Here is a 143,881-nt window from a genome sequence, read left to right on the forward strand (position 1 = left end):
CAGAAGAACGCCTGGTACCTTCCAGAGAGTGATCTCATCATATCCTCAGACCAACCCCAGGAAGCAGTGAAGAATAATGATTTTTCTCCCCACTGTACAGTTGGGGAGACTGAGATCGATAGAGATCATTTGACTCGGCCAAGGAGTGAGAACAGCTCAGGAACAGAACTTGGAGATAACCCAAGGTCCTTTCTACAGGGTCCACCAGGCAGACCAGTCAGCAGAGGGGGACTCCTCAGGCCAAGGACGTGCCCAGCAGGCGCCTGCAGGCTTGTTTGCTTTGGTGCAGAAGCACATGTCATCACCTCTTGGATCCACAGAATGTTAAAGCAGATGGGCTCGGAGACATCATCTGACTCGTCATCCTTGTTTTATGAAGGAGGAAACTGAGGCCAGAGAGATGAATCTTCTTTACGCTCCCTTTCCTTTCCCTGCCTTACTGATATCAAGCGGCAGGGCAGAGACTGCTAGCTGTCTACCCAAATCCCTTGTTTGCCTTCATGGCTAAACTATATTTCCCATACACCTTTGCAGTTTGGTGAGGCATGTGACCATGTTCTCTCCAGTGAGATGTAAGAAGAAGCGAAGCATGCGCCTTTCAGGCCTGGCCCATCAGAACCTCCTACGTTCACATCTCCACGTTGTTTTCACCTCTGGCTGATTGGGATGTCAATTCCAAGGGCAACTTTGGAAGCCATACGTTAGAGAATGGCAGGGCTGCTGTAGTGTGGATCCCTGAAAGACTGTATGGAGAGGAACCACCCCCACTGACCTGAACATCAGTGTCTAAGGCTGTTAAGTGAACAAGAAGAATAAAACATCTATCCTGTAAAGCTGCTGCATTTGGGGGGCCTATTTGTTACTGCAGCGTAGCCTAAACCTAATCTAACTAACACAGAGACAGGAAAAGTCCCTGCAAAAACTCTGACTACATACAGTATTGGGTAGTGGAGACACTGGGCTCACTGCTGATTTCACTGTCAACCACTTTGGGGTGTTCCCACTCACCCCTCTGGAGAGTTTAGGAGTGCCTGACTCCTAACTCAGTCCAGAAATGTGATCTGAGCTGGCTTCCTGCCTGTTTCATTCTAGATCAATAGACTCCCAGGGCTGGAATGGATCTGAGATGTTATCTGATTTATCCCTTTGGGAAGGAAACACTGCAAATGTCCTTATACACCTGTTTCATACCTCCTTGCTACTGTGTTAGGTCTTTACTGAACCCTAAAACACTAGAGCTGGAGAACACCTTCACAGTTATCTAGGAAAATCTTTGTTTTACAGATGAGGAAACTGAGGCACAGGTCACAGTTAAACAGTAGTAAAGTCAGGACAAGAAGCAAGGGGCCCAAGACCAGTTGACTATTCTCTTCAAGGTTCTCTCTGCCTCCAACTCTCTCTTGCCTTTTTCTCTTGTTCTGTCCTAGGAGGAGATGAAAAAGTGTTGGAGTCCATCTTTACTGTGATCCATCTTTCCAGGTTCTCCTGTGTCTCCCCCTCTTCAGGTTAAGTCCTAACCTGCTGGCCCGAACTTGGTCATTTCTCTCAGAAGGCAGAGAGAAGATTAGAGAGAGAGGACTCTGGGCGTCTAAAGGGGAGGGACGTGTGTGTGGCAGATCCACATTTACTCCTTGGGCCTTGGTAGTGAAGGCAGAGTCTTTAATAGGATCTCTAAATCTACATGAGAAGCCTGTGAGGACCATGAAACCCTTGAGCATGACTGGTTGCCTGGGATGGTACCCGGTGCTCTGAGAAATGTTCTCTGAGGAAGGGAGGGAGAGGCAGTGACCAGACGTGTTTTGGCTTGTTGGGGCTTGTCTGGCAGCATCTGGGCAGCTGGGTAGTCCTGCCTGTTAATAGGAGAGCAGGATCCAGAGAAGTTGACTTGGGGCCATGAGAACAAACCACGTTACCTACAGGGGGATCATTGTATGGTACTTTCTTGGAAAGACCTGGAAATTCTATGCGAGAGCCCTGGAAACTTGGGTTTATTTTGTGGTTCTTATAAAATCAAATTGTTACTCTTCACTGCCATATTTAAGGTGAGCTTGTTTATACAGAGCATCCTTACGTTTTCTGCCCAGTGACTCACTCGGCCTGAATCACCAGAAAGTAGGCCTAGGTCCATCAGCAGCTGCCCTGGACACCATGATCTGGTGGGTCATGGAGCTCTGGAGAACAGCAACTGCAAGGAGCAGAGAAATGGGGTGGAGAGACAGGCCTGAACAGTTTCCTGAACATCTGGTGGTCAGACAGGGGTCCCTAATGGAACTGACGAGATCCCCAAAGAGTTCCAGTATTCATTTCAGTTGAGACATTGTCTGGATTATTGCAAATTCTGAATGGGACCAGAATTAATGATGCCACATGGTCATTCACATATAAATCCCTTCGTCTTTGGGTCTAGCTTCAGAATCTTGAGCAAGTTATTTTCCCATTTTGAGCCCCTCTCTTCAGCTAGAAATGTAGAGGCTTGCAGCCCTAAAATTTAGACATTTTATCATTTATTTTATTAGGAAGGGAGGGGATAATGGACACAAATGAGACTTTATTTACCATGAAAATCTGTTTACATTAAATCTTTGCATCTCTCCCCTGAGGGTTTCCATTTGAAATTCAGTAATCTCTGTGCGTCATTTTGTTGAATTTGCGATCTGCAACCCTTTTCCTGGTTATGAGTTTGCCCTAGCAGTGCCTGAATTCACAGTTTTCTTTTCCCTGCGGCCTGTTTGGGTGTCCTGGTGGTGACATTTCTGCAGAACTCTGGTGTGAGCCAAAGGCAGTGGTGGATGGGGATGGAATCCAGGCTTGAGAGGGCGCGGGGAAGGATGACTCCCGCGTTGGCTGCAGGGCGAGGTGTTAGGCTTGGCAACAGCGAACTCAGCGCCAATCCCTGAGGCCTGGAAAAGTAGTGGGGGGAAGGGGATGGGGGCTTCAAATCAGTTGGGGACAGTGACGAGGCAGGGTGCAGAGCAGGGGCACAGGCTGTACTTCTCTCGCATATCAAAGCACTTTGTTTAATCTAGTTAGTGCTAATCACAGAACCCAGCACCTGCTTTTCACCGATTAACTGTGCATTTAAGGAGTTGGAAATTCTGGTTCCCGATTCGGAAGACTAGGTTTTTCTAATTTTTCTCCAAATGGCAAAGCAATACGTGTGCGCGCACGCGCGCGCGCGTGTGTGTATGTGTGTGTCTGTGTGTGTGTGTGTGTTGTCCAAAGTTGACTGGTTCTGTGGCGGTCACCCGGCGGTCCCAGGCCGGCCGCTCTGCGGGCGCCGTCCCCCGCCCCCTTCCTGCCCTCTCCCCGCCCCCCCCAGCCGGGCCGCGCTCGGCGGGTGATGTCAACCCGCGGAGGAGCCTCCCGCCCCGCGACCCGCCCGGGCTAATTAGCATGTAGCGGCGCCGGGGCCGCCTCCGCCGCGCCCGCCAGGCCCCCGGCCGCCCTCCCGCGGCTCCCCACAACTTTTGAGGCGGGGACTGCGCTCGCAGCCTCACTTCACTGACTTCCCGGGTTCTCCACGGCATCCGCTGCCCGCTTCCCTCGCACCCGCGGCCGCCCCGCGCCGACCCCGCGCGCCGGGCATGTGAGCGCGGGCGGGCGCCGCCACCATGGCCTCGCCGCGCGCCTCGCGGTGGCCGCCGCTGCTGCTGCCGCTGGTGCTGCTGCTGCTGTCGCCGACCGCCCCCGGGACGCGGGGCCACCCGCCCTTCCCAGCCCGCAGCACGCCGAGCGGGGCGCCCCTCGCTGGCGCGGAGCTGCCGCTGCCGCCCGAGCCCGGCCCGGAGCACGATCTGCAGCCGCCGCCGCCCACAGCGCCCCGGGAGCACCGCGGGCCCGCGCCCCCCGGCCCCAACCAGACGGCCCTTGTGCCAGACGCCGCGACGCAGCGGGGACCCTCGGGCCGGGCCCCGAGAGGCGGGAGCGCGGGTGAGTGAGAGCCAGGGACCGGACGCCGAGCGAGCCGCCGGCTGTGGGCGTGGGCGCGCCCCGGGCCGCATTCCCCGCCCTAGGCCCCTCGGTGCTGCTCCACCCGATGGGGCTCCGCTTCCCCGGGCGTGCGTGGGACCCTGAGTGCGGGCTGGGAGGGAGAGCGGCGGGAGGCGGGAGTGGATTTCTTAGAAGATTTCGCTGGTGTCTGGACTGGGGGGTGTGACCATCCTGTTTTCCCCCCACCCCTTGGAAGAAAACTTATCTTTCTGGTGGACCCCGGAGCCCCCCGTATACACACCTCCCTTAAAAAGTGGAAGAGAACCCCCAAACCTTTCAAAGTTTGTCTACCATTACGGAGTGATGACCTTCGGCGCGTCCATTCCCCAATTCCATTCTTTTCCTATATATACAGAAATGGCCTCTCCAGGTGCAGAGCCTGACTTTCAAATATAAATAACTGGTTTTTTTTAAGGGTTCTAGCCCTTAGGATATTGTAAAGGACAAAGAATGTATTTGGGAACAAAACACTTTACCGTTTCACTCTAAAAGCTGAGGGACTGGGGGGATGGGATGGGGCTTGGGGGTTGCAAGTAGAACCCTTTCAAGGCAGTGACTGACACAGGACTGCCACTGAGCCTTTTCCTCCCCTTTCCTTACATACATAGGCAGTGTGTGAACTCAGAAAAGGACCTGCCCACTCTCCTCTGGACCTTTTTATCCAGTTCCTTCTTTAGGTCTGGGACAAATGCTGAGAACTGACTGGAATTCCAACCATAATACCATTGTGACCTTGGGAAAATCACCTCTTTAGATCTCAGTTTCTCCATCTGTGAAATGGAAGTACTGATCCCAGTTCCTCCTAGCCTCCTAGTGATAATGTGACAAAATGAAAGTAAAAATAGTGGAAAATACTTTGACCGAAGTCAGCAATATGGTGGTGATAGCCAATGCCTTCCTGTGAGTGACAGAAGGCAGATGCTCTCTTGGGGTTATCTGGAGAAGCAAGGTTGCTTGCAACACTTGGTTTTGATTTGGAGTTTAGGTGAAGGTTGAGAAGATTTCGTCTTCCTAGTTGACACTTCATTTAAGTTCCTCAGATCACACAAACTTTCTGGTATAGGACTTAGCATGCTTTGTTTAAGCTAGGGATGCTTTCTCTAATTAAATAAGAAAACATTTTTTAGAAATAATCAGATCCCCCAGTAAAAACTCAATTCCAAATTTAGTAGTACTCCCATCATTGCAAACTGCTTTGTCCTTGTGAATTTCTAAATCACCGCCACAAGATTGAGAAATTGAAGAACAGTAAGGGGAGGGAGAGGGAAAAAAAACTTCAAAAGACCTACTGGAGACACCCACGGTGACTCTGATTTTAGATGACTTACCACATATATCGTTTTAAGTTCCACGGGAAGGATTCAAGAACACAAAAGAGAACATTTCCTGCCTTTCTCGCACTAGAAAAGTAATGGCAGGACACTAGTATTTTGTGAGTTTTCTAAATGGAAAGTGGAATGCAGGGGATTGAGGCCATTTCAGAGGAAACTCCCAGGAGCTGAAGGCAGGTTTCTCTAGCTGGTAATCAGCCTTTCTTAGCTGTGGAACCCCAACTTGTTAGGGGATGCGTGGGAGGGATGCTGCCATGCCGGGTCCCTGGCAGGATGAGGCTGGCACTTGAGTCTCCTTCCTTGTCATGGCTGGGAATCCCCACAGGTCACAGAGACCCATGTGTTACAGGGAGAGGGACATTGGAGGAAACTGACTTAGGGGAATCCACAAATAAAACCTGAGGCTGATCTCCTTTGCTAGTCAGGGACCCCTTTCCCCTCTGCCTTAAGTGACCCACCTTTCCTCAGGTAATGCTGGTGTCGCAGGTAATGCTGCTAGTCTTGGCTTTACAACCTTCCCAATTTGATTTATTTTGGGAGATGAGAGGGATGGAGGCTTCAGGTGCTTGAGACCGGGAGGAATGCACGTGAGAATCCCAGAGCAGGTAGGCAAGAGGCGGAGTAGTCCAAAACTTCTCTTATCTAAGAGGGTCTCCTCCTGGTGTCCCCAAGGAGTGTCTGCTGTTCAGCTGATCTAAGGGTAGATCTTAGGCGGGATGTTAGAACCGTGAGATTAGAACAGAGGAAATCGATTACTTGTTGAAAACTGCTAGAGGCTACTAACATGGCCGGGGATTCAGGCATGACCTGTGCTTGTTTTCCAGTGGTGGCTCAAACAGTGTCACTCGAGGGAAAAAGAAACAATGAACAAGAAAGCCAACATTACATGATTTCAGTGAGTCTGAGTTTCCTAATAACCTCTGAGGATTTTCTTTGGATCCTCTTTGATTGGCTACCATGTATTGCAAGGTACAATCAGTTCTCTCCTCCAGCAGCAAAGTCTCCATGCTAAAAAGGCTTCCCGAGGCCCTCTGGTCCACTCTGCGTCCCATGTGGATATCTGCCCTTTCATCACCCCTGACAGATGGCCATCTAGGCTGTGGACCAACGTTTTTTGTGTTGGGGCGCTGCTCCCTCCTGCTGGTAATGAGCCCAAGGTCTTACAAATAATGTGCTTCATTTGATTGTTGGAGAAACTGCTTGTAGTCTGCCCGGGTGCCAGTGTCAGTGCCTGGCGCTCATGGCTTGGGCTTCCAAATACATGGGTGTCAGCCGCAGGGAGCAGAGATGTCCTTTTCTACCCTGGGACCTTTTCTAGCCCTTTTCCTCCTCTTGGCAGAGTTCGAGGTTCTCATTGTTGAGAAACCCTTGCGTACATTTCTGTCTGTGGGTTGTTCGCCTGCATTAGACTGCAAGTCTCAGGACAGCAGCCCTCCACCCCCCACCCCCGATAGCCATTGTAGCCATTGTTAGGCTTTCACACCCACCTGTCACATGCTGGCTGTTCAGCTGAACTTGTTGCTGGTGATTCAGCCAGTGGAGATAGGATGCCAAGTCCTGGAGGTTTTCTTTTTCTCTGTGTTTTTTAAACAATTCGGGGCTTCCAAGCCACAGTTCTAAGCTGATTTTTATATGCCTTGATTTTTGCAATTTATAGGCCATGCTTTAATTGTGAGAGCTGCAGATGACAGGGGGAAAGAAGGCTTAAGTCATAATGAAAATCATTGCAGAAGGAAAGAACTTTCCCACCCAAAGGGGAAATGACGCTGAGTGGCTGAGCAGCCAGCCCAAGGAATAATCTTAGAAAAATGCAGCTCCCTAGAGTAAAGGAAGCACTGTGGGCCCAGCCCCTTCTGGGCTGTTACATAGCTGTCCCCTGAATTGCTGTAACTTTGTGGGCCAACTTTACCATTTAGCTGTAGCTGCTGGGGAAACCATTACACAAGGCAGTGAAGACCCTGGTTGGGCAAGAGCTTGCCGCGCAGGCAAGGGAGCGGGGCTCTCCTCTAGGATTTCCGCAGTAGCCAAGGCTGGGGGAGAGGGGGTGGTGGGGATTCCTGAGAAGCCCGCTTGCTTTGATGGAGGGTTCCCCAAATAGAAGGAGGGGTGGGGGGAAAGGGACTGTCCGTGCTTGTGTATGTTTAAAAGCCACATCCTTTGAACCTTGCAAAAACCCTTTTATTGCTTCCCTCGGCATGTGTGCAAATGCTGAACTGGTATTTTCTCCAAGAGCTAAATGGTGTGGGTAGAGGGAGAATGAAAGGTGTTTGATGCCCAGCTGGGCAGTGACTGCATTCCTAGTCCTGGAGAGCTGGGGAAGGAGCCCCTGCCCTCCTAGAGATCCCCTCTGCCTTCCAGCAGCCCTGCCCAGCTGGCTGAAAACAGTGTTCTTGGAGTTAACTTGTCTCAGAGATGCTCAGAGGGAAAGCAAAGAACAGATGGCAGTTGTGGTTTCGTTTGTCACCTACTGCCTTGCTCAGTGGCTTCCCCTCTGCCCCCAGGCTCCTTTTGTATAAATGGGTGGTTTCAGCTGTAATGTATGTTCCTGCCGTCAAAGAATTCCGGGGAAGCAATAGGGAAGGAGATTAGTGTTGGACTCTCTTTGGACTTCAAACCTTTGAGCATCTCAGTGTGGTCATTGCTCTCACGTTTCGCATCCCAGTTAACTCTCAAAACAATCCTGTGAGAGGTGTTATTTCTCTTTTACAGTCATGGAAACTGAAGCGTGGTGAGGTTAGATCACACTGTAGATGGAGGAGGCAGAATTTAAATCGATTTGACCAAATTGATTTGCTCTTTCCACAATATCATGCAGCGTCTGTTTTGTCATTGGTATCGCAGGGTGAGAGTTGTTCTAGATCTCTGATATCCTCTTCAGTGTGTTCTTCTTCTTCTTTTCTTCCTCCGTTCCCTGCTCTCGCCCCTGCTTTAAGAGTAGGGACTAGGATTGAGTGATGCAGAGATGGCAGTGGTAACCGACAGAGCAGAGATGCAAAATCAGTTTTGGGGGAAATTGCTCAAGGCAAGACCACATGTCCTTATACATATATAAAATGGTATTTTATAGTGAGATGGTGAATGATGCCCTATTTAAAGGGTGTGAATCCAGAGGTAGCTTTGTTAATTATCAACCAAACTAAAATGAGTTAGTAACGCTCTTAACGGGCTCTCCTGGGAACATGGCTGATACTATGAGGCAGTTGTTTTGACTACCTAGTCACTAGGAGGAGAGCTTAAATGGTGCCCCTATTCAGATCCTGTAAAATTGTGTTCTTTTTAACGTCTATGCCCTCTTTCACCCTCTTCGTTCATCTTGCGTAGACAGAAACAAAGATGTTTCTATCCTGTCTTTTCCCCCCCTTCTGTTGGAGTGTGGCAGATGGTTCATTCTGCATTACGTTCGACTGATTTGTAAGTCCGCACATATTTACAGAGCCCTTTCTGTGTGTGAGGAGCTGTGCCAGGCGGTATGGAGGTTGTAGGGCAAGTGTATGTATGATGCTTCCAGGGAATGTGCAGTCCTTTGGGGGCACAAACATCAAAACTGTAAAAAGTGAAATGATGCCTTAGTGACTCATAAGTGAATGTCATGAGAAGAGCATACTGACCTAGGGACGGGTGTGGGTAGAGACAGGCTGCAGCATGCAGAGGTGGGGGGGCTCCTGGCGTGGGGAGCCGGGGAGACGTTAGGGAGAAGGAAGCAGTTGACTAGGTGTGGACACACACACAGGTGGGGAGGGTATTGGCATCAGCAAAACTCCAAATAGTGAAAAGCTCAAGACTTGTTAAATGGAGGCGGTCCATAGCCAGGAAGCCAGGGGGTGAGGAGGGGAGAGGACTTGGGGAGACTAGTTAGGCTCAACAATAACTGGAGTCATTGAAGTCTGTCATCGCATCCGGGCACTATCCAAGTTAAAAGGAAAAGGGAGATGGGGCGTGTGAAGCCTGAGGAAAGGCCATTGGGTTTGATTCTGAGAGGTTTAGAGGAGCCTTGAAGAGCGCAGGGAGACAGCCCGTGTGGACTTCCTTGGGCCAAGTTTAAGAGTGACTTGAAAGAGGCAAATCAGAAGGAGCCAGAAATCTTGACACCACCACCTGAACCAGTTAACTCCCCACTCTTCTCGTGTCAGGGACTGTCACCACGATCCACCTGCTCACTTAAATGAGAAGTCTGGAAGCCACCCTCCATTCCTCTCCTTTCCTCACCCTCGACATTTGTTTTTGTTTCCAACTCCAGTTGATTCTGTTTCTAGAATATATCACGAATCTGCCCTCTTTGTCTCCACTACTCTTTTCTGTTCTCCCTGCATCCACTCCTGCTCTCCCTTTAATCCGCACTCACAAAAGCCCAAGTGATCTTCTTAAGATGTAATTCAGGTCACCTCATGATCAGGCTGAAAACCCTCCAAAGGCTTTGCATTGTACTTAGAATAAAATCCAGACTCCCTGCTGGAATGCAGGGTCCACAGGATCTGACCCTGCCAACCGTCTGGCCCCTTCTTTTTCCACTCCCCTCTTCTAATCACGCTAGACGGCTGTTTCTACATGCAAACTCCTCCCTGTCTTAGAGACCAGGCACATGGAGGCCCCCTGCCTATAGTGGGACCAGCCTTCCAGGCAGCGAAATGCCCTACGGCCAGAACAAGCGTGGATGTTTTAGGATTGGAGAGAAGGACGGCCACAGTGGCAGGATCACGTTAGGGCCACGAGAACCGCAGTAAAGAGGTCAGATTTTCTTCCAGGTGCCAAGGGGGTGTTTTAGCAGAGAAGTGATGTGGAGAGTAGACTGGGGGAAGAGTAGACTGAGAAAAGACAAGAGGAAGTGAGGGTGGGAAGCCAGAGCTAGTTTGGTGCCTGACCCATGGTAAGCACTCATGGTATTTGTCAAATAAATGACCGCTAAAAGGGAAAATGAGTGCAAATATAAAAGTCAGAGGTGGAAAGAGGAATTCACGCTTGCAGTAAACTCTGTCTGAGCTGTCTTCACGTTCCTGGATCACCAAGACCCGGGGTAGGCTAGCCAGTACCTGTCTCATGCTTTACCCCCCAGTGCAGTAGGACAGTGGACTGGACAGTCTTTCTCTCTGGGTGAGGGAGAGGGCAGAGGGGTTGCCGTGGGAGCAGAGGCCTGCATCCTTGCTGTGGTGTGGGGTGCCCCGGCTAGGGTGCTGCTGTGGTGGGGGAATCTCTGGAGTCAGGGGTTTGGCTGTACATGTGTGGAGTGTTTGCCTTTTGCTGACTGGGTTCCTGCTTCCCGCGTTGGCCCAGGAGTTGTCAGACAGAGAGCATGCTTCTCCTTCGTCAGGCAGGGGGCCCCTCCGCCCCGACATTTGTTTCCCCTGCCAGACCAGGGACTCTCAGCCCAGAGAAGCCCGGCTTGCCATCAGTCAACAGTGAGGCCATGAGATGATATTTTTGAGTTAGGCTCAGGATAAAGGGCTTGCATTTTGGTAGTTTCAAGCTGCATCGTCATCTTTGCTTTTTAAAAATTATAGCATTTATTTTTTTCTGATTATAAACATTTTATGTGTTTATCATACGATTTGGAAGATAAAGGGGAAAACAACAAAAAAAAAATCACCTATATTCCAACTGCAAGAAGTGTATTAAAACATCAGTAGTCGTCGTTGCTCATTTACAGGGAATATAAAATGTTACACATATCCATATGAATATCCAGACTCGATACTGTTCCATTATACCATAACTTTTATGCATCAGTTTTTATATTTGTATCTGATTATTTCCTTAGTGTTATTTGCTGATAGGGAAAATTTAAAGATTCCTGACAGTAATACCAAATGGTTCCTTAGAATTGTACCAAATTACACTTTTGCCAGCGTTGTAAGATTGTGGAGCTCTCACCACACCCTGTTTGTCACCCGGCGTTTTGATTAAAACAGAGCACCTTTCTCCTACCTTTCTTTTTTACCCAGATATCTTCTGATAGCGGGGTGTGTGTGTGTGTGTGTGTGTGTGTGTGTGTGTGTGTGTGTGTGGTGGAGTGGCCAGTCACAGCATCACTCTACTCAGCCCCGTTTCCTGAAGCTTCTGAGGCTCCACCTCATCCTCTGGTCTGATGCAAGTTGAAGAGAGACCGTTTCAGTGAGTGACTGACTTTGCAGCGTGTCTGATAATCAGGAAGCGTGGACACTGCTGATAGAAGAGGGTTTCTCCCGAGTAGTCCAGCAAGCCCTCCACCTGGAGGTGTCGAACTTACTACATCCGGGCAGGAGGCAGCCTGGCAAAGTGCTTTGGCAAAGTGGCCAAGCAGAAAGGAAACACAGTGTTTTAGAAGGAACTGCAATGCAAAATTTGGTATGGGGCAAGAAAATGCCCCACGGACCTGTATCTTTCTAAATTAGAACTAATTCAGTGGCAGAAATTGTTCCTTTGAGTTGTGGAGTTCTGGGCAAAATTTGATTTTTGTTTTGGGTTTATAAGAACATTTTGAGGATTCTTGACTCTCAGGGTTAGAAGGGACCTGAAAAGATCTATCTTTATTCATTAAATAATGGAAAAGCCTATTTCCAAAATACGGAACAAAGGGAAGGCTCTTCGTTTTCCTTCAGAGCGCCCACGCTTTTGCCTCATCTACCCCGTTTGCTTTCCAGCCAGAGTCAGTAAATTTCACTTTGTGCTCAGGATTCGAGGTCGCCTTAAATTAGGAGATTATTTGACAAATCTAGACGCTTTCAATCGAATGATGTGGTGGCCACAGCTCACAGACATTGATATTCCTGGGAAGGTTCTGGAAACCAGTGAGGCAGTTTCACAACCATCCTCATGACAGAGCTGTGGTTGGGGTGGGAATGTGCTCCAGCAACGCGAAATGGCTAGAAGTGAAAGCCGGTCCAGAAGGTCAAGTTTTGGCTCTGCCACTTCCTTACAATGTGAGCAAACCCCATCCACTTCTAGCCCTCCATTTTTTATCTGTGAAATGAAGGGTTGGTGCATCCTTGCTGAAAGCTCCATTCCTGAGAGGGCCCATCTTTATCCTGTGAACCTCCCGACTTCTCTGATACCGGCATGAAGTGTGAGGAGACTCCACAGCTGGCTTCTTAGCTCGGGGTCCAGGAGCTGCGGGACCCTGTGTGGGGGATGAGAAAAAGGGCCTCACAGGGGGTCTGTGTGCACATCTGGGAGCTCGCTACACCTCCAGCAACTAGAGAGGAACCACCAGATTATATCCGTCTCTGTTCCTTATTCCCTGGCACAGGCTTCAGCCCAGGGAGCACCTGTCAACCTGTGGCCACCAGCTGCCCAGGTGGTACTGCAGCAATGCTGGCACCACCATATGATCTAAGGACTCCTGCGATAAGATCTCTAAGGAGCTGGCAAGACCACAGGCTAAGTCTACAGAGGCTGTGAAAAATGGGCTCCTTCCTTTTGCTTTACATTCTGGTTCTGGGGTACTTGTCCTTCACGGAACTATTCTGGCTTCCCTGTCATGTAAGAGTATTTGAGGAAAGCTCACAGGTCAGATGGTGTTCTGGTGACTCTGTGTTCTGGTTCCTGGGGTTGTTGGGGACCTTGAAGGGGAGGTTTTGACCTCGCTGGAGACCCTGAATAACAGTGGCCCCCACTCCTCTGTGCTGGGAAGGAGCGGGGCTGCTGGAGACAAGGAGCTGGATCTGATAAGTTTGAAGAATTTCTGCTCAGGGTCTTTGCTAAGTTGGGAAATGAAGACCAGGGAGGAAGATGAGTGATGAGAAGAGAGCAAAGACCAAGGTCAAGCTCGCCAGCTGGCTCTGCCACCATCCTAGGCCGTCTGGACTGAAGCAGTCCCATTGCAGGAAGGAGTAGCAAGAATCCAGGGGAGAGACGCCTGGTTGTAATCTGGAATGTTGTTCCTTGTGCAAGGGTGTGACTAGTGTTTATCATACATTAGGCCAGTATTGGAAACCACTCCATTTTCCTTCCCTGGCTGGTAGGTAGGAGGAGATGGAAACAGATTCTACTTGGGGATGAGTTTCACTCCTGTAGCCTCTGGGGCCACCAGGGCAATTGTTGCTGCCATGTGGTGAGACTTTTTCTGGGATCATCTTTTCCAGGGTGTGGGCTTTGCAGTCACAGACCTGGGGAGGTCTTGGTTGGGTGTCAGACAGTCTCAGTTCAAACTCCAACAGTGCCACTTGCCAGCTAGGGGACCTTGGTAGATTATTCAGCCTCACTGTGCCATCAGTTTCTTATCTGTCAAATGGGCTATTCATAGGCCTTGCTCAGGGAATGTAAGTGCCATGTACCCTGTAAAGTAGGTTGCTCTGTGCCTGGGCAGGAGAGCTCTGTAAATACTGGCAATGGTGATGCTACTGAAACCAATGCCTGTTTATCCGGACCCTTGTATTGATGATAGCACCCCCTCCACTTGGTCAGGGGACAAGTTCGAGTTCCCCTTCTAAGGACCTCTGTTACCTGGTCCTCCCTCACCCTGGACCCCTGCCAACCTCACCCCTTGGTATTCCTAGAACTCTCTCTCCATCCTTAGCTTCATGTGCAGAGAGGAAAGTGCAAGATTTGTAGTGAGAAAAGCTAAGTGCTACAGCCCCTGCCTATAACCATCTGAAGAGACCAGATTAACACACACGAAGTAATTAGGATTCAATAAAAACAGTTTGTGAGGTGTTGCCACAAAATAATAAGCCTTTAAAAATCAATCCTACTGGGACCTCTGTGGGCAGTGAGTGTTCTCCTCCGGTGAGAACCCTTGGAGGTTATTGACACACACCTCAAAAGCATTTGCACGAGCTGGGAGCCTTCTTTATAGCCAGGGTGTGGGCCACAAGCAACCCACTGGTGTTTCTTTGCGATTAAACCACTTCTTGGATCCAAAATGGGGTCACCCATCTTAATCTCCTGCATCAGTCACTAGATTGGGCTTTGATTTTTCATCTGTTTCTAAAATAATCCAAATCCATTATGAAGAGGTGCAAATGTGTCATGATTCAGGAAAGCCAAGAGAATATTCGACAGGCTATATTGAAAATCCCAGAATTTTAGAAAACAGCTTGAACAATTACAGCATTGTTGGAATATAAGTATGTCTTAGTGGGACCTCTTTGAAGAGGGTCATCCATACAGGGTAGATAGATTCTTGTGGTTTGTTAGGAATTATGTATAGTCACGCCTCCTGGTAATGAAGTGCTGCTGTCTGTAGCCACTGGCAGAGGTAGGGAAGGGAGATGCCAGTGGTGGGTCAAAAGTTCTGCCAGGGTCGGAGGATTTTTGGTCTTAACCCCTTCGCTTTCTAGCTACGTGACATTAACTGCCTGATGTCTCTGGGTCTTACTTTCCATGTGTTAAAAATGGGGATAATAGTATCTGTCTTGCTTCCTTAACAAGGCTTTTGAGGAAGAACAAATATAATTATGACTGTGAAAGCACTTTATTTATTTATTTTTTTAAGGAGGGCGTACCTCACAGTGGCCCATCTGGGGATCGAACCGGCAACCTTGGTGTTATTAGCACCACGCTCTAACCAACTGAGCTAAATGGCCACCCCCGAAAGCACTTTTAATTGTGGACATAGCAACTAATTTGAGTCACAGTATGCATTGGCTTTGACCATGGGCAAGACATTTCTGTCTCGGAGCCTGTTTCCATGTCTGTCACATGGAGATGGTGATGTCAGTTCTGTCCACGTCCCAGTGTTGCTGTAGGGGTGGAATGAGTTAATCCACATGGACAAGCTTTGTAAACATGTGTGTGCTGTGTGTGTGTTAGTCACTAATGTCTCCCAGAACACGTAGACGTCATGATTACGCCGAGTGAGGTGGGGCTTCGTGAAGAAGGTAGATGCAGGAGGATGCGTAGAAAGTTGCCGAGGAGGTGGAGAGAGGGAGAACATTCTGGGAAATCTCAGCGGCCTTTTGCAGTCCTCGCTCTCTGTGTCCTCTCTGCTGCCTCTGGTTGCTGCGAAGAGCTCTTTTCCATCTCCTCTCCCACCCCCCAACTGGGGTGATCTTCCCAGTTCTTCCCTTGACCTTCTACCTCCAGCTCAGATCAGTGGACATTTATTGAGCCCCTCCTATGAACCACAGTCTCTCATAGGGACATGGACATGTAATCAAATACGTTATCATTGTATAACAAGATAAAACAATAGCCAAGAGGGAGAGTTCTGTCTGGGGAAGACTTCTTGGAAGGGGTGGCCCCTGAGCTGGTTGTGAGAAATGAGTCAGGTTTTGCCAGAAGGCCCAAGGAATGGGAGTGAAGCATTCTAGGTGGGGAGGATGGCAGGAATGGAGCTCAGCTTCTCCTATGTTCCCTGAGGGGGTGATTCCCAGAACTGTCTTTCTTCTCTTCAGAAACCCAGTTCTCTGCCTTCAGATGCCTGCCAGACATACATACGTGTTTATATGCTTCACTTTCAACACAATGGATGATGGTTATACATGCAGATATGTCTCCCCTTCCTCTTCCCAAACCCATCCTCCCTTTGCTTATTAATGGTCCCATTAATCTCTGCTGCACATTCAAAACCTCAACCATCTTTGTCTTGCCTCCATTTCTTCCCTTTTCTTAGTCACATGTGATCACCATCAGCTCTTCCTTCCCTCCTTCCCTCCTGTCCTCCCTCCTCCCCTGTCTTCCTTTCCTCTTCTCAATGCTGTCAGTACGCTTATTTCCATTAGGACAGTGGGCGACGTAGGCTGTCAAGTTGTAATACCCCGTTTGCGTCATGAGACTGCAGTGTGGGTCCAGGTGTCCGTAGAGAGGTCCTGGAAGCCCCCTGAGGGGCCTGCCTCCATGCTTTCTGACTTTCCTTGTCAGAAAAGGTTGCCTGTTCTCTGGAGCTCTCGGTCTTTGTTTTGCTCTTTCCTTTTTATCCTTCGCTTTTCTCTATTCCCATATTTATTTTAATTGTAGTAGGACACACCTGGGTTTGGGTCCCATTCTGCTATTTACTGTGTAACCTTGGGCAATTGACTTAATCTCACTACACCTCAGTTTCCTTGTCAGAAAAGCAGGGATAATAATGGTACCTACCTCCCCGGGGCTGTCATAAAGATTAACTGGGACAATCCAAGTGTGTCGGTCGGCGCCTGCAGGGAGCAAATGCCACGCACATTTGGGCTGCTATAATAATAAGCCTAATGGTTACCTGACTCTGGTAGGTGTCTTTTAAAAAAATTCTCCCTGGCTTTGTTTCTCCCTCTCTCTGTAAGTTTCTCCCTTTTGTTTTATTTCTCTTCTCAGCCCCCTTCCTTTCTTCTCCCTCTGCTTTCTCTCTTTTTCTTAACCTGTGTATGGCATACAACTGACTTTTAAAATAATTGGTTATATTTGAATCGTCAGGTTTCCCACTGTTAATTTTAAAAGCCTATTAGTAAACTTTTAATTTATCTCTTTAAATAGATTTCACTCATAGAAGCCCTGAGGGTCCTGGTGGGCCCACGGTCAGCATCCCCCGGTGACAACAGTGACCCTGCTGCCTTCCCTGTCCCATTCCAGGCCTCTGGCCCCTTTTCCCATGACATCATTTCACGTGTACATTTTCTAACATTGTCAACTTTCTAGATACAAGATGTTTCTGTGATTTCCTTAGGGTCCAGGGCCACTTCACACAGGACTGTAGAATACATGAACCACAGAACTTATAAAAGTCAGCCGCCAAGGCCGAGTGACTGTTTAAAGCCCAGGGCCCCATCGTGCAGTTCGCCCCTCGCCCTCCCCTGTAGCGGGCCCCTCTTCCTGCCCCCTCCTCCCGCACTCCACCCCCCTTCCTCCTCGGAACCAGGATGTTTTTCCTTGCTGTTTTATTGTTTCGCTAACCTGGCAGGCCTCCTTTGGTGGAGCCCTGCCACCAAGCTTCCTCTCTGGGTGTGAGCGCATGTTAGGGTGACAACACGAGAGAAAGGGAGGCCTGCTCCCCTTCCCTGGCTGCCCCACCTTCACCACCCGGCACCACAGGGAGCTTCCCTTTGCTAAAGACCCTCCTCTTCAGCCCCTCTGCTGGGTGTTTCTTTTTCAAAGGCTGAAGGGAACTAAGGAAACAGAGGCACAAGGTAGACACCCCACCCCCCCAAACCCCCCCCCCACACACAAGGTAGGCACCCCCACAGAAAGCCTTTTTGTTTACTTATTTAATTGAACGGGAATCTTCTGACTTTGGACCCTAGGGCTTTGTCTCAAGGATTTTTATTTTTTTTTTAAGCCTATAGAATTATTTTTAAAGCAAAGAGCTTGAGGTCACTTGAGGGACCTTCGTCTTTCACTCCTGCCTGGGTAGACTGCCTCACTCATCGCCCCCAGGCCACCTCAGGGGTGAGTCCATTTCTGGAAACCTGACCCCAGACTCAGGTCAGCCCGTGTCTGCGGCCTGCCTTACTCTCCACAGAATTATCGGTGGGACAAAACCTGACTGTCTCCCAGGGAGGGGAGGATAATACATCTTGTAAACTTCATACTTTTCATTACTTGAGGCTGTTCCAGGGGAATTTTTTTTTAAAAATACAGATCATCGATCTCAAGTCCAAATACTTCTCACTGTATATGGTTTTTCTTAGGGCCGCTCCTTTCAAGGCAAGAACAAGGAAGGAAACGAAACTCCCCATGAGCCCTGGACAGTTCAGATCAAGGGCTGAGCCTTTTGTTCACACAAACTCATTTGGCTCCTAACGTCCCTCCACCCAGAATCATTACATCCGCAGCAGCGTTTCAAAACACAGCCCAGAGTGACCTAGTTGAGGAGGCGGCTGCCTTGCTGGTGAGGTCGCAGCCACCTTCCCCCTGTGACCCCAAGGTTCCTGTGTGCCCCCAAATATCCTCCTGGTCACCATCCGGCCTGAAATCCCCCTCATTTAGAGGATTCCAGGGGTGAATGCAGTAAGGCCAGGAAGGCAGGGGGGCCTCCATCTGGAGGGGAGGGCGGCAGCCGGACAGGGAGGACGGATGGCATTCTGCTCTCAGCCCTGTGCCCTCCGGACTCCGAGGGCACCCTCTGCCACCCTCTGCCACACTGGGCCACTTCTCACTCCCCAGTGGCACTGTAGGGCTTTACTTACATGATTCAGCTTTCTTGGAAGCAGTCAACTCCTCGAGGTAGATTCCACCTTGTCTTGTGTATCGTTGATGCTCAGGAAATATCTATTGTTTTATTGTGGTAAAATATACATAACAAACAATTTACCATTTTAACCATTTTTAAGTGTACAAGTCATTGGCATTGAGTACATTCACAGTGTTTCCCAAACATCACCATTTCCAGAACTTTTTTCTTCCTTCAACAGTCTGAATAATATTCCATTGTATGTAAATACATTTTGTTTATCCATCTGTGGCTGGATGGGCCCTTGGTTTGCTTCCACTTTTTGGCTGTCGTGAACAGTGCTTCGACAAACATGGGTGGACAGCTATCGGTTTAGTTCCCTGCTTTCAATTCTTTTGTGTATGTACCTAGCCGCGGAATGGCTGGATCATATGGTAAATCTAGGTTTACATTCTTGAGGAATTGCCAGACTGTTTTCCACAGTGCCTGCACCATTTTCCATCCTACCAGCAATGCAAGAAGTTCTCAGTTTCTCCTCGTCCTTGTCAGCACTTGCTGTTTTCCAGTTTTTTGACCGATAGCCATCCTAAGGAGTATGAAACAGTTTTTTGAATTTACAGATGCCACTCACTGGCTATATAGTGGATTTGGAACTGTTACTGTCCCTCTTGGGCCCAGTCCTCTCACCTCAGGGTCAGACGAGTTGGTTCCTGTGGTCTCTAAGGAGAGGGATGGGGCCACCAAAGACAACCCAGACAATTTCTCAACTTGGGCCAGAATGAAGGATGCAAACACTATGGATGCCAGCTAGTGACAAGGGCCACATGCCCTACATTAGTGTGGGAAGAGCTGGCTGGGCTGCTTCTCAGTGCGCACTGGTTTTCCTGTGGGTGGCTGCTTAGGAAAGATCCGGGAATGAAAGAGCCGGCTTGGATCTGTGTTCTGCCACTTATTTGGGGGTCACCCTTGGCCCGTCACCTCCATACTGAGCTTCCGCCTTCTCTTCTGTAAAGTGGGGTAAGAATCCCTGTCCTTCTTGCCACTCAGAATGTCAGGATGTGATCGGTTAATTTAGGCCCCCGAAATTATCCTACAGAGCAGGGGTGTCCAAACTTTTCTCAACGTTTTTCACCAAGGGCCATATGCGGTAAAACACACAAACAGCCGGGCCACTCACTCGAGGTGAAGTATGTATTGCCTCACCTGGTTTATTTAGGTAAACTAAATATATTTTTGGAATTTGCTGCGGGCCAGTTAACAATGGATCCCGGGCCGCAGTTGGCCCGCGGGGCCGCAGGTTGGACACGCCTGCTGTAGACGGTGCTTTGCAAACTGTAACAGCTCTGAGAATAGGAGCATCAGTTCATTCTCCCATGCATTTCCTGTGGCCAGTGTCTTGCTCTTCTTGCGGTTTACACATACCAAAAGGGGAATTAAAATTAAAAAGAGTACTAGCAGTCTCTTTTTAAAAAGCTCTCTTCTCCCCTCCCTACACGAACAATTGAATCTTAAGAACATTTGAAAAAATTACAAAGAAACCTGCTCTCACAGGTATAAGATCCACGCTGGTCTGTAGAACAGCCCTCCTAGGAGCGGTGCCTAAGTTGACGGTCCCAGGAAAGCTCCAAGGGGGCGGCAGCGATGGGGAATTCCATAGCTGAGGGGCAGTGTCTTACGGTTCCAGAGACTTCTCCTGATGAGCCTTCATCCCTAGCAATCTGACCGTCATCTTCCATCTACCAGGTGACACTCTGTAAAGTCCTGGGGACTTTGGTTGACTGGTCTCTTCTTGCAGCCCGGATGTCCACGGCCTCTCTGCTGCGTCTCAGCTCTTACGCCTTCCTGGCCCCTACTTTTAATTTTGTTCTGTCCTTCTTTTGTCATCTGTGTCTTTCACTGGCTCTTCTCCTCCCTCCAAATTCAAGTTTCCCTTAATTCAGTCCTTGGCCCTTGCTTGTTCCTGCATATGTCCTCTCCTTGTCCTTCCTTCTAATCCGTGGTCCCCAATCTTTCACTGCCTGTTGGGCATTTCCACTTGAAAGTTACAGCCTCACCCCAAATTTCACATTTTGAACGCTGACTTTTCCTGTCCCTCAAACTCGTTCTCCATTCTGCCTCCACTCTTTCTTAATGTCCTTCTTTTCATTACCCAGGAGAGTCCTCTCTGAGCTTGAAGCTGCTGTAAACGTTCTCTTGTGCAGTCTTCCAGCTAATAACATGCAGCTGTTGTGAAGCCAAGTCTGTCTGATTCCAAAGCCCATGTGACTCCTACTGTCTCCTTCCTCTCGGGGAGAAACAGGGCAGTGCAGAGGGTTTACCGCTGACGTTTGAAGGCCAGTGGGACATTTCTGTCCCTGCTCACTGGTCAGCTCCTTAAAGCTCCATGTCATGGAGTTAACTGGGGTGTGGTGGAAAGACACCTGGGTTCAGATTGGGTCTCTGTCATTGAGCACATGACCTTGACCTTGACTAGTCACTTAATCTTTCTGCCCCTCAGCTTCCCCATGTGCCGTGATACCCACTTGACCGGCCAACATGTGCGTTAAATGAGATAACACATGTGAAAACACTTAGCACTTGGTGGGAAAATCTGATTCTACAGAGAGGGAAGTGAAAAGAAAGGGCTGGTGCTTCAACTCTGTGTCCCCGAAACCTGAGGTTGTAGCTGGCAGCATGTGACACAGGGTCTGCTGCAGTGGTAGGCGGTGCAGTGTGGAGGCGGGTTGGGCCCCCTGGGAGGAAACTGCCTCTTTGGATGACACAGAGCAGTCTCCGTACACGCCCACTCCACTGCGCAGAAACAATGCAAGTTGAAAAACCCCAAATCATGAGGTAGGTGGGTAGTGAGGAGCTGACCTGCAGCAGCTGCTACCTGGGAAATCCTACTCCCGAGCTGTGCTAGCGTCCCTGACAATGTTTGTTCACAAACAGATGTTTCGGGACATTAAGACATTACAGAAGTGGAAGTTGTCAACTTGGGAGAAAATAACAAGGCAAAGCAATAAAACACTTGTTAATTTAATCTCCATTCATGGTACAAGGGAAAGTGATGGCCTGACACAGGGAGCTGAGCATAGAGGGAAGGATGGTATTTCCAGCTCAAAAGATACCTGTGAACTGGGACATCCATCGTTCAACATGGCACTAGTTGGTGTGGTTCCCCCCGGAATGTGGGGTGGGGGTGGTGGGTTAAGCAGTTGTCTCCAACCATCAGGGGAGAGGGATGGGTGAGGTGAGTAGTGTCTCAGGGTGCCCCCTCATACCCCAGAAGCTTCCCCTGAGTGGTATGGCACAGCCCTTTCTCCTCATTCCCCATTCGTCCCAGGCTCCGCAGCCTGAGATATCCCTTCTTTCCTTTTCTCCAGGGTCATGTCTGTTCTCCACTAAGAGTCAGATCGGGTTCCCTGATACCTCCCCCTGCATGTGGTACGTCTCTGTTGAGTCCTGTCCACTTGACTCCGAATTCCTCTCCCACTCAGGGCCTCCACCTGTGCTGAAATAAGAGCCGCACCACAAACAAGATTCAACCACAATAACCTAAGCAACTGAGGACTTCTGAAAGGATTTGTCCTTTGACTTCAGTACATGTTTTAGCATGTGACCCATTGTTCTCCCCGAGATACAACACGGAATGCTGTAAAAGCACGTGGGTATTCACAACCCAGACCTCGAGTGGTAGAGGGGTTGGGCTGGGGTGCCGCCTGCCCATCCTGCCTGCTTCGTGAATGCTGTTTCTGAGGAATCCTTCCTATCGTAGCCAATACAAGAGGTAGAAGGGCATCCAAAGTGAAATGGGACAGTGGGATACTGTTGCTTTGGAATCCCAGGACAGTGACATCAGGGGCTTCTCATGCCAGAGGTTGTGGCGGCCCTCACCCTGTGCCCCCAAGTTCTCCCTGCACTTGCTAGGTGAGTGTCCTGGAGCAGAGCTAGAGGGAGGCACCAGCTGCCCCAGCAGCCGCTCAGCCAGCCTCGGACCTTTCAGCACACTGCACTCCTCACTTCCAGGAGGGCCTGGGGGCCTGGGTGCTATGGGTGATTTCACCTCCGGGACCGGCTCTGATCTGCTGCCTGGAGAAGGATTGGGAGACTGAGCCACGAGTGATTAGCAGGGCCCGCCCAAGTCATCCCCACATCTGTTTGTTAAAAGTTAATAGACCTAAGTCCATTTAATAGCTCTAATGTGTACGGTGCTATACCAGATACTGTTGAGAGCTCTCACATGTGTGTACTGTGTTATAGCCCAGAGAGATGGGTCCTGTTACTGTCCCCATTTTACAGGTGAGAAAGCTAAGGTGCTGAGAAATGCGGTATCTCGTCTGAGGTCATAGGGCACGTAAGGTAGAACCAGAAGTCTCCCTCAGACAGCCTGACTTGAACCACAGTCTGTGTGTTACTCACTGCCTCTCATGAAGAACTGAATTTCTAGATCCAGGCGTGGAGCTAGAAGCAGGCTCTTTTTCTTCTAGATGAGAAGATCTTTGCACAGAGAACACGGATTTGTAGGGTGTAGGTAAAGCAAGCAACTTTTTATGCTGCCTCCTGTGTGTAGGGAAAGAAAGTGAAGGATCCTTAGATAAAGAGGGACACTACAGGTAAGAGTTTCTCACCCTTTTAGGCAGCTATGGCCCCCGTGATGAAGGGGAAGAGAGTAGAGGTAGCATCACAAGCCAGCAGGTCTCTGAGGTCAGCAGGGCCTGGCAGTGGCAGCCTAGCTAGCTAGGACTGTGTCTTGTTTCTAGCTGCTCTGGGGAGATGGGCACTGGCACCTCTCCTTGATCAGGCCACCAGCTAAGGCCACAACTGATGCTGAGAGTGGTGAGGTGTCTAGAGGCCGCGTGGCCCAGACACAAGGAAACTCGTCAGTCCTTCAGCTGGGCAGTGAAAGGCCACTCACCTGCTTATGTTTCCGACATGGCACAGGAGACCAAACCCGCACACTGTCTTATTAGCAAGTTGCACGAGCCCACTTTATATTTAACTCTACAGGCTTCCCCTACCTTAGGGGGCCAGTCTGGGGACCAAAGAAAGCCCGTTACAAGGTGGCTTCCACACCGGGAGTCCTTTCACCAACATACCAACCTTTTTTGCTCTTTTTCTTAGGAGACACATTTTTTTTTTAACGTGTTTTTAATAACATGGGATCATATGGTCCATACCATTTTATAATTTACGTTTTCACTTGACAAAAGAAGGTGAGTATAATACATATCTAAAACTGTATCAATAATATATTTTGGTCAGTTTTTAAAAAAATTATTGTTTTGTAATTAAGTTAACCAACTCCCTATTGTAGAAATTTAGGTTATTTCCAATTTTCATTATTATAAACGATGCTGTGATAAACTTCCTTGTGCCTGAAACTTTGTGTACTTCCTTAATAATTTCCTTGGAATTAATTCCAGAAATGGAATTCCTGGGTCAAAATACCTGCCTATTTTTAAGGCTTGTGCAATGGATTGCTAACTTTCTCACCGTAAAGTATGTGCCATTTCATTCTTACCAACACTGCGTGTAGGTGTCCGTGTTCTATACCGGCAATGATTGTAGATATTATAACTTTTTAAATCTTCACCAATTTGATAGGAAAATGGCATATATAAAAATTTGAAAAGGTCAAACTAGAAAAGTTTGGCTTTGTATTTTATTTCTTTCCTACAGTCCTTTCCTATGTTTATTCTCCACTTACACATTTTCTTTTGTGTACTGCACATTCATGTTCTTTGTCTATAAGATGTATATCGCAGGAATTTGAAAGAATTCTTCATGTATTAAGAATGCTGAACTTTTATCATGCGCGACAGACATTTATGCCGGTTTGTTATTCATCTTTTTTTAATTTAATTTTTATTTTTATCACACTTATACATCCTTTAAAAATCAACTGTGTTTTATAAGGTTATTATAAAAACTCATCACTTCTACCATCATCATTTCCTGCTTCCCAGAATCAACAACTTTCAACCCTTTTAACTTCTTCTTTAGTAATTACATCCATATCCCTAAATAACATGCTTCTGTTGCTATTTATTGATTTTTTTGTTGTTTTGGTTTTAGGCAATATTCATTGATTTCTCTCCATGGAAATTTTGTATCATTTCAAGCAACATCATTCAGAAGTGATACACTCCTATTTCTATTCCTTCAGGTTAGATTGAGGAACTTTAAAGTGCATTTTTGACACAATTTAAAGTTACCCTTCTGCACAACATGATTTGCATCATCCCCTCCCAACTTATGTTATCCAGGATTTGCTCTGTGTTGTTTTATTAATCCCCAAAATGAGAAATTATTTTTATAAATTCAGTATTTCTTTAGAATTATGCACGCACTTAACATTTTTTCCCCTCATTATTTCTTGTTGTATCTTATAGCTTTCATCTAGGGTTGTTTTTCTTCTGCTTGCAATAAATTCTCCATAATTTCTTTTAGTGGACATGGGTGATAAACTCAAATTTGACTGAAAATGTTTCTGTTTTAAAGTAGTCTCAAGATGTTTTTCAAAGATAGTTTTGTTGAGTATTCAATTCTAGGTTTTTTTTTCTCTCAGCACATTGAAAATATTTGCCTACTGTCTTTTGGCTTTCATGGTTGTGTTTGAGAAATCAGCTGTTTGTCTAATTGTCATCTTCTGTAGATGATTTGTCATTTTTTTTCCTCTCGTAGTTTTTAAGACCTAATATTCATTCTGTGATTTTCTGCAGTTTTACTGTGATAGGGGTTTATATTTCCTTTTTATTTAGCTTTCTAGGATTTGTTTGGCTTTCTTAGTCTGAGGATTCATACTTTTTATTAGTTCTGGAAAGTCTCAGCCATTACCCTTTTGAATGTTGTCATTTCTTTTTTCTCTCATCTCCTAGAACTCTAGTTAGATATATGTTGGACTCTCACTCTATCTTCCTTGTATTTTCACCTCTTTTTCATATTTTCTATCGTTATATAGCATCGGCATTTTCTTATTTATCATCTGCCTTATAATTCTTAATTCTCTTTTTAGCCATATCTAATCTGCTAATGAGTTTCCTAATTTCAGGTAATTGTATTTTTTCATTTCTAGAATTTCCATTTAGATTTCTTTCAAATGTTTTTGGCCATTATATAGTCTCTTTTTCTCTCCTTTTCATTTTCTAATTTCTTTTCATGCAGTTTTATATACTTATATTTTTTGTCTGATAACTCCAGTATTTGAAGTCTTTGCTTGTCCAATTTGCTGACTTTTGCCCATGGATGCTTTTTTACCTTGTACATTTTGTGATTTTTGACCGTGATCTTTTATTCCTAGAATTTTATCAGTGAATGACAAAATTGGATTGAAGGTATATTCATCCAGAGTATTCACATTTGTTTCTGCCAAGTACTTGGAGGCATTGTATCTCAAAATCACTTTTTCTACCCCATTAATAGAGTGTGTGTGTGTGTGTGTGTGTGTCTGTGTATTTGAGATATAATTTATATACCATAAAATTCACCCTTTTGGAGTATGTAATTCAGTAGTTTCTAGTGTATTCACAAGGTTTAGAACCACTTTTAAACACATCCTTGGCTTGAGGTTTGGACCACACAGGTGTGGTGAGCTTGTACTTCACATGAGGGTCAGCTTTATGGTTACAAATTCTTGGGTGAGATTTATTTTTCTTTCACCTAAGACCAAGATTGAAGGGCCAGATTTCCTTGCTGTCTCCTTCTACAGGGCAAGCTTGTTTCTGTTTCCTTACACCCAACGTATAGCCCTGGTCCCAGCTTTCTACAGGAGTTTCCTCTCAGATACCCTCCTCGAGAGTTTTGTCTGCTGTCTCCTCCATCCTTGTGGCGAGCAGACCAGAAGTTGAAGGTCACAGAAGTTGAATAGATGCCTCAGGGCAGCTGCGGGCTTCAGAGTTAGCTCACCTCCCTGAATACCTCTCTGAATTCCAGCTCTCTGTTCATTTTTGGCCTCAGAAGATTTGATTCTTTACTTACTTGTCAACTCAGCAACATTTAGAAATATTTTTTAAAAATATTTTATTCAGCATTTTTCGTGGCAGAGTTATCAGGATGCTGCAGGACTATTGTCTGCCTTTTAGTTTTGTTTATAGTGTGCATTTTTGTCTTCTTGCATCTTCAGTCAACCCTCCAGGGAGAGAGTGTGGGTCAGTGCTAGCCATGTCCTGTCTTCACATGGCCACTCTTTTCCTTTTGGAGACTACAGTGAAATTCCTTGGCTTGACTAGGGTCTGGGACTTCCACTCCTTGTCCTTGAAGAAGGAGACGTTGCTGCTTTCTCAGGCCCAGCCACACTTGTCGTACGGTATAATAGAAGTATACCCCAAATTCATTTCCTTCCCTTTGCTTATGGCTTGCCCGCTTTGGGACATGGGTTTTGAATCTCTTCCGCCTCCCCACAGTCACTTTTTTTTTTAATATTGTCAGTCTTTTTTACTTTTTTTTATTAGTTTCAGGTGTACAAAACAATGTAATAATTAGACATTTACACCCCTCACAAAGTGATAGCCCCCCTCCCCCAATCTCCTACCCCTCTGACATCATATATACACGTCATATTTATACATTGTACATAATAGCTGTTACAGTTCCATTGACTCTATTCCCTGTGCTGTACTCCATCCACATCCTGTGACGATATATATATATATGGTCATAATCACTTTTTTCCTGGCTTCTTTTGAGAATAACTTCTCTCATTGTGCCCAGTTGATCAACAAGATAAAGAAAACATTCTCAAACCCTTTCTTTCACCTCCTCTCTGGAGGCCAGCTTGCCTTGGCAGCTCAGATAGGAAGAACAAAGGGAACATGTCCTATGGGTCACTGCTATCTACACCCCCAGAGTCTCAAGTTCAATTTAGGGACTTTGCAGCTACCCCTGGAAACACCCCTCTACATCCCGTTTCTGGATGAGTGTACGCCTTGCCTTTCTGGGGCTGGGCCCCAGAGGAGCCTAGATGCCTGGGCAACTTCCCTCCCCCTTCAGGAAGCTTCTGTTAATTATCACTTACAGGAAACAGAATAGGAAGCATGAAAACAGTAATCTCAAGGGATTGGGGGAGGAAATGATTCCCTTAGGAAAGTTTGTCAGTATCTCTTATGGAAGTTTTTATAATCACCACCCTTCCAACACCACTGCTTCTGGTAGGAGTAGACCAGAGTGAGAAAATTGAAAATCATTCATCTGGAATTGCACTGTCCAATATGGTAGCCACTCGCCAAATGTGGCCACTGAGCCTTAAGGCATGGCTAGAAAAATTCTCACAGGATTTTAAAGGTTTAATACAAAAAATGCAAAATATCTCAGTAATTTGTAATATTAATTAGATATTGCAATGATACTATTTTGGATATATTGGGTTAAATAAAATAGTTTTAAAATGTCACCTTTTTTTTAAAATGTGGCTACTATAAAATGTAAAGATACATATGTGGCATAATGTAAAGATATATTTGTGGCTCACTTTATACATCTCTTGGCCAGTGCTGAGCTAGGAGATAACTTGTTCCTTTTGGGAGTGTGTGTGAGTACATACATGTGCACGTGTTTGCGCTATATTTTGAGTCTGTCAGTTCTGCCTGCAGCCTCTACTGGTCAGATGGTTGGTCATTTCTGCCTGACTCATGTAGATAGAAGTGACTTCATTCATTGCCACAGAGGTTTCTCAACAGTACCCATGGCTCCCAGCACTAAGCAGAAAGAAAAATATCATTCCCAAAGAGAGAAAATCAAAATGGGTTTTTCAAGGAGTAGTGGAATCAGCAGTAACTTCAGATGGTCCTCGTCCTCATCATTGTTTTCTCTAGAAACTCATTCAAGTCCATGCCCCAATTAGCGCATGCATTCCATATTCACGTCCGTAGTAGTTTGGATGTACAGGGACATAGCTCTTAGAATGCTGTTTGCTTTTTTATCTTTCAGGGGCTGGCACCCCTGCAGTGGCCTGGCTCTGACTTCCAAGCTGTGGCCGTAACGTGTACACTTCTCCAGAGTAACGGGGCAGCCTTCGAGGCTTGGACTCGGGTGTCCCACCCACCCAGACTCTGAACCCCCTGCCTTGATAAATGACACTTGATACTCCAAGATGATTTTCCGCTGTGCCCAATTTTACCCTCAACTTTAACTTCATTCTCACGTTTCAAACTAATGACCTCTTTGCCATCATCCTGAGTGAAGTAAATAATCACTTAAAAATCTTTTCTGACTAATATAAATACATTCCTAATTTATAAACTTCAAGTAACAGTCCATATTAATAAGCAACATTTTCTCAGCACCCCTGAACTGGAAATAAGGCAGAATAGGAGGATTTGCTCTAACGCTCCTCTCCAGCACGTTATCTTCCCGCTGAGCACAGGTGCCTGGTGACTGGCAAGGGACATGACCTCTCTGGACCTTCTTTGCCTCCCATGCAAAGTGGGGGTGATACTAAGAGCACCTACTTCCGACATTGTGCAAGGATGGAATGAAGGGGTGCATGCTAAGTGCTTGCATCAGTGTTTGGCACGGACACACACAATTGCTATTACTATTTCTTTTTTTAACAAAACGAGATCGTATTCTAAATTCTATTTTGAAGCCTGTTGTTTTAACTCAATGGCACCTGTAGACTATCTTTATTTTATTTTATAGCATCATTTTAATGACCTCTTAATATCTTTTCATGTGGATATACTGCAACTGGTTTCATCTGCTATAGGATTTTTAGTTTCTTCCTTTCCTCCTTCTCTTCCCTCCCTCTGTCCCTCCCTCCGTCCCTCCCTCCGTCCCTCCCTCCCTCCCTCCCTCCCTCCCTCCCTATAAACTTACTGCATTACACTTATTTACATTTACTAAGGTTTTGGTAATATTGCCAAACCCTTCATGAATTTTTCCGGAATTGTGCATGTCCCACCTCCGGCCTGTGAGAGCAGGTCTCAGGATTAAAAGCTGCCAGCTTTTACCGTCTACCACCAAGAAGGCACAGTTCACAGCCTTGCTACTAATGAAGAGCTTCCTTCCCTCCACTCACATCTGACCTCGTCCCCCCATCCCCCTCTTGGAACCTGCCCAGATGCCAGGGGTGCAAGTCCTCTGCCCTGAGCCGCACGTTGATCTCTTTTTATCAATCTTCATAATTCTGTAAAATTTCCTCTTACTGTAAAATTTAATCCTATATACTATTGTTGCTTCATAATTTCTTCCACTGAATTACAAGGATAATTACTATGGGGGGTGGGGAAGGAAAGGTGAAATTATTCTACTTGAGTCCACTTCCTTATTCATATATCTGCTCATGGTGTTGTTTCTGAAGGTTTTCTTCTCTTTGCAAAAGCCAGCAAGTTCTCACTGATCCATTTTCTGATTGTTTCAGCTACTGTAAGGAACCGTTGGGCAGAAAACAACACTGAACCCCACATAGAAAACATCACCTTTGCTCAGAATCAAGTGGACTTTTCCACAGTGGCTTCCAAAGAGGGTGTGATGGTTCAGACCCCCAGCAAGAGACATGCTCTTTCAGATGCTCCAGAAAACTTTACTCCGCAAACTGAAACAGCACACGCTAGAGGAAGAAACAGCTCTTCAAGGAGAACAAATGTCACCGTTTCCCCTGTTGGGCCTGCAATAGCGACAGCTCTGACTTCCCAAAGCAGCACCTTAGGTCAGTGTATGCTGCTGATGCTCATTTCATTCATGTATGTCCAGTCCTAGAAAACAGAATTTCTGCCAGTCTCCCCCTCCCCCGTCCTGCGCCTCAGCATCCATTTTAGGTCCTGGACTGGGGCTCAGTCCCGTGACTTTGGCTCCATCTGTGGCACACTGTGGTTAGCAGGTATGAGTATAGACCAGACAAGGGTGCAGATTTGCTGGGAGGCCTGTCCAATCCCATGGAACGTGTCCTCCATGGCCTGTCTGGATCCAAGCAGCATCCAGCTGCACTGCCACACGCTGCAGGCTCACAGGTACCAGGACTGGTGGGCTGCGTGGTTGCATGTTTGTGTTGAGGTGGCTCAAATGCAAATGGTTGTTCTTTTTTTTTTTCTTTTCTTTTTGACACATGAATATTTATTGTATACTCGTACTTCGGGTTATAAGTTGTTTTTTTTTTAATTTATTGGGGTGACAATTGTTAGTAAAATTACATAGATTTCAGGTGTACAATTCTGTATTACATCATCTATAAATCCCATTGTGTGTTCACCACCCAGAGTCAGTTCTCCTTCCATCACCCTGTATTTGATCCCCCTTACCCTCATCTCCCGCCCCCCACCCAAATGGTGGTTCTTGCTCCAGTCTGTACAGCTGGTGGTTTGCTACTTTTACTGTAAGATGTCAAGAAGGGGCTGGGTCTGGATAAGCAAGATTTGATTGAGGAAGGGAAGACAAAGAAGTCTAGCGTTGATTAGGTCCCTACTGCATACCAACATGTCTAGTCTCTCAGTTCTCACAGCAAGCCGGTGAGGTCACATTATTCTCATCTTAGGAATTTGGAAACTACAGCTCAGAGAAGTTAATTCATCCAACGGGTGTAGGTCAAACAGCTCACACGTTTCAGAGCTGGGATTTGAGTCTATGTCTGTGTATCTGAGCCAGGTGGAAGGGTGGCTGAGGAATGGGTGCCCCGACCATGTGGTGAAGACACAGAGGAGAGAGCATGGGCTCTTTACGGGGCTTCCAGGCGGCATCCTCCCTTGAGGGAAGGTATAAGTCGCATACAGAGTAGAGGAGCCTCAGCTAGGGCAGTTGTGTGGATGGATTAGGGACAATCATGGAGGACTTTAAAGGGCTGACAGTTTAAATTTGGTGTGGTGGGAAGAGTCACTTAAGGTTTGTGAACATGACAGTGACATGATTAAAGCAAATTTGGGGAGGATTCACCTGGTAGGCCGGTGTAAGATATCTGGGTGGGAGATGGGACAGAGAGAGCCTGCAGTCAGGGACCACCCAGGCAGACACAGAAACCCAGACACCAGCTGCTAAAATATGGCCTGGTGACCTCAGGGTTGGAGAGGAAGAGACTGATAAAGACTCTTCATAAAGGGAGATGGATAGGACTTGGTAATGTACAGGAGGAAGCCATCAAAGGTGCCCCATGGCTTCACACCTTAGTGACAGGAGGTCTGGTTGGGCGCTCAGTTCTGTAAAGAGTATGTATGAAAGTATTTTATGTTCCATTCATGAATGATGGAGTTAGAGCTTAGAAACCCAGCACATGATGCTGCCTGCGTTTGTTAATCATCCAGATGTTGGAAATTTCGTTTATGGTGGATTCAAGTAAATTCTGGAACCAACTTTGCGAAATGTGAGTGATGAGTCATGATGATCAAAAACCGATCTCTGATTCCGTATCATCTGATACTTAGCTTCCTTGTGTTCGTTTTCTGGTAATTTTACCACAAGAGGCCAAGTCTTTGTGAAATCTAAAAACATTCTTTGTCTTCGTTTGTGGTTGCTCGTTCAGGGGTTAGCTTTGCATAGAATGAATACTTGCTCCTGATTGCTTCTCATGTCTGTATATTTTATAGAGGTCAGAGCTGAGCCCACTAGACATGTGGAGGTTGACTGGTGGCATTTTAATTGTTGCTGTCTGCTTTCAGCCTTGGGAAAGCTTCACCTGCCATCTAGCAGTGCAGGGTCAGAAGGAAGAAGTGCCCCTTCTCACACAGAGAGCAGAACATCTCGGGGTTCCCTGGCGAGGGGGAAGGGGCTCCCCGAAGAAATGACTGCGTACACTCAAGTGGCCACTTCTGTTTTGAGCCAGTCCTCTCTTCCTACTTTGGAGATGGGAGAAGAGACCACACTCTCCAGGAAGAGAAATTCCCCAGGCCCAGAGCTCTTCTGGCTGCGTTTCTCTAGGACAGCAGCTTCCTCCCCTCCCTCAGATCGTTCCACAGGTGAGTAGTCCTGCCCAACTTAGCGTGCTGAAGTCATTCCGAATAGAAATAAATAGACATGTATAGCTAGACGTACTCAGCACAGGGGCTAAGGGAAGAAGGCATTAAGCATGAATGCAAAGTATTTGAGGTAAATTTACGTCAGTATTGAAGTTCATCTTTAAAATATATTTTCTGTAACTGTATAAGGAGGAAAGTAATAGTTGGTCTGGCGGCTTCTCCCCTTTACACACACACACACAGCAAAGACTAAGTGTTGGTGTGTATTCTTGCACAAGAGGCCATGTTCTGGGGTGACTGAAAGGACAAGCATTACGTCATTTGATTAGGAGTTAGATTTGATTTTCTTCATTATTGCAAAAGTGTTACTTTCAGTGGCAATGATAACATGGACGTACATTTTTCTAGGCCATCATTTGAAAAAAAAACAAAAAAACAAGGCTGTGGGAATGGAGCACTCAGCTCTCTGCCATTCCAGTTCCTAGTCATCAGTTCAGTCTCCTCTCAGGTATTTCCATCCCCACGAAGCCTTTCTTCAGCCCTCTGTGCCAGTCCCCGTGTCACATTAGCTTATCTAATGCCTATCTGCCCAGAGAGGTTGTAACCCCCTTGAGGGTTACACGTAGGCTGCATGTATCCCTTCTCATCAGCCCCCTGCTGCCCAAGAACATGGTGCATTTGATAAGTAATGGGGATTAGCGTGTGCCCAAATATCACGGGGTTCACCTGGCCACGGGCCAAAGAGAATGTGGTACACGCTGCCCCTTTTTCTCTTCTCTGAGCTTTTATTCAGTCAGTGCATGCTGCCTGTGTCTTCATCCCCATGCCATAGGGAGCAGGACAGAGAGGGTTGGAAATATTCTTGGGAAATGGAGGTTAGGTTGCTTTAGAAATTGCCATTTAAAAATTTTTAGAGGTCGGTGGTTTTTAGAAGTACTTGGCAAGACTAGGGTTTTGGGTTTATGTCATCAAAGCAAAAAATGAACCCAGAGGTCCTTTCTGGAATGCCTATTGAAAGCCACCAGTTCCTCTTCCATATACTCTGTACACCGTTTCCTGCTGACTGGTATGTATATAGTTTATGATTTGTGTTTTTCGGAGATGGCTTTTTAAAATTATTCTTAAACATTGGTTAGATTGGCTAAAAGCTATGATCCTTTCCAGCTTTGAAGTTCTGTGGTTCCGTGATTTACAAGCAGCTTTACTAAGTGGTGGAAAGGAAGCATTTTCGAGGAAGCTCCACTTTGGTTCTGGTCAGGGTCATTTACTATTTATAATTTAAATTCAACCCACTACTGTGGCGTATTTGAAAATCAGCCTATGTTTCCAACTTTACTGCACTTAGCTCTGTAGTTCCCTATATTTTTCAATATTAAAAAAATAATTGATCCTCAAGTTCCTTGAGCATGCATCATTTTAGAACCTTATAATTTTAATTTTTGAAGAATTGTACCTTATCTTTCCCATTTCTTGAGTCTTTCATGGAGCATTTCTCTTCCTTCTCAGTGAACGGGGTGTTCTGTGATAGGTAGGTCCCACCTCCCGCTTTGATGCTGCAGAGGGCTTTGGGTGCTGTTAAATGAAGGGCTAGCGAGGCATCCAGGAGCATCTGGATTCTGCCTGCCAGCCTCCTCACCTCCCTGCCGGATGCAGAGGGGACATGCACGAGGAACCGAAGCCACAGGGGAAGCAAAGTTCTGCCTTCTTTCTAAGGCTGAGCTCGGACCTCCTAACCGGAGCCCTGGTATACCTCCTTCCTCCCGTGAAAGCTAAACCTTATTAAGATTTTGCTATCCCTTTCTGACCAGGCAGGAGTGCTGAGCAGGCCAACAGGACTTGCCAGAGGCAGACCTGAGACCCCCAGCCCTGCTGGCCACTCTGTAGCAGAACGGAAGTGAAGAGAGAGTGCGGCAGGGGTGTGTGACTTTTGACACTTGGCCACTCCATGCATCCAGTAGTCAGTGCGACCCAGGGAAAGCCCTGGCACTTAGACCAGTCAGATGAGTGATGTTTCTTACTAGGGGAGTGCTGAGATGGCCAGCCAGGAGCCGGGCCTGGAGGGGATGGAGCTCCTTATTGGAAACATGAGGGGATTAGATCAGATGATCCTAAAGATCCTTTCTAATTCCTGCATCTGTTGTTCCAAACACACCAGCCTTTGTATTGTGTGCCTCCTTGCCCGCTTACTCTGCTACACAGAAACATACACACAGCATAACCTCTTCTGAGGCTTGGGGAGTCAGGAGTTACCTGCTTCCAAAAATAAATTGCATACCAATAAACATATACATGAAAGCAGGTACAGGCCCAAACAGCTATATCAGATTAAAAAATAGAGAGAGATCAGAAGCCATTTGAAAGGATTTTTCTTGCTGCTTTACATCTTTTGCTGTTTTATATCTTTCTATACTTTGCATATTTCCTCTAATGACCATGTACTATTTGATCGTTAGGAGGAAAAGTAAGTAAAGCAACTAACAGGGAAAAAAGTTCTCATTTGAGGTGGAAAGAGATATGTGTATGTTGAATTGCGTGAGAGCAGCTACAGTGGAGCACTAAATTTAGTGCTGAGCTTCCTGGAAACCAGGGCACAAAGGGAAACTGGGTGGGGCATGAGATTTTTGTCAGATAAGGTTAGTGTACAGTTTTACCCATAGGCATAAATGTTTTGGGGGCAGTCAATTCTAGGAGGAAGATTTACATAAGGAATGTTGAGAATCATAATAGAAAATGCCATCAATTGCTGTTTTGTGGAAATTGTGCTAATGTTCTTTAAAAGGTGATATTTTATATAGATTGTCGATAGGAGCTGAGAGTGTAATAATGGCTCTCAACTTATGAAAGTACTTCTGTGGGTAGCTGAGCTCCTGTGGCCCAGGTAAATTGCTTTGTGGTGATTTCACTTTGTAAAAGGAAGAACATAAATAACTCAGAAGACTCAGATTTAGCATATCTTTCTCAAATATCAGCTGCTTCAGCTAGATTTTTGGCACGTTCTGGGTCGCAGTCAAGCCAAGGTTGATCATTCGGAAGCATGCCTGATGCTTCGGTGTTTGTGCCGTGATTGGAGACTCACCTGTATACTTGTACTTCTTCCAGATTAGTAGTTGGTCTGTCCACCTCCTGTAATAAAGATTAGGGAATTTGGATGGTTTCTGCTCCCAAATGGATGGTCTTCCCATTTCTGAGTGGCTGCTTTCAGGGTAGAAATGAGCAAGGACGGACAGCTCTTTAACAATCAATGGTGTTGGCCTGTTAATTAGAAGCGTGGTAAAGTTCCCCTGGATGTCATTAGCAGGTGCTCATTTAGTGGTATGAGTGGTGACTGTCGATGAGTTTGACCACACATTTCCTCCTTTTATTAAGAGGCACCAGCTCTGCAGAAGTCTTCACACTACTTCCAAGCTTTGCTGTGAGAATTAAATGAAATTAGGTGTACAAAGTACTTACTTAAGCACAATGTATAAATGTGCGTATAAAGTACTGGCACATCATAATTGGTTGGTAAATAGCAGCTTTTCATAATGATAACGAGACAAATGTTCCACAGAGCCCTTCGGGGTCGCGGAAAACAGCAGTTTTCGTTTTGTGACTGTCAGCATTTGGGACTTTTGTCATTGTATTTCTGTGGCCACTGATTCGTGGGACAGGTGTTCAGGCTGAGTCCAGTATAACGGCCACTGTACGTTGAATCGATGAAATAATGCAGTTTACTGGGAATAAAAGTACCTTTGAAAGAGCATCCAGGCTGTGTTTTGGTGGATTTAGATCATAACTATAATGAAGATGGGCCTGAGAAGCTACGTGGTTGAGTGAGAATTTGGGACGTATCTGTAATTTTTCTTTCCTTTCTTTCCTTTCTTTCCTTTCTTTCCTTTCTTTCCCTTCTTTCCCTTCTTTCCCTTCTTTCCCTTCTTTCCCTTCTTTCCCTTCCTTCCTTCCTTCCTTCCTTCCTTCCTTCCTTCCTTCCTTCCTTCCTTCCTTCCTTCTTTCTTTCCTAATGTGTTTTTGTTTTTTAGGTAAGCTGGGACTCTATTTTTGTGTCCTGGTCTTTCTTTTCCCTTGTTTCAATTATTACTTGTATGGATTACCTGCATCTTCATTGCATCTTCATTAAGGTCCCATGCCCAGAACTGCGGGCTATATTCTATGTGTAGGCTGGTTCTACAGTTTGTACAACAGTAAGAGGAAACTGTTTTCTGTGCTCTCTCTCTCTCTCTCTCTAATTATATTCAATATTTGTGCTTTTGGTCACAGCTGCATATAGGACTGGTCTTCAAGGAACCATTTATAATGAGAATGTCCTTCTTCCCTTTCTGGATCATAATTAACAGCTCAAAACCTTTCAATATGAAATGTGGTATAAAAACTACAGTGAATATTTAAATTAAAACAATTTATTACAGTGAAAGACACATTGCCATTAATCCCCCTCAACGTACTCCCCCTTGCTTTGAACACACTTATCCCATCGTTCTTGCCACTTTCTGAAGCAGTTCTGGAAGTCCTCTTTCTTGAGTATCTTTAGTTGAATTGTGGCTGCCTTGATATCCTGATTCGATTCAAAACATATACCTTTCATGATCATTTTGACTTTGGGGAAGAGCCAGAAGTTGTATGGTACCAGATCCAGTGAATAAGGTGGATGAGGACACACCATAATGTTTTTATTTGACAGAAATTGCTGTACCAGAAGTGATGTGTGATACGGAGCCTTTCCATTGTGATCAATAAAGACAATGAATGCTGCTGCCAAGTGCCATCCAACAGAAAGGCAGGGGTCTTCAATATGGGAAGTGGCACGTTGAACCTTAGTAACAGTGTGTGACAAATTTCAACTTTTTTGGTAAAGTCAGTCAGCGGTAGACTACGGTTGAGAGAAGGTGTGTTTTAAAGTGTGTCGTAAATTATCCTCCATCATGACAACGCTCCGTGTCACACATCGCTTCTGGCATATGGCAATTTCTGTCAAATAAAAACATTACAGTGTGTCCTCATCCACCTGTCCTGTATAAGCTATAAGATAGAATTCAAGAGTAGAAGTTTTATAAAAAAAAAGAGTAGAAGTTTTACCTTCCTCTACAAAAACCAAGGCAACTAATGGTCTAAAGGCTCGAGCTAATGTCTTTTAGCTCGAGCTGAAGCATGCATTGTGTTTGGTGAAGGATCTATATTTGTCTACCAAAATGTAATAAACATTATTTGTATCTAGATTCATTCCTGATTTTCTTAACCCGCCCCACCCCCCGCCCCTGAGTACTCTTAAAGCACTTTTTTTTTTTTTCCATTTTAGCTTCTGGAAGTATGGAGGAGCTGAACAACTCCACTGTTCTCCGAAGCCCCTCAGTCAGTCGGACAAAGAGTGTGCATGTTGCCACCACATTCCCCAGTGGTGTCCCAAGGGTGATCCAGTCTTTAGCTGTCAGTCTGGGACCCCTAAACGAGACAGAGACTTCCCCTGAGGATTCTGAAATCGCCATGACTTCAGCATCAGTCCATTCTTCACCCTACGAGGCAGAATTGAGAAGAAACAGTGAAATAATCAGGAATCCAGGGGATGGGGAATTCAGTGAGCTGTCCACAGAAAATGGACTTGCCCTTACATCTTCTAAGGTTTCAGTGGGATTTTGGCAAAATGACTCCCCAAGTAAGTATTCAGTTTTACTTCATCTATTATGGACATTTAAAAATTGCTGGATTTTCTTAAGGGATCACTTCAAGTCCATTTGCAACCTCTAAAAACTAGTGTTTCTTTAGATAACACCATCTCCTTTATCTAGTATACCACATTATAACTTTTTGATTTTCATCCTTAGGAGAATATTGTGAAGTTCCTCCAACAGGCACCATTCCTCCCACTTTTTTATACATGAGGAAACCCGGGCTCAGAGGGTTTAAGCAGAGTTGAAACCTCAGCCTCTGAGCCCTCACTGTTGAGCATCTTGTTGCTCTGCAACCTCGTCTTCAAAGTGAGAGCTGCCCTGCTCTTTGAAACTAGCTTGAGTTATTTTATGTGTAAATCATCTGTAGAAATAAAATAGGCAGATATAAATATATTCCCCAAATTCATCGTTTTAATGTACTCCCTATAGTTTATTTTCTGTTTGCTATACTTCAAAATTAAACTAATATTTATTAATAATAGAACTGTTTTAGAAAAATGCTTCTGACTAAGCACTATATTTAGGCATGTCATATTTGTTGGGCACAATACACTCCCTCCCTTGATTGCTTTTGGAGAAAGAAAATAAAACACTCAAGCCTCTTAGTAGCTCTGCTGCTTTACACATGCTGTTTAAAAGCTCCCCTCTTCACTTATGTTTATTTTTAGTATTGCTATCTTACTGACACTGAAGAGTTTTGAAATATGATTTAGAATATAAAAATGCATGTCCGGTTACACATATAATAAATACTACACAAGGTTTTCGCAAAGGGGATCTTTCCTCAGAGAGGACTCACGTCTCAGCTGTGGAGAGGTCTCTTTCACATCCGTGTAATGGCATTTTTTCCCTCACACCTTGCAGTCTCCGAAGGACACCAGCTGGCCAGCAGCTCTGATGCACCGAATGGAAGCCCCATGTCTCAGACTGAGACTGTACCTGGGTCAGTCCCGTCTGTCAGAGGCGGAGAGCGCATTGCACGCTTGTTCTTGACCAACAACAAGACATTCGCAGATGTGACAGGAAGCTCCACTTCCTATCCTGAAGTTGTGAACTCTTCAGTTTTGACCCATTTCTCAGCCTCTGCCCCACAGTCCAGAGGAAGTGATACAGTGATGGGTGAAAGGAGTTCCTCTGAGCTGGCCGCGGACGTGTCCTCATCCTCAGAAAGCCTGGAGTCCTCAGCACCACGCGGTGAACGCTCGAGTAGGTTTTCACCTCATGGAACTAGATCCCAGGGAGGGAACACAGGCTGATGGGGCTTTTGATCTTCTGTGCCACAGTAAGGCCACGCGTGAATGAGAAAGCTCCATAGTCTCCTCCAGTTCCATTGTTCCCAGGCCGTTTTTCTAGCTGGTTGCTACAGATATACCTGTATGTCCCCGTTTTTTCTGGTACTTCTCCAAAGAGCTGCTGTTGCCACCTGCCTCTCCCGCACACAGCTCAGGGACTTCTGCCCACATTCTTCCACTCCCTACAGCCCACCCCACACCCATACCCACCTCAATCACTCAGCTTCTGGAAGGTGGAAATATCACCGTCTCGTGAGTGGTTGTTCACGCCAGGTCCAGGCATTCATTAAGAGAAACTCTCTCTCTTTTTAAAGTAATTTTATTGAGACATAATTCGCATTTTATATAATTCTCCCATTTAGAGTATACAATTCAGTGGTTTTTAGTATATTCACGAAGTGGTGTAACCGTCACTACTATCTAATTCCAGAACATTTTCATCACCTCAAAGAGAAACCTGCTACTCATCCACAGTCACTCCCCGTTCTCTCCTCCTCCCAGGCTCTAGCTACCACTAATTTACTCTTTGTCTCTCTGGATTTGCCATATAGACAAATTTCTATAACAATCCCATAGGTATTTCATGGAAATGGAATCATATGATATGTGGCCCTTGGTGTTTTTCACTTAGTGTAATGTTTCCAAGGTTCACCACGTTGTAGCATGTAACAGGACTTCATTCCTTTTCATGGCTGAATAATACTCCATTGTATGGATAGACCACATTTTTTTTTATCCCTTTATCAATTGATGGATGTGTAGGTTTTTTTCCCCACTTTTTGGCTATTATGGATAATACTGTTGTGAACATTGCAGTATAACTTTTTGTGTGGAAATATGTTTTTAATTCTCTTAGATTTCCAGGTTTAATAGTAACTCTATTTGCAACCTTTTGAGGAACTGCCAAACTGTTTTCAAGACTGGCTGCACCATTTTATGTTCCCACCGACAATGTACAAGGGTTTCAGTTTCTTTACATTTTTACTAACACTTGTTATTGTCCATCGTTTTTTATTATAGCCATCCTATTGGGTGTGAAGTGATATCTCATTGTAGTTTTGATTTGCATTTATTTCCCAGTTGAGTATCTTTTCAGGTGCTCATTGGTCATCTGTATATCATCTTTGGAAATGTCCATTCAGATCTTATGACTATTTTTAAATTGGGTTATTTGTATCTCTCTTTTTTTTTTAGTTATAAGAGTTCTTTGTATATTTTGGATAGCATTCTTTTAGAGATATATGATGTGCAGGCATTTTTTTTCCATTCTGTGGGTTGTCTTTTTACTTTCTGGATGGTATTATTTGCAGCACAAAAGTTTAATTTTGATGAAGTCCAGTTTATCAATTTGAGAAAACTTTTGATGTTCCTTTTTAAGAATGTCTTTGGGTAATGTAAAAAACTATTCTCAGCAGCCTCATCAATGTAAAATATATACTGACTAAAGCAAAAATGCATTATCGTATCAGTTAAACTTATAATAGGTTTACATTCTTACCTCACCACTCATCCCCCAGATGAGCATCCTAATTGACGAGGAAAATTAGCATTTATTAGTCCTGATGTGATGTGACAACGCAGAAGCTTATCCTGAAAGAGTGCCACATGTATGGGGAGAGGATAGTCATGCTCTTTTATGTCTGTGCATGGAAAATACATTATCTGTCTCCTAAACAAAAAGAATCATTTTCCACCCTCACAATGGTGGGGCTCAGAATTTTTACCTTTTCAAAAACCAGGAGCTTAGGTTCTGTAGCCTTTCCATCTCTCGGTACCCTTTGCTCTGCAGTAAATGCTCTGTTGGTTCATGTAGAAAATGTGGTCTTATGTGAGCAGATTGTGGGGTTCGGTTATAAAACGCTAGAATAGCCTCGTTCCTGAAACCACCTCACTGTAGGTTAACATGATGCTTTATCCCTTTTCCTCTGAATTACCCAAAGCTGACTGATTCTACCATCCCGCCTTTCAGAATTCTGAGCTCTTTCTTTTTCTGGATTCAGATGCAGCGCCTCTGTTTTAGGTCATGGCACTCCAGTGTGTTAAGTCTGGAAGCCTGACGGGGTTGTTTGCCTAAATTTCATCTAACAGCCCTTACGATCTCCCCATCCCAGGTGTTGTCCTCTTTGCCCTGGGAACTGGTACTCAGATGTGCTCAGCTCTTGGTGGACTTTCCGTGGGTCTCGTAAGCCCTCCAGCCTGAGTCAGGTTCCATCTGTCCTGGGCTCTGGCCTTTCGCAGTGGTGCCACAAGTCACTGTGCATCCCTGTCCCCACACTCATTCCCGTCTGTCAGTGAATGCACACCTGTCATGAAGTGAACTTACCTAACCCTCAGCTTTACATCTGTTTTCCATCAAGGGGTGTCTTTGGGGTATCAAGAGCTAGCCTGGTCTGGGACTAGGAATAAGAACCAGGAAAAGAGCCTGTTTGCTCGTAGAGCCAGGTTATGACGTATGTAGGCCAAGAAGAACTGGACCTCATTTCTATACCCAAGAAAGGAGGAAAGGACATTTATTCATGTGTCACTTGTCCCTGTTCCATCCCCACCAAGGAAATAAATACATTAAAAAAATAATAATAATAAAACAGAGCAAAAACCAAGCCCCACCTTTAACCTCCTCTCACAATGCCATCTCCACTGATGTGTTAGGACAAAATATGAACACTTAGGACAGGCCCTGTGTCAGTTCACTTGTCACTGGTCCCAGCAGGAGGTGAAAGCCTTCGGAGTAACGTGGGCCTCTCTCCTGGGCCTTGTCAGAAGGTCTAAAGCCCCGGTAGGGTTGTTAGTCTTTTGCCCACTGTTCACCTCCCCTGCAGCCACCACCAATTTCCCTGACATAGACTCTATTTATTAAGTATCACCAAGCAGAAATACAGTATTGACCCTGTTCACTGAAGTAATAAACTTCCCCATAAATCTAGGTCTCCTGAACAGATAGGCTGATCCGCAGCTCCTCTTGAGGTTTCAGTCACCGATAGGCACCTGCAGAGAACACTGCACATTTTGGTTTCACCCGTTGTCAGAAAGCACAGGGAAGCGTTTGGGCTGACATAGTCCAGGAAGTGAGGCTTTTCCTGGGACTCAAGCACGATACCATTGCTCTTCCCTTGCATTGACCAGCCATCCCCTTTGCAATCTTCTTGTAGCCACTGAAGATAATCCTGAGCTGGGAGTCAGTGCCGACTCGCAGGAGGGGTCTGAGGGGACATCCGGAGCTCACCCTCACAGCCCACAAACTTCAGCTACTTTCACTGGAAATGGAGAGCGCACGTTGCGATCTCTCACCAATGGGAGCACAACAGCTGGGGATGTGGGGCGCTCTGCAGAGGCGCCCAGAGAAACAGAGAGTGCCACTCCGCACAGGAATGTGACTGCGACTGGTGACTCCCACCTGGTCTCAGGTTCACTGGCATCCTCACGCGCTCTCACTCTCGGAGGTGATGAGCAGAATCTCTTTCCACATGCCTTCAGCTCACCTGCCAATCTGCCCACGGTCCTGGAGTGAATTAAGTTCACTGTCCACCCAGGAAGTACTTGACAAACTCTTTATGAAGAGAACTTTCTGGGTTTTCTTACCTCTCCCTCACCCCCCACTTGCCTAGGGCATTTGCTAGGTTGTCTGCCAGGATGCTTAAATAAAAAAGAACAGCCACTTTGTGACTAAGACCAATCTTCTGGGAAAGAAATATCTCATTATACAGAATGGAATGTTGGGAGGGTTTTCCTTTTTCCATTTAGGCATAACAATTGTTCTATTTGGGGTCTTAAGAGCTTTTCAGATACCAGTTTGCTTTTATCAAACAAGGCATGTGGAAGGAATTTGGATCTGTTCCCTATTCTTGGGCTTCTGGCCCCACTTCTCTTTTATTACCATTTCCATTGCTGCTACCACACTCCTCACAGGAGGGTAAATCTGCTCGGCAGACTCTGACCTTCCTGCCTTCCATACTGTCTCTCCAGAGTGCTGGCCATTGAAAACCACCTCTCCAGAGGAAGTGTTTCACCCATGGGTGCTCATGGATGGGACGCTTGAGAGTCTGTTTTACGGTGCATGCTCAGGAGACTGCTTATCTGTTTGGTTGACCTAACTTTAGTTTTTCCCTTTGCAGTCACTGGAATTAGCTACGATCAAGTGAGTGGCACTGATATGGAACAGAGGACTTCGAGCGACCACATGGACCACACCTATGTCTCGTCTCCCTTCACCAAGGGAGAGCGAGCGCTGCTGTCCATCACAGACAACACTTCGTCCTTGGACATGAGGGAGAGTGCGACCTCTTCGATTAAGATCTCAAACTCTTCACATTCAGACTATTCTTCCTCTTCTCAGCTTCAGACTGAAAGAAGTAACATCTCGTCCTATGGAGGGGAATATGCTCAGCCTTCCACTGAGTCACTGGGTCTCCCTTCAGCCAACGTTTCGTCCTACACACCCACCACGAATATGTCCAACACCTTGGTTCTTCTGGAAGCCGATACTGGGTCGGTTGGTGACTTATCTTCTCCGTCAGGGCCCCCTCTGCCCCTGGCCTCAGTGTCGCAATCCCACCAGTTGTTATCCTCAACCTTACCATCCACCAGGGCCTCTGCTCACGGCTCCTCCCCTGATGCGCCCACACCTTTGTTTTCCTCGCCACCACCTTTGCCAGTCTCCCTGACAGTCTCTTCCCCTGGCTCATCATCTGTGTCCCAGACAACCCTGCCACCTTCATTTTCTACTTTGGCCCCACCCAGGGCAAGGGACACTTCTGTGACGGCGGTTCTGACATCGACAATGATATCATCTGTGGCAGTGCTCTCCAGTACTCAGACAGCAGACCCAAAGAACCAGAGCGACCCACCCCACAGGAAAATGGTTACGGAATCAAAGGCACCGAGCCTGGAGTCTCTGCCCACAGAGGCCCCCGAAGGTGAAACAATGAGCTCTACTTCGAGGACCCCTCTGCCCCCCGTCTTACCAGAATCCTCCACTGAGCAAACCCTTCCAGCCACGAGCACCAGCTTAGCCCAAATGCCTCCAGCTTTGACAGCCACCACGCTTGAGGCCTCGCATCCCCCTGTGACCACTCCCAGTCCCCAGTCAAGCACAGCACCTTTGATGGCCGGCCCCACAACAGCACAGACTAGGGCCGGAAAACAGCTCTTGCCAACCAGTCCTGGAATTCTAGTGCCACAAATTTCAACAGAAGATGCTGTCACCACCAAGAGGAACCAAGTGCATACAGAGGCTACTACCCGATTGATCCCCCTGACCACTGTACCCACATCAGCAAAAGTGTTGACCACAGGGCTTGGCGTTTCAGAACAGTACAGTCCGGCTTCACATTTCCTCAGAACATCTCATCCCCAAACCACAGATGTTCCCACAGCTGAAGTGTTGCCTCCCAAACCTACCACCTTCCCTGCTCAGAGCAGCTCGCAGGCCCCATCGGCCCCGTCATCTCCAGCCTCAGGTAGGACGCAGTTGCACGCGCACGCGGAGAACAGCTTGGGCTGGGGATGCGTGTGAATGTGTGGCGACGGCTGGTGTTTACAATAGTCCAGTGTTTTGTGATCTCAAATGCTTCTTGTTGAAGCACTTGAGGCATAAAATAATGTCACAATGGACCTAATTTTCTCATCCCTGAGTTACATAATTCTTGCTGAAGAGAGAAGAAGATGCCATTGGCCATGTGTGACATCAGCAGATAGTGCGATTGTAGCTTCTAATGCCCTGTAATCACAAGAGCTTTTTCAAGCATGACCTTTAACTCTTCCAGGGCCAGAGTGGGCAGTGATGCAGGATTGGAGGGTAGAGAAACTGGAGTAAAGAAGCTGAGACACAGAGTGAGAAAGGGTCAGCTCTAGCTCCCAGATCAGAATCCCGAGCTGCTGAGTCAGTCAGGCGGCTCCACAGTCATCAGAGAGGCTTTCCTTGATCCAGGGGCAGCCCTGGCTCCTTGTCTCCCTCAGATTGTGTTGCTAGTTGTTCAGTGTGGGTGGGGGGCATTTTCAGGAAGAAGGTTGATACACTCATCTTTTCCCACACTGACTGTACAATAAGGGCTCCTTTGCAGTGCGCTTGAAATGATCTTTACAGCCACGTTGATGTTCCCGGTACAAGGAAAACACAGCCATCCGCAGGATTGTTTCTGTCATGTAAGGAAAGGTAGAAGTAAGATGATCTGTCTTTTGCTACTCATGTTCAAAACTGCATTTGACTTGTCCACACCCAGGAAAGGGAAACTGCTGTTGGTGACAGGGTGAAATGGAGACTGACATTCTGAAGGAAAAAGAAAAGACAAGAAACGCTTTGTGGTAACTGGAGCAGGGAGCTCTGTTAGTGGCAGAGTTCCGCCCAGTCAGCCATCAGCGTCCTGGGATCTGGAGGGTCATCACTTCCCCACCCCCACCGCCGCCCCCTCCCTGCCCCACAGTGCAAGGATGCACCAGTGATTGCAGCACCTCTGGGAAATGAAAGCTGGATCCTTCTCTCCACAAGTGGGGGGCCCCTGCTCCAAGGTTCACAGGACTTCACTTCCAGTGGCCAATACCATATGTTCCAAAACCATATGGGACACAATTCACAATCTGCCTTAAAGCTGATTATGGCCGTTGCCATGGTAACTATAGGCGAGTAGTAGGAGCATTATTACTGGCTGTTAGTATATTTTTTGTGATCGGGTCCTTGGGTACAGTATTTGGATAGATAGGTGCTGTGTGCAGACAGGTGATTTGGGGTAGTTCAAGTAGCAGTGAGGAATAGGAACACCGTGCTTAGGTGCACCCATTTGTTTTCGGGGTTATTCTTTTGGAGTTAGAACTCTTGACTTTTACCGTTTTCTTCTCATTGTACTACTGATTTTCTCCTTGGAGATGATGCAGTTATTTTGTGGGTTTTGGCTTTTCTAAGTATGTGTCAGAAACCTTTATTGGGCAATTGTTTTATAACTGGAGCGGCAGAGCTGGTTATGCAGGCCGAAACAGAGAGTTGTGGTCACTGCCCTGAGAGTCTGAGATGACACTGAGCGTGTGCATCACGAGGCCTGGAGGAATCACACCCGGCTCATTGTTACGTCACGTAAAGAGAAGGCATTACAGGGCTCAACTCTAATCGATTGCACCATATGCAGAGGTCCACATGTTATTCCATTTTGAGACTTTCTGATTGAGGGAAATCTTGCAGCAGGAGGGGGGTTGATCAGGGCTCTTTTCCCTCTTAACATGTGGGTATTTGTTTGTTTTCTGTAAAAATAAGGAAGATTTTATTAACACCTTTTTCCAATATAAAAGCATTTAACATCCTAGGCTGCAGAGGTAGTCCCCTGTTCAATGTGGGCCGCCACAAAGGCAGAAAGCACGAGGATTTTTTTTCTTTCACATCCTAGTGCAAACCAAAAGGACAACGTCAGATTGTTCAAGGTGTGTCAGGGGATGCAGTCCCCTTTCACATGGGTTTTAAATGGGCCGCGAGTAGAATTTCCTAAATATCACAAAGGCAATATAGTTGTCCATCCTGAACAGAGTGACCTGTAAGCAGCATTTGGATTTGAACCAGGGCTTGCGTTCAGGGATCCCGTTGTCTGACACGCGTGTGTATACACGCGAGTGCCGGAATCCGGTCCCACCACGTCTCTGCTGTGCGTCTTGGGAGCCCATTCTAGTTTAGTAGTGTGGCCCTGCAGGGCAAGCAAACAGAATTAAGCTGGAATCAAATAGTAGCCAGGAGAATTAAATATTTACCTAGAGCTGCCTTTACATGTTAACTGCTTTATTCCTGTAATGTGTTTTTAGTGAACAGCTGTGCCCCTAACCCTTGTCTTCATGATGGGACGTGCGTTGTGGACCCCAGCAGCCATGGGTATCGATGCGTTTGCTCATCTTCCTGGCAAGGGCATGACTGCAGTGTGGGTAAGAGGAACAGACACCTCCAGGGGCCTACAAGGCAAGGGCACATTAAGCCAGGCCATAAATGACTTTTTTCTCCAAAATGTAGGGGATTAAGATTTTTTTTAATTAATACCCTGCTTGCTTAAGAGTTAACATGCTTAGGTGTTGTCTGCAGAATAATGTCAGACAAAAGCACTGACAAGCCTCCACAATCTGACTTGAAGCTGCCCATGCTCCTGCTGCCACACTGGACCATCCCTGGCTCCCTAAACACCCCTCAGCTTTCCTGCCCCTGATTTCACTGTGCTGGTGCCACCAGCCCATGTCTGCTCGTGAAAGTCCTTCCAGTTTTAGTCCAGATGTTACTGGAAACAGCCCTTAATCCTCCCCCTCATCAAAATCTGCTACTTTATCTGTCCTTCCAAATCCTGCCTTGTGTTTACACTTAGCTGTATACGTGGCTGCCTCCCCCCTTAATAGGCTGGTAGCCCCGTGAAAACAAGGGTAGTGTCCTGCTCATCTCCGGGGCCCCACCACCCCTAGTGCCATTTGGCCCTTAGTAGGTGCTTACTGTACCGCGTTATGGTCTTGCCGTCTGAGTCAGTCTGTCCTTGTTTTCTGTCCTCTGCAGATGTGAATGAATGCCTCTCGAACCCCTGCCCATCCCTGGCCATGTGCAACAATACTCAGGGATCCTTTACCTGCAGATGCCCAGTTGGATACCAGTTGGAGAAAGGAATATGCAATTTGGGTAAGAGTCCAGCTATCTTGGATTTTTTTCTGCCCCACAGTATATTTTGCAAAGTAACATATATTGTTTTTCTCCCTAATCAAAACCGTTATTTGTCCAACATATAAGTTTAAGGAACACAGAAAGAAGTGTAAGGTGTTGCCTATTATTCCACCACTCAAAGATATAGCATCTTATTTGAAACTTTTTTAATGTACATTCTATTTTTATATAGTTGAAATCATGCGGTATTTGTACAAACTTTACATCTTAAGCAATTTCCCATGTTATTACAAATATCATGCAGACTTCTTAATGACGGCATCCATACGCCATCATTTGTTCATCGCGCTGTTTGCTTACCCATTCCACCCCGCAGTTAGGAAAAAATAGACATCAAAGGATATTCTAACCACATAGTAAAGAAATAACATTTTAGGGAGTGAAGAAAGAGAATGAAACCCTGATTATCCTACCAAAATCACACATTCTTTTCATTTTTAAAAACAGTCTTCACGTTCTTGTCCACAGGCAGATATATTTTTATAAAGTGTTGCCATCATCATACTGTACAATTTGTCATATTTTGTTCCCCGGTTTGATAGCTTCAAGAAGCTGGTGGGTTTGAGATATAATCACCATTTTACGGATTAAGAAGCAAATAACCCACATGAAAACTAAGGCCCTGACAAGGTGCTAAGTGGCTGAGCTTATACAACTGCTTGATGAGAAGCCAAGCTTCCAGCCACAGGTCCTCCTGTCACACAATAGTGTGTTGATCGTAAAAGCTTCCTTGCACACAGGGTATAGCCCTGTGTTGGAGTGTTCAGTTCAATATGTAAATTAGAAGTGAAGAACATGGAGTTATTATCTAAGCTGGATAAGGAAACTGGCGGGAAAGTGACTCGTCTTTGAATCATCTTAAATCGCCTAATGTGATGCTTAACACACAACAAGTGCTCAGTAAATATTTTTGTGAGAGGACCAATGTCTTTGTCTTTTAAAAGTGTTATTTGCATGAATTCCCATTGCCTATAGGCTGAGGGGAATCATCAGACTTTTTAGAAGGTTGTATCAAATGACAAAACTAAATCAATTTAGTGACGAGTTTGACATCCCTTATTCAAGGGAGAACAAGCCCTGGACGGGGGAGGACAGTGCCTCATAAGCAGGGGAGCACTCTTCCCAAGGGATTGTGGGCAAGAGCGGGTTTTAGAGAGGGTTAGACGTGGAAACGGCATGATTAGCTGGGGTTGCATAGCAGACCTTATTTAGAAAGATCAAAGAACAAAGAAGTAAGTATAGAGCCCAGAGTTGGCTTGGCTTTGAGGATTGGCTGACCGGGTATACTGTGTGTCTGGTCAAGTGGAGCAGTTGCAGGAACACGAATGTTCCGTTTGCTGACCTGGCCCCCCTCGCAGCAGCGGCCCCATCTTGAGCCTAGACATTTATTTCAACAGTTGGTTCTCTACTAAAATAATGGCAGAACTTTGAAAATTGTTTAAAATACAAGGATCAAGTCAAAGCATCATTTAAAGAAAGAGAAATCTAGGAATGTAGACGTTAGTTAAAATTAAGAATTCCTCTTATTCTAATAGATTGCTTTGGGGTAACCTATTCCATTTAGCTACACCCTATAAGAAATAAGCCAGGAGTTTTAGGTTTTAAAGTGGAGAAGGTGGAAGTGGTTTTGTTCTGAAGCAGCGTGGAGAGTACACTGGCCCAAGAACTCAAATGCTTGGCTTTCCTCTGTCCGGGGCCACCCCCTGCAGCATATGACCCCTGCACCTCAATTTCCTCATCTGCAAAATCAGATTACCACCTGCTGTGCTTCCCGCTCAGGGTTACTGTGAAGATCAAATAAAATAATGTATTTGAGCAAGTTTTGAAAATGGTAGAATTCTCCAGAGGAGAGGTGTCACTTACCATTAGTTTTCAACCTCTTGGACCAGAACTGAAAGCAATGAAAACAGTAAACCAATCTGAATACAAAGTAATAATTAGGAATCTTTAAGAAAAACCATTTCAATAACCTATGTAAATCAGCAGTTACATTTGAAGTAAACAATTGCCTGAAAGCCTGATGATGTCAGTGCAGACGTGAAGATGAGCGTGTCCCTGGGGAGCGTGCCCTGTGTGATGCCGTCTTCGTGTGACAGGGACAGCAGAGGCCACATTGACTCTCATGATTCAGAAGAGATGTGTACTTAGCATTTATAGTACGTATGGTTCTAGACAGAGAGTCTGGGTATAAACCTGGACCTGTGAGACGTGAAGACGAAGGAGTGGGGTAATGCTTCTGGAAGCTTGTGTGTGGTGTGTCCCACCGGCAACACATCAGGAGGAGAGAGCTAACGGGTCTGTTGTGTTAACAATCATCTTTCCCTTTTCAAGTCATTTAGCTTCATTGTTCATACACATCAGAGGAACATGCAAATTAGAGCATGCTGAAATGCTTTCATTTGGCCAAGAATGTTTTCAAAGAGCTCCCCGCTGCTCAGAAAGAGTCCTAAGCAGCTGGCTTCACTGAACTGTAGAACAAGCAAAAAGATGTTAAATAAGGATTAAAGGCTTTAGACAGTAAGTATAAGATGTTAAATGTTTTCCCTGGCTCATTTGTGGGCCTTTTTCTTAATTCAGCAAGCAAGCTTTCTGTGAAAGAGCAGCTTCAGGCGTTTTTGTGTTTTGGGTTATTTTCTTTTTTCTTTCTTTTTTTTTTTTCTTCCCTGTCCAGGGGGAAAGATTAGAATTTAATATAAAGGAAGATAAGAGCCAGATATAAAGCAGGCTATACTAATTTTTGGTTGCTTACCCATTTGTAAGTTCCAGTCCCCTCAGGCCCAATCAGCACCAATTGATGTTAACTAGAATTTTATGAGTGAAATGGGCCTTGAAAATAGGGCTGCTTTCTTTCATGTCTGAATCCAATATGGGTCGTTTCAATACGTGGCTTATAATCATGGAGTCTAGCAGCCCCTGAAGTGGGGTCCCACTCCAGATGTTTGGCACCTTTCTCTGTCGCCCCTTGGTTGTCTTTAGAGTGTCAGATTCCTCAGGGGACTGCGGGTAGAGAAGAACTTGGAAGATGGGCACACATAACATTAAATGTTAATTTTGGCCCTTGGGAGCTGGGTGACCTTGGGAAGTCACTGACTTCTGGAAGACTCTTTTATCAGTGATAAAATGGGCATTTCCTCTGAGCAAGAGGAATGGGGGTGACTCTAGAGAGAAGGTGAAAACAAAGCATGCCTTTAAAGCCAAGGACGTGTCAACTTGGTAAAAGACCTAGAGTGCAAGAGCTTTTTGTCCTCTATCTGAATTTTTTATGGGGCCTGAGGAGCACTTTTTGTGTCTAGCCCCACGTCTCCCTCCCCTCCTGCTAGGATTATGTTATTTAGGCCTGCTCATCTTTCTTCTTTGTCACAGCTTTATTGAGCATCTATTATGTGGGAGGCCATTAGGGAGATGTCAGGAAGGCTCCTCTCAGCAGCCCACACATATACACAAAGTCTCCTTAGAGTCTCTCAGCCAAAGGTTTACTCAGTCTGAGTCTTCAGCTCAGCTCAAGAGATGCTCACTTTCCTAGAGAGGAGCCCACAGAGGGAGATGTGGTCTCCATCCTCAAGGAGAAAGAAATGCACAGACGTGGTCCTTTGAGGTGGAGTGAAGCTGGATGCCCCAGAAATTTACAAACACAGAGCCTTGCGTAGGTCAACCTGTTGTGTGGCCTCACAGGTTATGTTTTCATTTTCAGTGAGAACCTTCGTGACAGAGTTTAAATTAAAGAAAACGTTTCTTAATACCACCATGGAAAAACATTCAGACCTACACGAAGTGGAAAATGAAATCACCGAAACAGTAAGTTTCCTGAAGGGCACATTCCTTCTAGTCCTTTGTTTTCTAGAACAGATTTTATTCAGAGTTAGGGTCCTCCTGGGGACCAGCTATAACTCCTGGGATGTTCATTTCTGTTATATATGGAAGGTAAACTTTATGGTAAAATAAGAGGCCCCCTGGAAATAGAAGGGACGTGTAGGGAATGAGTGGTGCCCAGTGAAAGTGTTTCTATGAATGTGTCCTCATGTGCAGCCCTTATCAGTGCCTTGGCATTTCTTTTCCATGTGCAGACTTATCATGACAGACATGTAGATGACATGTGCCAATAAGAGCTGTTGTGAGGAGGAAAGACCTAGAAAGTCCTACTCTCCCATCAGCTGTTGACATGCTGTGTGCCTTTCTCTCTGTATTTTAGAACATGGAGAGAATGATGCCGAAGGTGTAACAGTTAATCCTGTTTATCCGGGGCTCAGAATTCATTGCCTAGATTATCTCGGGGCCTCTGATTCTTCTTCTTTCCCTCTTTGCTTTACTTCTTGTCAAGAAAAAAAGAAAGAGAAATGGAGAGGAAGAAAGAAGAGAGGAAAATAAAGCTCAAATAGTACATTTTGCGTCTCCACTGCTACCTGAGTCGAAGAGTTGGTGTTTAGAAAATTGAAATTTGCCATTAAAATAAGTTTTAGAGATTAGTTGATTTCTGATTCCAGTTTTACTTGTTCTTTATGGGTAAGAGTTAGTCTATTGGCAAAAAGCTATAGCATTTTCTAGGACTGTGGATTTTATTTGTGTACAATTTAGGTTCCAGTTCCATTTCTGTATCCGCTGAGCCTCTGCTCTGTGACAGGTACTTTGCCAGAAGCCTCATTCCTGTTACAGGTATTGCTAACACCTTTACAGATGGACAACTGAGAGGCTCTGGAAGCTAATGACATTGCCTGAGCTCAGAGCAAAGTTAGGGAACAGTCCACTAGTCCACCCTCACTTCTGACACCAATTGCAAGTTTGGGGATCCCCAAGACCACCCTCAGATCTGATAATTCACTAGGACTCACAGATCTCACCAAAAGCTGTTGATGCTCATGGTTATGGTTTATTACAGTGAAAAGATCCAGGTTGCAGTCAGCCAAGGGAAGAGATTCATGGGGCAGAGTCTGGGGGAGGGGAGGGAGACGGGGCCGGGTGGTTCAAATGTGGTGTTTGCAGCTGTCCTCCCCTCACGGACTCATGCACAGTGTTCGTCTCTCTCAGCAGCGACGTGTGTAGTATTCATGGAGGATTGCCCACAGGGCCGCTCACCTGAGTCTTGGTGTCTAGAGCTAATCCATAGGCATAGGCCGCTGCCCATGTGGCTGACCTCGGCCTCCAGCCCCTCTGGGGGTCTGGCGGATACCCTCTAACTCAAAGCCCTCCCCATAAATCATGTTATTAGACGAGCTGGAGTGGCCCAGGCCTCCAGGTAAACAAAAGTAGGATATTCCAAAGCTTAGAGATTACTTTGCGGGAGCCAAGGGCCAGACCTCTCTTTGGGCAGGGTTAAATTCTTTTTTTGTTTTTTTGTTTTAAAGGAGGGCGCAGCTCACAGTGGCCCATGCGGGGATCGAACTGGCAACCTTGGTGTTATTAGCACCACGCTCCAACCAACTGAGCTAACCAGGCCACCCCAGTTAAATTCTTTATAGTTGGTTTTATATCTACTTTACGTCTACTAACCCTATACCTGGTTTCTTTGTCACTCCACCATAGCTGCCCCTGGGTTGTGCTGTAGGTCAGTATTTCTGTCTAAGATAGTACAGGGGCTTAGAACCCCATGCAAAGGTGCAGCCTTGGCCATTACACAGCGCTCGGTGACTTATCTGACTTGTTAATTTTTACCCAGTATCAGCGTATAATTTATTGATGATGTGACATCTCCACCCGACAGGAAATAGTGAAGATTTAAGCAGTGACTGGAGACGTCACTCAAGTGCTCTTTCCCAAGATGCCATTCTGTTCTGAAATGTGCCATTTCTGTTTTTACCTGAGGGAGAAACAGTTTAAGTAATAATACTACTACATAATAATACTTCATTGCCTATCAGCATATAAAGCCATGTCGCTCAAAGCCATCAGGGATTTGATAACATCCCATGTTTGAATCCATCTTCTAAAGAGTGAGATGTACCTGACACACGGGCTTTGAAGACAGGTGGGTCTGCATTGGTCAAGGTGTTAAGACCCTCTGTTGCACAGAAGGAGTCCCCAGCCCCTGTGTGGGGGAACCTAGAAGCAGGCATAGTGCTTTATGCCCTAGAGGGATTTCCTGCGCTCTCTCAGGGTACAAGGTAAACACAGAGAAAGTTGCTTTTAATTTCTTCTGAACAAAAGGGTTCTTGACCCACATAATATAGTTCCCCATGGAGAGCCTTTTTGAAGAGGACCTATCTTTGCATTAGGTCAACTAATTGTAGATTAGGAAGGGTCTGTGTAGGGCCTGCCAGACCTGGGGTAGCTGAAAGGAACCAGCCTTTTCTTGAGGCTCGTTCACTATGCAAAGTCCAAATAAACAGTTGCTGAGTTTTCTGAAACCCTGCGTCTTAGAAGAGATCTGCTCCTTTGAAGATGTTTTGCATCCAAGGGTGCTATTCTGAACGTCTTTTCCTGCCAAGATTTTCCCCACTGATTTACTATCTGCCTCTCTCCCTTTGTACTCACGGCACAACAGAATACGCGCAGAAAGGCGTTTAAAGAAGGGAACATAAGTAGGACACCACTCCTCTGTAAAGACCCCTGCTGATAACTTGATGGCTGGAAAATGCCTATTTGATCCTAAAAATAGGAAATTGGTTCCAGGTCCAAGGCTTTTGTCTAACTCACAGTTAACAACAAACCTATTCTTTCTTTCAGTTAAATGTGTGCTTTTCAGCGTTACCTGGTTATACCCGATCCACAGTTCGTGCTTCTAGGTAAGTAACAGAATTACATTCGCTTGTGAACCAGTCTATAGGAAGGGGAGGATATTCTTACATGGGTGGTAGCAACAAACTTGGGCCCTGTTTTGACCCAGCCACAAGGTGACCCAGGGCCAAAGTCGCTGGACCCTCCTGCTTTCCCATTCCCTCACTGGACAATGCAGATGACATTCATTTTCCAAGAGTCCTGGGTCCACATGTCATTTTAGAACAATTAAAAACCTACACACTTTTCCTATAGAGAGTCCAGCGTGGTGGTCATGTCACTGCAAACCACCTTTTCCTTGGCCTCCAATGTGACGCTGTTTGACCTGGCTGACAGGATGCAGAAATGTGTCAACTCCTGCAGGTCCTCTGCTGAGGTCTGCCAGCTCTTGGGATCTCAGAGGCGGATCTTTAGAGGTAAGGGAATGGCCCTGTGGGAGGACTCCGCCCATACGTTTAGGCACAGACCTAGAATAGAAACATAAGGCATTCAGGGCTCAGGTCCAAGAAAGCTCATCACAGAGCCAGCCTATCTTTGAAATGGGTATTAAGCAAATTAACACCGTGTGAGTGCTCCTTTGTGCACGCTTACACATGCACACGCACACACAGTCTTAAAATCACCTGGTTCCTGGCCTGCTGCCCCTTCCGTTTCTTCTCTACACTGTCAGTGAGGGAAGTGATATAGGATCTGATGTAATGAAGCAGAAATCACTCTTCTTTCCCTTAAAAAGTTCCTGCTGTATCTGAGGAGACAGGCATTCACACACAGAATGTACGTGCTTGTCAATTCCCCAAACTTTCATCGTGATACACCTTTAAGTAAAAAAAACATGTGTAGTCTTACCTGTATTTTTTATTTGTTTGCAACTTATCAATGCACAGAAACAAGACCAGAACAGTGTAGGGCAGACTGCTCACGGTGCCATTCATGATCATTTCCCCATTCTTTTTCTTGCTTATCTGTTTTGTCAAAAGCTTCTACAGTGTATCTAGTGTGAAGCAGATGAAGAAAGGGATTAGATACAAGTTCAGAAGGCAAATTTAGGTCTCAAAGGGGAGGTTTTGCCTCTGGGATGGGAAAACTGCTGGAATCAAAAGTACTTCCTCGCAAAGGGGGCTTGTCCCTGCTGCTTTCTCCTAAGTAATCAAAGTGGGCTCTGTTTAGCTCCTGTCACTACACAAGTAGGATGTGGAATCTGTGACCCTCCCATCTGGTGCCCAGACGCTGGACCTGAGTGGTAGGTAGCAGGTGTGGTGCTCTGTCTGCTGGTAGACGCAGGACTTCCCCAGTGGGTCAGGGCTTCGTGAGGGCTGCTCCCAAGGGCTTGCTTCACGGGCCATGCACGGGAGAGCCTGCAAGCCAGGTGTTAACCTTTCACTCTGGGATAAATGCCGCAGCTTTGGCCTATTTCAGGGCTAGTTATTCGTTTGAAAAACAAAACAAAAAAATAAAAGAGCTAAACTTTCTGGAATTGACGTTGCTATCATTCAGCCTCTATTGAAAACTAGCTAAAAAGTTCATGCCCCGTTGTGCTGTACTCTAAACTGTGAGGCAAGAACTCTTTGGTTTTACTTTGTTTCTCATGCCAGTGATTCAAGGGTCCCCGTTTTTCCTCCTCGACGAGTAGGAAGGGGACCTTTCAATTCACTAAACACGTATGCAGTACATCCTATGTGGTCAGCATTGTAGGAGGTTACTTTTTTGTCTCTAGCAAATGCATTTCATGCCTTGCAAATCAAGTGATCAGATAATTTGGATTTGTCAGACCCTGTTCGGAGCAGCCCTGCCCACTCTGTGACTCCCATTCTTCCGATTGCTTAGATGGAGCTTATACGGAAGCTCCGGTCATCCTTGTTTACTTGCTCAGGTCCCATTCTTTTTTTTTTTTTTTAAGACTTTATTTTTTTATTTTAGAGCAATGTTAGGTTCTCAGCAATATCGAGAGGAAAGTACAGAGATTTCCTCTTACTCCCTTATCCCCACATGTACTGACCGCCATACTTTCCCTCTCCTTTCAGAGCCTGTGAAAACAAAGACAGCCAGGTATCTTGGCTGAACACAGGCTCACTTCTGTTTTTCCTCCCACGTCTTCTCCAGGCTTTGCCAACACACCTAGCTTGGTTTCTCGCTCACCTTTCTGAGTGCTAGAGAGGTGGGCATGGCGAACAGGAGCTGTCAGGCTCTGACATCTGGGTGTTTCCAACATATGGGCAGCCTCCAGCTACTCTGGACATGGCCATTGCAAAGGCAGGTTTTTCACTCTTCAATTCACAAAGTATCCACTTCCTTGCCTTTCAAAGGACTGCAGCTCTCCTGTCTCCAGATGTTTCGAGTCCTTGGAAATCCCCCAGGCCTTTGATTTACATAAGTTCTCATTGTCTGGCGGATGTCGTGCCCAGGAAGGACCATGGGAATTGTGGATGTAGAAAAATCACATCACCAGGCTTCAAATGAAAATGGGATTATACGTGGTCTGTTTGATGGATTTATGACAGAATATTTTCAAAGAATTTTTAAGATAGCGACTCCTTTATTGCAGAGGCAGGGCCAGCTTTCCTTGCTTTCCCATGAATCTGCTTCTGTGAAGAGAAGGGTTGCTTATGCAGGGCGAGTAGCATTTGCCAGCAGGCTGGATTAATGGGCAGGATGAAAGGAAAACGTGACATCGGCTTCCAGAAAGTATCTAATCAAGCAAGGCAACTCAGGCTGGAGAAGGCGCTTGCCAGCCTGGGTAGCCTTTTGTTCCGGAGGTGTTTCTTCAGATTAAGGCTTGAGGACTGGCAAAGCCTTCAGAAATTTTTGATGAGGGATTGTGGAGCCTTAGTACCTCTCCGGTGCCAGCTTCTCTGTGTTTGCTTGGTGACATTTTCCATTTTTTAATTTTTTTCCCTTAAATACAAAGTTTTCACAATAAACAAAGGAAATTCTATCACACACACAAACAAGGTTCTGATTTAGCACGTCGGCTTCCACTGATAAAGACAGGAAATTCGGCGTTGAGAACTCAAGTTGTGTCCTAAGCTTACCTCCCTGTGACCAGGCCATCCACCAGGTCCCAAGCTCTCAGGACTCAGAAAAGGAGGTGGATGCTGGGGCCCTGTGTGGGTGTCAGCTCTCGTCACCAGAACCTGCCTGGGCAGGGACAGTTTTGCCACGTTAAGAACTGGTATCTGGCTTCTGAATAGGCTGGTGTCTTCCTTCAGGTGGGAGAGGGGAGACCACGCCTCACTGTACAATACACACGCTGCCCTTCCGTGGCTCTCTCCCCATTTCGCACGTGTTCTTGTCTGCCAACAGTAACACACATCATGTTGCCCTGTACATGGGTCTGAATAAGTTACTGCTCCCTCTCCAGTTGGCTTTTTCATATTTTTGTGCTGTTGGCTGTTTATTCCAATTACATGTGTCACTTTTGTCAGGCTTATTGTAGATGGTAAAATGTACCCTCAGAGGGTCTGCTGTAGAAATCTCAGAGAGGGCCCACTGTATGCGACCTCAGAGGGGGCCACCTGCGCAACGTGAATGCTTTTTGATAATAACGGAGTGGTTCTTTGTCATCCGTGAAATGAACATGGTTCACATACCCAGGGCTGGACAAAGCCAGGTGGATGCACATGTAAGAATTAGGGCCCTAACGTGAAGTAGACAGCAAGCCTGTAAGATGCATTTTTCTGTCTGCCTGTCTCTCTTGGTGGTGACCCGGTGACTGGTGGTCTGACGGCACCTTCAGCAGGTGTGTATTCAGCACTCTGTGTGGACCAGTCTCTGTGCGCGGTGCCGAAGACCCAGAGATGAATAAGCCCAAAGGCACTGTCAGTGTAGTGGGGGGCAGACAGGTGACAGAATTAAACCGCAGTCCCCGGGAGGCAGATTATCTTCTATACCTCTCCTCAGAATCATCTGCGCAGGTCTGAGCCCCTCCGCTTCCTCTGCAGGAGCATAGTCATGATTTCTGGGTTTGTGGTCCTTAAGTGAGAAGCTACAGAAGACACCGCACCTTCGACGGCCGTGTTTGCAGTGGAGGCTGGAGTTGGGGACAGCACCCTGTTTCTTTTGGGTTTGGTTTCTCTGTGCCACGGCATGCTGGGTGAACGCTTAGTAAACAGGCCTGGGGGCCAACACGGGCGGAGTAGCAGAAGGCAGAATGGACCTCTGGAAGGAGTGTACACTGCAGACTTTTTGGAAAACTCTTCTCAGAGCCTCTTGAAATAGAAAAGTTCATGCATCTTAAAGTTTGAAGTGGAGGAGGTTTTGTTTGGTTTCACTCTCTTGTTTTTCCATTTCAGCGGGCAGCTTGTGTAAGCGGAAGACTCCAGAATGTGATAAAGAGACCTCCATCTGCACCGATCTGGATGGTGTCGCGCTGTGCCAGTGCAAGTCGGGCTACTTTCAGTTCAACAAGATGGATCACTCCTGTCGAGGTACCGCAGGGTCACCGGGGTGGTGTGGCCCCTCCTGGAACCGGGAAGATGATTTTCTGTGCCAGGGGCTCTCTTTCTGCTCTAGGTGTGACTGTTCTAAACTGGGGGTAACCAGTTCTTGTTACACAGCCAGACTTAGTACATTATCTCCTTGGAATAACAGCATTATCTCTGACCAGTGCACGCTGGCCAGGCCACTGGATTCAAAGGGAAAGAAAAGAGAATGGAATGCCTGTGGTAGCAACGCCTTTTCTTCCTTTCTTTTTTTTTTTTTCCACTTTAAGGAAGTTAGAAAAATTACCATTTTAATTTCCAAAGTTTTATTCTATTGTCTGCTAATCTTTTAAAATGGTAATCCAAGCATGGAGTCAGGCCTTACCTTTTAGCAGAAGCTGTGGCTCAGTAGACAGTTCTGATGAGGCTCGGGCGACCTGGGGCACAGCCTGACTTGGCTTCACCAGTCATGCATTATCTTGGGCACATCACTTTGCTTTGCTGAACCTCAGTTTCCTCTCCTGTGAAATGGGTATAGTGATACTTCATTAGATATTCTAAGAATTGAAGAAGGCTGTGTATGTGGTGGTACTTTGTGACCTCTCAGCATTTGCTCTTGCGTTTCACCCAGGTTGTTATTGAAGTAATGAGTTCTCATTTTAAAGGTGTCATGACATGTTTGAGGGAAGAAACCTAATTCTGCTAACCTTTTAGGTGACACCTAAATTCATTCAGTTTGAGACTAAAGGCTTCTCAATGAGCATAGTGCTTTAAAATTAAGTAATTCAAGCCCAGAGCACTGTGTACCCTGACTTATAACAGATTGCTGCAATGTGATCACCAGAAAAATTTAGCAATGTCAAGGCCATCACGTAACTTTAAGCATCACATCACATCCGAATGTTTTGGCACACTTTTCCTAGTCTGTCAACACCTACTGGAATCTGAGTAAAAATCACACGCTGCGGAAAAGTGACATGACAGTCATATCTGTCAGGGCTTCCCATTAGCGGACTCATTCGATCAGAAGAAGATAAAAATACGTTTTAGGGCAGTGCTCTCACTCGGATCTTCAGACCCTGTAACTTAAGTTTCTATACAAAGGGCTCTGGGAGGGCACACCCACAACTCTGCCTGCAGGCTCTGCAGTGGGTGTTGAAGAGGGGGGCAGCCGTCCGTGATGGGCAGCGGTCCCGATGCGTGACAGCTCTGCAGCATTTCTCAACGCCATGTTAGGCTGCTGCTTTGGTACAAAGAGATGATGCTTCCTAATTCCATCCTATCTGGTTTAATGCAGAATGTTCCTTGCCCTTCTTAGAAACTGAGCTGTTGAGCCCCACTTTGTATGGCAAGGCGACCTCTGCTAAAATCCCTATGCTGGGGTACCGTGCAGCTGACGGGAGGGAAAGGCAAGGTGGGCAGAAGTGCAGGCATGTAGGAGTGCTGTCCCCAATCCACCGTGCCTCTGGAGTTTCTGATGGCCTCAAGATAGCCCTGTTACCTTTGCTTCTGGCCAGCAAAGCCACTTTCCCTCTATTTCCAAGATAGCACTTTCATTGTGTCACTTATAGGCGTGCAGTAGCAATAGCAGATCTGTCAGAGATTTTCCAAACGCAGTAGCACAGGCACCGGCAACCTTATGTTTATCAAGTAATGACCCCATAAGCAGTATAAAGCAGCCTTGGTTAGCTTCCGGGCTTGTTACTGAGCCCCTATGAAGCCTCATGTCTGCAGTATCCTCGTTGGTTAGATTTTCATCTGCGGCCATCAGACCTCTGGGGAGTGTCTTTGGGAGCTCCTTGGACCACAGCCTTGTTGACTGGGTTCTGATGGGTTAGCAGTGACATCTTCTGGCCATTGGTACACAGGGGTTATTTAAACCAAGTTCCTTTTTGACACCTCAAATCAGGGGTCAGTCCCCTGTATTAATGGAAGATAGAAGCGTGTGGGTGTTTCCTAAGTCCTTGCAATTCATAGCTGTACATTAGCAAGGCTATATTGTTCTCTGTCATACACACACACACGCACACACACACACACACACACACACACACACACACCTCTTAATGTCTCACATAAAATGTCTTTGTAGAGTCTTTACCAGACTTTCAAAGTGTCATATAAAATTAAAGTAGGTGTCCTTCCCACAGGTGTCTTTCTTAGCTTTCTTCCATTGTGCAGGCATCACGATGAATTCCGACTACCTGTTTGCAGGTCTGTTTCTCACTAGACCACAAGGGCCTGGAGAGCAGTACCTGTGTCTAGAATATGCTTAGCACATTGAGGGGCTCAACACATGCCTGTTGAGTGAACAAATATGATAGGATAAGATTGGCAGGTCTTGATTTAGTTTCCTGCAAGGGAACAAAAGAGTTTTTAAGACTCCACCATTTCTTTTTTTGAAAAGACCAGAAGGCTTGAATTTTCTTGTGTTCCGTATCGATAGGGGAAGCCCAGTTCGGGTATATGAGCCAGCTGTTCATTTCATCTTCCCTGCGCTGTGAGTCTGCCCCTGCAGGGTGTGGAGACGGAGAGCTGGATCCTAAGGCACACGGGAGTGCCTCGTGCAAGATGGTCCTCCTCGAGCCCCAGAGCAGTGCCAGGCCCACCGTAGCACCAGCCTTTGAATGACTGGCTGAATGAGCCCATTTGGAATAAAGAAATATCATTACATCAGGGAGTCAGGCCACTTCCGAAGCTAAGTGAAAACAGCCCGACCGCTCAGCTCACAGGCAGGACAACAGGTGGACCGTGTATCTGGCTGGATGACAGCCGTGGGGTGGAACGCTCCCTTCCCCACCCCCACCCCCCCAGCAGATGAGGGGTGGGTGGGTAGATCTGATGTGAAAACATTTCCAGGAGGAAGTGTTCAGAATAGAACAGACGGGTGTGACATCAGCCTGCCTTGGTGCTGAGATGGGCGGGATGAGTCACTGGCATGCCCGAAGTCCCTGTGTAGCTGCCCTGTAGCCGTATCCATGGGTCATCCAGGGGCAGCTTCCCACGCTCGCAGGACCCGCTGTGGCACGGGACCGCCAAGGCACAGTGCTTTCCAGGACCGGGAGACAGGAATGCTCAGCTTGTTCCTTACAGAAAGCCCAACCTGAGAAAGGCACGAAGAGAACTCAAAGGTAGCACAGATTTGGGGGAGGGGCCTCGTTCCACCTTCCCTAAATGGGATATAATGCTCTCTACCTTATTGCAAAAAGGATTTGAAGCACCTAATAAAAATTCATGTAACAAAATGAGACTTAATTTAAAAGGTAAATCAGGTTGAAGGAGAAATACAATGAATATGCAGAAAGATAGCCCATAAGGTCCCGCATGTTTGCGAAAGGTAGGCCACGCATTCCAGTTTTGAGCTTCCTGGACACTGAGGCAAAGAGAGCAATATGATTCTGAAAAGGGGAGGGGACCGTAAAGTACAGTCGTTCAGGAGCACCCCCATCTTTCTAGATGCTGAGGACTGAGAGAAGTGTCTCTGGGGCATCCTCATGAGGAGGTTACCGAGCGGTGTTGTGGTAATGTAGTCCATCACATCCCGCAATAAATACTAGGGACTTGCCCAGGGCTGCTGCCTAGACTAGATAGCTCTTAAAACAAGAGAATGTAGCTCAGGCAAAGGGATTCCATGGAGCCAAAACAATGCAGTCCAGGCTCATAGCTCTCATGATCTGCAGTGAGAGAATTCTAGGTTAGCTAGAACAGTGCTTGCCAAACCGTTCCACAAAACTAGGGATATGTCAATAGCCTATGACAACAGAGCAGATGCTAGAAACATTTAACGTCTAACGTTAAAAAATAGAAGGAAGAGCGCTATTAAGTACATCTACGTAGTCCACATTATTATCCACTAATCCGTGAGGGAGGATACAGGAAGTCTGTGTGAGCTCTCCCGTCCCAGCCTGTAGGGCTTGCTTCCGTCTCTCTCCCCAGCCATGCATGCTGCTGGCACTCACAGCTCACCGTTAGCATGTGTGCTGCCTGTCCAAGGATTGCTGCTCTGTGCCATGTACCTGTTCTTCCCCAGGATCTTTTCCCCAGTGCATATCATACATTAATCACGAATCAAATTTTTATCCTTCCTTGCAGCAATGGATTAGTCCGTGAGGCCATTTTTTATTGTCTGCTTTCATCCAAGCATATGTTATAGCTCATGCTGTTCTGTCAGCTGATTGTAGGGTTGAAAGTGTTCTGTGATCAAATAAATTCAGGAACTGCTGATTCAGGGGAATGGCTGGGCCACAGCTCTTCAGTGCAGCAGCCATCCATGAGCAGCACCGCCAGAGGCTTCAAAGTTACGTGCTTGGGTGGTGGGCCCATTAGGGATCGTCCGGTAGATATGTCCAACATCCCCTGCACCGACTACCGGGTGAGCTTCTCTTCTTGAAAAGGAGGCACCCACTATGGCTGTGACCCAGAGAATGTCACCCACTAGCTCAAGGGCCAACAGCAAGTTAAAAGTTTGACTCAAAGAAGGTAAAGCATTCGTCTTTCAGTATGTGATGTTACATGGAGGCCACAGAGAACTTCCAAAGAGAATTGCATTTGCTGGAAAATAATTACAGTTGCATTTATTTAGTGGTTACTATGTGCCAGGTGCTGTGCTAAGCCATTTGCATGCCTTATTTGACCTCACCTCCTCCAAAAAAACTATAAGGTAGATATTATTATTATCTTCTTTTTATAGATGGCAAACTGAGAGCCACAAAGAAGTTAATAATTTTTTTTTTTTTCCATAAAATTAAGAGTTGAGCTGGCAACAGTATTTAGGCCAGGTTATAGACAGATAATTCTAAAGTTGTTTGTGGCCTTCTGGTTCTACAATATTCTTGTGGACTTTAGGATGGCTGGTGTTTACTTGTCAGTTGGGCCATGGGAGGTAAATAGATATATTAATGGATTTTCCTTTTCTCTTTCAGCATGTGAAGATGGATATAGGCTTGAAAATGAAACCTGTATGAGGTAGGCTCCGTGTTCATTTATTCTGATGAATTTGTTCCAAACCTTATTTAGAAATTACTTAGTAAATTGCCTAATGATTTGAGATTTGAAAGAAATTCTCATTCTTTTCCTCTGTTGACTTGCAGTTGCCCATTTGGACTTGGTGGTCTCAACTGTGGAAACCGTAAGTATGCAGAAGTCTCGAGTTCAGTGTAGGCAGGGCCCTTCTCGGTCATTAGCAAGCAGAGTATGCCTCTGTCTCCTCCCCTCCCTCAGTTCAAATCCACTGTCTCCTCAGCTCCCGTGCTGGGAGGTATGAGGAAAGCGAAGAGTGTTCTCCAGAGGCTCAAGGTCTGGTAGGGGAGATAAACATTCCTAAATAACCCTGACCACAGAGTGTTAATACAATAAATTGTGAGATGTGAGGCAGGGAGGGAGGGGCCACGCCCAAGGAGAGTAGAGAAACCTCCTGAGTACTTCTTGGAGGCAATGGAATTGGAGGTTTTGAAAGACTTGGACAGGCAGGTATGGAGGAAGAAGGCGGAGGGCAGAAGGAACCACTTAAACAAGGGTCTTGGGGCAGCCTGAGCCTGTGGTATTCTGGGGACAAAGTTTAAGTGGTGTGGCTGAGGATAGAAAGAGAGGAAGGCAGAGAGTGGAGTACTATGTTGGCAGAGTAGAGGGGACCAAACTGTTGGAGTTTGGGATGGCCAGCCTGAGAGTTTAGACTCTACTCAGCATCCATGATGGAACCAGTAAGTCTTAGAGCAGGAAGGTAGTTTGAACAAGAAAATCAGATTGGGCTGCAGTGAGAAGAATAGACTGGACAGAGGAGAACATGGGGAGTTAGAGACTCCCTCCAGTGCAGTCACGGCAGGAGTCAGGGCTGGAGACAGGCTCTGAGGCATCTGCTCCAAGCTGATGTTCCCGCTCCTAGAAGCACAGACGATAGACAGGGTGATAGGAACTGTGTGCATGTTGTGTTTCACACCTAATTCAGTTCTTTGAGAAAAGCAGTTGGGATTCGTTGACGTTCACGCTCACTGACATTTTCTTATATTGAGACCTGAGAAATGGAAATCACTCTCAAAATTACGGAAGATATTCTGGGATATAAGATGTAATAGGAAGAATACCATTCAATACTTCGTTGGAGAATCGCTTTGTCCCTTCTATAGATGAATGTGCCAACAACCCGTATTCTAAGTTTACTAGACCAAAAGTAAACATGATTTAATATGTAAAAGTCCCCAGTTTCTGTTCCCCAATGGTATACTTTACATTTTACGTTCTCAGTGGTATTTTCTTTGCTCATAAAGCTTTTAATTAGTAAGTTTCATTCCTGGATTTCTTTTGAGAGTAATAAAAAATAAATACAAGGAATTAAAACAAAATTCACTGCTGAGGACCAAACTGACATAAAGCTCTCTCGGTGTACTCAGCACGGAGCCACTCTCAGCCAGAACCTAGAGATTTGGACTTCCATATTTACCTCGGATTATCTGATTCATCCTGCCTGCAAATTAGGAAGCGGTACAATAGACAGCCTAAGAGAAAGACGAGGGAAGCACTTCTGGAAGCAAATGTATTGAGTCATACTGACTAGAGAGGGAGGAGCCCACTGAATTAATGTTTTGTTTTGTTTTTAAAGTAGCAACCTGAGGTCACGGGGTGGTGGAGTACACAACTCTGTCTTCTTTAGTAGTCACTAAGGACAGCACGGTGTCATACAAGCATTTAGGCACAGACATTCGTTATGGTAGACCCGAGCCATCACACACCGAATGGTGTTCGTGTTACGATTATATGAACTGATTTGTACTCACAACACTTCTAACACCAAATATGTGGGGGTTTGACTCTCCTGACTTAGTGTCAGACCTCACAGGTTAAAGGCTCATTTCCACAAGACTGCCCCCACATCAGACAGCACCCCCACCACCAGCCTGGACCTCCCGTACTTCTGACCAACTAGCTATAAATCAAGGGTTCTCATGACCCCCCACCTCAGATTCAGTAATGTGCTAGAGCAGCTCACAGAACTCAGGAAGGCACTTTGCTTACTATGGTAAAGGATGAAACTCAGGAACAGCCCAACGGAAGAGATGTACAGGGCAAGGTATGGGGCAAGGAGAGTTCTCAGAGCTTCCATGCCCTCTCTGGGCACCACACACTCTCAGCACCTTTATGTATTCACCAACCCAGAATTTCTCTGAACTCCATTGTTTAGGGTTTTTATAGCAACTCTGTTACATACTATTAATTAAATCATTGGCTATTGACCCTTGGAGGTGTGGGGGTGGGGCTGAAGGTTCCAACCTTCTAATCACAGGTTGGTTCTTCTGGCAACCAGTCCCCATCCAGCAAGAATCAACTAATTAGCATAAACTCAGGTATGGATGAAAGGGGCTTATTAGGAATAACAAAAGATGCTTCTTTCATCCCTATGTCTCAGAAATTCCAAGGGTTTTAGAAGTTCTTATGCTGGGAACTGGGGTTGAAGACCAAATAGATATTTCTTATTATATCACAGTTTCACAAGTGTATGCAGTTTAATAAGGTGAGGAAGTTATCACTGTTTAGACTATTTAAACATTTAAAAGTATTCAAAATCCTTTGTACATTATGTGTTGGTGCTTAAAAGGGTAGGCTTCAGGTTTTTGGAGATTTGGCTTGTGTAAAATAGTCTGGATAGCAGTATATGTCCTTTTCTAAAAATGAGGATTTAGACAAGCCAGTTTCTCACCTGGCTTCAGGGACTTTATACTCTGTGTCAGGAAGACATCTGTGCTGCAAAGGAGCTGCCTGGAGTACAGAATAGCCTTTGTTCACGTTCTAGTGTGACTCTCATCCCTCCCTCAAAACCAGAACCGAGCCATAGAGCACCCCTAAACTGGTCAGAGAGTGGAGTGGCCTGTACATGAGAATAGACCAGAGAAGACCTGTGGATAAAGGAGGCTGAAGAGTCAGGCACAACATTTAAGATATTTGAGATCTGTTCACGTAATGCTGGAATACTGGAACTAAATGGTATAGTCTTTTAGAAGAGTTGGTTTTAGGGCTCACAGCAGTGATTGCACCACGAGCCTGCAAACCTTATCCTAAGACGTTAGAAATATTTAAAACAGAGGCTTAGATAGTATCATTAAAGAATAATTTTATTGAGGGAGGAGATTACATCGATTAGTATCACATGTGCAAGAAATGTACTAGACTACAATCCCATCAGATGGTGAAGAAGGAAAGAGTGAGCAAGACAGGTGAGGAGTGTGGAGCTGTGGCAGCTCTGGGAGTGAGTCAGGGAGGGAGCAGGAGGGAGAGATGTCTCTTGAGGCCTCTTGGCCCTGACAGGCCTCCATAGAATGACCGAGTACTTCAAACCTGCTCTGGTCAAACAGCTTCCTAACTAGGTTTTACCAGAAAATGCTTCCTATTTCTCAGTGAGTGGAAGAGTGATCCCTAGAGGGAAAATGGACAGAGTGCAAGCCCTATAAAGGGTTGAAGGAAAGGGCGTGAATTGCAGGGCGTTGTTCTAAGCGGCAGGTAGTAATTTTTTTTTTTTTTCAGAGATCATTCAATCCTATATATGTCTAGAGATGATATACCCTTATATCCATTGACTGTTCCATACATTCCTGTGTCTCCCCATTATGTGTGCGGCTGGGGTGCAGGGGGTCCCAGAAGTAGCCAGGATTTCTCTCTGATCCTGAGGCTTTTTCCTCCTTGTTCATCCAAGTAGCCATTGTTATGTCCAGCAGAGGGCACACTCCTTTCTGGATGTAGGCTAGCTCCTGCCCACCTTTTGTTGGTGACTTTTGTTAACTCTGTGATGGTGTATGAATATTACTTTTTGATTTTGATATCTGTGTTAGTTTTAGCGTTGCCAAGCAATTAATAGTGGCTGATAACAAATAGTACCCGCCATCTGCCCCAAGCCCTGGGTATTGGTTAAGGAATCAGGAACGCCTGAACTTTACCCCCATCTCTGACAATGGCACTTTGTTGTATCTGGCTTTTTCCTCAATACTTTGTGCCAAATAACAGGGCCCTGATCACTCACTACTGTCACTCTGCTATCACCACCAAAGACTGTGGGCTGTAGCTTAGGCTGGAGTTTTCGTAGGACAACAAACGCCTTTTCTCTGTGCAGACTCCTTGGAACACACACTGTACCGAAGCTCAGTGAGACGGGAGCCCCGCTTTGTCTGCCAAGCCACTGTCCTGAGGCTCCCTCACTCCATATTCCTGGGAGTCATCCAAGTCCACTATGTTCTGGGTTCGGCATAGCCTATGACTCGCCTTTCCAAAATTTCCATAATTTCCTAGTTGTGTCTAGATTGCACTCTTTGTTCCTCATAAAGAATATCCTTCCAACTGGAGAGGGCAGGAATAGCCCTTCTTTCAAGTCCTTTAGTCCCTGAGGTAGTGTTGGCCCAGCTGGGCTCCCGTGTGCGCCTGGCAGGGCCACCTACACCTGGGGAGCTCAGGTTGCGCCTGTTTTATCACTGCTCTCCTTCTTATTTTACTTCCATATAAAAAAAGTCGGTGTTTATACCCTAGAGTCCAACAGTTCTGCCTTATACCAGTTGTCCAGTGACCCCAGAATTACCTTGCAAACTTGTTTTCAGACAGGTCCCTCCTCCTCGCCCCTCCACCCTTTTCTTAGGCATGTATGTTTCTCCTTTGCTTGAATTTTGTATCGGCTGCTCCTCTCAGTTTTATTACGTCTCCCATGACATCTTAGTTTGCTTCACCTTTTTTCTCTTTTTAAAATAAATTTTGTTTTTTCATAGCATGATTTTTTTTTTCAGTTTTTTAACCCAAGTTAATTAGAAAATAATTATAAACTAAGGGAAGAAGACAAGTAAAATAATCAGTCTCATCACCCCTGAAACGTCATTGTTAATACGCTAGATTGGATCCTTGCTACTAACCGTGGTCCGTGGGACCAGCCGCGTGAGCAGCCCCTCGGAGCTTGTTGGAAATGCAGAGTTGCAGGCCTCTCCGAGGGAATTCCAGACCCCCTGAATCAGAATCTGAATTTTAACCAGACCCCTAGATTCCGTTAACATGCAGATTTGTATGTTTTTAAGTTTGAGAAGCACTGGTATTATAGTGACTCTTTCCAGCGGTATGTATGTGTTTATCTAACAGAAACTGGATCTCACAGAATATACTGTTTTGTAACTTCTTTTAAACCTACTAAACTGTGCAGTATTTTCATTCACATAGTTTTATAATGTCCCTTTTTATACTCTGGAATTCTACTCTGTGGATTACCATAATTTACTTAACCATTCCACTCGCATTATCCTTTTAAAGTCTTTTTTTATACTCCCATCCTCTAAGCCACGTTTCTATTTTGTGGTTATTGTCATTTTGTGATTATAGAACTCACATAATTTTCCTACATTACCTTTGTCTGGCCGCAGATGTTTTTATCCATCTCTGTTTCATGTTCACAACCTGCCCTTTTGTAGCTCATCCTTTCCACACAAAGGGTCTGCATCTCTTCAGCAGAGACTCCTTCCCCATGAGCCTCCCAGCATGGCCAGCGAGGAAGTAGAGCCTCTTTTCCTCATGTATGCTCCTCTGCCAGTGAAACCAGAACCTTCACCTTAAAGATCTTTCAGCATTGTCTTCCCATCCCAACTAGCAGTCCAGTGGCAGGTGTATAAAGTACCTGTGTTCACCGTATTGTTACATTGGGCTTAAAAAATTCACACCAGTGGAAATGCTGTGTGTTGGCAGGAGTTACTCCTCACAAACATCTAGGAAGACAGCACTAAACTCTGAGGAGGAAAAAGAGATCATTCATTATCCAGAAGTCAACTAGAAGTCTCATTGAGCTCAAAGCAAACGTCTCACTCAGTCTTGACTGTCCTCAGTTCATTCAAGTCAGAGCTGGAAGGAAGCAGGGCTTGGGGAGAGGGGAATTCACTCCGTATCTGCTCTTAGGTATGGTCACATACAGCCTGTACACGTGAGAAAGGCACATTTTAAAAGGAACAGAGGGGCAAGAAAAAAAGAGTGCTGTGAGCAGAGATTCCAAAGGAAAGATGATGCAAGAAGAATGGAAAGATTTAAAAGGCAAAATTTTAACCATACATCACAAATGAGCTCAGTGAAGGGGAAAAATGGATAGAAGTGAATAAATTTTAAAACAAAACTTATGTGGTCACTTAGAAAGGTCTGTAATGAGTTCAGGAGTTTAAAAGGAAGGCACATTGGTTGGTATAATTCTGATACCAATTCCAACATGTGTTCTTTCCATACTGCCAAGCAGTTAACTCAGTTCTGACACTATCTACCTGGAGATGGCGTTAGATCCCACAGGTTAAGGGCTCAGTGCACAAGACTGACCCCTCCTTCTAACAGACACACACACTTCAGCACCTTAGATACTAATTGCAAGTCCAAGGTGTCACCTGTGCTTCTGACCAACTGGCTATCCCTTCCTTGGAGTCAATTAATGTGCTAGATCAGCTCCCAGAACTCAGAGAAACACTTTGCTTACTAGATTACGAAGTTTATTGCAAAAGAATATAACTCAGGAATAGCCAGATGCAAGAGATGCATGGGGCAAGGTGTGGGGAAAGGGCACGGAGCTTTTACTCTCCCCTCATCCCCACGTGTCAGCCAACCTGGAAACTCGCTGAACCCTGTCCTTTTGGATTTTTTTGGCGACCTCATTACATAGGCACAATTGATTAAATCATTGGACTGGCAATTGATTCAACCTCCAGCCCTTCTTCCATTCCTGGAGGTCAGGAGATGGGACTGAAAGTTCCAACCCTCTAATTGTAATATTGGTTCCCCTGGCAACCAGCCCCCACCCTTGGGTGCTTTCCAAAAGTCACCTCATTAATATAACAAAAGACACCTTTATGCTGTCATCACTTAGGAAATCTAAGGGTTTTAGGAGCTCTGTGCCTGGCACTGGGACAGAGACCAAATACATATACAGAAGGTGCCAAAAACTGTGTACACATTTTAAGAAAGGAAAAAACTGTATTACAATTATGTTGATGGTAAACATTTTGAGCACCTCTTGTAATTGCAGAAGTCAAATGTGACTTGTATTCATCTTTTGTTATCGGTATATATTGAGTATTACAATTTTAATACAGTTTTTTCCTTTCTTAAAATGTGTATATATATATTTTTGGCACCCTCTGTATTTCTTATTATAAATCACAATATCACAGTTGGCTACAGCTTTTCTGGAGTAAATAAGCCTAGCTAGCTTAAACAACAAAGATAGTTTATTGGAAAGATCCTGGGGTGTCATGGAATTTCAGCCTCAGGAGTGGCAAGAATCAGGGAATTATAGGGAACCACAGCAGCTGGAGGTTGGAGGCCCCCTTGTCAGGGCGTATGTTCACATGACTCCATCTTCGTCTCTCATCTCTGCTCTTTGCTGTGTGTGTCTGTGCACAGACTTTCTCTCCTTCCCAGACAACATGATGGAAATAGGCTTGCCAGGCAGCTTTGAGTGTGTGTTCCTGGTTCAGCCATTTTGGAAGAGAAAGTTCTCTCTTTCCCAAATTGAAATTCCTGGGAAGGAACTACTTGATCCAGTTTGGATCATGTGTTTGCTCCCAAACCAGTGTGCTGTGGCCAGGGGATGGTGTTACACGTACAAGCATGACCACCCCCCGTGTAACTTGCACTGGAGGGGTGAATAGTTGCCAAAAGGGGGTTGGCTAAGCAGACAGTGCAGTAGATTCTATCCAAGTAAGCACATAAGGAAGCGCAAAGTAGTTTATAGGAGCGGCTAAGGTGCAGAATGGGCTGGCTTACTGAAAAATGCCAACTGTGATGACAGCAACACCAACCTAGGATCAAACCACAAGAATAAAGAAAAGATAGAACCATTGCTGGGGAAATACTGAAATGTCAACAAATGTCAAAGAGCACGCAAGTAAAACTAGGAATTCCGAGTTCATTCTGGAGAATCTCTTCAATGTAGAAAGGATAAGACAGACAAACCTAAGGCGACACTCACTGCCTTCTCTCTCACTTTAATAAATAAACTTGCAGAGCACCTGTGGAGCTGATCAACATCACGGTTGGTGTTGCATCGAATCCCATGCGCTTGTACTATATCATCGTGTGGCTTCATAATAAATCTGAAGTCAGTACCTAAGTTCAAAAGATCAGTTGTAGTTGATGAACTGACTTTACAGCAGGTGTGAGTAAAAAAGGTTTGTGGGTTATATTGTCCATAAGCTTATTATGTGCAAGTTTCCAGTGATATGGCTGCCAAAGAACATCAAACATACTCTTTTAAAAATTACATATGTGTATAAAACAAATTACGTATGTGTATGTACACACATAATTTCTAGATTTAGAGGAGTTGTGTGTGTGTGTGAGAGAGAGAGAGAGAGAGAGAGAGAGAGAGAGAGAGAACATGAATCAAATGTGGGAAATACAGAAAAGCACAAAGAAGAAAGTAGAAGCTAGCCATGAGGACCCGCGGCAACACTAAGTTCTGTGAGCATTTTGGTGAATTCACTCCCAGGTGCTTTCTCAATGCTCGTGTGTGCAGAGGTCGTCTGGCTTTCAGTCCAGTGTTCTTTTCTCTCCTGTGTAGTCTAAGCCAAATGCTACTCGCATTGTGGTCTGCAGGCTGCCAGCATCACTGTCCTCCTGAAACTTGCTAGAGACACAGCTTCTCTCGGGGCCCTGCCCAGACCTCCTCAATCAGACCTCTCGGGGTGGGGACCAGGCATCTGTGTTTACACAAGGCTCTGGGCAAGTCAGATGCACAGGAAAGTTTGAGGAGCACTAGGCTTATACCAGTGTTCCTCAAGTGTGGTCCGTGAACTGTTACTGGACTGTGACACGATCATTCAAAACTTGAAAGTGAACCCTTAGAAACATTATATTCGTTTGACATGGCTGTGACATCCAGGCATGGGGTCCTTTTCAAAAATAGTTTTATTGTAAGTTTACAAAATCAGTCCATAGTAGACGCCTTAAAAAAAAAACCTCATGATAGTTGGTGCCTGTGGGGAAAGATGAGAGGAGCGAATGAGACTTTATTGTCTTAATTTAAAAAGAATGGCCACAAGGAAAGAAAAACGTGTCCTTGACCACAGATGGTATGAAAAGTACTGGTCTATACTGTCTGTGTCTCTTTAGAGACAAAACTGCTCTTTTCCAAAGGAATCTGCTACCACTGTAGCCACTTGCAAGCGTCACTTTTAAACTGAGAGCTCACTTTTGTTGGAAGTGAGATAAACTGAATTTGGTGTGGAGGGATAAGCAGGAGCTAGACTTTGGTCTCTAGGAACAAAGGGGGCCACCTTAGCTCCTTCCTTCCTTCCTTCCTTCCTTCCTTCCTTCCTTCCTTCCTTCCTTCCTTTCTGAAATATAGAAAAATACATTTCAGTGTAGGTTTTTATAAAGCAGGGAAATGGCACAATCAGATTTGTGTGTTTTTTAATGAGTAGGCAAGACTGGGGGCAGGAAGATGAGTTAGGAAGCAATTGGCAGTTGTCTGAAGAGGTGACAGTTTAGGGTGGTGATGGTGGAGATGAGGAAAAGTCAACAAATTCAAGAGTTGTCTTCTGTCTTTGTTCAAAGTGAAGGTTGAATACTTATGTCAGGAGGTGAGGGAGAGAATTACCTCATTCCATGGTTTGGCTTTGTTTCTTGTGTATCTTAATATGGTTTTCGAGATAATCAGGCTTTTGTGCTCTTTATTTAAATAAAGGAGAGGTGAACGGTTGCTTGTTTTTACTTTTATCTCAGTCTGCTCACCATCAGCTCTGTGCATTATCCTTTGACTTTACCTGAATCCCTAGGAAGCATGGTTCCATCTTAATTTATCATAGAAAATATGCTTATTGACCCTTTGTTTCATCCTGGACCTCATAACCCAAGAAGACAATTTTGTTATATTTCCGCAACAACAAAAAATTAATCTGAATATTTAATAGGCTTTATTGAAAATGATTTACCCAGAAATACACAGGTATAAAACTAATCAATTAAAATTATAATATTGTTTATTATATGTGGTATGTACCTGCTTATGTGATCGCTAATTTGGGGGTAATTAACTTCAATTTGTGTGTATCCAGGAGACTACTCAGTGCCTAGCATGGTTTATGCAGTGATGCCCTCAGCCTATTGTTAACTGACCAGTAATAGTTCTTATAAAACTGGGGAGTCTAAGCCAGGGTCACCTCCTTTGTATTTTATCAAGAACCTAAGACCAAATCAAGAATTTTTATATTTACTCTCACCATCAATTCAAATATTTAAAACACAGTTAACACCCAAAGGTGGGAGGTAGCCAAGACAAGATTCTCTATTTTCTCCATTAGTTTTTAAAAACCAACTTTACTGGAGGCATAATTTACACATAATAAAATGCACATATTAAGTGAGAAAAAAATACGAAAGAGTCTTAGAAGATAGAATACTGATTGAAAACCAACAAATTTTGTTTTAGAAAAATTCATACATCTTTATTTTTTTCTTTTTACCATGGATTGGTGAAAATGTCATCAGGGCTGGTCTGCAAGTACATGTTGAGAACCACCGTTCTAGAAGTATCTGGGAAAGAAGAACTTTTCTCAAAACAGTGTGGGGAAAGAAAAATAATATTCCTCCTACCCTTCTACTTTCTTGGCTGATACCCTCCCCCTGTGCCCTCCCCCCACCCACACACATACCTCTATATAATATACATTAACGAGGAAAAAATTACATATGTACACATGGGAGTCCCACAAAGATGAGACTCAAAAGGCAACCAGATGACTGAGTCTAATACACCTTCTTGAGTTAAGAAAGGGCTAGGGGTCTGGGGCTTTGGGGGGGGGGCAGGTAATTCATGGGAGGGTGACAAGAGGAAATATTTGGTAAACAGTAGCTTCCCTGCCATGTAGTAGGTAAGTCTGTCAGGTGAAAAAGTTATCTCTGGTAATAGCTTTATTCCTGGTATAGGCCACCTTTCTAACGTAAATCTTCTTTACAAAAGGGTAACTAGCACTCAGTTTTCAAATCGCCTGCTGTAGCTGCAGTTTCTTGAAAATAATAAATATGCCTAAGAGGCATATTTTGGGGTGGCAAATTCTGCTACCCTCTGACAGAAAATACTGAGCTAACCCTGACTGAGGGGCTTTTGCTGGGAGCCCAGGAAGTGAAAGGTGAGGTCACCAGCTGTGACATGGAGGTAGCTGTGGGGTGGGGAGGTGAACCATTTTTTTTGTATTCATTTATTCATTCATTACCTCTTACCAATCTCCTTTTTTTTTTTAAACATGTTTAGCCTATCAGCTTATCACCGTGGTGATTGCCGCAGCAGGCGGTGGGCTTCTGCTCATCCTAGGCATTGCCCTGATTGTCACATGTTGCCGGTGAGTGATGGAGTTCACATTCTAATTCACTTGCTTTGCGTGTGCTATGTAAGGGCCAATTTTCACTCTTAAAGAATCTTTGGGGTGGTTTACAATATTAAATCATAACATATGGCCGAACCATTAAATAAAGGAGAAAGGGAAATTCATGATAGGTAGTGCCATTGGAGGAGAGGAAAAGAGAGCAAATGGGACTTTATTTTCTTTACTAAAAAGGAATATCCAAAAGCACAAGCAACAAAAGACGTAGATTGGACTGTATCAAAATGAAAAACTGCTATGTAGGGAAGGAAATTTTTTTCCTTTACCCTTCTAGGTTATTTGGCTGGTCTGATAATCAAATTGACAGAAGACAGATTAAAGAGAGAAAAACAAATTTAATTACGTATGGGGAGGGTATAAAAATATGAAACCCACAGGCAATCAGGCATTTGAGGATTAATGCCCTCCTGAGCTAAGGAGAAGGGGGTAGGAGTCTAGGACTTCAAAGGGCAGGAAGACAACTCACAGGAAGATGAGAACAGCAAACATTTTGGCAAACAAATGTTTGCCATGCCTTGCAGAGGCAATGGGACACAGAGGAATGTGATCCCCAGGCCCTGCTGAGCTCCCCCACAGCTCACCACACCTCCGTCATACTCTTTGTACTTATCTGGTGATAGCTCTCTTCCTGGACCAGGCCCTCATCTAAATTCTTTTAGGCAGTTAAGGGGGAGGTAGAAAAAGCTCTTCCTGAGTCTTTTGGCCTGATTGCCTTCAGCTCAAAATAGCCCACATGCTAAAGTGGTACATTCTGGGGAGACTTGTTCTGAACCCTTTCAGCTTCAAAAATCACTCTCAAGAAAGTGAAAAGACAACCCACAGAATGGGAGAAAGTATTTGCAAATCATATGTCTAATAAGGGACTTGTGTCTAGAGTATATAACGACTTCTTACAACTCAATAATAAAAAGGCAACCCAATTTAAAAATGGGCAAAGGCCTTGAATAGACGTTTCTCCAAAGAAGACGCACACGTGGCCAATAACCACATGAAAGAATGCTCAATATCATTAGCCATCAGGGAAATGCAGTCAAAGCCGCCATGATTTACCACAAGGATGGCTATTTAAGAAAACAAATGGGAAATTACAAGTGTTGGTGTGAGGATGTGGGAAAAATTAGAACACTCATCCAGTGCTGTGGAAATGTAAAACGAGACGAGCACTTTAAAGCTGTCTGGCAGTTCCTCGGGGAGTTCAACACAGAGTGGCAATTTGACCTAGCACTTAGCACTTCCACTTTTAGATATACACCGGGGGTGGCAAAAAAATGTACACAAGTCGACACTTTGGTCACTGTTGCTCAAGCAGTAATTCACTATAACCTGAAGTGTCTGGACGCTGATGGTTACCACTTTGAGCACCTCTTGTAATTGCAGAAGTCAAATGTGACTTGTATTCATCTTTTGTTATTGATATATATTGAGTATTACAATTTTAATACAGTTTTCCTTTCTTAAAATGTGTATACCTTTTTTTTGGCACCCTGTGTGTGCATGTGTGTGTGTGTGTGTGTGTGTGTGTGTGTGTGTGTGTTTGTACCGTGTTTCCCCGAAAATAAGACCTAGCTGGACAATCAGCTATAATGCATCTTTTGGAGCAAAAATTAATGTAAAACCTGGTCTTATTTTACTATAATGAGACCGGGTCTTATATGATATATGATATGATACGAGATATGATATGATATGATATGATATGATATGATATGATATGATATGATATAAGACCTGGTCTTATATAATATAATATATAAGACTGGGTAGCCTGGTACAAGGCTGGTAATTTTGCTCCAAAAGACGCATTAGAGCTGATTGTCCGGCTAAGTCTTATTTTAGGGGAAACAGTGTGTGTGTGTGTGTGTGTGTGTGTATACATATATATACACGTATATATACATATCAAGAAAAATGAAAACTTATGTCCACACAGAAACATGTACGTGAATGTTCATAGTAACATTTTTCATAATAGCCAAGAGGTGAAAATAATCCTGATATCCATCAACTGATGAATAAACAAAATATGATATATCCATACAATGGATTATTATTCAGCCATAAAAAGGAATGAAATACTAATACTTGCTATAATGTGCATGAGCCTTGAAAATATTATGCTACGTGAAAAAAGCCAGTCACAAAAGACCCCCTGTTATATGATTCCATTTATTTGAAATGTCCCAAATAGGCAAATCTAATAGAGACAGAAAGTACCTGAGTGGTTGCCCAGGGCTGGGTGGGCAGGGAGAGAATTGGGAAGTGATGGCTAAGGAGTACAGGCTTTCTTTTTGGGGTGACGAAACTGTTCTAAAATTGAGGGTGATGATAGCTGCACTTAAAACCATTGATAATACTAAAAGCCATTTAAGTATACTAAATATGTAAAAACCGTTGATTGGACACTTTAAATGGGCCAATTAAGAAACTAACAAACAAAGAGGAAAGGGTTACCTGAAACATTCGAGCAGTTAGAAGCTGTAGCTGGCGCAGGGATGAGCAGAAACTCAGCGGTAGGCTTGGCTCTGGCTCCCTGGCAGCCAGTGGGATTGGGTTTCTACTGGAAAAGGAAGGCAAAGGACAGAGTTGGTCTCCCTTCTTGGATTATCTATTCAGATAAGGGAACATTATGACCTTTGATTTAGATGGTAATAAATGGCAGGAATTATCTTGACATAACAGATGGAGGAAACGTACCAAAATAGCAAGTTACCTTTTGACCATTGACATGAAGGACAGTTTGTGATATCCGCTATCTCCAGTAAGGCTGCCGAGAGGACACCCATTCAGGAATGCAGGCCTCCTGGTACAGCCTTTGCATGTCATTTACAAAGTTCCCACCACATGATCAAAGGTAAAGTACGGGAGTGGAAATAGAAGTCTGGGAAATAAAAGATCAGGAGCTGCAGAGATAAAACCTAAGTGCTCAAGGAGACATAAGCCTTATATTTGCTAAGTGTCCTATATCAGGTAGTGAGGTAGTGTAGCCATTTGGGGAAGAAGACTGCGACCATTGGTCACTGGGAAGGGAAGGCAGTTGTAAATGAATGAGTCATTGTTTGAGCTTGGATGTCCCACCCTCCAGGGACAACACAATGGTAGGTCTGTTCTGAACTTGGGGAAAGGGACAATGCCTAAGCCACATACTAGACATTTGGTTTTATGACCCTGAGTTATGTCATGCTTTCCCCAGAAAGTTTACATATAGGAAAATGAGGTAGAAGGAAGAAACTTCAGATTGATCTTAACTAGGGCAAATGTAACTAAAAATGTCTGATACTAGGCCCATTAGACAGGCAAATAACACATATACTAACAATTTCTAGTCAATGAACTCTCACAAGTAGAGGACTTGTCCCAGGGTTTCTCTGACCCACTTAAATGAGACTATGTATAGGTTGTAAATAGGTAGGCTTTTTTGCAAACAAAATATCCTATTTGTATGGTTTCTGAATTAGCTTCATGTAGTAAAACTGCACTATCCGTGGAGTTGGGAGGCCTGAATTCTAGTCCCAGCTTTTCTACCATGTTTCCCCAAAAATAAGACCTAGCCGGACAATCAGCTCTAATGCATCTTTTGGATCAAAAATTAATATAAGACCCAGTCTTATTTTACCATAATATAAAACCGGGTATGTAATGTAATATAATATAATATATATAATATAATACAATAATATAAAATACTGGGTCTTATATTAATTTTTGCTCCAAAAGACGCATTAGAGCTGATTGTCCGGCTAGGTCTTATTTTCGGGGAAACACGGCAATAGCAAAATGTGGCCCCAGGAACAAGTTGCATCTCTTCACAAAGGCAGAGGGGCCCCATTTGCAGAGCTCCTGTTTTAGTCAATCTATGTGAGATCTAGGAGCACACATGTAAATTATGATGCTCAAGCTGGTGTGGAACCACTGGACTAAAGGCCTGAAGGCCCTAAGGCCTTTCCTTTATGCCCCCAAGAAGCAGTGATCTCTGTCCCCCCAGAAGAGCCTAAGCCAACTCCATTGCTGCTGTCTTTACGAGGTCTGGTAACCTGGCCTCTTGGACTGGAAGATTTTTTTTCATCTTTTCTTGTACTTGATTGCATTTTTACTTGTTTTGGGCAAATACTAAAAATAACAACAACAATAATAACATCCCTCGGTGATGAAAGAAATATAATTGTAGCTTTAGGTCTAATTCATCTTGTAAAAGATTAGATGGTGCTTTCACAGATATCATTTCTTTACAGAATTTATTCATTTACATTTTCAAATATTTTTTACCCCACAGAAAGAATAAAAATGACATAAGCAAACTCATCTTCAAAAGTGGGGATTTTCAAATGTCCCCGTATGCTGAGTATCCCAAGAACCCTCGCTCACAAGAATGGGGCCGAGAAGCTATTGAGATGCATGAGAATGGAAGTACCAAAAACCTCCTCCAGATGACAGATGTGTATTACTCGGTGTGTATTCACACGTCCAGGGTGACCTCAGATTCCAGTTGCCTCTGAGAATTAAGGGATTCTGTTTTGTGGTAGTAGAAGCACTATAACTAGTTAAGGGTTAAAGAGAACAACGGCCTAAACCTCTTGTTCACATAGTTTAATATTCAATTCACTTATGATCTATTTTCATGGTATTTGTTTTGACATTGAGATATAAAGGCTATTTCCTCAGAGCACATTACTTTTATGGGGTTTTAGCAATAACCCTTTTGTTACTGAACTTCCCTATAAGTTATAGGATTGGAAACTGAAAGCTAGAGAAAGGATTTAGTGGTATTTAGCATTTGGCTCTTTCATTTTTATCTCTTGTCTGTCATACTTTACCTCATGTGGTTGGTTAGATAGTTGAAACTGAGGGATTGGAGAAAGGTATAAAGAGAATAATTCAATGTCATCCTCAACCAGCACTTCTCAGAGGTTTACAAGCTTAGATACTCAGTAGGTCTTTAATCATTTGCTGTGCCCTGCCCCGGACGCATCACTTGGAAAGATGGGAGACTGCCTGGAATCTTTTCTTCTTCTGTCCCACATTAAATAATCCATGTCATATTCCGGTGCACTGCTCAGTTCATTTCACATTATACTATGTCAGTCATAAAGCGAACATATATGGGATATCTGAGCTGAAAAATAGATGTCACCTGACTTCTCACGCCATGTGGGGCTGGTTGAGCTGTAGCAATAAACATGAAACCTCGCCCCAGCAGGGACTTAACAGCCCTAGGTAATCCTGTGACCGAAACCACAGCCCCTCTGTTTGCTATGGGGATTAACCATGAGGGTTTAGACTTTGGATGGGAGGGGCAGGTTTCTTCATGCTAAGAAAGCTATTTTTTTGATGGTCTCTTTGAAAAATTTGAACCTGAATGAAGAACAAGAAGACACAGGGGAAAAATAAATGTAGACACAAACTTAGCTGTAGTCCAGATATTTCCATTGATATTTCTGCCTGCCTAAGAGGTTTGTTTTGCTGTCTGTCCGGAAAGCCCTTTTACTCTAATAACTGCAGCCATAATTAAGCAGGTGTCATTCCCAGGAGTGCCACACATTCATACCGTTTGCTAGGGTCTCCTCAGCCCCAGCGTGGCACGACAACATAGCAACAAACAGGTCTGCAGAGTCATAGGACCCAATTTCGCTGTGTTTCCATGGCGTTAGCTAAAGAGTTGCCTTAAATAGATACAGTCAAGAACTTAAACGAACTCTGTCTTTATTTCACAATAGGTGTTCTATAGAAGCAGAGCCTAAGCTTATGGCATGAAGCTGTCACCTGAGTGAGAGCGCTGTCCCTCACACTGGTCTCAGGTGTCCATTGGGCTTTCCTAGGATTCATGTTTATTAAATGCAGTACCTCATGTTTTATTTCCGCCAGGCAAGCATTTTCCCCTGGGGGTCCTAAGTAAGGGCCTCCTCAAAGTAGCCCTGTCATTCCCAGGGAGCTTCTTCTGCATATCAGCTAGGTAGTCACAACCCACTAGGCTGGAACCTGGTTAGAGAGACCTGAGAATCGCTGTCGGCCTCCTGCTTTGGGGTCCTAACTCCACATCCAATGGGGTCGTACGACGTTTTGAAGGTAGGTCCCCTATTCATGGCTGGGACAGTTGAGTTCAGCTAAATGCCAGAGAGGATTGCTCTGGCATTTAGAGCGCAACAGAGAAAGATACTTTTTTCAAAGGTCAAGCTAATCATCAGATAATAATTCATCTTGATCATAATCAAGATAAACATTAACCCAGGTGTTTTCCTTTGTTGGTCTAAAATCACCCAGCTGCCCTTGATTAATGTTTTTTTTTTAATCCCCTTTTAAAATATGGGCAAAGGTATCCCAGTTTCCATAAAGAAATAGCCTAGGGGGTCCTGACTTCTAGGTCAGACCTCGCTCTGCTATGTATAGCTGCCTCCATTTTAGGTTTATTAAAATGTAGCGTTCTTTTGAAAAAAAAAATAAATAAACTATTATATTTAAACCCACAAATAATAAATTGACTTTTTTTCTTTTCTCTTTGGCTACCAGCCCACAAGTGTAAGGAATCCTGAACTTGAACGAAATGGACTCTACCCGGCCTACACTGGATTGCCAGGATCACGGCATTCTTGCATTTTCCCGGGACAGTATAACCCATCTTTCATCAGTGATGAGAGCAGGAGGAGAGACTACTTTTAAGGGAGAAGACAGAGGGGCTCATTGCTCTGAGCGAGGGCCGGGGACCTCTGTTGCTCAGAGGACTGCACCAGGGGGGCACCGCTGGCTGGCTGCTCCCAGGACTTGGGGAGCCACCCTGGAGTGGCAGGAGAAAGTGGGACAGGCGAGAGGGGCATGACCACCGTGGGCGGGGACAGATGGAACCTGTGGACTTGGCACTGCAGGCTGCTCATTCGTTACTGTGAATGTGAACATAGGCCAGTACCAGGAGCGTCTCTGAGGGACTGCAGCTTGGCCATTGGCTCCAGGGACCACGTCAGCTAGGGCAGATCGTTAGGCACCGTTGCAAGGACCCAGTTTTTCTCTTAGTTTGCACTTTAGTCAATTGGGTAGTGAGAGCTCCCTTTGGATGCTTTTCAAGACTGGTCCAGAAAGACCTCTTTTCCCCAGGCGCTTCCATAGGCCTTAATTTGGTGAATAATTTACAGCAAAATCCTGGTTTTTTAGTTGTTTTCCTGTCAGTACCCATGTGCTAAACAACCTGAGTGGTTTGGAGAAGCTGTAGGTTAACTTAACAATATTTTAATATGTTTCTAGGTCGTCTAGTGCTACAGGTTCCAAGCCAACCTCCCAAAATGAAGAATTGAAATTTGTGAGTCACAGCACAGAACTCCAGTTTGTTTTTTTAGTCAGGGTGACACACTGATTTCAGAGTATGTTTTCCCGTTGCCATTAAATCTCAGATAAGTGTGGGTCAGGGCAAAATGACTGCCATTTGGTATTAGTTAGAGGCATCCAGCTGCCCCGGAGTGAGACCCAGCGAGCAGCAAGGGGCACTGGCAGTGAGGCAGGCGCTGGACGAAGTTACAGCGCTGCAGGGGCTGGGGCACGGCACGATGTCGGGGACTCTGATCTTCGCCTTTGAGGCCGAGGCTGCTACAGATGGAGTAGGAATGGAAAGCCGAGTGCAGGTTGGGTCTGAGCTGGTATTTCACCACTGAAGGGAAAGCAGCTGGTGTAGTCCCTACAGCTGACTGGTTAGAAGAGTGGGCGGAACACGCAAGCTCCATTCCCTGAAACACCAGGGCTTTGGGAAGCCATGTGGATGCCTGAGGAGGACTAGAGCTGGGATGGAGCCACATGTAAGTCTGCTTACCTGCTAGTGCTGCGTCTTTGCTTCAATCCCTGATCTTGTCCATAAACTCGGTGTAAACTTTTCAACCAATTGCTCAAAGCTATTTATTCGCTGAAGACATAACTTATTTTCACTCATCCAATAATTTTGTGTCTTTCTACTACTACATAGTTCCCTCCAGAAACATGATTGTAATTCAAGTCAGCATTGGAGAACTAAAGACTCCTGGCCAGGTAGGGGGTTGAGAGTTTGCCTGTAGGAAGGAAATTCCACGTGTCTTATTTATTATGCCTGTGACGTGGGTCCTGAGAGAGCAGCACATCCAGTGCTCAGGGTCTTTACCTGCTTCTTGTGGAACTGTGATTATTCTCGTCCCCTGCTTTTGAAGTATCCTAGTTTTGAATGAAGTGAAGAGAACACAGAGAATTGTGTTCTCACCCTGTGACTTGCAGCTCAGTGGCACCCACATTTTTGGAAATGGGGTAACCTTTGGGGACAGTTCTGTCCTGGGCATGGTGGTTTCTTCAAGGTTCTCTAATCTCTTCAGAATGTATCGAATGCTTATTCTTATGGAATCCTCCTCCTGACAGTTGTAAATGCAAACTCCTCTATCCCGTGGTTTCCACAAACCCTCACCCTTTGCAGCAGGTACACTAGTCAGGGGTGAGGCCTCTTAGTAGTTAAATTGCACTCATCTCATGAGATAGATACAAAAAGAATTCTGTTTTTGTCAGTGGATGCCAACTGAAAATTTCAGAGCATGTCCTTTTTGAAACCTTGGGCCTTGCATCTTTCTGTTGACCCGTTCAAACAGCCCTTTGTGCCTCATGGCTGCACATCTACCTGGACACTTCCAGGCTCCTGCACTCAGCTCACCTGAGCCAACAGACTTGATCCCTCCTGAGGTGGCCCAGCTTCCTGGCTCTTGATCAGACCCTTGCTCATCCCCAGGACCCAGAGCCACGGTGGGGGCACCATTCCCAGGCTTATGCGTCTCCCCCCTTTAGCGGACATCACAGCTGACAAATCATCTCTGATATCAGTGCGAGAAGCTATAAGTTCCACAAAATGAAGTGGTCTGTCCCAGAAGCATTCTTGAGAAGAATCCCAACGTCCAGAAAAGAATGTCCTGTGAGTTCCAAGGATGCTTTCCTGTGAATGGATTTTGTGCATATGAAGTAGATTAAGAATGTTGTTTTTCTTTTACTGTGAAAAAAAGCAGGCACCCTGCAAGGTTGAGTTCACGTAGTATCTGCAATTTCTAGAGGGCATGTGGGGGTGGGGAAGGTGCATCTCCAGAGTGGGAGGGTCTAAGGCATGAAAACAACATGACTGTACAGCAATGACAACTGCCCACCCTGGGCGAGGAAGGGCGGGGCTGACTTGATTCCTGCTTCGGGTTACTACCTCCAGTGGGGTCCTGCCGGGGCCCAGGGGAAACACCTGCTAGGACAGCCGCAGCCTCTGGACTGAAGGGTCAGGGCTGGATGCACCCCTGGCAAGCAGAAGCTCTCAGCTCGGGCACAGGAGCTCAGTATCAGCCCCCCGCACTTGGAATGTGTGATTCGTGCACACAGAAATGCCAAGGTCCTGTTTCAGGGCCCCGCAGCTGGGAGAAGTGGGAGGAAGGGGAAAATGACTCTTTACTGCCCAGGAGACACTTAAACTTCTGTAGGGATGGAACCCATGGGTCTGGTAGCATACTGGAGTGAGGTGACTCAGCAGGGCGGTGATCCCCTGCTGGCCTCCCAGCATCTGTGGGTTTTGCTTAAGCTCCTAAACAAAAGGTCTTATTTCTCAAGTCTTTTCCTCTGTACCAAGAGCCAGCCAGGGCATTAGAGACAAAATAGGAAGTCTGAATAGTCATAGCTAGCCCCTCCGGTGTTCCCACCATGGCCAGGCTCCCTACATGGCATTTGGCCTCACCACACCCTTTGTGAGGTGGGCACGAGAGTGCCCGTGTCTTGGATATGGGAACCTTCAGAGAGGTAAATACCTTCCCTTGGAGAACCAGGAATCAAACCCTTCTGCCAGGCTTGCTCTTCCCACTGTACCTCCCTGCCTCACCTTCCTGGTGATGCCTCACCATCCAGAGTACTTTAGGTGTCAAAGAGGACGTGAGACAGTGGGCTTAAAGTGTAAGTTAATTTTTATAAAGAATCTTAATATTATTAAGCAGTCACTAAACTAATGAGATGAAGAGCAAAACATGTTGAATCCCCTTTTGAAAAAGTCCTTTCAGGTTTGTTGTTACACGTATTTCTTGGACACCTGTGGTCATCATGAACAAAATAGTGGCTGGCTCGTGCTTTAGCAAGAAGCATATTGGTACGTGGCTTTGGGTGTAGGAGGTATAAGGTGATGACCTGGGTTTTTGACAAACACAGCCAGACTTAGCCGTCCATCTGAGGGCCACTTTGCCTTTTTCCTGTGCTGAGGCCCTGGCTCCCACTGACTGGAATTACAGTTTTTTTAATGTTATCAGAGTTGGGAAAATATCAGTTGAATGTTGTAAATGCTGACAAATCTTCCTCCTTTGACAAAAGTTTATTTTCAGAAGCATTTAAGTCATTTAGAGCCCAAATTGCGAGTGAATAGTGTAATCAAGCTGGCTGATAGTGTTTGGGGTCAAAAAGTAAGATGTGATTATTAAGTTCTTGAAGAGGTAACGAACGGTCCATGTAAGCCTAAAAGGGAGGGCAGCATCTTTGCAATACAGGGCTCGATGGCTGCCCAAGAAAATGTCTTTGAAGGATGATATTTATGCAGATGTGAAAGTCCCAGAGCAGACATGGTAGGGGCATCCTTCACACATGACTTTTGCAGACCTCTACTAAGCCATCTTGCCCACTGCTGAAGTGCCTGGGTGCCCTGTAGCTCTATGAACTTTGCCTGGAAAAGCTAGAATTGTATAGTCCAGTTGCTCCTGGCTTAGTTTAGCCTAACACACTCAAAACCTGGGTTTGACCCATAGTTCTAAAATACTTACACTGATTTCAAAACTAAAGCACTTTGGAGAGAGAGAGAATTTCCATGCTTTGCATCTTGTTTAAGACTACCCTTAATATCAGATTTTTTTTTTCCTATGTGGAAACTTTTGTGGGGTTTAGAAGGGACATTCCATTTCCTTCTTCTTGACAAAGCATCATTCTGGGGTCTTCATGCGCATTTTTGGAAACAGATACACAGTTTGTAGAGTTGGTTTTTGAGTACCATACGTCTTCTTTTTTAATTTCCTCTCTTTTTGCGAATCCCCAGAGAAGGAAACTGGTTAAAATACTAGGAACATTAAAGTATTAAATGTCAGTTCATTTGTTGTGCTAAAGTATCTTTTCAATAACGTTACAATCCATCGTGTTTGGTGGAAACTGCTGACAGAAAAACTCGTGAAACCGAAAGGGACAACTTAGGTCTGAAAAGAGGCAAATCTTAGCTTGATTCTGTCCCCTTGGCATTTTTAAAGAGGACAGATTAGATTCTAGTTTTATCATTGTTTTGTGGACACGTCTAATGCACTTCAGGTGTAATCATTGGGTAGGAAGGATGGGACCACACAGGGAGATGATGGAGCCAGTCTACCTGCGAAACTAACCTGACTCACTTATCTTTCTGTATTACCTTGGCCTGTTTCTTTAAAAAAAAGATCTTTCATCATGGGTGGCTGTTAAGTTTTCTTAAGATTTGTGTTGGTGGATTTATGGTTAAATGAAGCATGCAGTTGGAATATGAACCTTCTGAGTTTTCACGTCCTGGATTTCTCTTTGCAAACCTTTAAACCTTAGCCCCTGATTGATTGTGTTAAATCCATTATGAGAATGTTATTTAAAGTTGTATTATAATTACAACCTCCACTAATTATTCAGTACTGTAGCAGCAAAGTATTATTTGTAAGAATTTGGTTATTTTTATACTTATCCACTATAAGTCTGGCGTTCTAGTCAGTAAAATGATGCAATAAAATAAATATCATTTTCATTGTGTGTTTTTCTTGTAAAAAACAAGCAACCAGACAGTGCAGCAGGTTATTTTTCATGAGGGCATCACTTAAATCATGGCCCTCTTTGCAGTGAACTCTTAATGTGGAAAATGTAGGGACTAACTCATTTCTGTATCCTCAGTGCACAGTGGGGAAATATACTTTTAATGATGGATGGATGGATGGATGGATGGATGGATAGACAGATAGACCTAAATGATAAAAAGCCTAATTTAGGTATAACACCTGCTTTTGTTTACTTTTCTTTCTGTGGCTTGAGAGCATAAGTAACTAATTCAGACACACAGTTTTCGCCTGTATGCCTCCCAATACCACTCCATGCCAACTCTTTACATCTTGGAGGAGAAGGAAAAGTAAGTGTATTTGTGCTTTGTGGCGGAGAGAATGTGTGGAACTTTAAGATGGTGAGCCAATGAATGTGGTTGCCTGACTAGATACCCACAATTTAACTGCATGTAATTGAACTAACTAGACTGGAAGCTGAGGTCATGGGCTGTGTCTTATAGGATAACTTCTTTGAAGCCCCAAAGTCTGGCATAGTGTTTTACATGTGGGGATCCAATAAATACACAATTAAGTTCTGACAAGTTCTGATCATTAAGTTCCTGAACTTGTTGCAATGATGATACTAACCTTTTTTGGTATCAGAGGGATTGTTCATTATGAATTTGTACCAACTGGACAAACAGTTAACCAAATTTACTATTTAGAAGTGCTGAAAAGGCTGCATGAAAAAGTTAACGACCTGAACTTTTGCCAACAATTCATGGCTCTTGCATCACGACAATGCACCAGCTCATACAGCACTGTCTGTGAGGGAGTTTTTAGCCAGTAAACAAATAACTATATTGGAACACCCTCCCTACTCACCTGATCTGCCCTCCCCATGACTTCTTTTGTTACCCGAAGATAAAGGAAATACTGAAAGGAAGACATTTTGATGACATTTAGGACATCAAGGGTAATACGACGACAGCTCTGATGGCCATTCCAGAAAAAAAGTTCCAAAATTGCTTTGAAGGGTGGACTAAGCTCTGGCGTCAGTGCATAGCTTCCCAAGGGGAGTACTTCAAAGGTGACCGTAATGATATTCAGCAATGAAGAATGTAGCACTTTTTATAGGATGAGTTTGTGAACTTAATTGGCAGACCTCATATACAGAAGATGCCAAAAAAATGTATACACATTATAAGTAGGAAAAAACTTAAAATTATGCTGATGGTAACCACTTTGAGCGCCTCTTGTAATTACAGAAGTCAAAGGTGAATTGTATTCATCTTTTATCAGTATATATTATTACAATTTTAATACAGTTTTTTCCTTTCTGAAAATGTGTGTACATTTGTTTGGCACCCTCTGTATGTTAATCAGTTGCTTCCTTGGGTGCTTTCATGGCAGGGGTGGATGAGCCTTTCAGATTCTGTCAGCTTTATGACAGAAACCTTGGCACTGGAGAGGCCAGTAGTGGCAGCTTGGGGCACAAAAGGAAGCTTTTGGCAGATTAGAGCAGGATTGTACTCATCAAACATCTCTGAATGGAGATCACCAGCAGCATTCCCCTCTCCTCACCTGGCCCCTCCCGCTCAGCTTTCTCAGCCCACCAGTGAATCCCCAACTGAGATCTTAATAGAACTGACCCATTTATTTTCCTGCCCAGCTCAGCCAGACATAAACATCACACAGAGATACCAGGAATGAAGATATTTATTTTGATTTTTATTGACCTCCTGAAAACTTACAGCACCATCAGAAGGCCTGGGGTCTGACGGCTGGGACGACACTTTCTAACCCTTTCATGGTTGTTTTTCCCAGATTGTGACGTCAAGCCTGAGTCTGTTCAGTTCTCTGAGCCTCGGTATCCTGATCAGTGAAGGGGGGATAATAATTATTGTCTCCTAGAGTTGTGAGGATTAAAGGGGAGAATTCATATGAAAACACTCTGTAAACTACAAAGACACATAACGCATACTAGTTCTCTTCCATAAGGCCCTCCTAGCACCAAAAGAAAGACAAATAACTGCAGGAGTATTATGTCATTTCAATGCTGATTAGCTAATTATTGGTCCTGGTGACCTTGGACTTGATTCAACTTCTTGAAAATCAATGGCATATGATGAGGGAAGGCAGAATTATCAGCAGTAGGTATTTACCTGGACACAAGGAGGAAAAAATACATAAAAAATGACCTTCAGCCTAAGAGGAAGTAGAGTATTCAGAATGTTTGAAAAGGGTGGCAACAGGAGAAGGAAGATAGAGGGAAACCTCTCCAAATGAAGTGGATGTGTCCCAGTACGTTCTTTGTGATAAGCAGCAGCACTAAAGGTAGCACTAATACAAGTGGGGACGAGAGATGTTTCAGGACATTGGAAAGGAGACTTTGCTTTAAAAATGTTAAATACAAATTAAAACAACACTAGGAAATTATAAAATAGAGAATCGCAGGATCTCAGGTTTGGGAGAGATCTCAGCCATCATTTACTCCAACCACCTTTACAAGCGCTTAAATTCCCTCTCATCTGAGTAGCTATCCCAGGAGTAGAGAGCTCATTTGCTTTGAGGAAGCCCCCGGCGTATCTCAATAACTCCAAGTACTAGAAAGTTCTTTCTGACTTTCATCCCAGTTATTTACCCCTTCTTGAGTGAGAATCCTTTTGGGAGGGGCAAGGAGATTGGAGGGGTGGAGGAAGTGGACTTAGGTTACAGCTATACCGGGACAGATTTGAGCAAAGCTGAGCAGGAGAGAAGAGAGAGGTGAGGCTGGGGAGGAGGGTCTATATGAAGGCAGGTGAGCTCCAGGTGCAAAGAGACTCCAATGATAGGGGACAGAGGTTCTGCTCTGGGTAAGCCACAAGCAACCTCCCAGGGATACCTGAAAAATGTGTGAAGAGACATGTTCCTGCCCACATCTGTGACCTCCCCAGCTATCTTTTTAGGCGTGGTGGGGGGGGGGTGAGGCTGACAAGCAGTGGGACAGGGCAGATGTCCTGCCACTCATGCACACTTCCTGATTCATACCCCCGCTTACTAGCTCTGTGACCTTGGACAAGTTATTTTTAATCTCTTTTTAATTGCTCAGATGTGATCATATAGAATCTACTTCTTAGAGTTGTCATGAGACTTAAATGAGTCAATATCTATAAAGCACACCAGTATTTTATATTTAGTAAGTGCTGTGTGTTTGTTAAACATAAAACATTCTGGAGTTCAAACTAAAGGTATCATTGAACCATGACTTGGGTTTCACAATTTATGTGTCCGATTTCACATACTGCCCTTTTCTTCTCCTCCCTCCCCTCCTCATTGTTATTGTTAGTATTATTATATTCCTGACAACCTCCTAAACTATGCAACAAGTTAAGAATCACATTATAATGAGAGAGGCATCATAACAAAAGTTGCTAAGAGAGTCAAGTTGTTGTTGTTTTTTTTTGTAACTGTGAGGTGATGGCTGTTAACTAAAATTATTGTAGTGATCATTTCACAATATAAACATAGAAAACCATGATGTTGTACACCTAAAACTAATAATGTCATATGTCAATTATATATGTCAAAAAAAGAAAAGACAGGGTTTCCTGAAAGAAGCAGAAAGCGGGTGGTAAGCGTTGAAAGGAGAGAACATCTGAAGTCACTGGGACTCTGGGAGGAAGTTGATTCAGACGTGGGGGAGCAGTGAACAGAGGGTGAGAACAGAGGGTTTGTGGTAGCAGCAGTCCCCACATACAATAATTGTACTCTAGCAGAGCTCAGCAGTGTCGATTAGAGCCGAGCAGGGGCCAATAGGTGGACCCAAAATTGCAGTTTTGTTTGGTATGTGGCACCAGGTTGGGAGGGTACTGGCTGGCGTGACAGCCTGTGGCTCTGGCCTTAGAAGAGGGAAAGGCCGGGTGAAAATGAAGGGCTGACACAGATTACTATCTTTAATCCATAAAATACCTAAAAATGTCATACACTTTAATTAGGACATTATGAATACTTCTTCCATTAAAATAATAGACAAAAACCATTAATAGGAGCTACAAATGACCTGGCAAATATGTGGAGAATGTCCAAACTCATTAGTGGTCAAATCGATGAAAATCTAAATACTACTGAGATATCCGGTTTTGTTGTTGTTGTTGTTGTTTTTAACCTACCATATTAGGGGGAAAAGCCTACTTTTTAAAAATGAAACTATTGTTTGCTGATGGATGAGAAGACCACTGTAGGGGTGGAAATTCATGTCAATCTTTAAGAAGATAATTAGGCAATAATTTCTAGAAGCCTTAAAATTTTTACCCCTTGGATTAGTTATTCCACTCCCTGGAATTTATACTAAGGAAATAATGCAAAACAAAATGTGAGAGAGGCACACTGTTCTCACTCCCTCACCTCCTTAGTGCTTGTGCGCAAAGAACTAAGTCAGGTTAACCTTCAGGAATAATGGAACTTGGAGGCCATTAATATCCCTTGAGGCTCTCTGTCCCCTGATTGACATGCATCACATGGCATCGCAATAGAGTCAGCTTTCTCAGGCTGCTTCTCTGCAGAGGCAGGTAAGTCCAAAGTACCTCCCCCCGCAACTTCACTGCTTTCGATTCCTACATTTCTATAATCCCTGTTTCTATTATTAGCTCCTTGGTTATCATCCACAAGGCTGTGAATTCCTCAAGGTCAGCAACCTCAGTTTTATAGTATTTATTCCTTTTGAATTGATCTCCACTCCCTTTTGCTAACACACAGTAGATGCCTAATAGATATTTGTAAAATTATCTGTTAGTTCAGCTGCTCCCCCGTCTGTACTGCCACATCATCTACCCTCTTTAGTTTGTACATTGGCTGGAGGTCAAGGTGGTCTCTTCAGCTATTCTTAAATGTCCTGTGTGTGTGCCAACCAATTAACATTTCAGGGGTGCTATGTTTATTAATAGACTCTTTGTCACATACCTTAAATCAAGGTCCATAGCTCTCTGAGCCCTCAGCAATAACACTTCTATATTTCTTACTAATAAAAGGCTATGGTGATATGTGGGTAATAAAACATAGTGACAAGTCAGTTGACTCATAGAAAGTTAAAACTGGGATGGAGCTCAGGAAATGATGGCGTCATTCAAACTCCACCCCGATTCTACCTAGAAGGAAACTGAAGATTAGAAAGGGGCAATTTTCACAAGGTTACATTCTGGTTCATGGAAGGGTTGGGATAAGAGTGCAGGATGTAGGCATTCAGTTTATTATGGTTACCAGGGCATGTAGTCATCAAAAGTATGTATAAAGGGCATGTGAGCCACAGCAGCGAATGGGAGAGGACAAAGCCAGCGTGCCCAGCTGTGCTGACAAGGCAGGGCTCCATAATGGAGGCGGAAGTCACCATGACTCTGGGAGAAGGCCTGGTTGGAGAACATGGGCAGGGATGTGGGGCAGGCAGAGACCAGTGCTTGGATGAAATAGAAACAGTGTGGGGTGGTGAGTAGAGCATGGCCTTTGAGACCTGGAATTCAATCCCAGGGCTGCCTCAGATCCCCTTGTTACCTAACTTCTCTAAGACTCAAATTTTTAGTCTGTAAAAATGTGCCCATAGAACCAACTTCTGAGGATGGAGTTAAAGGAGACAGTGGATATGTGGTAATATTCAACTCAGCACCAGGAAAGAGCTCTGGAAGATGGTAGTTTGTGACATCCTCATGGAGGTCAAGTTGTGTGGTCCTTCTAGGAAGTTAAAGGTGAGCACCCATCCCTCTGTCAATCTTTAGGATGCTTTTGGACAGGGATGAGCTCCAACCTTGGTGAGGACCTATCCCCGTAGGGCTGACTACACTCTAGAGCTGGGGTTGGCACACTATGTCCCATTGGCCAAAGTCAGCCAGTTGCCTGTTTTTGTAGGACCCAAAAGCTGAGAGTGATTGTTACATTTTTAAATCACTGAAATAAAAAACAAGAATCATATTTTGTGTAAGGTGAAAATTATGTGGAATTCAAATTTCAGTGTCCACAAATGAAGTCTTATTGGAATACAGCCGCACTCACTTGTCTGCATGTTGTCTGTGGCTGCCATCATGCTACAATAGCAGAGTTGAGTAGTCGGGACAGAGATTATACGTGACATTTTCATCACTTCACACAGGTGTTCAGCACATTACTCAATAGTATTTCAAATGCCACGTGCGCGGTCATGCCATGACATTTTTGTTTTCTTTTTCAAATTACCAATGCGAATTTTTTAAACTACCATGTCAAAATAAGAAGAGAAAAATGGACTTCAAATGTCATGATTTTAAATCACAGTATGGATTATTTTGGAGAATGGATGATTTGATCAAATTAGATGGCACAGCATTATTTATTATTCAGTGACACTGTAGGCGGGATAATAATAGATTGTGTTAATATTAGATTAATAGATTACGTTAGTATTACCAGACTAAGGACATATCACAATATTCCCAACTCACTGAAAAGCAATCATCAGAAAACAAATTTTTTTTTAACGGAATATCTCATCCCAGCTGAATTTCTTTATAAAATTAACAAAAACAAGGCTGCAATCAAAGCAAGTTTCCAAGTGGCTCATTTGTTAGCCAAGCAAGGAAAGTCGTTTAGGGACGAGTTCATTAAATTGTGATTGATTGAAGCAGCCAAAGAAATGTGTCCAGAGGAAAGAAACTTGCTTGAGGCTATTTCAGCAAGAACAGTTGCTCAGAGAGCTGAGAACATTCGGAACAGTATCAATAGTCAATTAATAAGCAAGACAAATATTTTGAGCTGTTGCCCTTGGCTTTTGATGAGTTGATAAATGTTACCAATACTACTCAGTCAGTGACGAGTTTGAAGTGACTGTAGAGGTAGCCTCTGTAAATAGCTTTTGTGGAACAACTATAATGAAGAATATTTTCAAAATGAAATCATACACGTTAAAGAGGTGCATTGTATGATACGTGAATTAAATCTCAATAAAGCTCTTTTAAAAAAAACTATTTTCAAACAAGTTGAGAAAACATTATTTCAGTATAAACTGAAGTAGAATCTGCTAAGATATGTTACAACCGGAGGTGGTAGGAATATGTGTGCAGCAGGAAAAGCTATAGCTGCATTCATTTACAAAGCTTGTGAAAACATTAGGCATTTTAAAGCTTATTCGCTGTATTAGTCATGAGTAAGTATTTTGTGTAAAATATTTGAAAATATCATGTGTTATGGAACCAGTAGTGTCACAGTAAACTTCATTTACTATCAGTAAACTTAACCATCATGGGTTCTGTGAACTTTTGTCAGATACAGAAGCTAATATCCTGACTTACCCTACTACAAAGCAGTTTGATGGCTTAGCAGTAGTAAAGTTTTATTTCAAGTTTTTGAACACAGGGCTGAAATTAAAATCTTTCTGAAGATTTTAGAAGAACCGTTATTATCAAACAAGAATGGCTTTTGCATCTTTTGCTGAATACTCGATAATGCTGCTTAAAGAATTAAACTTATAATTACAAGGCAAAACAGCACTGACATGCAAATTTTATACTGTGGTAAAGTCATTTTAACAGCTAGTGTTGTGTATATCCCAAGTAATGCCAAGCTGCTTTCTATACTCCCCGTGTGGTCACAAGTTAAAATGAGAAACAAGATCCTCCTGCCCACATAAATTTGCAGCAGACATATATTCTGAATAGTTCCAGCAGTGCTTTTTGGACTTTAATGCAAATGCGAAGAAAATTTCTGTATTTCAAAATACTTTTTACTAAGCAATTGAGGAGCATCTACTTAACTTTCAACTGGAAGTGATAAATTTGCAATGTAATGGTATTCTAAAACGTATCTACCCATAGAAGAATCTCATAGAATTTCAGAACGGCCTTCCAAGCAATGAATATACTTAATTAAAATTATATACTCATGGACTAATAGCAGCATTTGGCAGTACCTATCTGTGTTGAAAGACATTTTCAAAGATGACATACATAAAATTTTATTATAAATCAGCATTACAGTTGAATATTTGTGATCAGTTTTGATGATAGGATACCTAATTTTGAACCGCAATTAAGCAAACTAATATCCCCCCTCCAAGAAATAATTCTATTCTTCCATTGGTAAAGCAGTAGTATGAAAAATTGTGCTCACTTATTCTATTTTAAATTTCACCAATAATTTTTTTGGAAGTTTGTTTTTTCTCTTGTTATATAAGTGTGTGCATAATATCCTCAATTTTGCCTCTTTCCCCACATAGCCTAAAATATTTACTATCTAGTCCTTCGTAGAAAAGTTTTACTGACTCTGATCTCAGTCACAGCACTATCTATGCTTTGGTTCCTAGCTATAATACGGATGTTACAATAGTAAATCTACTTCATGTTTTCGAGTTAATAAGTGTGAAGCGTGTAGAATGGTGGCACATGGTATGCGCTTTTTATTTCTATTTTTTATTTTTTTAAGATTTTATTGGGGAAGGGGAACAGGACTTTATTGGGGAACAGTGTGTACTTCCGGGACTTTTTCCAAATCAAGTTGTTGTCCTTTCGATCTTAGTTGTGGAGGGTGCCGTTCAGCTTCAAGTTGTTGTCCTTTCAGTCTTAGTTGAAGAGGGCGCAGCTCAGCTCCAGGTCCAGTTGCCCTTGTTTGTTGCAAGGGGCGCAGCCCACCATCCCTTGCTGGAGTCCAACCGGCAACCTTGTGGTTGAGAGGACGCGCTCCAACCACCTGAGCCATCTGGCCACCAGGGAGCTGAGCGGCAGCTCATTGACTTCATTCTAGTTGTGGAGGGTGCAGCTCGCTGGCCCGTGTGGGAATCAAGCTGGCAGCCCCATTGCCCAGAGCTCGCGCTCTAACCAACTGAGCCACCCATGCACCCCGGTATGTGCTTTTTAAATGTAAGTTGTTATTAATATTAATAACTACATTTCTATAGCTCTTCTGAATTATACAGAGTTGGGGTCATTACAAAAGTTTCTGTGTAGGCAGAGAGAGAGGCCTCTGGTGAATAAAAATTTCCTTTAAGACAGTCCTCTCTAAAATTGCCCTGGTGAAGTGTCCACCTAATACCATCCCAGCTCACTTTTTTTTTTTAATTTTATTTTTTTGGTAGCTTTATTGAGATGTAATTTATATACCATACAATTCACTCATTTAAATTCAGAGCATCACCACAACCCATTTTAGAACATTTCCATCATCCCAAAAAGAAACATATTTCTTGGCCATCGTCCCCCAATCCTCTCACCTCTCCCTGGCCTTAGCAGCGACTAATCTATTTTCTGTCTCTATAGATTTGCCTATTCTGGACACTTAATATAAATGGAATCATACAACATGTGGTCTTTTGTGACTTGCTTGTTTCACATAATGTTTTCAAGGTTCATCCATGTTGTAGCATGTGTCAGAACTACATTCATTTTTATGGTGGAATAATATTCCATTGTATGGATAGACCATGTTCTGCTTATTCATTCATCAGTTTATGGATACTGGGTTCTTTCTACCTTTTGGCTATTATGAATAATGAAAGTTCATGTACAAATTTTTGTGTGGATATATTTTGTTTCTCTTAGGAATATACCTAGAAGTGGAATTGCTGGGTCAAATAGTAAGTCTACAGCTAACTTTTTGAGGAACTGCCAGACTGCCTTCCAAAGTGACTACACATTTTACATTTCCACCAGCAGTATATGAGGGTTCTGATTTCTCCACATCTTCACCAACACTTGCAATTATCTGTATTTTTTTCAATAGCCACCCTAGTAACTATAAAGTGATATCCAACTCATTTTTAATTGTCTTGGGTGGAGAACTACCTTCCTCACCACTCCATGCTGGGGGCATGTGGGGACACCACTCTGGCAGCCCCGGCCCTGGGCACAACAGCACTAAGGTATTTTCAGCTAAAACTTAAGCTTTTCTCAGAGGAGAAAAGGAATCCAGAGATTGTGCTACATTGGTAATTAGTTTTTTAATTCACAAGCCCACACATTTATACCACCCTCTAAGAAGGCATTATTTAGAAACGTGGAAATATTTTTCAAGAGACTACAAATACTTACAGGGAAGATTATTACAAGGCATCTTGACTCAGCAGGAGCTAGGACAAGATCCTTCTAGAGAGTTCTGTACACCACTGCCCAGCCCCATCTCACACATTCCACCCTCCATCCCTGTGATTTACAGAGACACTAAGAAGACTTCTGGGGAGAGGAGCCAGGGCCGCTGGGAGAGAAGTCTCCATAAAGAAAGGAGGAGTCTCTCTGGGGTTGCAGGCCCCACATCAGGGCAGGAGGTCGGAGAGGAGGATGGTTTCTGTTCCTGCCAAGTGTGTCAGCTACTGCCCAGAGTGGAGCAGAGATTGGGATATTTGGCCCCAAAGAAAGGAAGCCAATCAAGGGCTGTTTATTGCATGCCTGCTGTGTGCTGGCCTCTGCTGGGTATTGTGCTTACTGGTGTACTTTGCCGAGAGTGTTTCAAGATGAGGTCTTCCCATTATATCTACCCACACCACTCTCAGCATGTCCTTTGTAGTACTTTGCACAGTTATCGCAGACATGTTAATTTCAGTTCATTGCTACATTCCCAGAGCCTGGAACAGTGTCTGGTGCTTGTAGATACTCTTAAGTATTTGGTGAATGAAGGAAAGAATCTAAACTTGACACTGGCTGGTAGAACCCAAGTATCGTACCTCATCGTATATATGTTTTATAGTTTATTGGCTCTTAGTAAAAATACAGTATTGTTAAAAATTTTCTTTGTTATAATCACTATGTAATGTTCCTCTTACGAACTCATCAAATTTGGCTTGACCAAGCCCAGATTTTGGACATTTACATAGTTTAAATTTTTTTTCTATGAAAAATAATAGTAGTACATCCTTGTACAAATGTCTTTGAGCACATGTCTGGCTATTTCCTTAGGAATTGCTGGGTCAAGGATTGCATCCATTTGTAAAGGTCTGTAATACATTTTGGCAAATTTCCCTTTCCCAAAGGGAAATTTGAGGCCTGTTTGCCACACACCATTGCCAACAGCAAGCACTGTCATCCTTTTCATCTTGGCCAATAGAAGTTAACAGTATAGTATCTCACTGATTCATGGTGCTAAGCAACCTCTCAAGGAATTACTTATGAGTACATACTGAAGATTGTTTTCAAATTTTACATAAAACAGTTCCTGAGAAAATTAGATCTAAGTTTCCTTCTTGGAAGAGACATTTTATAGGTGACTAGGAAAAACAACCTCCAAACAGAATATCTGATTAAAGATTACTGGAGTAGTTGCAAGTCAAGTTCAAGCCCTGACTATTAAGTTAAAAGTCATTTGTTATACTCGCCCCAGACTGAATCAGTCTGGTGGGGGTGGGAGGCACTTCCTAGGAAAAGAAGCAGGTACTTATCTGACTAAAGTCAATCAGAAATTAACTCAAGAGTTCAGCTCCAGCTCAGGCTTGGATCTGTTTTCTCTTTTTCTAGTGTGATGTGGTATTTTTCATGTTGTTGATATTGCACATTTCTTTTTCAGTTAATTTACCTGTTTGTTTCCCCTGCCCCCATACTTTTGAAGGCCCGCTCCCTCAACACCCATGCAATGATGTGTCCTAGCAGTGTTTTCCAAATTTCTGTCAATTTTGTACCACCCTCAGGATTCTTGACAAACCATATATAGCAGTTTCCCCCTTATCCATGGTTTCATGTTCCCGTTTCAGTTACCTGTGGTCAATTGCTATCTAAAGCTATTAAATGGGAAATTCCAGGCATAAACAATTCACTAAGTTCTAAACTGTATGCTATTCTGAGTAATGATGAAATCTTAAGCCATCCCGATCCATCCTTGATGTGAATCACCCGGATCCATCGTATTCCCGCTGCATACGCTCCCCACCCACTAGTGAGTCAGTAGCCATCTTGGTTATCAGATCGACTGTTCTGGTATCACAGTGCTTGTGTTCAAGTCACCCTTATTTTACTTAATAATGGCCCCAAAGCTCAAGAGTAGTCATGTTGGCAATTCAGATATGCCAAAGAGAAGCTGTAAAGTGCTTTCTTTAAGTGAAAAGGTAAAAGTTCTCGACTTAATAAGGAAAGAAAAAAACCGTATGCTGAGGTTGCTAAGATCTGCGTAAGAACAAATCTCCTACCTGTGAAATTGTGAAAAAGGAAAAAGAATTGTGCTAGTTTTGCTGTTTCGCCTTAACTGTAAAAGTTACGGCCACACTATGTGATCAGAGCTTAAAGGCATTAAATTTGTGGGTGGAAGACATGAACAGAAAATGTGTTCCAATTGACCGCAAAATGTTGTATCAGAAAGCATTGAGCCTATACGAAGACTTCAGTAAGGGATCCTCTCAAGTGAGTTAACACTAGGCCGTTTACGGCCAGTTAAGGGATGGTTACACAGATTCAGAAATAGGTTTGGGTTGAAAAACATAAAAATTACTGGAGAGTCTGCGTCCGCTGATGAAGACACTGCTGCCACATTTCTGGCAGGGTTGAAAAAGCTGTCTAGGATTTGGTACTACCCCACTGGGGGTCTTGGTACTTATGCCCTGTGGATAGGGGGTACTACTCTAGCATCTCTACTTTTTCTTCTATAATATTTTTCATGAAATTGACTTATTTCTTTAAGACCTATATGAAATTACTTTTAAAATAAACTTTACATCATCATTGCAAAGAAGACACTAGTTTCCTTTGCCATAAATAGCAAATCACCATAAAATAAATACAATAAAAATAAAGTGTTACCAGATTCTAGGTGTATATCTTTGATTGCCAAAGGCTCTGTGCCTGAGGCCTGCTCTGTCTCCTTATAAAGGGAAATATGCGAGTATTGGAGAACGGTTAAAGATACATTAGCAGTAAATGAGACTTTCTCCGGCCATAATCAGAATAACTGAAATAAATTTCAAAGGCACTTATTTTTGCCCTCTAACTGAATCAATGTTCTCTAATGCTGTGTCCATGGACCACTTGAAACCTTGTGTGCTACCGTGTTTCCCCAAAAATAAGGCTTAGCCAGCCAATCAGCTCTAATGCGTCTTTTGGAGCAAAAATTAATATGACGCAGTATTATATCATATCATATCATATCATATCATATCATATCATATCATATCATATCATATCATATCATATCATATCATATCATATCATATTATATTGTAAAGACCGGGTCTTATAGTAAAATAAGACTGGGGCTTATAGTAATGTTTGCTCCAGAAGACGCATGAGAGCTGATGGTTTTATTTTCAATCAGACAGGTCTTATTTTCAGGGAAACACGGTACAGCCTCAGTAGCTCTCACACCTGAGCCTGTGTCAGAGTTGCCTGGAGTCTTGTTAAAACACAGATGGCTGATTCAGTAGGTCTGAGCTGGGGCTTGAAATGTGCATTTGCAAAAGCTTTCCAAGTCATGCTGGCGCTGCTGGTCTGGGGGACACATTGTGAGAGCCACTACCCTCTTTGCGTCATCTCCTACTTTAGGAATAAGTGAGTTGGGGAAGGCCAACAGGCACAAACCAGACACAATTGCAAACCCCAAACAGGTGCAGACCGGCTGACATCTGTTGTTGGCAATTTTCCTCTTAAAGAGCAACAAGCCCAGACCCAGCACTAGCATCCCTGAGAGCAGGTCAACTCTCTAGAACCACTCGCTTCCTCTGTGAGGAAGCCTGAATTACAATTTGTAGCAGAGAGAGAGAGAGAGAGAGAGAGAGCTCTCTGACCATAGTCAAACCTCCCTATAATCTCACTCAGGAATAGAGGAGGAAGTAGGTGAGAAGTAAAACAACTTCCTCCATATAACTTTTCCAAGAGCTTATTAATTCCAGAAGATAGATGATGACGACAAACATTTTTTTTTAGAGCTGACTAAACTCAGTGGGGTGAGTAGGTAAGCAATTGTGGAGTTTAACAAGCCAAGACTCCAAAAGCCAATGCCTGCGCCTTTTAAAGGTCGAGGTGTTTTGGAAAACGTCTCCAGTAATTAAAAGTCCACATGTCAGCATTTGAACCTCTTCGGAGCCCTTCACATCCTTTGTGTGTGAGAAGAGAAAAATGTCAAGAAGAGAGGTCAACTATGATACCGCCTCCCAACAAATCAAACCACAGTAATTTATCCATGTTTCCTTCTGGTACCTAACATTGTTTCTATGGGAAAATGGAGTCTCTGTTCTTGACCTACAGATAAATATCTAGAATATAGCTGGTGTGTGAATAAATATCACCCCTTTTCCTTGCCTAGGTTTTGAATCATGTGAGCAATAAAACAAAGCATATGGCAGATGAAGATAAAATATCACTTTTAATAAGGAGCCTATTTTGGAGAATGTAGCGTAGGGCTTCCTAATGCTGAATCCTTTCCCTCCCAGGTACAACAGCTGTGAATACCCACGTTCTGTTCCAGAAGGGAAAGGGCAGGATCTGAGGTGAGTATTCCCAATGTATTCTTCTGAACTAAGTCCCTACACCTCACTTAGGCAGAATGAACAAAGGCATGCTGACAGCATGGCACTCTCTGAGTCCCCTCCACGTGGGAGGAAACATCAGCATTAAGGAAGAAGCATTTCCCTTAATGAGAAGCTCTGTGTACATTGTCTCTATAATCCTGGGATGTTGCAGTCTGGTGTGGATTGGGTTAGGAAGGGGCATGATGATTGCTGGTTCATACTGTCAGGACTACCTGACTTTCTCATTGCCCATGTTTTCCCAGGTAAGGCCAGGGATGAAACAGAAAAACAGGTGTTTAGCAGGCCTGGTCATTCTTCACTGTATGCTCAGCAGTGAAGTGATATAGAGAACCAGAGTAAATATTGACACTGTTGTAATATAACAACATCAGCAGATGTTGGCAGTAGAACTCTGTGCGTCCTACTCCCTTGATATTTTGAACCCGAGACAAGATAGAGCAGTGGGCTCTTCCTGGTTTAGGAGGTAGGATTTGAGACCCTGTGACTATTTTTGTGACCTCAAACCACTTTTCAGCTTTCCTACATTCCTGGTTAGCCTTTTATAAAGTGAATGTCATAGGTTGAAATGCCATGTAAAAAGGGAGATCATCTTTGCAATACATGTATTAAGAACTTACAACTCAAAAGTAAGATGACAAACAGCTCAACTGAAAAATGGGCAAATGATTTGAACAAATATTTTACAAAAGAAGAGATATGAATGGCTAATAAGCACATAAAAAGATGCTCAATATCATTTGTCATCAGGACATGTAAACTAAAACAAAGTAGAATGGTTCAAATTCAAAGGCTGATAACCAAGTGTTGGCAAGAATCAGTACAACTGGGTCTCATATATTGCTGATGGGAATGTAAAATGGTACAACTTTGGGAAACCGTTTTTAAAAGTTAAACGTATACCTACCCTATGATGCAGCCATTCCGCTCCTAAGTGTTTACCCAAGAGAAACGAAAGTATATATCCATCCACACAAAGACGTGTACATGAATATTCATAACATTTTTATTTGTAGTAGTCAAAAACTGGAAACAACTCAAATGTCCATCAACAGATGAATAGCTAAACAGACCATGGTATATCCAGCACATCCATATAAATGGCATAATATTCAGGAAGAAAATAAACTATTAATGCACACAACAACATGAATGTATCTCAAAATAATTATGCTGAGGGAAAGAAGCCAGACCAAAAAATACAAACCCAGTACAGCTGTGCGATTCCATTTATATAAAATTCTAGAAAATGCAAACTCAGTGATTATCTCAGACTGGAGGTGTGGGGAAGGATGGACACAGGAAAACTTTTGGAGATTGTGAGAAAGTTTGATGTCTTGATTATGGTGCTGGTTTCACAGGTATATGCACATGTCAAAATCTTAAATCTGTGCAGTTTCCTATACATAATTTATACCTCAATAAAGTTGTAAAAGAGAAAAGAAGAGAGGAAGGCAGAAAGGAAGAGGAAGGAAGGAAGAAAGGATGGAAGGAAGGGCTGGTACACATTGTAATATGGATGAATTTCAAAATCATTGAGCTGAGGGGGAGCAGCCAGACATATAGTACATACTGTATGACTCCACTTACATAAAGTTCTAGAAAAAGCAAACTAATCTCTAGTGACAGAAAGCAGACCAGTGGTTGCCTGGGGTTCAGGGTGGAGGGAGGAATGGTCTGTAAAGGGGCAAGAGGAAGCTTCTGGGTGTGATAGAATGTTCCAATATTGATTATAATGGTGGCTTCACATGTTTATACATCTATCAAAACTCATGGAATTTTATACTTTAAATGGATTTATTTACTGATGCAAATTATACCTACCTCAATAAAGTGAGTTTTAAAAGAAAAAGGACATTTTTTTTAAAGGCTTTTGTTTCACTCCTGGTGCCAGGCATCATTCAAGCTGAGAATAACAGCACAACATATAGGCCTGAGAGGTGTCTTTGCTTGGGAAAAATATTAAAATTGGCCTCTCTGCTATGCAAGAGCCAACCCCAAATCCCATTCCTGAATGGAGACTTGTGGGACAACAAGAAACTAACCTGCTGTGTAAATAATATTTAAAAATTTGTTTTCACTAAGGTCAGAGTTAAAACTTTGGCTAATATTCACAAGGGGTTATTGGAGGTTGGGGCTAGACTCAGGGGAGTTGGGGTCTTGGATTTTAAGGCGGGAGGACTAGGTTAAGAAAACCCTCCTCCAATTGATAAAGCTGGTTCCTGAAATGTGGTGAGAGGTCAGGGTCTGAGGCGCAACAGGTGAGTAGAGGAGCTGTGAGGCAGGAACATGACCAGGAGTAAAGAGATTGTCATCTGTTTTGTTTTTCCCTTTTCTGTGCTGTATTTTCCCCCTTCTTGACCTGTCACCCACAAGCCTTCGGTCAAGTTAGGTTAAATGCTACAATTTGATGTTAACTCTGTCTGAGGACAGTTATGGGGGCTGTATCCAGGTATAGTGATCTATGGAGAGCCATGGAAGCTTGGAGACATGATTACAAAGTCGCTAGACATGATGGTCAGGGAGGCGCAGAGTGGTCATGCACAGTGAAAGGTGACAAAAGCTAAGTCACAAACAGTCTAGGGAAACACATAAGTACTCCTCAGGGATTCTCGGAACTACAGCTGGAGGGAAATGGATTTCCTGCACTCAACTGGGGGTGAGTCGAGCACAGACTATTTCATTGGGTGTTTAAAGGAAAGGTGACCACCTAAAAGATGGTAGCTTGGGGTCATTTGAAGTTTGAAGAGATTAACTACCACCACTACCCCACCTCCTAAGGATGTTTGAGCTGTCCTGAGTTATTTTGGATTATGAGACAGAAAAATAGTCCATAAGACCAGATTCATCTCTTCTATCTCAAAGGCTCAGAGCAGATCTATAGTATATGGCCAAACCCTAACTAGTAATTGCCATTGGCTGTTTGACGTCAGTTAATGACTGGACTTTGTACCTGAAAGAGAGTTAAAACTAAAGGTAGTTGGGGGGGAAATCATTTCCTCCTTGGATTACCTAGCAAGAAGATCAAAAATGAAAACCTTCACTCACCTCACTCTTCTCGCTCTCCTTTTTGTAACCTCAGGTAAGGAACATTTAAACATTTTTAATTCTTTTAATCATGTTTGTTGTCTTTGAGGTGGAATCAACAGGCTTCCCCTACAAATTCCCTCAGTCTAAGAAGTGGACTATTTTGTGGATGAAATTTTCTCTCCAACTCAGCTCAAAGACACAAGGCATTTCTGTTTGTGATGAAGGAAGATAGAGCAGTAGTAAAGAGGCCCCTGGACTAAGATTTGGGGTTCAGCAAACCAGAGATTTGTCCTTTGAGTGTTCCTGAGGCCCAACAAGAATGGCATAGTAAGTTCCAAGGGCCTGGTGCCCTGAAGTAGCCTTCTCTTTGGCCCCAGATGTCATTGGGCCCTAATGCAGCGCAGGGACCTGGTTTAGTCCCTGCTTCTGCCATCAAGAGTCTTTTGACCCCTTTCACATGGGAATTAAGGTTAACCCCAGGCACATCCCTTAATCCATCTGAGTATTGGTGGGCTCTTCTATCAAATGCCTCGCTCTTATCTATGTCACAGATACTATCAGGCACAAGGTAAACCCTTAAGAAAGGAGAATAGCAGCAGGAATAGGAGTAGCAGCAGTCAACATGGCCAACTGGTAGATTATTTTCTTGCGCCTGGAAGAGCAATTGCTTATCTCTTCAACATTTCAGAATGACTATTTAAACCAGGCCCTGTTCAAAGGGAAGAGCCAGATTCTGCCATCCGGGGGCTCACAGACCCATGGGGGAGTCAGGTAGCCTCTTCAGCAGTTGTCTATAGCCAAGGATTTAGGAATTGCTTCCTCACTAAAACTTTTATTTATTTTTTTTAACTGATTGTCCATGTCAGAGTTCTTAAAGAGAATTAAGGATTCTAGAAAACTGATCACTGGATCACTAAGAGTTTACTACCCCGTATGTCAGGGGCTCCTACGAGTTGGAAAGGCACCTTTGATGATCACCAGAGCCCTTAGGACAAAGATCATCTCTATTCATCTTACTCTAAAAAGTTCATGTATCTAGAATTATTCATGTGTAAACATTACTAGAAAAATATTTTTGAAAAGTTTAATCCACATTTAATGAGGTATTTTTATTTCATCATTCTTTAAACACACCCCTTCGCTTTTTTCCTTCATACCTATGAATGGCTAAAATGCTGTGTAATGGAAATTGGGGCAATTGTTTTAAACAGCAGGACAAAGGAATCCACTGCCAGGTTGTAACAGCGCCATCTGGTGACATTTTCAATTGTCCTCACTGAAGACCGTGAGAAATATTAAACCCAGACTGACAGTTCCGCAACTATAGACATAAAAGATATTACATCTTTTTTAAAAAACTTGGGGTGACATTGCTTAGTAAAATTACATAGGTTTCAAGTTACATTTCTATAATACATCATCTATATATTGCATGTGGGTTCACCACTCAGAGTCAGTTCTCCTTCCATCACCATATACCGTGTTTCCCTGAAAATAAGACCTAGCCGGACCATCAGCTCTAATGCATCTTTTGGAGCAAAAATTAATATAAGGCCCGGTATTTTATATTATATTATGTTATATTATATTATATTACCTGGTATATTATATTATATTCCCGGTCTTATATTAATTTTGCTCCAAAAGACGCATTAGAACTGATGGTCCGGCTAGGACTTATTTTCGGGGAAACACAGTACTAGTACCACTCTCTAGCTAACTAAGCTGACTGGCCACCCCTGTACTGCTCTAATTTTTATTATTTCCTTCTTTCTGCTGACTTTGGGTTTACATTTGTTCTTCTTTTTCTAGTTCTTTAAGATGTAATATTAGGTTGTTTATTATTTGGAATTTTTCTTGTTTCTTGAGATAGGCCTGTAACCATATAAATTTCCCTCTTAATACTGCTTTTGCTGCATCCAAATAATTTTGATATGATGTATTTTCATTCTCATTTGTTTTTATGTATCTTTTGATCTCTGCTTTTATTTCTTCTTTGACTCACTCATCCTTTAATAGCATGTTGTTTAATCTCCACATATTTGTGGTATTTCCCATTTTCTTTTTGTAGTTGACCTCCAATTTCAAAGCCTTGGGGTCTGGGAATATGCTTGGTATGATTTCAATCTTCTTAAATTTGCTGAGGCTAGTTTTGCGTCCCAACATATGGTCTATCCTTGAGAATGTTCCATGGACACTAGAAAAGAATGTATAGTCTGGTGTTCTAGGATGAAATGCTCTGTAAATGTCAATTGTGTAGATTTGATCTAATGTGCCATTTAAGGCTGATATTTCCTTATTGATTTTCTGTTTGGATGACCTATTCATAGCTGTCAATGGCATATTTAGGTCCCCTACTATGTGTTTTTGTCAGTTTCTCCCTTTAGTTCTGTTAGTAGTTGCTTTATATATTCTGATGCTTCCTGATTGGAAGCGTGTGTAATGATAAGTGTTATGTCTTCTTGTTATATCATCCCCTTTATCATTATGAAATGTCCATCTTTGTCTCTTGTTACCTTATTTATCCTGAAGTCTGTTTCATCAGATGTAAGTATGGCTATACCCACTTTTCTCTGGATGCCATTTGCTTGGAGTATCGTTTTCCACCCTTTCACTTTGAATCTATATTTGTTCTTGTAGCTGAGATGTGTCTCTTTGAGACAGCATATGGTTGGGTTTTGATCCAGTCTGCTACTCTGTGACTTTTTGTTGGTGAGTTCAGTCCATTTACATTTAGGGTGATGATATTACATCTTAATACATATTAACTCTTTGTCATATTTTAATAACATTTTCCCAGTTTTGTCTGTTTAATTTTTAATTTTATTGTTATGGGTTTTTGTGTGTGTGTTTGTTTGGAAGTAGTCACGTATTTTCATTTTTAATTTCATCAACTATACAGTAATTCCTCAGTTAACGTCATCGATAGGTTATGTGACTTTAAGTAAAACGATGTAGAATCAAACCAATTTTACCATAGGCTAATTGAATAAACAAGCGTTAAGTTCCTACATCATCTCAATAACATCATAGCCAAACAATGTTAAATGAAACGCAGTTATTCAAGGACTTGCTGTATTTATTTTTCGGAAAATAATGGCTTGGGTACTAAGTATAGCTGACCTTTGAACAAAGTGTGTTTAAGTTTTTTAAATCTGAGTATAAGTGGACTCACAGAGTTCAAACCTGCTTTGTTAAAGGGTCAACTCTAATATTAAATAATAGTAACTGCCATTATGTATTCAATGTTCTATCTTCTGAAACTTGGTATTTTTGTTCATCCAGCCACCAGCCAAAACTCAGTTGCCCCAACATCTCCTGCAAATCCTACCACCACAGTGACGACAACTACTACCCCAACACCTCCTGCAAATCCTACCACCACAGTGACGACAACTACTACCCCAACACCTCCTGCAAACCCTACCACCACAGTGACGACAACTACTACCCCAACACCTCCTGCAAACCCTACCACCACAGTGACGACAACTACTACCCCAACACCTCCTGCAAATCCTACCACCACAGTGACGACAACTACTACCCCAACACCTCCTGCAAATCCTACCACCACAGTGACGACAACTACTACCCCAACACCTCCTGCAAATCCTACCACCACAGTGACGACAACTACTACCCCAACACCTCCTGCAAATCCTACCACCACAGTGACGACAACTACTACCCCAACACCTCCTGCAAATCCTACCACCACAGTGACGGCATCTGCTACCCCAACACCTTCTGCAAATCCTACCGCCACTACTGCACCTACTAGCACCGCTGTTTCTTCAGTGACTTCCAGTGATGTCACTTCATCAAACACCAACAACCCAAATCCTGATACCACAGGTAAGAGGGACTCCCTCAAAGATGCCTCACTGAGGAATCATAGCATTGTGGAGGATGGTAGACAAGTATGTTCTACTGGGGTAAGGAAGTGGGTATAAAGAAACTCAAGTTTTCCTTGGATATGAACCCTTGTAATTCAAAAATCTGAGTCACAAAGGTTAGTAGTGATGGCAGAGACCCTAAAAAATTATGCTCAGTTCCATTCTGTTCTCCTTTCCTTCCTATCCACCCTACCTCAAGCTATTTGCTAGATGTGAAATATTTTGTGAACTTGGACTTTATGACAGCTATTTTCCACCTGCCCTCTCCTTAGGAGGTTTTTGGAAATAGTTTCAGCTTGTTTGTGAAGGCCAGGTTCAAATAAGCACAACTCTTTAGCCCCACTGGTCTTGCTCCTTTACCTAAAGAAGGAGTAAGTTCTATCCTGCTCCTTATCAGATGTGATTGAAAAATAGGACAAGTTATGATGGTGGCTGATCACAATTTGGAGTTTGAGCCAATTTTTGGAATTTGATCCTGAGAGACAAAAAGCCAAACAACAGCAGTACTGATATAGTCCTAGACATGACCTGGGCCATTGTCCAAAGGACAGATATTCTAGGGATACTGTCTAAGAGATGACAGTTGGCCTCAAGCCAAAGTTATTGAAATAAACCATTTGACTCATTTCCCAAGGGTTGGTCTAGAATAGGGGTCAACAAACCTATCAATAAAGGTAAACTAGTAAATATTTTAGGTTTTGTGACCCACAATACAGTCTCTCTTACAACTACTCCACTCTGCCATTTTAACATAAGAGCAGTCATAGTCAATATATAAATGAATAGGCCTGGCTGTGTATCAATAAAACTGAATTTATAAAAACAGAAGATTGACCAGATTTGGCTCATGAGTCATAGTTTGCCAATTCCTTGTCTAAAAGAATCCTCAAACCTAAGCTTGAAGGGTCTAGATAAACCCTGTCATTCTCAGATTGGGAAATGGAGGCCCAGCGAGGTCAGCAACTTGCCCAAGGTCAAAGAGCAAGTTGATGTCTCCGTACACTCATGTCTTTCGACTTCCCCAGTGTTCCTTGATAGATCTAAAGAGTAGATGGTTAAGCAAATGGAGCCAGAGCCTGTATCTAAGGCCTGGTTCCCAGTCTTTCATGTTGGGAGGGGCTACTCTGCAGGCTAGGTCAAGCGGGACACAGCTACATAATCAGCTCTCCTAGAGTCAGGAAAGGGAGCTTTTCTAAGCCATTTCTGCTTCCCCAGACACTCTCTGTTCTGGCTCTGTCACTAACGGGGGGAGATGGGGCAAACCACTTTGTTCTGGGCTTCCACTTACTCATCTGTGTTAAGGTGTAACTGAACCAAATAACCACCAAAACCTTCCAGCTGAAACATCCCCTGACTTTATTCCTGACACAAAGAACAAGCTGTCAGTCCTTTATTGCCAGAGAGAAAGCATTCCAGGAGTTATTTGTCTGGTGGATCCAAAGTGGAGTTGTGCTCAGTTTCTTCCCTAGGATTTCCTAATCATCGTTGCAAAGTGACTGAGGCCTTTTTTTTTTTTTTTTTTTTTTTTTTAAAGCTACTTGCTTCACTTAGAATATTGACTTTCACCTTGTCAGAAGGGTAAGCCTTACTGTTTATTAGACACTGCACTATGCCTCCTTTTGGTCATGCAGCATTTTTTAACTCTTTAAAATAAAATTTTAAAGTAGACTTTATTTTTTAGAGCAGTTTTGGATTCACAGCAAAATTGAGAGGAAGGTACAGAGGTTTCTCATATACCCCTGACGTTACATATGCGCAGCCTCAGTCATTACCAACGTCCCTCATCAAAGGGTACCTTTGTTACAGCTGATGACACCTCATGATCACCCATAGTCCACAGTTTCATCGGGGTTCACTGATGGTGTTGGTACATTCTATGAGTTTTGAAAAATGGTATCTATGTGTCTATCATTATAGTATCACATAAAGTACTTTCACTGCCCTAAAAATCTTCTACGTTCCACCTATTCATTCTTCTCTTGCGCCAACCCCTGGCGATGTCTGATCTTTTTACCATCTCATAGTTGTCTCTTCTCTAGAATGTCATGTAGTTGGAATCCTACAATATGTACTCTCAGATTGGCTTCTTTCACTTAGCAATATGCATTTAAGTTTCCTGCACATCTTTTCATGGCCTGATTATTATTCAGTGCTGAAAAGCTCATTTCTTTTTAGCACTGAATAATATTCTGTCATCTGGATGGACCACAGTTTGTTTATTCATTCACCTACTAAAGGACATCTTACTTGGTTCCAAGTTTTGGCAATTATGAATAAAGCTGTTACAAATACTTGTGTGTAGGTTTTTGAATGGACTAAGTTTTCAGCTCCTTTGGGTAAATACTGAGGAGTGTGATTGCTGGATCCTCTGGTAAGAGTATGTTTACTTTTATAAGAAATCTCCAAACTGTCTTCCAAAGTGGCTGTGCCATTTTGCATTCCCACTGCAATATTGCTCCACATTCTCATCAGCACTATTTTATTTTACATATATATATATATATATATAGATATATATAGATATATATATCTTTATATATATATATATATATATATATATATATATATATATAGAGAGAGAGAGAGAGAGAGAGAGAGAGAGAGATTTTATTGGGGAAGGGGAGCAGGACTTTATTGAGTAACAATGTATACTTCCATAATTTTTTCCAAGTCAATTTGTTGTCCTATCAATCATAGTTGTGGAGGGCGCAGCTCAGCTCCAGGTCTAGTTACTGTTGTTAGTTGCAAGAGGCGCTGCCCACCATCCCTTGCGGGAGTTGAACTGGCAACCTTGTGGTTGAGAGCCCACTGGCCCATGTGGGAATCGAACCGGCAGCCTTCAGCATTAGGAGCATGGAGCTCCAACCTCCTGAGCCGCCGTGCTGGCCTTATTTTATATTTTTTAATAAAAGTAAATTAGGTCCATAGTTATGGAAAAAGAAGCTTAAACAGGGCAAAATATATGCAGTAGAAACTAAGTCTCGCTCTCATCCTAAATCTCTAAGACCCAGACTGTCGGTTTCCTTCCCCAGAAACCAATTTTATGGCCAGTTTCTTGTGTCTCCTCCAGAGATAATCTATACAAATATAAACATACATATTTATGTGTTTGTATATATTCCACTTTTTTATCACAAAAGAGAGCATGTTATACACATTGTACCTTATGTGTAGATTGTTTTTAAAAATCTATTTCTATCTAGAGGTTCATAAGCATTCAGACAGCTCTGAAGGTTGTCAGACATTTAGTTTACTAAGAAATCAAAGCTCAGAATCATTTCATTTGACAGAGATGAAGAAAATGGCCAGCCAAGATCACCATTTGGCCACTGACATAACTTTCTTCCCTGGATCCCATCAGATCTCTGGAGATAGGAAAGATGCTACACCCTACCTGGCGTGGGAGTCCTGGCCAGTGGTATGGGAACAGTTGCGATATTATTCTCACCATTTATTTAAGTTGTCCACTCAGAAAGCCAGAGGAGAGTGTCTGTTCATGAATTCCTCTTAGAATTTTCACTGAATTAATCTACACTCTCCCTTTAACATCCCTCTCCTTTCTTTATGGATCTGTATACCACGTATGCTAACTAGAATATAACCTCTAGTTTCTTTTTGGAGTGTCTTGCCTATTCCTCCCTATAAAACAGTTATTTATACCGTCCTAAAAATGTGATGCTTTCTCTACAACAGTTTTGGGGCGGACTATCTAGTGTTACAGGATCAGACATCAAAGTTCCGGAGGTTCCTTGCGATCCAAAGATTCTTGACTCCTTGGAATTAGAAGACGGCTCTGAGCAGACTCTTGCCCCCCAACCTCTGACCTTTATTGTTGACAAGCACTTGCTTCCAGAATTTCAGCAACAAACTCTCTAGCTACATAAGAAAATGTGTACTTGTTTCTAGCTCTTCTAAGCACGTGCCCTGGAGTAACACAACAAAGGAATAGAAGTGCCCCAGGAGGGAGGCGTGAACATGTAAAAGTATGTTTCTGGATGTTATTTGTTGCTCTGTTTCCATCTCTTTCTTCTCTACCTCAGGTCTTTGCCAAAAAGATTCCTGCGGAGGTGATTCTTCATGTGTTAATCTGAGTACGGATCATTTTTGCCTGTGTGTAGAGGGATATTACTATAACTCTTCCAAATGCAATAAAGGTGAGTTACAAAGGATGAACCATGCAGAGCTGCATCTAATGCCTAAAGTGGAATTAAAAACTTAAAATAATGGCAAAAAGATTTTCCAGAATACTAGAGGTAGAGGGAAATTTGGAGGCAACAAAGGCCAGCAAAATAGAAAAATGGCTTCTGCCTTTGTCTCAGTGGGATTAAATGTGAGAGGAAATTGGCCAAGTCAGATTTGTGAGTTAGTCCTGAAGGTCTGGCAGTAGATGTGTCCCTTTACTTTATCTGTTCAAGGAAATGATGCTACGAGGACAAAATGAGAATGATAGTTGTCAGAGGCCCTGGAAAAGTATAAAGACTGCACAAACACAAAGTAGTGCCATTCCATGAGGACACTGACATAGAATAAGAGGGTATGCCTAAGACCACACTGTTAGACAAGCCTGGAACCCGGGTCTTGTGACCGTAGTTCAGTTCTCTGTCATAGAATGTGCTTGCTCCATAACAGCAAACCCCACTTTTAGAAACTTAAGAGCCTCTCAGCTCTAGAAATGGGCTTTTGGAGCAAATCACCATAAACTTGACATAATACTGTTTTGGTTAGATCAGCTGGGTGCTACGAAGGTCCAAGGCTGTTTCCTGTGTTATAAACTATTATCTGTTTCATGAATGAGAAATATCCCCCCTTGCCAGAGCAGATCAATTGTATAGAAAACAAATGTATACTATTGTCCACCGGGATTAGAGATATTTCAAAAGTCAAAATGGTGTTCTTATTTTTAGCACTAGTAATCTCATTTCTGGGGATCCATTCTAAGTAAATGACCCCAAAATATAGAAAGGCTTAGGCTTAGGCATGAAGATGTCCATTGCAACCTTTTCCCCCCTTTTGAAGGGATATATATATATATATATATATATATATATATACATCATAGAATATTATGCAGCTTTAAAACATGATAGTTGTGAAGACTGTCCCAAACCACGATAGGTAATGGTTTGGGAAAACACTTATTATATAATAATAAGTAAAGAAGATTCATGCTATAAACCTGGAATTATAAACATATAAACTTTGGATAGGAAAAAGGGAGCTGGGAGAAATACAGGTTTCCCCCACTAACTGAAAGTACAACGGTCCTGTGAAACCTTTTGTAAGCTGACATGGCATAACATGAAGAAGCAATTACCTTAGGACACATCGTGCTAGCGGATGCACAAACTAAATCTAGATAAGGCACAGATGCTCACAGACAGAATTCAAAGCTCTGGCAGCTGGATGCCGAGACACTGAGTATGGTTCCCGGGAAAGGAGCTGGTATGACCACTCTCACTGCCCAGGGTACGTGCTGCCTCTATAACAGCTCACTGCAAAAAAAAATGCTGACTGCTATTTTCAATTTTCACCTTTTTTCATAAAAGCAAAAATTCTCTTCAGGTTTCTTTTGATTAGCAAAAACAGATAGTAACGTATGTCTTTCATAAAGCAAACTTTTGAAAAGCGGGGGATCCCTTATACCAAAATGAAAAAGGTGGTGTTAGGTTGGGTAGGATTTGGGGTAACATTTTTCATATTTCCACACTCCCTGTAGTATCATCATATATTGTTTAGAATTTTTTAAATGTATGTTTTAAACAAAATAAAAATGACCCTCTTTACATTGAAACATTACAGAAAGATTCTGCTTGAATTTCAGGAATGATATTCCCTGGAAAAATTACAGTAAGCATATCAGACACATCTAACTTGGAAGATAAAATGTCTGCAGCCTATCAACGATTACATATAAAAGTTATTAAATTTGTAAGTATCATCCAACCTTCCTTCCTGTATAAGAATTCTTTATTCTAACACCGAGTTGCAGAGCGTAGGGCTGGAAATTCAGGTGGCCCACACTGGTACAGTTGTTCCATTGTTGAAATTATGAAATACACCCTTACTGGTTGGCCGACAGTAGCTGTCCTGAGCCCGCTGGATGCTACTACTGCCCGGTGACCCAGGTCCCCTTCTGGGACCCATGGGCTTCCCCAGCACCCTGCACCTCTAAGTAACGCCTGGCTCAGCAGAGGTCCTTTAGAAGCTTTCTCCAGCCACGCCGTACTCATCGTTACATAAACTATCATAATATTTTTAAATGGACAGATAAATATAATGATGTTCTAAAATAAATTATTTCCACAGCATTGAAGAGAAAAAAATGTAAAGAAGTTTGTTTTTTTTCTTTAGACATTCCAACTTGCATACATTTCTGTGCTAGTATGACTTTTTTTGTAAGGTCTGGAAGAGAAACTCCATCTGAATTGATATCTGTTACTTTTTTTCCCCACTGTCAAAAATGTCAAAATGAACAACAGCTTCATTTCATTTTGAATTATTGTGAGTGAGTGGGAGGGTCAAAATGAGCTCTCCCTTCTAGAAGCACAGCTGTTAGACCTGGAAGGGACCTGCAGAGGGCCTCTAGCCAGTGTTTCTCAAAGTTTAGTAAGACTTTAAAAGCTACAGTCTTATTCTATGGTAATATCCTTTAATTCAGAATTATATCATTACAAACGAGTTTTGTCATTAGAATTGGTAAAGTGTGAAAAACAATTATCCAAATGATTTTCCAGATTGTACAGACAGAACTAGTACTGATGATGGAATGGCCGGTGCCTGGCACTGCTGGGATAAACAGCGTGGCTGCTGTTTCCCAGGACTTGCCCTGGCCCATTTGTCATCCCACCTGTGCCCGATGGGCCAGCTGGCCATGACTTCTCTTATTCTGGATCTGCATTCCTATTTGCCAGCTTCGATGATAGACAGTCAGTACATTGAAGAAGGCAACATCAATATGTTCCTATTTCCAGGGATTCCCTTGGTTGTGTCGCATGGTTTTACAGAGCACTGGCCACAGTGGCCACTGCCTTTCCCAAACTTGCTTCGGGTCTGAGTGTCCAAAAGCCCCCTCCAGCCACAGGCCTGTGCCCTGGTCTTCAGAGACCAGTTTACAGACTTGATCTCAGTCAGGTTTTGATGGTCCCAGGGGGACCAGGGAGGGGATAGAGCATTCTTATAATTTCGAAGAGGCTTTTATCTAAAAGGGATATGCCAGAACTCCCTTGCAACTCCTAGAGGTAGGAAAATAGAGACAATTTACTTTCTTCAAGGTCATCTTAGAAGACTTTGTAGCCAGGGCAGTCCTAGCTCAGGCCTTGAGAACTCTCCCAGGGTCCATTTTCTACATAGCTAGATCCAAATGGTAGTCCGCAGAGGGATTTGGAGTCCCCCCTGTTGTATGCTGTGTCTGGCATTTTATGGGCACTATTTCTAATTCTCAAAATAGCCTCATGAGGGAGATAATACTATTTTGTGGATGAGGCAGTCGAGGATCAGTGAAGGAACTGACTGAAGGTCACTTCAGCTGATGATGTAGGAGGTTGGAATTTGCACCCAGATCTGCCTGACCACACAGCTGCTTCTCCTTCTCCTCACTACCTGGCTCTGTTGTGCAGTGGAGACCAGGCAGGCCTGTTTGCATAGTACCTGGCTTCTTGTCAACCTTACTTATAGCTGTTCAGACTGAGAGATGTATATCCCAACATCCTCAAGGGTGACCTAGAAGAGAAAAAAAAAAAAAAGGAAAACCTTTCTTCTATGCCAGATGCTAATTTCACAATCTCTTCGTTGGGATTAAGAAAATTAAACGGGCAGTGGTCAGCAGGGGAACTGAAGGATCTTGGACATTGTCCAGGGAATTCGTTCCTAAGTTGATTCCCAGTGACCTAATGGTTTACAGATACACCAGCTATTCCTAATATTTAAAAGAATTAAAAGGAATATGGACCTATTCTGGATATAAGGCTGCCCAGACTAACTAGAGCATCAAATTTATTTGAATTTGACTAGAATAAAAGAGAAATTAGTTAACATCTTTTTAAGTCACATTGGTGGCCACAATCTTTTAAAATGTGGGGTCACCATGGGGAGAAACATAAGAAAAAAATCATGGATTATAAAAATGTTGCACCAACCCAGTTCAACACTCATGCAATAAATATGGAGACTGGGGCCCAAAGAGGGGAAGACATGTCCAAGGTCATGTCTTTCACATTTAAAATTCATTCCATCATCAGTCAACCAATGTTTATTGAACTTTTCCTGGGGGTTGCCCTATGCTGAGGGCTGTGGGGTGGGGGTGGAGGAAGTTGTATCATAAGAAAGAAAAAAATAAACCCCATTCTTGGCATCAAAGATCTTATGTTCTAACTGGGCCCTTCAGCCAACGTCCACCTCACCCCTGCCAGAGGTTCTAGCTTTATCTCTGGCTACTTCTCTATGAGTATCTAGAGTTGTCTCTGCTCTTAGAACCCAACTCAAGCCTAATAAGATCCATCTGCTCTGGAGCCCCTTCCAGCACACAAAGCTGTGTGTCATATATTCCATCTCATTTTATACACATTATAGCCCTCCACGGTAGAAATTACTGCTATGTCAAGCTTTCCAATGAGAAAAGTAAGGTTCAAAGAGAAAAATTATGCAAATTATGGAAGAAACTTTCTTTGAACTGCCATGGTAGATTGGGTCTGCCCAATTTTTAAATCTCTTAGTACCCTGGCATAATTCCTTGGGCAAGGTAGGCAATGAAAGAAGAGTTCCTTGGGGAAATTGATGCATGCATATAGATAAGTCTAACAAATATGCGGAACTTTACCATGACTTTGAAAAGACAAACTTAAGGGGCGGCCTGAAGGCTCAGGTTGGTTAGAGCACAAACTCTGAACAACAGGGTTACCAATTCGATTCCCACATGGGCCAGTGAGCTGCACCCTCCACAACTAGATTGAAGACAACGAGCTGCCTCTGAGCTTTTGGAGGGGCGGGCGGATAGCTCAGTTTGTTAGAGCCTGAGCTCTCAACAAAAGGGTTTCCAGTTCAATACCTGCATGGCATGGTGGGCTGTGCTCCCTGCAACTAAAGACTGAAAACGGTGACTGGATTTGGAGCTGAGCTGCGCCCTCCACAACTAGATTGAAGGACAATGACTTGGAGCTGATGGGCCCTGGAGAAACACACTGTCCCCCAATATTCCCCAATAAAATAAAATAAAAAAAGACAAACTTAATAAATTAGTTACCTTAATTTTTCAGAGTATGATCATTAATTTGGCTAAGTGTTTGGGTTTCCATCTTTTTCTTGGATAATGCTGACATATCAAAATCTTACTATTTTACAACAAAAATTACTAAAAGGTATTAGAGAGCATGTTAAGAATAAATAATTTGCTGTGATGAGCTACGTATATTTATACATAGGAGTTTAGAAATGTATTTGTGTTAAAACCTAAATACAATATCACATTTCCCCCCTCTTTGTAGTTGTTAATAAATCTGTTCTCCTCCTCCACAGTTTGAAGGTGCATTCATCAAGTCTACTTTTGGACAGACTGTAATTCAGGATGTAAGGTAAGTTTTCTATGTACTAAGTTTGCTTGGAGGCAGGTGTGCATTTGCCTAATTTCTTGTCTTTTCTTGAGTTTCCCATGCAGCACAAAGGCTGTCCAGTGGGAAGTCACAGGTCAAGCAGAGGTGGTCAGTCTGATGTCACACATCCCTTGGCCTGGATGGACAGAGTGTAGTCTGGGGACAGCAAGAGGCTGTCTGTGATTGGCTGTTCGTAATTTGCACACATGCATCAGTGCATCACCTGGGTCAGTTTGTTTGGTTCAATTCCTTGGCTACAAAACACACCTGGTCAGTCCCTGGAATGTACATTTTAGGGGGCCAGGAGGAGACTAAGTGGCTCATGGCCACCTCTTCCCTCATAGAGGGGCAGTGAGTGAGATAAGAACCCCCAAATCTCATACCTGGCTACTGAAGGGCCAGTAGTGAGTTCTTCCTGCAGTAAGAACAAGCATTTATTGAGTATATCAATGTGCAAGGACCAAAGAGGGACCAAAGAGGCAAAGGATTCTCAAGACGGTAGTGATTCCATTTCGGCCTTCTCTGAAGCATGTTAACACACAAGTGCTGCAGCCTGAGGAAAGAATGCTCTAAGAGGAATGAAGTTGTGCAGAGAAAGCAGCCCTAGTGTATTCATATTTTGTGGTTTTTGTTATTGCATCTATCTTTATGAGCTTAGTCAAGTTCTTTGTGGAATAAGATACAATAAATATTTATACATATAAATTCAGAGAAGTCTCCTGAAGGTGGTGAGTTTTGAGCTTGGTGGCTAACGAAAGGCAAGTGTTGGCAGCCAGAAGACCAGCGGGCAGAGTAAAAGAAGGCCCAGTTCCCACAAGGTAAGGGGCAGGCAGCAGGCAGAGAGGCTGTGCCCCAAGGCAGAGGCTCTGAAACTGGAGGTTCACAGTGGACAGCTGCTGGAGGGTTAGACATTGTTTCAGGACATTCAGCTTGGGTCAGGGGGCAGCAGGGAGTTCATGCGTTGGACAGGAATGCATAAAACAGCAACAGTGAGGTGTGATGGCTTCAGCCAAACCTGCACTTCAATCCTGTCCTTGGCACTTCCTCACTGCATGAATGGGCAAAAGTTTTAACATCTCCGAACTGTTGTTACCTCATCTGTATACCTGGGATAATCTGGTCAGCTTTCCTGAAACCTTGGGAGGAATTAATGAGAGAACATTTGAAAGATCCCCTGAACAAAGTGCCTGGCACGTAGATGATTTCAACACTGTGTGTTTGTTCCTATCTGTTTCCCTTCCAGAATGTGGGACCCTGCAAGTGTGATGGAGAGCTGGTCCCACAAGGTCATTTCTAAAACCGTGGCGCTCCTTTCGTTCTTATAGAGTTACTTACAGGGAGCCAGGGATGTTTGGAGACCACCTTTTACCTGTGAGCTTATTATCCTGGCAAGAAACTAGATCCCCCATGGGGCTGTGGCAGGGCTAATGGACCTTAGTCTCACCTAGAAGACATTTCTTAGGCTCCAGTCCAATGGAGCCTTTCTCCTTTGAATCCCCACAATGTTTATCAACTGTACAAATGTTGAAATTAGAAGGATACTCAAAATTTCTCTAACTCTCAAACCTCTCTTTGGACAGAGGTGGAAACTCAGGCTCAGACAAGCTATGACTGATCTTGGGCCACAAAAGATGGTGGCAATCTTGGGTCTTTATCTCAGGTCTCTTAACTCCAAGTTTAGTGCTCTAGTCATTTATACTTTACCCTTTCGTGTCACTTAAGTACACAGTGGCTCCCTTAATTCATGAGTATAATGTCTTGCCTTCTAAACTGGAGTGTAAGCTAATGGATTCTTTGAGTGAATTAATTATGGTTGGCATTTCTTTCCTAGCCCCATTGCAAAATTACACTGTAGTTCTGGTCATTTTGTAACTGATAAAGAATAACTTGTATCAAGAACCCCTTTTTCATTGTCCTCTACCTTCCTTGCCACTTCCAAATCCTAGCATAAATGAATCATGGGAGATAATTTAAAAATAAGAATGCTGAAGCCATTTTGTTTTTTGGACTCTCTTTTGATGTGATTGTTCCTGAAAACAGAATTTGGTAAAAATTTTGGATTATCTTGATTGTTCTGAAAAACCAACATGGCTGTAAACATTTCCTAAGTAGGTTGGCTATGTTTTCAAGCTTCTGTATGTATTCAAACATCAAAATGGAGTGGAGGAAAAAAAAATTGGACAGGGAAAATATACCCTGAGTCTTAAAAACACACAGCCACACATCAAATAAGAAGGGAATTTTTAAAAGTCCTTTTATTTCTCTCTCAGTGATTGTATCACTTGATTCCTCTTGGGCACCGAAAGAATTAGAATTTGGCCCAATTGTTCTTAGGACTCCAAACTGCAGTGCTAATTAGAGAGAGAGAGACTCTTACAAGGTCTCGCTCATACAGACACTCACTATTTGGGGATGTGACTTGGTATTATATGCTCATATTTCCCACAGCCCCATCTCCCCGTTTCAGTTCTCCTCTGGGTCATGTGGACTCAGGCCCAGTCACATACCCACTTCACCTGCTGACTTCCTGGCCTTTTCTGGAAATGACCCAGACTCTGTATGGTTGATTACTGTTCACTCGGTGCTTATGGAGACACACGTGCCTCTCTGTCTCTCTCAAAGTTCAAGTCTGAGGTTTAATGCTCAACAAGTGGCTTACTCTTGATTTTCTACAGAAAATGGCAACTTATTATTTTGGATGTTACTTGTTCTACTTCTGGTCAGTCCCAGGCTCCTAGATCCTAAAAATGATTGTTCACACTTTTTCTGAGTATCCTCCAATGGGACATTGTTTTAGCCACAGATTTCCTCTGAACACACATTGAATAGAGATCTCCAGGCCTATAAATGGCCATCTTATTAAAACCCCAGACCTCCATATTGGGGCCCCAATTGTGGATATAAGACTGTGGGTCAGAGCTAGAACTGGGAGACCTGGGAGTCTGGAAGGTTTAAAGACCAATTTGTTGATGCTTCGGTTCAATTCACCAAGTGATGGATTCATTTCATTTTTAGGATATCTCCTTCAGCAAGATCTGAAATGCGTGCCGATGGCAAGAGTATTGATGTAACAGTAGTAAACCTTTTCCCAGAAACTACTAAAGAAAATGAGACGTCTGTGTCTGATGCAATTAGTAGAGCAATTAGTCAAGGCAACTCTGAAGGCGTTACAGGATATACCAGTAAGTACTACATACTTTTATTCAAAGTTTACCTAAAGACCTACCTACCTTTTTCTAAACTTTTCCATTGGATGTGAGAAGGGGGAGAGAAGAATTGGATAACTGAATCTACTGATGTCTCCAGGTTTCCTTTTAATCTGTCCATTCTTCCTCCTTTTCTTCTCTCATTCAGCTTCTATTCTTTTCCAACCATCTCTCAAGTCGTCAAACTGACCCTTTTGTTTCTCTTTTTGGAAGGTAGTTTTGGACAAATAGTCTCTGGACAAGGAAAGGTGAAGCGAGGTGAAACAAGAGGGCTATAGCCCAAATGATTAGAGGAAGTTTTATGTATCCTGCTTCCCCTTTAGGCCAATACACAAGCCCATGGCACAGCTGTAACAATTCACTTTTGCTGTGCTACAAACCACCCCAAAAGGTAGTGGTCTAAAACAACGACTGTTTATTTATTGCAATGCCATCATTCCATGGGTCAGAATTTGGGCTGGGCTAAGGTGGGCAGTTCTGCTGCTCTCGGCCAGGCTTGGCTGATCTCTGCTGGGCTCACTTAAGCAATTGCTGTTAGCTGCTGGGTAGGTTAGCTGGGGACTGACTGATCTAAGTTGGCTCAGCTGGTTGGTTTGTCTCTGCTCCATATGGTCTCTCATTCTCCAGCAGGCTAGTCCTAGAGGGTTTCAAGAGCAGCAAGAGGATAAGTTTCAAAGCACAGGTATTTCTCAAGTCTCCGCTTATGTCACATTTACAACTGTCCTGATGGCCAAAGCAATTCACATGACTGAGCACAGTGTGGCAGGCACTACCGAAGGGTATGGATACAGGAAGTCATGAATAAATGGACACTATTACTATAATCAACCCATTACAGCAGTCATCAGACGTTCCTTATCTCAGAGATACCTGTTAGGGCCAGTTCTGGTGGAAGCTTGGTGCAACTGGTTCTCAGTCCTGGTTGCCAAATCCAAATGCCTCTGTTAAGGCACAATTGACCTGACTTTTTTGTAGCATCTGACACTGGTCTTCTTTTTCTGAAGTCCTCTTTTCTTCGGGACTCCACCCACTATTCTCCTAATCCCCTTCCTGCCTCCCTCATTCTTTTTTTTTTTCCCCTTTCTTTCTTTCTTTCTTTCTTTCTTTCTTTCTTTCTTTCTTTCTTTCTTTCTTTCTTTCTTTCTTTTTTGATTCTTCTAAGACTCCTTCTTAGTCTCTTAAATTTTTGCTTTTTAATGATTGTAACCCCCTTGGCCTATTGTGCAAAGCTTATATCTCTTTCTGAAAATATAAACAAATGCTGTTCATTTATAGTTTTTCAACAGCTTTTCTCTTTCTTCAAAAATTCACAACGATTCTCACTATTCTCTCAGGACCTGGAATATAAATGCTGTATGATAAAACTCTTAAAATTCTATCAGAAAAGATGGGGACTCCCCTATACTCTTGCCTCTCCTTGGGCTGCAGTCACTTTAGCCATGTCCATTCAACTCTTTTCGATGTAAGTATTACTTCCTGGCCCAAGAGACTGGAGAAAAATAGTTGTGGAGCCATTCTGTCTTTCTCATGTTATCCATCAACATTACACCGACCAGGCCTGGCCTTTCCATGAGCCCCTATAGCATGGAAAACACACACACACACACACACACACACACACACACACACACACACACCTTCATTCATTTGCCCACTTTTCCATTTTAACTCTTTGCTCTTTGTTGTTGTATTTTTGTTGTTGTTGTTATTTTGGGTTTTGTTTGTAGCAAACCTGAGCTCATTTGGTGCTCTAGACTTTGTTACATTTTCAATATTCTGTCATTGGTTATGGGACTTTCTTTCCATATTTTGTGTATGTCTTTCATCTGACAACTTTCTCTGCAAACCATGCCAGTTTCTCAAATTACCTGACCCTCTCCCCCACTTTTTTTGTAATTGCTCCTTTAGCAGCTACACAGTTAGAGTTACATTTTCAGAGCTTCTGATATTCTTGAACTATTTCCATCTTCCAGAATCTCATGCCACATAATGACACCTTTTCCTTTCTGAACACTCCAATATTTACTCTGTCAAAGTCATACTCCTCTCTCTGGCTATCACTTAGTCCTTGTCTCCCAAGGGACCCATCACTTCTACCTGCTAGTCAGTTTCTCCTTGGGTCAGAATTTTGTGCAGAGTAGCAATTCCTACAAGCAGAATCTGTACTCTCTAGAAGATGAAATTGTCAGCAAGGTAAGACAAACCTTATCATACACTACTTTTTGGCTAGATGCAGCTTCTAGCATGTGTGAGGAAGTTGAGGGTTCATAACAGCATGGAGACTGACCACTCAGAGTGGGTGCCAGCTGACAATAACTAGTGCATTCTTCAAGACAAAGTTGGGGTCCCCTATGCAATTATCTCATTTAGGCTCTCCTTAGTAATTGCCTTGGCTGTAAGCCCAGCATACTTGAGACCATTTGGTCTCAGCTCTGAGAATTGCTCCTCTCAATATCTGACAACTCCTCTCATCATCTCTCTGCTCTGAGACCAGGCATGCGTTCTTAGATACATTAATAAATTACCACATGGTGCCAGCAGTGAGAGGTGTCCACCAGAGCACAAACTGCCCAGCAAATGCAGTGAGAGGCTCAGATGAAGGAAAGTTTGTCACAAGTCAGGGATGTTTAGGAGAGAGTAACCACATAACTGTTCTACCTTCTCCTAATCTCTCTCCCTCTAGTCTATTCTTAGATTCATCTTTTTGTTCCTAATGCCTTCCAACCTAATTAGACTACCATTCTTTTTAAAATTTATTTTTCAATTACAGTTGACATATTATAATAGTTTCAGTTGTACAACATAGTGACTAGACATTTATATAACTTATGAAGTGATCACCCCAATAAGTCTAGTACCCACCTGACACCATACATAGTTATTACAATACTATTGACTATATTCCCTATGCTGTACTTTACATCCCCATGACTCTTTTTATAACTGGCGATTTGTACTTCTTAATCCCTTTCACCTTTTTCACCCAGTCTCCCAATCCCCCTCCCATCTGGTAACTATAGATTTGTTCTCTGTATCTCTGAGTTTGTTTCTGTTTTGTTTGCTCGTTCATTTTGTGTGTTTGTTTTTTTTTATATTCCACATATACATCAAATTACATGGTATTTGTCTTTCTCTGCCTGATTTATTTCACTTAGTATAATACCCTCCAGGTACATCCATAGTATCACAAATTGCAAGATTTCATGCTTTTTATGGCTAAGTCATAATCCATTGTATACATGTACCACATCTTCTTTATCCATTCTAGACTAACATTCTTAAAAGATTGCTTTTGCATCGCATGCTTCTGCTCAAAATCTACCAATGGATTCTCAGGCTTATAGGATAAAAGTCAATGTGCTTAGCCTGGCATTCAAAGCTTTCTATCCTGGTGAGTGAACAAAAGAATGATCATTTGTTGAGGCTCAACTTGCCTTTACATTAGCTCACTCAATTCTCATAAAAATCATGTGGAACAAGAATTATTAGCCCCATTTTATAGATGGAAGGAATGTGGGCCCACCAAAAATCAAATGATCAAACAGAGAGAGCCCACAGCCAATAAATACGAGAGCCAAGAATTGTCTATTCCATTTCACAACACGGTCTTTCCCCCACCCAAAGACAACACCACTCCTTCCTGACAAGAATTCTGTGCTGCTTTTCATGCCTTATTTACTCCACTTAGAAAGACTTTGTCTCTCCTTTGACTGTTCAAATCTTCCCTGTCTTTTAAGACAGCCAAAGTCCCATCTCCTCCATGATGTTATCTTTAGCTACTTGAGCCCCTGAATTCCCATTGAACTTAAAGGCTGGATTATGAGTTGCTTGAAGCAACTCTGTATGGGTTCAGATATATAACTCTGCAAAGACGGGACCCAAAAGTTTTGGAGCTACTATGTCCCTTGTGGAACCCAGCACAGCACTAGCAGCAAAAGAGGCATTGGACTTGAACATAATTGCACTGCATTGCATTGAATTAATTTGAGTTGACTAATGTAAGAAAATCATCATGGAAGAGAGGATTGGGGAGTTGGATTTCAGAATCCCAGATTTTCATTTGTTAAATTCCAAAACTAATTAAAAGTCAATTATAACACTAATGGAGTGGGGTGCTTTCACAAGTTGTTTTATCCATATTGTCTTGCTGAATACACTTTTGAATTATTTGTGCCCCTCAGAGCAAGATCGGTGTGAATTTTATGGTTGTGTAAAGGATGGGAACGATGACTGTAGCAATGGTTTACAATGTAAATGCAAAGAAGGGCTGGAAAGACCTAACCCACAGATCGCTTTTTGTCTTGGTAAGTGTTCTACCTGCTTCTAAATGTCCTTCACAACTCCTATTCTCTCTCCTGTCACATTTGCAAAATATAAACTTTACTGCTCAAGTGTCCATGTGCAATTCAGAGTCTGAGGGCTGTGAATGTTGACTTTAGACATATGGACCTGAAGTGTGGCCTTGGCTGTGATCTGGTGAGGCAGCCCGTGTGCAGCTTCACAGGGGGGCGGTTCATGTGTACAGCCAATGAGCACCTCGTTTTACCTAGAAAAATAAATGTGAAAAAAATTGTATTCTGTGATATATATTTGTATCGTTTTGGGGTTGAAGAGGTTGTTTCTGAAAATTACCCAGAAATCACTCTGTTTTGCAGCTAAGTGTCCTGATACTTGCAATGAAAAGCACAATAAGCAATGCTTAGTGAAGGACAATAAGGGGGCCCATTGCGTGTGCCTGCCGGGCTACCAGGAAGATGCTCATGGGAACTGTCAAGAGTAAGAGAAATCATTCCTTTTTTATCTTGCCATAGCTGTAGCTTATATATGGGATAAAGGATAAAAAAGATAGGGCTTACAACATATGTATGGGTTTAGGGTCAGGAAGTTGGTACACTGGCATAAGTTAGTGTAGGCATTTTCCATCCAGCATCATCACCATCATCGTCAGTAATTTTTGAACATTCTTTATATGCTAGGAACCACACTAGGTAATACCTCTCGCACAACAACACTGTCGGGAATGTATTAGTTCCCAATTTTCAGGTGAGGAAAACTGAAGCCCAGAGAATATTATTTGCCCCAGCTCACAGTGCAGCAAATAAGTGGCAGAGCCATGTGGCCTAGGAGCCTGAGGGGATCCCACTTTATGCCGTGCTTGTGGGGTTCAGCTTCACCTGAATTGCTGAATATTCCGGGAGCTTGGGGGATAGAGTATTCCCTCAGTAGCAAATGAGACCTCAGCCTTCCAAAGCTCCGTGGGAGCATAAGGGAGGAAAAAGAAAGAGGAGAAGGAAGAAGGAAGGAGAAAATGAAGGAAAGAAGACATGGGGTTGGGTAGAAACTCTGACATGCTCCCACAGAGGCTCTTTACCATGGTTTCCTATTATGTATTGTATTTTAGGTGTGCATTTGGCTACAGTGGAGTCGACTGTAAAGACCGTGAGTATCAAAGTTTTGCTTTGTTGTTAAGTATCTGAGAAACAAACATTAATCATATTCAAAAATTCTGTCCAATCCCCCAAAGTCTCTGGCTCCCTTCATGAAGAGGGAGAAAATCTGCCTGCAATCACACCTTCCCATGCCTGCTCTTAGGTCACAGGCACCAGGAAATCACAGAGCTCAGCCTGAGAGTAGGCTGGCACATTTGCATGTGTCCTGTGTCGGCCAAGGGCGGCCTAACAGTCTCTTCATTTCCTATATTAACTTAAATATGCATTTTCTCCTACTAGAAAGCATAAAAGACCAGTATATTCCAAAAATGTCTATGGTCGTGGAAGAGCAGAACCAGAAACCAGACATTTAAATTCTCGAATCTTTTTTTGTTTCAAAGCTGTTTAGTAGTTTAAGATGTGTAGTTGCAAGTTCACTTGCTTTGTGTCCTCCCACGCCCCACACCTACCAGGTTGGGACAAAGCTAACAGAGGAGGAGAATGGGTAATAGCAAACCTCCAGACTCTTCCCTCACCCGTTCTATCAGGTGAGGCCAGATACCTGGCTCCTCTGTTAGTGAAAATTGAACTCTAACCTAGTTCCCCCAGCTTATCATCAGGTCGGGAGTGGTGGGCAGGCAAAAGCAGCAGAGGTCAGGAAGGGGTGGGGACCTCGGGTGAGATCCCATCCCCTGCAAGTTCCAGGATGGCCCTGTCACCATGGCCTCCTTTGCATTTATGGTCTTGTCTGACAAGGCTGCCTCTTCGGACTGAGTTCTGAAGACACAGTTGGGGTTGAAGACGGTGGGGAGAGAAGGTTAAAAGAAGTGAGTCACCCACCCAACCTGACCCTGGAGGGGTCAGAGAAGAGAGCTTGTTTGTTCTCACAGACAGGAACCCCTGGGAACACACGTATCTGTGCAGTAGACAGTAGGGCCTGCTTGTGGGAAACTGTTCCTACTCTTCTCTTTTCCCTTTCAGCATATCAGCTGATCCTCACTATCGTGGGCAGCGTGGCTGGCATCCTCCTTCTTGGCATGTTGATTGCGTTGATCTCAATGAGGTATGGAAAGGAAGTGTCTCTGTTTGGGGCACAGCGCCACCGGCATGACATGCTAGTTTTCAAACACACATAACTTTTCCCAGGGCAGGAGAAAGAAAGTAAGGCGAGGCCTCTCTAAAACCATTCACTTGTTTTTCTTACCTTAATTTTCTTATACGCTATATATGATCATTGAAGAAGGTCAGGAAAATAGAGAAATGTATAAAGGAGCAGAATAAAACACCACCCTGAAGCAACATTCCAGGCTTTTCTCTGTCTTTTAAAGTGATATTATATACCTAATTTTGTATTCTATGTGTTTTAAAAAATATTTGTTGAGGTTTATTTTGTTTAACACTATAATGTGACATAGCAACCATTTTCTTATCAAAAATTCCTTTTTAACAGTGTTTAACCCACTGATGTTGTCAAATATCATTTTCATTACATCAGGCCGCTGCCCAGGACCATGTTGCAAATGGTCAAAAAAATCAACCTCAACTGGAGCCCCCTAATTTCAAGTAGAACTGGCTCTGCATGGCCATTTCTCAGCTAGGGTCCTTAAGTGCTCTTTTTAAGAACATTAAGTATTTATACAACAAATACTTAGATACACTCAAGTTTCCTCTGTTAACAGGGAGGGAGAATGCTGTTATCTATTCTATTCTAAATGTGTCAAGTGGGGAACCACTTTGATAAAAACAAACTACTTTTTAAAAATAACATGTAACTCATATCTTATATTTTGACAAAATAGGTATTTCTACACCATATTGTGAAAGGTTAAATAGATTTTAGGTTCCTGAAATATTTTGTTTCTTCCTTTTTAAAAAAATTCCATTTTGATATTAACTTCCCCAGTTGGGACAATTATAAGGACACCAAATTGGGAACTGGGAATGTCTTTCCCTTTTCCAGGAGAGGACGAGAACATTCTGATGGTGGAGCAAGGCTGTCTCTTGCTTTCTTAGGATTAGCTCACTGTCCTGACTCTCCACCTTCCTCCAGGGCTGCTATAGAACCTGTGACCCTGGGACAGCCACACTCTCAGCAACTCCTGCTGCAGGCCCGTGTTTGCTCTTAGCTCTTGGTTCTTGGGAACAACCCAAGAATTATTTCTTGCCCATTTCAAAGGGAAGAAAACTTCTCCTCTGTCACCTCAGACAGGAGTGTTGTCAAAAGGCAGGAATTCTGGGGGGTGGCCGCTTAGCTCAGTTGGTTAGAGCATGGTGCTAATAACACCAAGTTTGCCAGTTCTATCCCCACATGGGAGCTGCACCCTCCTAAAAAAGAATATAAAAAAAAAACGGCAAGAATTCTGTTGTAGTCTGGGCTGGCCATCAGGCTTGCAGAGTAAGGGAGCCTTCCTTTGCAACGTTCCCAGTGTGACGGAGGCCCAATGACTACCGTCCTGGGAGTGCCCTGAAAGCATGATGGATCTAGCTGGTCCCACTCCCTACTCCAGTCTAGGACACTACAGGGGAAGGTCCATGGCCTGCCCTGTGGGACACAAGGAAGAAGAAGGTCATGATCAGAGTTAATTGGGGGCAGATGCCTCCCTCACCTGCAAGAATTTTCACTTGGCTTTCAATGCTTATCCTTGAGAGGCGAGAGTCAAACCTGGGAAACTCCTATTTCTCCTTTTAAGACCTTTATACATTGAGCTTGTTTCATTCAGAGGTGCTTCTATAGACATTGGCTTTGCTCAAATGTAAAATTAGGTCACAAATCATCTTTTCTGTTTGACTTCTATTGTTATTTCCATAAATCATTCAACAGCACACTTGAGAATACAAACATCAATAGCAAAATGTGCGTGGGACCACTGGAATTAGATGGTAATGTTGGATCAGTGTTAGCGTTCTGGTTTTGATGGTTACATGGAACTTATGAGAATACTGTCCTTAAACTTAGAAACTCTACACTGAACGAAGTAATGACATATTACTGGTAATGGGGCATCAGGTCTGCCTTATTCTTACATGGTTCAAAAATGTTAACAATTGGGGAATCTGGACGATGGATGTATCTGGACTCTGTGTGATATTTTTATGGTCACTCACATGTAAATTTGAAAATAGTAGTGGAAATGTAATGGCTGTGTACGTTGTCAGAGGGATAGTGGATGGGGGAAGGGGGGTTGACACAGTGTGAGGGATATCAATGATAAAAGTCTAAGTATTACTTTGTTTTGTGCACATGAAACTAATAAAAAAATAAATTTAATAAATAAATTTAAAAAAAAGAATATTAACATTTGCTTTAAGGACTCTCTGCCATTGTCAGATCCTAATTCCTGTTACTGATTACAGATCAAAGAAACAGAAAGCTACTGAAGAACAGAACCTGATTGAGAATGACTTTCAAAATCTGACACTGCAGCAGCACACGACAGGCTTCGGCAATCCAGGAGCTGACATGAGCGTCTTCCCTAAAGTCAGGACAACCTTCTCCAGAGACCGTCAGTGGCAGAATCCCTATGAGGCCTCCGACCACAGAGGCATGCCCCGTCCTGATTATTAGGTGAGTCACTGGGCTTCTGTTTGGCTTTTCTGAGTGAAATGCCCCAGAGCAGAGTAGGGACCTGGCTATTGTATTTTCTCCAAGCCCCGGCTGCCCCTGCAGGCTTTTTTTTTTTTTTTTTTTTTTTTTTTTTTAATCAAAAGAGAAAGTTCCTAAGCTCTCTGCTATTGTAAATAGCCACCACTAGGTCCCTACCACTGACCATCTATGTGACTTTGGTCATATCACTCAGTTCCTTGGCCATCTATATCCTCAGCTATAAAAAGGGAAAAAAAAAAAAAGGCTTAACTTAGAATCCCTTAAGGTTCTTTGAAAATACAAGCTTCTATGGGTAAGACTCCAGTGGTTGCGTGGGGTTGAGTTATAATTCCCAGGCTGTTGAAGGACTGAGGACACAGGTCAGGCCTGAAGAGGATTTGGATGTACACACGGTTCTGTGGATCCTTTCCAGCCAGCCGTGTGAAGGCAAATCTCCTTTCCTCCCCTCCACCCCACCCCGCCCAGGCTTCAAGACAACCCGATCCATTTCAAAAGACATAAGTCAAGTTAGGCTGGTAATAGCTTATTTCCCATGGAAGGACTGTCAGAGACTAGCTTGTATTCCTCAGATTTGTATTGGACAATCGTAGCTGGCAATTCGCTCAGTGTGATCCAAAGGAAATGCTAAAAGAGAAAAAGCCTGTAAGAGGTGACTCTCTCAGGGAAGAAGAACAAGGGGACTTGTTATGGACGGAAGAAGAGATAGTGAAGGAGGAGAAGCCAGAGGGCCAGAGAAGAGACAGGAAAAAGAAGGCAAGGAGAGAAATAATTTAAAAAATAGTAATAAAAAGGAAAGAAAGGGAGAGACGGGAAAAGAAGGAGGGGTTATGGTGAGGCATACCCGGGAGAGTAGAAACATACAGAGGATGGAGGAGGAGGACACAGGAGGGTGGTAGAGGGGCTGAGGAGGGCAGGCAGGCATAGGCTCTGCGCTCTCCGTGGGTGCATTTCACCCCTGCAGGCTGCTCAGGTGAGCACACTGCCCTTTAAGGATCTTAATGCACTTCGCACATTCTGGGAAAACCTGACTTACTTTTATTCTGAAATCCCATAGTTTTCAAAATAAACTTTCCTTTAGTCATGAAAGTCTAAATGTTCAATGTGTCTACCAAGGTATATACACTATGCACCGTGTTGAGTCAGACACAGAGTCTGGCCGGCAATAGCCAAAAATGACGTCCTGTGGGAGTGCCTCTTGGCTTCACCGAAGGTGAACCTTAACCGACAAACTCTTTAAAAACCTCCTTTCATACTTAACAGTAGCGCCCGTACTTCAAGAAAACCCTTTTGTGGTATAATAAGTGCGGGATTTAGTCAGACAGACCTGGGTTCAAAGCTTTGCCCTTCCTGTTACTAGCTGTGTGATCTCGAACAAGTTATTTGATTTCTCTGGGCTTGTTTTCTTATCTATGAAATGAACAAAATGCATTCTGCGTCATAGGACAAAGATCAAATAAACTAACATATATAAAGGATCTAACACAGGTTCTAATTTGAATAATAGTATTCAAATCATGTCAATTAAAATAATGTTAATAATTTATGAATCTAAATTTTTCTCATCCATTTCTGTTGGAGTACTTTTCTAAGTTTTTCGTTTCCCTCTCTTCTTCTCTTTTTGTCTAGAGTGGTAAAATTTGGAATCATTCATGGCCTTTAATCCAATATACACGCTCTTATTTTGCATGTTTAAGATACTGATGGAGAAGTGAGCAGCAGTGAAGATCTGACCTTTGGTAATTTCCTTCCATGGATCTCTAGCCTCTCTGAATGGAAGCCTGTGAAAGTTTGCAATGAATACAGCTTGTTTGCTAACTAAGTACCTGTGAAATTAAATGCACTTATTAGCACCTGTACGACAGTTGATTTTCTCAATGGTTAGGAATTTTTGTTTTTGTTTTGTTTTTTCTGGTGGGGCAACAGTCACCATTTCTAATCTAGAGGAAAGCTCCCCAAGATTGCTCACGCTTGGGAGAACGTCGCTGTTGAGTTGATAGCCTACAGATCAGTGACCTCATCCTGGGAGGCCCTTACACATCAGCTGTGGAGGTCCTAAGAGATGGGAAGAGATCCCATCTTTTCAGGTTCTCCTATCCCTCAATTGTAGGGATTTGATTGACCTTGAACTGCCAGGAGATTGTGACTGGGCCTCACACCAAAAAGAGAGAAAAAGGACATGTCTGTCAGCTTCTTCAGGAGGAGTGACTGAGAATACAGGATCTTTTTTATGTTAATTAGAATGCCTGGACAAAAATGTCCACCATGGGGTGCATTCCAGAGTTTTTGAAATGCCAATGGGTGGGAGAAAAAACATGACCAGGAGGAAAAGAGGCAGAAGGAAGCTGGACTGGAAGATGAGTAAGGGAGAAGGTCACAGATACCCTCTCGATGAGCAAATGGGCACATCCTCGAACTCATGCCCTACACAAGACTCAGAGCCTAGGAAGAGGTGCGAAGAAAAAAACCCCAAAGCAAGAGCTTGAAGGCACTTTGCAATTGCAGACATTCTGTCCGGCTGATGGTGGGAGACGGAGCTCGTGCTCTGGATCCAGACATCCAGCCTGGTGATGCAGATTCCAGAAGTACTTCACCAAGGCCTCAAACTTCTCCCATGACAGAGGCTTAGCTATGGCCACCAGTACATGCACACCCAGGAATGGGGGAGTCACATCCAACACAGGCTTTAATGTTAACGGTATCCTTGTTTATGTCTAATGTCTGGCCCCCTTGCAAGTTATTTTTATTTATTGTTAATATTATTTGTTCTTTACTGTTAACGGTGAAAGGTAACAAATAAAGCATCTTTGGTAGAAGGTGTCCTTCCTTGTGTTCAGGGCTTTTGGTGACGTACAAAGCAGTAAGTTTCACTTTCAATAGCAACCATGATACACGGCAAACTGGAGAACCCTGGAAAAATGGAGCTGGAGCATATGATCAGACCATACCTATAGCTTTTGGACTTTACTGTTAGGCCAGTCTGAGCACAAGGCTCAACTCAGAGATATTGCCTGTACCACCCCCGCAATAAAGCGAGTCATAATCTTTTTACTGGCAGAGGGTATTGCCATCAGATGTAAAAAACGCAACATCTGTGAAGTGCAATAAAGTGAAGCAAAGTAAAACGAGGTAAGCCTATAGTTGTTTCTGCTTTTGCAGCTGAAAGCATCCTCACTCATTCCACTTGTGTTTACTCTTGCCGTCTCAAGGCTAGGTGATGAATGGAATAAAAAACACACTCTTATGAGCCATTAATTCCCACAGTGGGAACATTAGCCATCAACAAATCAGTTAATAGCAGCAGAATAAATGTGGACATAACTTAATATTGTCTGACCACTGTGACTTATCATTACAGACTTTATTTCTAACCTGCATGTTACTGCCTTTACATTTGAAGACGGTGCTGGATTCAGTGTTAGAAGTAGGCTATTTGAGCCCCTTTTCTAAAGAGTCCCATCTCCCTGGCACCCCTCTGCACGAGAGCATGCCAGCTTCCATTGCTTCTCAAAGGCCCTGGGCCATACAAACTCTAGGTTTCATGGACCAGAGTACATCATTTCTTCAGAGATTTTCACTGCTATTGTTTAAGTACAAATAATGCTCTAAATATGTATATAGGTAATGTTTATGAAAATGGCTTTGCATTCAAAGTTGCTTTTGATTCTTATATAATATGGCCTATAATTCATTTTTGTTCCTGCTCACTGGGACCTTTGCACAGGTTTGCTAATAGGTTGTCCTGAAACATTGGAGGATAGTCAGAATGAATTTTCTAAGATGCAAATCTGATCATGATGCTTCCTCGCTTAAGGCTGTCAAGAGTTTTCTACTGAGAGAATAAAGCTCATAGAATGAAGCCAGACTTCTTGTGACTTCTCTGGCTGTTGCCACCAACTGCTCCCATTTTGTCTCAGACATCCCCCACCAAGTGCACTAACACTCCAGCCACACCTGCTGCCCCCTAAACATCCCACCTCTTCAGTGTGCCATTCTTTGCTCATGCCGTTCCCTACACTTGGAATGTTCCTTTCCTTCAACTGCCCAGTAATTACCTTCATCTGTCTCCATCAGCTAAACCATCATCTCCTCTGACCAGCTTCTCCTCATCCTCTCCTCCCCGCAGCACTCTCGAGTAGAAGTATCTCCTCCTTCATGTCCCGGCTGGGTCCCGTAACCAGTTCTCCCAGGGGAGAGGTTGTGCACAGTCGGTCTGTGTTTTCTTTTCACCCAGTAAAGACCTGGCATAGAATGAGTATTAAAGATTTGTGAAACAAGAGTATACAACAGGACCCTTCCAGCTCAATCTTGAGTATTTTCCTTATCTTGATTGTGACGATTTCATAGGTAGGTCAAAACTTGTCAAACTGTACACGTCATATATGTACACTTTATTGTACATCAATAATACCTCAGTGCGCTATTGTGATTTATAAAAAATATATATTTGGTAACTCAGATGACTAAAATATATTTCACATATATGTTTGATCTTGTCCACAATTCCTGGCTCACAACTCCTGGAACTATTGGAATTTCTTAAGTGTTGAGAGTGAAAAAGTGTCTTCTGTTAAGTTAATGAGGTGACTTTTGGGAAACACCTAAGGATGGGAGTTGCCAGTGGAACCAACCCTGTGATTGGAGGGTTGGAACTTTCAGTCCCACCCCTGACCTTGGGGATGGGGCAAGGGGTTGGAGGCTGAATCAACTGCCTATGGCCAGTGATTTAATCAATCATCACTAGGTAACTGTGGGGGCAGAGCCCCAGAAAGTAGTTTCCAGGCTCTCGGCCTCACATAGACAGGTGCTGGCACGGGTGGTAAATGGCCATCAACTGTGATTGCATGGCCATTAGCTGTGGCTAGTTGGCCGTCAGCTGTAACCAGTGAGCCATTGGCCACTAATATAACTGCTGTGGCTACGCTAGAAAAGGAGAAGAGAAGAATGGGGGCTAGCAAGAAGAGGGTGGCTGGGCTGGCAAGTGTGGATGGCGGTTTGCGGACAGTGTGGATCCAGCCTCCAGTGAAAGTATAGTGCCGCCAGAGAGAATATAGTGGTATGACTCCCCTACCTATGGCTCCGTGGGTGTTCCTTTTTGGCCTCACCATATCCTGCGTTCTTGTGTGGGGAGCGGGAGCAGAGACCCTGCAGACTTCCCTGCATGACAAATGGCGCAGCGAGCAGGGTCTCCTGCATGACAGTAACAAAACCCAAGAGGATGGGTTTGGAGAGATTCTGGGATGGTGAACAGGTGGAGATTCAGGGAGAGAGTGGCATACTTGGAGAGGGCATGGACCCTTTGAGCCCCTTCTCACATACCTTTCCCTATGCATCTCTTCCATCTGGCTATTCCTGAGTTACATACTTTTACAATGTATCAGTGATCTAGAAAGTAATATGTTTCTCCGATTTCTGTGAGCTGTTCTAGCAAATTAATTGAACTCAAGGAGAGGGTCATGGGAACCCCAGTTGGTTGGAAGTATAAGTGACAATCTGTATTTGTGATTGGTATTCTGAGTTGGAGGAGGTTGTTGGAACCTGAAATGTGTGGCCAATCTGTCAGAAGCAGAGCCTGCGGCTGGGATCTGAAGTGTGGGGGAAACACCCTGCCACGATGCAATTGGTCTGGAACCTGCTTTACTCAACAAAGCTCTTGTTCTTTTTTTAAAGTGAGGGGATGGACTGTCCTGCAGGGACCTCTCCGACCTTGAGGAAGGCACCTTAGATCACAGCCCTAACACGGCACAGAAACACATACATGCCATTCTGCTGATCTCTGCTTCAGACGGAAGGTTCTCTTAAGGCCAACACGGGGTGAAATCAGCTGGGGATGGGCGGCTACCATGACAGCTGCAGGTCTCAGCTGCACATTGGAGTCACCTGAGGAGATTTAAAAATCACTGATGCCTGGGTCCCATCCCAGAGCGCTTCACTGGTGTAGGGCAGACCTGAGCATCGGGACTTTCAAGCTCTTCAGGTGATTGGAACGTGCAGTGGAGTTTGAGAACCACTGCTTCAGAGCAGGGGCTTGGCTCCTTGACGACAAGACGCTGATCACATCATTTCCCATTCCTTCCTCTCAGAATCTGGGAACCAGAAGCCCATTGTGCAGGAAGCTTCAGTGGGCTCTAAGTTTCCTTATGGAGGAGAAGGTCAGGCGTCCGTCCAGGAGGTACCAACACCAAAACAACTTGAAACAAATCTTTTTTTTTTTTAATTTGTTGGGGTGACAATTGTTAGTAAAATTACATAGATTTGAGGTGTACAATTCTGTATTACATCATCTATAAATCCCATTGTGTGTTCACCACCAAGAGTCAGTTCTCCTTCCATCACCGTATATTTGATCCCCCTTACCCTCATCTCCCACCCCCCAACCCCCTTACCCTCTGGTAACCACTAAACTACTGTCTGTGTCTATGAGTTTTTGTTTCTCATTTGTTTGTCTTGTTCTCTTGTTGTTTTTGGTTTATATACCACATATCAGTGAAATCATATGGTTCTCTGCTTTTTCTGTCTGACTTATTTCGCTTAGCATCATACTCTCAAGATCCATCCATGTTGTCACAAATGTTCCTATATCATCTTTTCTTACTGCCGAATAATATTCCATTGTGTATAAATACCACAACTTCTTTATCCATTCATCTATCGAAGGACATTTTGGTTGTTTCCATGTCCTGGCCACCATAAACAAAGCTGCAATGAACATTGGAGCACACGTGTCTTTATGTATAAATGTTTTCAGATTTTTGGGTAGATACCCAGGAGAGGGATTGCTGGGTCATATGGTAATTCTATTCGTAAGTTTTTGAGGAACCTCCACACTGCCTTCCATGGCGGCTGCACCAGTCTGCATTCCCACCAACAGTGTATGAGGGTTCCTTTTTCTCCACAGCCTCTCCAACACTTGTTACTATTTGTCTTGTTGATGATAGCCATTCTGACTGGGGTGAGGTGATATCTCATTGTGGTTTTTATTTGCATTTCTCTGATGATTAGTGATGTTGAGCATTTTTTTCCTATGTCTATTTGCCTTTTGTATGTCCTTTTTGGAGAAATGTCTGTTCAGGTCCTCTGCCCATTTTTTAATTGGGTTGTTTGTTTTTTTGTTGTTGAGTTTCATGAGTTCCTTGTATATTTTGGATATTAGCCCCTTATCGGAGGCACTGTTTGCAAAAATCTTCTCCCATTCAGTTGGTTGCCTCTTTATTTTGTCGATGGTTTCTTTAACTGTGCAGAAGCTTTTAAGTTTCATATAGTCCCATTCGTTTATTTTAGCTTTTACTTCCATTGCCTTTGGAGTCAAATTCATAAAATGCTCTTTGAACCCAAGGTCCATAAGTTTAGTACCTATGTTTTCTTCTATGCAGTTTATTGTGTCAGGTCTTATGCTTAAGTCTTTGATCCATTTTGAATTAATTTTGGTACATGGTGACAGATAGCAGTCCAGTTTCATTCTTTTGCATGTGGGTATCCAATTCTCCCAGCACCATTTATTGAAGAGGCTGTCTTTCCTCCAATGTATATTTTTAGCTTCTTTGTCAAAATTTATCTGTCCATATTTATGTGGTTTAATTTCTGGGTTCTCAATTCTATTCCATTGGTCTATGTGTCTGTTTTTCTGCCAATACCATGCTGTTTTGATTATTGTAGCCCTGTAGTACAAGCTAAAGTCAGGGAGTGTGATACCTCCAGTATTGTTCTTTTTGCTTAAGATTGCTTTGGCTATTCGGGGTCTTTTGTGGTTCCAAACAAATCTGATGATTTTTTGTTCTATTTCTTTTATAAATGCCATTGGGATTTTGATGGGGATTGCATTAAATCTGTATATTGCTTTGGGTAATATGGCCATTTTAACTATGTTGATTCTTCCAATCCATGAGCACGGAATGTCTTTCCATTTCTTTGTGTCTTCTTCAATTTCTTTCAAAAATGTCTTATAGTTTTCAGCATATAGGTCTTTCACATCCTTGGTTAAGTTTATTCCTAGGTATTTTATTCTTTTTGCTGCAATTGCAAAAGGAATTGTTTTTTGTATTTCTTTTTCTGAGATTTCATTGTTAGTATATAGGAATGCAATGGACTTTTGTACGTTGACTTTGTAGCCAGCAACTTTACTGTATTCGTTGATTGTTTCTAATAGCTTTTTGGTGGAGCCTTTAGGGTTTTCTATATATAGCATCATGTCATCTGCAAAGAGTGATAATTTAACTTCTTCATTCCCAATTTGGATGCCTTTTATTTCTTTCTCTTGCCTGATTGCTCTGGCAAGGACTTCCAACACTATGTTGAAAAGCAGAGGTGATAGGGGACAGCCCTGTTGTGTTCCTGAACGTAGAATGAAGGGCTTCAGTTTTTCACCATTAATTATGAGATTAGCTGAGGGATTGTCATATATGGCCTTTATTATGTTAAGGTATTTTCCTTCTATACCCATTTAATTAAGTGTTTTAATCATAAATGGATGTTGTATCTTGTCAAATGCTTTTTCTGCATCAATTGATATATGATTTTTGTCCTTTATTTTGTTTATGTGATGTATCACATTGATGGATTTGCGGATGTTGAACCATCCTTGTGCCCCGGGGATGAACCCCACTTGGTCGTGATGAATAATCTTTTTAATGTATTGTTGTATTCGATTTGCTAGAATTTTGTTTATGATTTTTGCATCTGTATTCATCAGAGATATTGGTCTGTAGTTTTCTTGTTTTGTGTTGTCCTTACCAGATTTTGGTATCAGGGTAATGTTGGCCTCACAAAATGACTTAGGAATTACGGTCTCTTTTTCAATTATTGGAAGAGTTTGAGCAGGATTGGTATTAAATCCTCTTTGAAGGTTTGGCAGAATTCACTAGTGAAGCCATCTGGTCCCGGACTTTTGCTTTAGGGAAGGTTTCGGATGGCTGATTAAATTTTGTTACTGGTGATTGGTCTGTTTAGATTTTCCAGTTCTTCATGGTTCAGCCTAGTAAGACTATATGTTTCTAAGAACTTGTCCTTTTCTTCTAGGTTACTGAATTTGGTGGCATATAGTCCTTCATAGTATTCTTGGATGATCCTTTGTATTTCTGTGGCATCCGTGATAACTTCCCTTTTTCATTTCTGATTTTGTTAATTAGTGTCTTCTCTCTTTTTATCTTAGTGAGTCTAGCCAAGGGTTTGTCAATTTTGTTAATCTTTTCAAAGAACCAGCTCTTTGTCACATTAATTTTTTCTATTGTCTTTTTGTTCTCTATTTCATTTAGTTCTGCTCTGATTTTTATTATTTCCTTTCTTCTGCTGACCTTGGGTTTCGCTTGTTCTTCTTTTTCTAGTTCTTTAAGGTGTAACATGAGGTTATTTATTTGGGAGTTTTCTTGTTTCTTGAGATACGCCTGTAATGATATAAATTTCCCTCTTAAAACTGCTTTCGCTGCATCGCCAAAATTTTGGTAGGATGTATTTTCACTGTCATTTGTTTCTATGTATCTTTTGATCTCTCCTCTAATTTCTTCTTTGACCTAGTCGTTCTTTAAAAGTATGTTGTTTAATCTCCATGTATTTGTGTTTTTTCCTGCTTTCTTTTTGCAGTTGATATCCAATTTCAAAGCCTTGTGATCAGAGAATATGCTTGGTATGATTTCAATCTTCTTAAAATTGCTGAGGCTGATTTTATGTCCCAATATATGGTCTATCCTTGAGAATGTTCCATGTACACTAGAAAATAATGTATAGTCTGATGTTTTAGGATGAAGTGCTCTATATGTCAATTATGTCCATTTCATCTAATGTGTCATTTAGGGCTGCTATTTCGTTAGTTATTTTCTGTTTGGATGATCTATGCATAGCTGTCAATGATGTATTTAAGTCCCCTAGTATAATTGTGTTTTGGTCAATTTTTCCCTTTAGTTCTGTTAGTAGTTGCTTGGTATATTTCGGTGCTCCCTGATTGGGGGCATAAATATTGATGACTGTTATGTCTTCTTGTTGTATAGTCCCTTCACCATTATGAAATGTCCATCTTTGTCTCTTGTTATCTTTTTCACCCTGAAGTCTGTTTCATCTGATATCATTATGGCTACACCTGATTTTCTCTGGGTACCATTTGCTTGGAGTGTCAATTTCCACCCTTTCACTTTGAGTCTATGCTTGCCCTTGTAGCTGAGATGTGTCTCTTGGAGACAGCATATGGTTGGGTTTAGTTTTTGATCCAATCTGCTACTCTGTGCCTTTTTATTGGTGAGTTCAGTCCATTTACATTTAGGGTGATTATTGATATGTGAGGATTTCCTGTCATTCTATCTTTAGTTTTCTGGTAAGGCTGTGTCTCCATTGTTTCTTTGCCTTTTGTTGTTGTCTATTATTTCTGTGTGGTGGTATTCTATGATGTTTCCCTCTGTTTCTTCTTTTATTACAGTATGTATTTCAGTTCTGGATTTTTTTTGAGTGGTTACCTTTAAGTTTATGTAAAATAAAGTTTTATATTTAGAGTATTCTATTTTCTTCAGCACACTTACTTTCTCCATTCCCATATTCCAGTTCAGGCCTTTACTCTCCCCCTTTTTATGTTTGGTTGCCACAAATTGTCCCTGTTGATGGTGGTCGAATAGCCTCCTTTAGTATTTCTTGTAGTGCAGGTCGTGTATTAGAAAATTCCCTCAGCTTCTGTATGTCTGGAAAGGTCTTTATTCCTCCTTCATATCTAAAGGATATCTTTGCTGGATATATTATTCTTGGCTCATAATTTCTCTCTTTCAATAGTTTGAATATTTGGTTCCACTCCCTCCTGGCTTGTAGAGTTTCTGCTGAAAAATCTGGTGATAATCTAATGGGCTTTCCTTTGTAGGTTACCGTCTTTTTTTCCCTGTTTGTCTTGAGGATTCTGTCTTTGTCATTGATTTTAGACAGCTTCAATACAATGTGCCTTGGAGAAGGCCTGTTGGGATTGAGGTAGTTAGGTGTTCTATTTGCTTCTTGGATTTGAGGATCCAGTTCTGTCCACAAGTTTGGGAAGTTCTCATCAACAATTTGTTTGAATATATTCTCTGTTCCCTTCTCTCTTTCTTCTCCTTCTGGTATGCCCATTATTCTAATATTGCTCTTTCTGATGGAGTCAGAAAGTTCTTGTAGAGTTCTTTCATTTCTTTTAAGTCTCAGGTCTCTTTCTTCTTCCATCTGTATAATTTCCAGGTTTCTATCTTTGATGTCACTGATTCTTTCCTCCATCTGGTCAACTCTACTACCTAAGCTGGTTATTTCATTCTTGATTTCTTCTATTGAGTTCTTAATGTCCAGAAATTCTATTTGGTTCTTTTTTAAAGTTTCAATCTCTTTTGTAAAATGCTCATGTTGTTCTTTGACTGTGTTTCTGAGTTCATTAAACTGCCTTTCTGTGTTTTCTTGCATCTTGTTGCGTTTTTTCAGAACTGCAATCTTGAATTCTCTGTCATTTAAGTCACATATTTCCATATCTTTAAGTGCCTTTTCTGGAGACTTTTCACTTTCTTTCTGAGCTGTCTTGTTGCCTTGGTTATTACTGGCAATTACTGATTTATTATTTCTCTTCCTAGACATCTACAGGAGTGGCTTCTGCAACAGGTTGATAGGAAGAGGTCTTTCTTTTGTTTTCCAGTACTTGTTGGTAGAATGTTTTATTTTCTCTCCGACTGTAGCCTTTTTTTTCTCTCACACGGTAATGCTATGTTTTCTCTGCACTATTCCAGCTTCTCACACAATGGGGGGATTCCCTGGGAGACGGGTTTCTCCTCTATTAATAGTTCGCCTGGGTCAGAGGGCGCAGTGTCCATGTGGGTATGCGGAGAGCTTTTGATGTTCCAAAGCTCTTCCAGCTCCAGATTCAGAGCCCATATGTTTCAGCAGTTCTGTTTACTCCTGCAGGGATCTGCCCAGATAGGTGGGGTCAGGGACGGGGTGAGTTGTGAGAGGTGGCCCAGAGCAATGGCAGCAACCACCACCACAGCCGTCCTGCTTCCACAGCTCCCTCCCCTTTGCCGGAACTAGTTGGGCTGTGAATCTGTGTCTGCGGTCCACAGTTCTCAGAAAAGCAAATATTCTATTCTTTTGATCTGACACTGCTACTGTTCTGCTTCTAGCACCGAGCAGGTGGGGGCGGGGCAAGCTCTGGGAGGGGAGGGAGGGGGCAGCTAGGCTCAGTACCTAAGGCTTCCGTTCTCTGCTCGGCAGTGAGGGCTTAAACCATCGTTTTCAGCCTTCTTCCCTCAGTCTTTTCTCTGAGATCTCTGCCGTGAGTGTTGGGTTCAGCCGTGTTATATGCTGCCCCCTCAGCACTGTGGGCAATAAGCGGAGCCCTAGCATTCCGAGTTCTTCCCTCTCCAGCAGCTGCGGTAGTTCCGGGATGCAGTGAGCTTGGAGCACTGAGCTAGGTCTGCGTCCTGCCACTTGCGTGATTCGCCCACCTTTAGGTGAATTCAGTAGTGGGCCTCTTCGTCTTGCCTGTCTGCTGTGCAGGGAGTCCATTGTGGAGTTATTGTTGTTTGATTAGTTGTAAATTCCAGGGGAGCTGTACAGAGGCTCACCTCACGCCACCATTTTGATCGGCTCAGAAACAAATCTTTTGGACAGTTTTGCCCCTGAACCACCGCCCCCCTCTCACTCCTTCCTACCTGCTTGGCAAATTTCACAGCCACCAGGTGGCGCTGTATCCTATGGCTTGCAGAAAATCCAACTTCCGGGGGTGGGAGTAGGGGTGGGGAAAGCTCTTTTAAAGGGCTTATTTGAAATCGTTAACTTTTAATTCGCTAATGAGAAAAAAAGTTTTTCCCTTAATTTTTTCTTTGTCTCTTCATTCCTTGTCCTTGCGCCAAGGAAACATTCAACTCATTCTTGTTGCAATATTTGCATTATTTTTACTGTATCATTAGAGATCATACATCGTTCCTTTTTCTTGGGCCTATAATACCTTAAGTACTATTAAAGTAGTGTTAATGTCATATGAATGATGCGTAAAATTTGGTACAATTGTTTAGATAATCAATCTTTTATTTAAGGGTGATTTTCAAAAAATCAAAAGAGATAAATCCATTTTCACTAAAAAAAAATTCTTCAGTTAAGATAAAAAAAAAAAAATGCCGCTGGGGGAGGTTTCTGTCTTTCATCAGTTTTTAGGAGGTGACCAAAGTCTGCCTGGGTTTTTTTAGAGAATGAGGTTGGGAGAGCCCTGGGGCACAGTCTGGGGCTCTTTCCTCAACCTCCAGGCTGTGAATTGTGGGTTCTTTTATACAAAGACAGAAGCTTGGGGCAAACCATCAAAGGCCTCATAATTCCTAAGGACCAGTGACATCTTTTGTAGCCCACAATCATGACATGTGGTCCAATAAAAGAATTCTTTCCTGCTTCCTGATGAGAGAGCCACTTTGAAACACAGTAATAATAATAGTTAATATATTATGGAGTACTTAATATATGCCAGGCACAATTATTAGTGCTTTACATATATCAACTCCTTTAATTCTCATGATAATGATGAAGTGGGTACTATTATGATTCCCATTCAGTAGTTGGGAAATAGAGGCAAAGGACTTTCCCAAAGTCACATAGATAGTAAGTAGCATAGCCAGGGTTTGAACAGGCAGTCCAACTTCAGAGCCTACCTCTGTCATTTAATGCCAAACTATTGACATATGTAAGACATTTCAATGGTCAGTAGG

At 43.5% G+C, this 143,881-nt stretch overlaps 2 protein-coding genes, 2 long non-coding RNA genes and 1 other non-coding gene across 8 annotated transcripts; 2 read left to right on the forward strand and 3 right to left on the reverse strand.

The window, feature by feature from the left end:
* Nucleotides 1–3,390: 3,390 nt before the first annotated feature.
* Nucleotides 3,391–87,021, forward strand: HEG1 (heart development protein with EGF like domains 1). 3 transcript variants are annotated; one of them, XM_019738982.2, is made up of 18 exons: nucleotides 3,391–3,930; nucleotides 29,651–29,938; nucleotides 31,875–32,171; nucleotides 37,465–37,818; nucleotides 38,699–39,040; nucleotides 42,276–42,566; nucleotides 43,239–44,582; nucleotides 46,903–47,019; nucleotides 47,630–47,749; nucleotides 51,483–51,586; nucleotides 54,449–54,507; nucleotides 54,755–54,915; nucleotides 58,789–58,923; nucleotides 63,840–63,882; nucleotides 64,008–64,045; nucleotides 75,152–75,239; nucleotides 79,552–79,726; nucleotides 81,783–87,021. In XM_019738982.2, exons 1-18 carry the CDS (start codon nucleotides 3,612–3,614, stop codon nucleotides 81,930–81,932), a joined length of 4,425 nt encoding a protein of 1,474 aa, XP_019594541.2. In that variant the 5' UTR covers nucleotides 3,391–3,611; the 3' UTR covers nucleotides 81,933–87,021. The 3 variants fall into 3 exon arrangements, with proteins under 3 accessions (XP_019594541.2, XP_074186720.1, XP_074186723.1); XM_074330619.1 differs by having other exon boundaries at nucleotides 42,276–42,530; XM_074330622.1 differs by lacking the exon at nucleotides 42,276–42,566 and having other exon boundaries at nucleotides 3,393–3,930.
* Nucleotides 46,422–46,548, reverse strand: LOC141568089 (small nucleolar RNA SNORA31). Its single transcript, XR_012491097.1, has one exon. It is a non-coding gene; the product is annotated as a small nucleolar RNA SNORA31 (small nucleolar RNA).
* On the reverse strand, nucleotides 54,837–65,051 carry LOC141571142 (uncharacterized). Its single transcript, XR_012495825.1, has 3 exons — nucleotides 59,303–65,051; nucleotides 55,123–55,490; nucleotides 54,837–54,966 (listed from the first exon to the last, which is right to left on the reverse strand). It is a non-coding gene; the product is annotated as an uncharacterized LOC141571142 (long non-coding RNA).
* LOC141571140 (uncharacterized) lies at nucleotides 69,417–78,214 on the reverse strand. The gene is made up of 3 exons (XR_012495823.1): nucleotides 77,992–78,214; nucleotides 77,733–77,838; nucleotides 69,417–74,433 (listed from the first exon to the last, which is right to left on the reverse strand). It is a non-coding gene; the product is annotated as an uncharacterized LOC141571140 (long non-coding RNA).
* A 17,411-nt stretch (nucleotides 87,022–104,432) lies between the features above and the next one.
* MUC13 (mucin 13, cell surface associated) lies at nucleotides 104,433–134,480 on the forward strand. Of its 2 annotated transcripts, none has more exons than XM_074330635.1 (12): nucleotides 104,433–104,541; nucleotides 107,775–108,347; nucleotides 112,429–112,542; nucleotides 114,210–114,316; nucleotides 117,899–117,954; nucleotides 120,988–121,154; nucleotides 125,360–125,482; nucleotides 125,834–125,954; nucleotides 126,580–126,617; nucleotides 127,589–127,670; nucleotides 129,962–130,172; nucleotides 131,906–134,480. In XM_074330635.1, exons 1-11 carry the CDS (start codon nucleotides 104,490–104,492, stop codon nucleotides 130,170–130,172), a joined length of 1,644 nt encoding a protein of 547 aa, XP_074186736.1. In that variant the 5' UTR covers nucleotides 104,433–104,489; the 3' UTR covers nucleotides 131,906–134,480. The 2 variants fall into 2 exon arrangements, with proteins under 2 accessions (XP_074186736.1, XP_074186730.1); XM_074330629.1 differs by having other exon boundaries at nucleotides 131,838–134,479.
* The last annotated feature ends 9,401 nt before the right edge of the window (nucleotides 134,481–143,881 follow it).

This window comes from Rhinolophus sinicus, linkage group LG01 (genome assembly GCF_036562045.2).
Source record: "Rhinolophus sinicus isolate RSC01 linkage group LG01, ASM3656204v1, whole genome shotgun sequence".
NCBI lineage: Eukaryota > Metazoa > Chordata > Mammalia > Chiroptera > Rhinolophidae > Rhinolophus > Rhinolophus sinicus.

Coding starts and splice junctions, on each gene's coding strand:
- MUC13 (XM_074330635.1), top strand. CDS start 104,490: ATGAAAACCTTCACTCACCTCACTCTTCTCGCTCTCCTTTTTGTAACC. Junction 108,348..112,428: donor CCCAAATCCTGATACCACAG/GTAAGAGGGACT, acceptor TCTCTACCTCAG/GTCTTTGCCAAAAAGATTCC. Junction 117,955..120,987: donor ACTGTAATTCAGGATGTAAG/GTAAGTTTTCTA, acceptor TTTCATTTTTAG/GATATCTCCTTCAGCAAGAT.
- HEG1 (XM_019738982.2), top strand. CDS start 3,612: ATGGCCTCGCCGCGCGCCTCGCGGTGGCCGCCGCTGCTGCTGCCGCTG. Junction 39,041..42,275: donor ACCACGCGGTGAACGCTCGA/GTAGGTTTTCAC, acceptor ATCTTCTTGTAG/CCACTGAAGATAATCCTGAG. Junction 58,924..63,839: donor GATGGATCACTCCTGTCGAG/GTACCGCAGGGT, acceptor TTTCTCTTTCAG/CATGTGAAGATGGATATAGG.